This window comes from Taudactylus pleione, unplaced genomic scaffold (assembly GCF_031769625.1).
Source record: "Taudactylus pleione unplaced genomic scaffold, aTauple2 ptg000040l, whole genome shotgun sequence".
NCBI lineage: Eukaryota > Metazoa > Chordata > Amphibia > Anura > Myobatrachidae > Taudactylus > Taudactylus pleione.
This window is the reverse complement of record NW_028284442.1, coordinates 13,539,369-13,683,547: the sequence shown is the minus strand read 5'-3', so window position 1 is coordinate 13,683,547 and position 144,179 is coordinate 13,539,369. Positions and strand designations below refer to the sequence as shown.

The following is a 144,179-nucleotide window of genomic DNA, read 5'->3' as shown; positions in this document are numbered from 1 at the left end:
GGTGAGGAGGATGACATGGAAGAGGCTGCTGGGCCCAGTATTCCGAGCAAAGCAGGGAAAAAGAAAAGGCAGCCACAATTCACAAGAAAGGAGATGGAGGTTTTGGTTCAGAAGTGTGTGGACATCCTGCCACAGGCAGACAGGAATATGGGTGCAAGCCAGAAGTGGAGAATGTGGGAGGAGATAGCCAGTGCTGTCAATAGGGTGGGTGATTATGTCCATCTAGCCAGGAATGTCAAACGGCGGTAAGTAAAAACTTGACCCCCCTAAAACAAAAACAAAAAAAAAACAGGAATAATGGTTACTTTTTCACCCACAGATGGCAAGACTTCAAATATCGCCTGAAACAAAAAATGGCAGACAGGGCTAGGCATGCAAGGGGGACAGGTGGGGGTCCCACCCCTGTGTCATTGGAGTTGAATGATTTGGAAGAGCTGGCACAGGGGTGTGTGCAGGCTGTGGAGGTGTTTGGCATATCGAACATGGATTCGGACATGCCAGACTTTGCGGCTCCTCATGTTGTCCCAGGTAAATATTGTGATGTAACCAACTCTGAAATGTTATTGTGCCAATATGTAGATTCTAATGTGACTCTTTTCTCATTTTTCACACAGAGACACAGGCGGACGAGTCTGCTCCAGAGGGGAGCCTTGGCCGCTGAATTTCTGCTGGCTCTGCAGGGGAGGAACCAGTACATCCGGCTGAGGACCCTGCAGAAGCCAGTCCAGGGCAATCCCCCTCGCAGGCAGTGGCACTCCTCACAGAACTCAATTTTAAATCGGATTTCCATATGGAGATTCTGCAGAGGATGGACGCCAGTCTGCTACGGGTGGCTGAGGCCCTGGAGCAAAATGCTGCGGCCAACGTGACCATTGGTCAGGCCCTGGTGGAATATACCAGGGCCAACATCCGCATCGCCAATGCCCTGGAGCAGCTCGTTCGCCAGCACATGGTGGAGCCGACCTTGCTTCCTGCCGGAACATCAGGATCCTCCACCTCTGACACAACATCAACCAATCCTCCAAATGTGCCTAGCCCTGTGCTTAGTCAAGAGGCCACAACATCTGCCTCTGGACAGGCCAGCCCGATGACATCCCGGACCCGGTCTGGCGCCCATCCTCCCCCAGCCAAACGGGGGAAAAAACGTTGACAGCACTGGCTACTTTTCCCACACTCCTTCTGTGCTTGCCCCATATTCCTTTCTGGCCAAAACTTCCCTCTCCTTTCTTGTGAATTGTTTTTAATTTTTTGTTTTGTTTCCATACCTTTTATGTTTGGCCAAATTATAATTTTTATTGGAATAACACTGGCAAAAAAGTTTGGGCCAAAAATGGGCCATCAAATGTTTTTATTTTCTAATAAATTTTGAAAAAATGATCGACATTGTATTCTGACATTATTTTATAAATGGTTTACAGTTAATCCTGGCCCATAAGGCAAAAACGACCTCCCAAAAAACAAAAACAAAATTGAAAAATAAAGGGCTCTTTAAGGAACACTTTAAAAATTACATAAGGATGCAAATTCTCCTGACCAAAGCAAAATGGTAAAATACACACATACATGATGACATTATTGTTACAATAGCACAAATACAAAATAACATCCAAAAAAAACATACCTACAAATGTACGCTAATTGATTGTGTAATCCTGAAATTAGCAGCTATGATTTCCACCTGCGTACGGTTTTGTGCTAACCAAAAAAACTCTTCTCAAAACACATTACAAGCTGGTTTTCAATTCAAAATTGATTGTTTTTCTGACAAGCCGTGATTAATCGATGAAACATCGTGGAGGCCCGGGACGGAGAAGGCCATCGCCAATGAGGTCGAGTAATCCAGACCCCAAGCTGTGCGAGCAGTTTGAACGGAAAGAGGATCATCCAGTGACGTATGACTTTGAACGAACACATTTGACGTTCGCATCAGATAATGTATGTACGCCCCAAAAACGCCTCGCCACGCCTGCGTTTTTCCATCTCCACCCCCGTCAACGCCCAAAAACAGCCTGTTCTGTTAATCACATTTGACATGTCACTTCCTGTTCGCAATTTGACGAATGAGACAAAAAAAGCTCGCAATCTGCCGTACACACATGCGCAGTGTTACACCGATGCATGCGCGGTTTCCCAACATCGGAACACAACGAGCGTACTGCTGTTAACGAGCGGCTCTGAATGAGGGCCTTAGTTCCGTATTATACTACTTTTTTTTCCTTATGTCGGATTGCATTGCTATACTCACTGACACATTGTTATTTAATCTGAGCGTTCATATGCACCTTATTGATCTACTTAAGTGTGTGTAATATTTTTATTCTGATACATTAAACATTTAGGGAATTATTACATTTGGAACGAAAAGCCGTTCTCTGTGAAACTTTTTTGCCGTTGACGTCACTTTCGCCGTTTCCACTATTCCCTGTATTCAATTTGGCCGACTTTTCGCCGGTGCGAAAAGTCAATGCATAAGACCCAGCGAAAAAGTATCACCTAGGAATAGGTGGCGAGAAAAAGTGCAGAATTGGGGTTTTGGGGTGCAGACTTCCAAAACAATCCTGCACCCCTTAGACAGTCCCCTAAAGGTAATCTGCATAAAAAAATGTTTAATAAGTACCTTAGGACACCCCAAGAAAGTACTTTCATTTAGGGGGTGAAAAAAACAAAGTAGGGAGACAAACTTCTAAACTAGTGAAATAGACTCAGGGACGGGGGGGCCCCAAGTATGCCCCAGGTGTTTTTTGATTGCAGGTAGTTGCTGCAGGTGGATTTTTCAAGTTTTTTAAAACTTCATATTAGCAACTTTAAAATATGCTAGTACCCATTGTCAAGTACCCCAAATTTAATGGGACTACTTACTTTGCAAAATAAAAAAACCTCATAAATGCTATTCTTCACCACCTTCTTAAAAATGCAAAACAGCACCTATTGAGACCGTTTAAAGACCCCACATACCTTTAGCTGACCTATTCGGGGGTACCCATAGTGATGCTTCATGTCAGTGCATCTTTTGGGGGGTGTCAGGCTGATTTCCCCAAAACTGACAGAACTTTTCACCAATTTCAGTGTCACCGGGTCCCATTTTCGCTGATTTGGAATTGAATATGGGGATAAGCCGGGAGACTGCGATACCCAAAACCAGCGATGACGGCGAAAAGTCCAGCAATGGACTTTTCGCTCCAAATTGAATACGGGCCTTAATTGTCTTTGTGGTATACTTTTTCAAACAATTGCTCCACTTGTATTGTATTGATCAGTTTAGCAGGTAGCAGGTGCTGCGGTTGGAGCTGCTAGATTTGAGTTAGTTACTTTTGCTGATTAAAGGGGAAAGCGCACCTATTTCCTTTGTCTATTGCTTGCTTAACATTTAATCCTTTTGCCCTTTTAAAACTATCGGTCAAAGCCTCCGATGATTGGCAGCTTTGACAAATCGTTGGTTAGTAAATCTACCCCCAGGTGTTCTTTCAGATGAAGCTAATTTTATTAATATGTCTGCGTACATGGTAATCCTGTTATACACTGGAATTTACCAATCCCCGTTGAATTTATCTGATGTAAGTCAGGGCCATGCCACAAGGCCTGATTTTACATTTTTTTGTTACCAGGTGCTGCTTTTACTATGTTTCTCCATACCTCAACTAATGTATTACATGTAGCTACTCGTATTGTGCCAATACCACACCAACATGCATATATGTGACCTATCAGCCTTAATAGATCATATGGTTAAACATTGTTAATATATAAGTTATACATTATTTCTATTACAGATGCGCTGTTCAGATTTGGAGAAATCCGACAGAACTGATTATTGGGGTACTAAGTACAACCAGGTCGATATACCATTCAAACAAAACGTAATTTCTGGGGAAATGTTGGCTCTTGCATGTGTAATACCCTGTACTGGTACCTGGTACAGATGTCAGTCCCCCTGGGAGCAGAGGGGGTGGCGTACGCGGTGTCTGTATACTGGCTCTCCTGCTGCAGCCATCTGACAGCCAGTCAGTGGCGCATGCAGGGAACTTAAAGGCTGCAACCACTGACTCACCTGGCAGTTGAACTGTGGACTGGTAGTAGCAGGAGTGTGCAGCTCCCCAGGAGATCACAGACTATATGGGCACTGGTTGGAGAAAGGAAGCAGAGGAATGTCACTGTCGGGGAAGGCACCAGACGATAGGTGAAAGTGTGGAACCACCTCCTGGCTTCCTTGATTCAGCTGCTCTGATGCCTGTTTCCATCCTTAAGCCTAAATTGATACGACTGAGTGAGTGAGTGATCCAGGACTTATCTACAGGCAGGGCTGTAACTATGGTGGTGCAAGCGGTGCCATGGCACAGGGCACCGCAGGACAGGGGGCACTGTTAGGGTTTGTTAATTTTCCTGTTTATTATCATTCTCACTTGTAGCTTCCTCTTCTTTTATCCCCAGCATCTCCTGGCCTCCCCTATCTCTTCCCTGGCCCTTATCAATGAGGCCAAGGCCCTTTTTCAGGTGCACTATCCTATGTCCCTATTTAAAAAATGGGGGGGGTAGGGGGAGCGCCAATGCTCTGTCTGGCACAGGGCACCAAAAAGTCTAGTTACGGCTCTGTCTACAGGATCAGATACTGAACCTTGCTCTCTGTATTGATTCCTCCCTGCAGACTGTACTGTCTACACTTAATAATTACACGTTAATAACATACTTGCCTACTTTTGAAAAAGCATTTCAGGGAGATTGTGAAAACAACACCTATGAGCGCACGTTAAAGTGGGCGTGTACTGCTACATCTGAGAGGCGTGTCATAAAATTGATGTATATCCAAATGTAAATGAGCCCCAAAGCAGTTAGTAAGATAAATTTGTTGATGAAAACACACTGATATTTTTCGGAAAACGCATGTAACTATAGGGATCATTGGCCCTCATTCAGAGCCGCTCGTTAGCGGCAGTACGCGCGTTCCGAGCGATGTTTGCACATCTGCGCATGCGTACGGTTTTTAGTACGCATGCGCGAACCAGTCAGTGCGGCCGAAAATCGTTTGTACGCTATATAGCGAGTGCCTGCTATTTTGAGTGACAGAATGAGGCGTATGTGGGTGGTAACAGGGGAAGGTGCTTGAAAATGGGGAGTGGAGATCCGAACGCAGGCGTGCTTAAAGGTCAAAACGGGCGTTTTATGGGTGTGTATATTTAAAACAGCAGCGTCATTGACCACGTCACTGGGTTAATTTAGAGCCAGAACTGCTCGCAAATTTGTGGTAGCAAACACCAACCACAAGAATAGCGAGCAGTTCATACGCTGGTCGATGTACTCGATTAATCTAATAAATAGCGGACATGACGTAGGATGCGAGCGGCCAGGGGGCGTTTTTAACAAATAAACGAGCGTATGTTTTGCTCGCTCGTTCAGACTTAGAGGTGTGAACAGACTACAATGTGCGTACGGATCATTTGAATAGCCACCCCTTGTTTTTAAACGAACGACCGCAAATAGCGAACGGCTCTGAATGAGGGCCATTGTGCCTTATAACCAATGCAGGGAAATTATACTAATGATCCCAGTTGAATGTATATATCTCTGTTTTTGTTAATATAACAGCTACATAATGGGGGTAAGGTGCAATCAGGGAGATCGCTAGACTCTTCAGGGAGACAGAGACGCTACTATTTCAGGGAGTCTCCCTCACAATGAGGGAGAGTTGGCAAGTATGGTTAATAAGAGACGCAGACACCTAGCTTTCAAGTGGTAAGGAATCTGTAAATACATTACAGAGCTGCACTTCATCAGGAAGATGGATTTTGTGGTGTCATCAGCAAAACATGTCAGCACATAGGGAAGGAAGTCTGGCTAAAAGCCTCACACAAACTCCTAAGGGGCAACGTAGTGAGAGATGTTCTCTAGCAGTATAATATCTCAGACATTATTGCTGAAACTAAGACCCCCAGGAACTTATGTACTAAAAAGTGTCACAGGATTGCCTTCTGAGGTTCTCTCCTATTCAGCATCTATTCAGCAGTTGTATTCTAGTTTCCTATAGGCTAAAGTCTATCCCCTCATACTTTCATCAGCAATCATCCTCAGTGATAGTGAAGGGGAAACATCTCCCAGGAAATCAAATCCCTGCAGTCTTGACCCATGTGAGTTTCACAAAGATGCAGATAGTCAGATATATGGGCCAAATATCCATTATAACTTTCAATATTTAAAAATGGTTTTAGTTGCTGTAAGGATATGTCAAATTTCTTAGGTTTAGTAGAAATTATGTATTCTGCTCAGCAGAGAGTGACTGTTTCAAAGCTACTTAGGATAAAATATTTTGTAATTTATTGAGAATTGTATTCTCCAAATTGCAAATGTGGGTAAAGTTCCCCTGATTCAAACTGAGCTCCTGGTTACCTCTGTTGATTAGTTTGACCCAGAGAAACATAGGGATTAGAAATTATAATATTGGTTGTAAAACTTTGTGCCTGAACTTAGCTCTTGCTATTGATCCAGTGTTACGAATTGACATTCTTAAGTGGAGTTTAATAAAATACCTTAGCATCCAAAAGATTTTTATTTATTGTTTTGGGGTCCTTGCCTCTCTATCTGTAAATCTAAGGAAAAAGAAGCCACAGAAGAGCGGTCGAGAAGAGAACATCCCAAAGTGTCAACCGCTATTTGCCTTCAAATCTTATGGGGGGCATCCACTAAACGATTTTAGCAGGCGATTGAACGACAACGATATCGTTATCGTTCAATCGTTTAAAAATAGTTTAGAAATCGTTTGCAAATCATGCAGAAATAGTTTCTAACGATGCACGATGCGCGCTCCCGCTGGTCGTGTGATCGTGTCCTCCATCGAGTGAACATGCAGGTCAAGTTCACTTGATCGCTTCTATATCACTTGTACATCGTTTGCACATCGTTTACTCATCGTTTGCACATCGTTCAGGGTGAACGATCAAACGATGAACCACTCCCTGACACTACTCCCTGACACTCCCACACCACCATTTTGTTTATTCTGCCCTGACGGAGCGTCTGACAAGAGGCAGCATTTGGAGGACCACGCGGATCACAAATAGAAGCTCGGTGAGTATTTATTTGTACACATCTGTCCACCAATGTAGCACTCCCTGGGGACTGGCACTGGGAAGGGGTACAAGAGGGGGCACACAAGCGGGGTGTGGCACTTGGAGAGTGCTGCATAGAGGGACTTGGGGGTGTGCAGTAAAAGGGCATACTGTGGGGGGGTGCTGCATAAAGGGCAAGGGGGTGCTGCATAAAGGGTATAGGGGGGAGAGGCTGCATACAGGGCATGGGGGGGAGAGGCTACATACAGGGCAGAGGGGAGAGGCTGCATAAAGGGCATGGGGGGAGGCTGCATAAAGGGCATGGGGGGAGAGGCTGCATACAGGGCAGGGGGGGGAGAGGCTGCATACAGGGCATAGGGGGGAGAGGCTGCATACAGGGCATAGGGGGGAGAGGCTGCATACAGGGCAGAGGGGAGAGGCTGCATAAAGGGCATGGGGGGAGGCTGCATAAAGGGCATGGGGGGAGAGGCTGCATACAGGGCAAGGGGGGGAGAGGCTGCATATAGGGCATGTGGGAGAGGCTGCATACAGGGCATAGGGGGGAGAGGCTGCATACAGGGCAGAGGGGAGAGGCTGCATAAAGGGCATGGGGGGAGGCTGCATAAAGGGCATGGGGGGGAGAGGCTGCATACAGGGCATGGGGGAGAGGCTGCATACAGGGCATGGGGGAGACTGCATAAAGGGCATGGGGGTGCTGCATAAAGGGCATTGGGGGAGAGGCTGCATACAGGGGAGAGGCTGCATACAGGGCATGGGGGAGAGGCTGCATACAGGGCAGAGGGGGGGAGGCTGCATAAAGGGCATGGGGGTGCTGCATAAAGGGCATAGGGGGGAGAGGCTGCATACAGGGCATAGTTGGAGAGTCTGCATACAGGGCAGAGGGGAGAGGCTGCATAAAGGGCATGGGGGTGCTGCATACAGGGCATAGGGGGGAGGCTGCATGGGGTAATGCATTTTATTTATTTTTTTTACATTTTTTTCTCACTTGCAGACATGACTGGAACTCAATCCAGAGCGTTTGTGACCAGGTTCATTGAGATCTACCAGGCCAATGAGTGCCTTTGGAAGCACGCAGATCGGGACTACTCCAATCGTGACGTCAAGCTTCAGGCACTGAAGAAGTTGTTAGTATACAGTCGGGAGTGCGACAGTGATGTTGGCATAGACTGGGTGAAGAACAAGATCCAGGGGTTGAGAACAGTGTTCCTGAAGGAGCACAAGAAGTATGAAGATTCAAACTGTTCGGGAGCAGGTGCAGTTGAAGTCATAAAGCCGAAGTTATGGTACTATGACTTGCTCAAATTCGCCCTTGACCAAGAGCCAAAGACACGGGCGCGGTCTTCGCTGGTTCTCGAGGAAGAAGAGAACCTCGTGGAGAATGTGGAGGGGCAGGACCAGGTATGCCATTAAACTATTGTATTTTTTAATTGGACATTGGCCATGATTCAGAGCCGCTCGCTGCGACAGAGTGCTCGCTCTGAATCAGGACCACTATAGCGAGCGGCCATAATGATGGTCGCGATGGTCAAGACCATCGCGACCATCGGGCAGGCGACGAGCCCCTTGTGGTAGGGTCTCTTGGCCGCAAGCACCAGAGAGATTTCGGCTCTAACAGAGCCAAAATCTCTCCCACTGACATAACTCATGATGTCAATGGGGCGGCCCCAAACGGTAGGCGTTTACATGGGAACGCCTCCTTTTGGCCAGCCACCCCCTTTGCCCGCCCACCAAAGGGGGCGTGCTGTCACTCAACATCGACAGCACGACCCCTTTGGTGCGATACCTGGATCAACGGAGTGCCCGTCGCTATCCGGGTCTCGCGCATGCACACGACGGAGCCGGCTCCGTGGTGCGCATGCGCTCTGGGCCACCATCAACCCGGTTGCGAGCGCTCACCACTTGCGTCCTGGTCTGAATCAGGCCCATAGTGTATTATTTTTTGCTAGGATGGACAGGATGGTGATGCTCCAAATGTTGTGCTTTTTTAATTAAAAAAACAAATTGTAAGGCACTGTATGTATGTTTATTTTGTTAATATCTAAATACTTTTATTATTTGTTTGTCATTTTTCCAAAGGAGGAAGTCCTGGATGTGAATCCTGTCCCTTCAACCAGCGAGACCACAGAGGTTATGGAGTCTAGAATTGAGAGGCCGGCAGTGGCAGCACCCACCAAGAAGCGGAGGACGGCTTCCTGAACTCCATCATCTGGCCCGTCAAGAAGTGACAGATTTTTGAGTCACGCGGAGGAGGTATTACATGCACCCCCCGGGCCAAATCAAACTTTTGCAGCTCACATCGGCAACGAAATGGACAGCATGGCTCATAACCAGCTGCATCATTTCAAGCGTATTATATATAACGCTCTGTTACTAGCTAACGATGGAAAATTGGACGAGCATAGTAACATAGGGTCATATATGATGGCGCAGCCCACCCCATTGTCTTCTGACAATTTCCCTATCCCACCTCATAGACCCGCGTCTCAACTAATGCCAATTCCTCCTCTTTCACATCCCCTCACCTATCATGCGTCGGGCGCCCCACAGACACCAGTTCCCATTCCCACCACATCCAGCAGTGAAGTGCGCTCATCATGGATGAGTGCACATGCCACGCTGGAGGCCGATGATGAAGTGTATTTTAATTATTAGATATTTTTTAATGTTCGGTTTTTTTAAGTGATTCAAAAATTTGACACTTCTTTTTCTTTGGTTCTTTGTCAAGGCTGAACTTGAGCATGTACATAGTGCCTTAACTTGGGCAAATGTACTTAATTTGCACCTGTTTTCCGAACGTTTTGATTTCTGCATACTTCTTGTGCTCCCATGGACACTGTTTTTGAACCCTATTTCTTGTTCTTCACCCTGCTTATGTTGACATCACTGTTTAGCTCCCAACTGTATATTACACTTATTTCAGTGCCTGAAGCTTCTCATTTTTGGAGTAGTCCCTACTGAGGAGGCACTCAGTGGCCTGGTAATATTCAATGAATCCGGTCCAGTTTTTTTTTTTTTTTGATACTTATAAAAATGTTAAACTTCAATACTCTGGTCTTGTGTTTTTCTTTCTTGATGGTGCATTCATGTAGAATACATGTTTGGTTGTGGGTGTGATTTTCATTAACCAATGTGTGTGAATTGAATATGTGTACCATTCATCCTATGTATACTGAACCTGAATAATTTGTGAATTCAGGGCCTGATTCTGACAAGGTCGCAAGCACTGAGCGCTCGCAACGGGGTCGATGGTTGACCACTGGGCATGCGCACCACGGAGCCGGCTCCGTCGTGCGCATGCGCGAGAACCGGCTAGCGACGGCCAATCCGTCGCTCCGGGTCTCACACCAAAGGGGTTGTGCTGTCGATGTTGAGTGACAGCACGCCCCCTTTGGTGGGCGGGCCGGTGGGGGTGGAAGCCCAAATGGAAGTGTTCCTGCCGGAACGCCTGCCATCTGGGGGCGGCCCCACTGACATCACTTGTGAACTTCCGGCTCTGTTAATGCCGAAAGATCTCTGGGGCTTGCGTTGGCCGAGACCCTACCACAAAGGTCTCATTGCAAGCCGGATGGTCGCCACGGTCTTGACCATGGCGACCATCATCCTGGCTGCTCGCAATAGTTGTGGGGCCAGGAGGCCACTTAATTTAAAAAAAAAAAAAAAAACCCTGATTCTGAGCGAGCGCTCTATCAGAGCGACCGTATCTGAATCAGGCCCACAATTTTCACACCTAATCATTGCTTTATACCCATATTATATCCAGATGTTGTTCGAAAACCAAAACAAAATCTTATAAAAAAAAACACTTTAAAAAAATAAAACACTATAATATTTTCCAAAAAAAACAGAATAATTATAAATGAATTTATCTAAAAGCATAAGCAACTTTAAATTTGGAACATTTTGGTACATGATCTGATGACATTTTAGTAAATTTAATTCAAATAAGTATCCAAAAAGTCAGTGTTTGTAAAATCTTTTATTGTCATTTTCAAAATATTAAGTATGGGTAAAATAAACAATTTTATGTAATTATCTTGCCATTCCACGGCACCCACACCATTGAAGAAATGGAGGTATTCCTCCCTTATTGCTTTTGCACGCCCTGACGCAACCTGAGGGACTCTTGATTGGGATACTGATGGCAAGAGTTCATTGTTCACCGCTCTTTGGTTAAACCCCTTTGGGGATAGGGTTTCATTACATTCTCCTGGAAGGCAAAGGCTGCATCAGCTACGAACACAAAGTTCAATTGATGCTTGCAATGTGAAACAGGTGGTAAATTGAGGGCTCCAGAGATCATACGATGGTAAAATTCAGTGTCCTTAAATGATCCACCATCTGATGCACGGCCATTTTTACCCACATCTATAAAAATAAATTCGTAGTTGGCGTTGACAATGGCCATCAACACAAGGCTAAAATAACCTTTATAATTGTAGTAGAGCGAGCCACTATTAGCTGGTGGGACAATGCGCACATGCTTCCCATCAATTGCCCCACCACAATTTGGAAAGTTCCACTTATCTTCAAATTGCTGAGCTATTGTTTGCCATTCCTCCACGGTAGATGGAAACTAAAACAAAATAATATAAATAAAAAAAATGAAAAAATGCAAAAAGAGATTTAACACTTTGGGGTAGATGTATGATAGCGGCACTTACCATGCCCCTATACCGCTTCATGCTTCGCCTCTTTTCCGAGGCGAAGCAGGAAGCATTACCAATGAGACGTAAGAACATCTCATCGGACGGATAGGGGGAGCCTTAAATCCCCCCTCCGGCACTAACCGCTGGAGAGCACAGCGCATCAGCCTAGTGCTGATGCACTGTGTCTGTCCCGGCCGGCTCTCGCCAGTATCGTGAGATCCCCATGTGCAGCCCTAGAGCCAGCAGCAGCCCCAGAAGGGACAGCGCTGTCCCTGTTGTGGGTATAGGCTAGCGCCAGGCTGTAGCTGTCCATAACGCCAGCTACAGCCAGATGAATGGTCATGCGGTATGGCCGTTTATATATAGCCCTTATGCTCGGCGCTGCTATCTTGTAGATAGCAGCACCAATAATGACAGAGGCACATAGCGCCCCTATCAATTACCGTCCAGACCCCCCGATCATACATCGGGGAGAAACGGTATCAGCGCACATAACGTGCGCTGATACTGGTTTTGGGCTTCATACATCAACCCCATTATATTCCAATTTAAAACAGATTTTTACAATAGGGTATGTGAAGTGTTTTTTAGCAAATAAAATTACTCTTGAGTCCTGCACATACACATCTCAGAGGGGGGGGGGTAGTGGGGTCCTGCACTTACACATTTCAGGGGGGGGGATAGTGGAGTCCTGCAGCACATGATATGTGAGAGATTAGGGCAGACTGCAGGGACCTGCAAGTGTATACTAGGAGTCCTGCACATACACATTTCAGGGGGTGGGGGGGGAATGTGGGGTCCTGCAGCATATAGTAGAGGGGCAGCACATGATGTGTGAGAGATTAGGGCAGACTGCGGGGACCTGCAAGTGTATACTAGGAGTCCTGCACATACAAACATTTCTGAGGGGAGAGGGGGGTAATGGGTTCCTGGATCACTTAATAAATGAACAGTATAAAATGTGATTACCTTAAAATACTCAGCCTTCAAAACCATAAATATGGCTCGACAGGTCTCTGGAATTATGCGACCTAAAGTTTGCGCAGAGATGAGGGTGCCAAACTTTAAGTCAGCAAGGGCTCTGCCAGTCGCCAGGAACCGCAGGGTAGCTATCAGCCTCTCCTCAGGGGGTATGGCCCTTCACATCCTCATATCCTGCCTCTCGATATAGGGCGTCACCAAACTCAATAACTCCCGGAAGGTGACGTCATCCATCCTCAGATAGTTTCGGAAGTCATCAGGGTTGTTCTCACGTAGTCCCATCAGCAGTGGCATGTGCGACAGAGTATCCCTCTGCAGCAACCACTCCCTGGTCCAGCATGAGTGCACCCTTCTCCGTCTCTCAGACCTCTCCCTATCAGCTAAAAGCACGACTCCAGCATATGCTGTCATCACACGATAGCGATAAGAAGGATCCATGAGGAAGAGAAATAAGTACAGTTTGTTTAAAGACAAGCCAAAAACAAAGGGGGGTACTAAGTAATAACCCAAAAATATATATATGTAATGAATGGAGACAAAATGAATTATAATACTAAATAAAAAATACTTAACAAAATATAAAAATATAAAAATAAAAATAATAAAAATAAAAATAATAAAAATAAATGTAAATAAAAATAATAATAAATATAAAAATTTAAATTAAAAAAATAAAATTAAATGAATAAATAAACTATAAATGGACATATGATAAACATAAAAAAAATTACATAATATACATGAATATATGGAATATGTGTGAAAAGATGATACATGAACCTCAATGGTCTCACTAATCATAAAACAGGATAATTAAACTCAAATGGATTTCATAAATAAATTATTATGATAAAGATAAAGGATCAATTTGAAAATTACTACATATCATAACACAACATTGAGTTCTATTGCCTCATTGAGACCATCGGGAAAGAGTGAATTATATTTCAACATACAAAAAATCTCTCTGCAGCATAACTTATTATATATGTTGCCTCCCCAATCTGAGTGTGGGATATGTTCCAATCCCACAATCGATAGCTGTGTGGGACTACTCAAATGTTTGTCCATAAAATGGCGCGAAACACTATGTAGTATATTTTTATTAATAATGTTTCTACTGTGTTTCATAAACCGAGTCTTCAGGGTTCTCGTAGATCTTCCAATGTAATATAACTTACATGTAATATAACTTACATGGACAGGACAGCATATAAATAATGTATTTGAAGTCACAATTGAAAAATGAAGCAATCTTTTATGTATCATCACTAGTTGGTAAAGGGACCTCTTTCGTGTGTCTAGGAATGTGGGTACACATAGTGCAGTATTTTTCCTAAAGATAACGTCTGGTTTTGCAGGAAGGATATCTTTCAGCACATTATCTTGTCTTAGTAGTCGATAATTCCGTGAGACGATGTTTTTAATCTCCCTAAAACTGTTTTTATACTTACAAATAAAAGCTGTTTCCCTGTCCATATCTAACACTTTCTTATAGGTGTTCATTAGCCAGCAGCCACGATTGTTGACAAATGACAGTTGTTAGGTTATCTTTGCAAAATTGACTTTAAGTGATTTTTAATTACTGTAAATGAATGTTAATTATTGAAATACTAATGTGGGAACAAAAACAGCTCCAATATACATGATTTTGACTGTTTTAAACAATTTTTTAAGGAAATGCAGATCCAAAACTAAAACCAAAACATTTCAGTGTGGTTTTATCTATCCCATCTACACCTTCTCTGTAGTAGTGTCTGAGAGGTTGAATATACGGGTTGGGTACATCCCAAATATACCTGAAAGCTGTGGTCTAAGGGCTTGATTCATCAAGGATCGCTATTCTGCTAAGATGCACGCTACACAGTTGCTAATATCAGTGGTGAAATGCAAATGTTTGCAATCGCATTGTGAACACAGCCTAACATAAGGACACCCAGTTCCCCTTGCTCACATCCGTATACTTGGATAAAATAGCGAAGTAATCGGTAACACTGAGTGACATCGGACTCATACGCACAGTTAAGGCAGGTCACACCTAACTTCAGCACACGCTATGAGGCCTCGGGCTGCGTATAGCCATGATGTGGATAATTTATGCACGCCCCTGCAACGGCATTGCAGCACATTGGCACGCTTGCTATGCTCGACCATCCCCGTCACCACCCACGAACGGCACTTCCTGTCAATCACTCTGCCATGGGTCTGCTTACCCTCTGTAATTGTAGTTCGGATCACAAATGCTAGTTTGCGCACGCCCACTGCGATACATACGCATGCCCAGTGCAAATTAATCGATCGATTGCATGCGTATTAGCAACTGCGTTCCTTGCTGAATCAGGCCCTCAGATTATTGTCAAATTCAAATGTAAAGAATTGCTCTGGACATTGTGTGGTATATTTACTAAAGTGAGAGTTTTTAGAAGTGGAAATGTTGCCCTTAGCAACCAATCAGATTCTACTTAACATGTAACTAACACCTTTTAGAAGATAATAGTTAGAATCTGATTGGTTGCTATGGGCAACATCTCCATTTCTAAAAACTTTCACTTCAGTATATTTACCCCTGTGTGTTGGCTAAAAAGGGTACTATCTGGGTTCCTAATAAAAGTAAATAAAACGTCTGCCCTATTAGTGTTAGTGAAAGTAGGGCACAATCTGTTCTCTTTGAAAAGTAATGATAAATCACTGTCTGTCTTGTAGAGACATTGGGTCTCATTCAGACCCGGTCACAAGCGCTGAGCGCTCGCAACCGGGTCGATGTTATTGCCCTGCGCAGGCACAGCGGCCGCACTGCTCTTGCGCAACCCTCTCACACCAGGCTCACTACAAAAGGGCTGGCTGTCGACGTTGATCGACAGCTTGGCCCGTTTTGTAGGCAGGGCAGGGGGGTGGCTACAGAAACGGAGGCGTTCCAGACGAAACGCTTGCCATTTTGTGGGCGGCCGCACTGACATCAGCAGTGATGTCAGTGGGGAGCTTCCTACTCAATCAGAGCAGGAAGCTCCCTGGGGCTTGCGGTTGCCGAGACCCAACCTTAGGGTCTCGTCGCAAGCCCCGATGGTCGCAATGGTCTTGACCATCGCGACCATCACCCTGGTGGGTCGCTAAGCTGTGGGTGGTAACCCACAGCTTAGCTAGCGACCAGGAGGCCGCACTAAAAAAAAGAAGCGGCCGTCCTCATTCAGAGAGCGATCGCTTCTTGCGACCGCCTCTGAATGAGGGCCATTATCTGTGATTCTGTCTAAGTAAAATGTACAATATAAAGTCTTGCTTTCCTGTAACATCAGTTACAGAAGTGTAGCCTAAATGTGTGGACAATTGGGTACCACTATGAGCCAAGGTAGGATATCCTACTGTTACTGTGGTGTGTCCATTACAAATATAAGTGTATTTTACTATGTTGCATCCTCGGTGAGCCTAACAATGGTTCTGTTAATATACAAAGCACTTTTGTAACAGAAGTGACTGTAAGAAAATGACTTTGTTTTCTCTGCTGGTAAAGTGATTGCATCCTATTTTATACTACTCAGCCGTCAGCTGTGGTACACAGCTGACCATTGCCAAGTCCCACCATACTAGAACACATGGGAAAACTACATACTCTTCCAATTTTATATTTAACATATTTGTGTTTGATAGCGTACATTTTCCCTAATCCCTTTATAATTCCCTTTATCATTCTGCTCTATAGTGCTGCATACAATATGCTGAACAGATAATGCAGAGTATATACTGATAAGAGCCAATCATAGCAAAGCAGTCTGTATGACTTTACAATTGCCCAAGCCTTGTTTAGATTAGCTTGTGAGTATAGTCACTAGGAATGAGCTTTGAGGATCTTTAAAGTATTATATTAAGAATAAATAGATACCAATACCAATATGCAATGCTTTTATATGTTATGTATTTGTCTTGTTTACATTTTAATATTATTAATTTAATATAGTGTGTAGATTGTCAACATACAAGCAAAACCAAAACATGAAAGCTAGCAAAAAGAAAACATGTGAGCAACAATGTTAAAACCACACTGAGAATATCCTTCATTGGAAATCATTCTTGGCTCCACATTGAGATATATATATATATAATTTTATATATATATATATATATACACTGTTCATTGATTGAAACAGCAGATATTGTATTTAATGAAAGGTGCACTGTTGCTTTGAGCTGGGATTTGCAATCCCCTGAGGTCTTGTCACTAACGCTCACCCAGCCTGTGCCTTTCAGTGGCATGGTAACGCAGCTGACACTGGCACCTCTTAGAGACCTGATTCCAAGCTTCCATTTGTAGCACACAACCAGGCTGTTACCAGAAGACTTACAGTATAAGCCAGTGTCAGAGAAACCAAAGGGAATGTTCACAATCTATGGATAGTGGGCCTGATTCAGACATGCACGTGAGTGCATAGTGCTCGCATGCGGTCGATATTTGGCCCCTGCGCATGCTCCACCTTCGGCGTACGCATGCGCGAGCCTCAGCGAGTGACTGCAGCTCCGTCGCTCCGGGGCTCACTACAAGACGGGGTGGCTGTCAATGTTGATTGACAGCTCACCCCGTTTTGTAGGCGGGGAGGGGGGGTGGTTGCACAAACGCAGGCATTCCCTTAGGAACACCTGGCGTTTGTGGGTGGCCCTACTGACATCACTCGTGATGTCAGTAGTGGACTTCCTGCTCTATTAGAGTAGGAAGTCCACTCGGGCATACGAGACCTGAGACACTACCACAGGGTCTCCTCGGAAGACCGATGGTCGCGATAATCGCGACTATCGCCAGGCCGCTCGCAAAAGCTGTGGGCGGTTACCCGCAGCTATGCGAGTGGCCTGGAGGCCGAAATTAAAAAAAAAATGCCCTGATTCAGAACAAGCGCACGCAAATATCGTGCTCCTCTGAATCGGGCCCAGTGTCTTTTACATGAATTATGAAGTACAAAAAACTGTAGAGCATATGTCTAACAGCTAGTAGAAAGGAAGAGGGAGTAATAGCAAGGTAGAGCGAGTAGTAGTAGAAAGGTTGTGGGTGGCCCAGCTCTCCCTGGCAGCTGACTGCTACTGTAGGTAAAGCCTCATTTCTCCCCCAGCCAGTGCTGTACCATGCACAGGACTGTCCTGTCAGAGTGTAGATCTGCCTCAAAACTCAAAACCCGCTCATGCCCCCCGCCCCCACTTACGGTGTCAGAGATTAGAGAGATGGGGGAGACTGAGATGAAATAGAGAGCTGGGGGGCAGAGGTGAAAGAGATGATGGGTAGGGGACAGAGATGAAAGAGAGACAGAAAGTAGGAGAGGAAAAAGGAGGGACAGAGATAAGAGAGACAGATGGAGGTGTATGTGTGTGTGGGACAGAGATGGGCATGGTAGGGAAAGACACCTGTTAGCCTTTTGGAGATGGTGAACCCCTTTGCAACCTAAACACAAAGTCCCCGTGAGAAGAAGGGGGGGACAGAGATCCAAGGGAGAGCGAGATAGGGGGGAGTGGTTACAGTGATGAGAGATGCAGGGACAGAAAAAGAGACGGAGGGGACTTAGATGAAAGAGGCACAGAGGGGTAGCCATACTAGCTAGTGACCCAGAAAATTATGGGTAAAAAATGTTAATAAAACATAATAAGACTGATGCAGAGCTGAACGGACCCCTGCTGGCAGAGTGCATCTTGCATGCTTGCATGAGGACTTTTCACATAGGGACACACTAATGATGACCTAGTGTACAGATAAGGCGCAGGCGCATCGCAGGACACACATTTTATCCATGCAATCAGTTTGGGAGCAACCTACACCCATTTAATTCTATATCGGTCCCATTATTGTCAACTCTACATAGGGACCTTGAGACTGGATTTGCTGTTGTACTCTATATACTGCATACAACATCATATAGCCATCAACAAATTGTTCTCCCCCATGGAATATTAGAATCATATTGTACCTAAATATATGTTGTTATCCTCTGTTAGTATAATATAATTTAAATGATACTAATTTCCTGAATTAGATACCATTAATTTAAAATGTTAGCAACATCTGGTCCTCATGTTCGTCAATGCAGGATGTTACTGTGTGAGTATCTCAATTCCCCCTGCACGTCATATGAAAATGTATATACATGTACTATGGCAACATATATATTTCTGTTTGCATAGGCAAATATGGGGTAATTATGTAGGATAATAATAATAATAATAATAATAATAATAATAATTATACAATATTTTAAAGGTGTAGCATTATTGCCAAGAGAATGAATTCTATGAAAATAAGTAAATTAATAAAATATTTCTAATGACAATAACAATAATTATAAGAATGCAGGATACTGTGGTTTTTATGCATAGCTGATAGCTTCCCACACAATATTTACAGCAGCAAAATAGTGTGTAAGCATTCACTCCCAAGTTATGTTACAATTTATTTTTGCTTTTACATTGTTTTTATGGTATCTTCACTTTGTTGGAGGAAAAGCAGATGCACACTCTAAGCCAGGGGTGGGGGGGCTTAGCGCCAGGGGGCAGGGCTTAGCGCCGGAGGGGGTAGCTGCGGCGAACGGTCCGCGCATGCGCGGGCACTTAATCACGGTATTTTTTGCAAAAATACCGTGATAAGGCTCCGAAGGGGATTAGCAGGAACAGAGCTTTATCGCAAGCTCTGTCCCTGCAAGGGATTTGTAGTAAATCCCTGTGATATTGCCTGAATTCGCAATGCGAATTCACTCTGTAATATCACGCTACAATCTGCATTAACAATGCGGATTGTAGTAAATAGAGCCCATTGTGTTTAAATTAGGATGTGCAGCGCAACCCCCCTTTCCTTTTATTCTGTGTATGTGTGTATCTTCACTTTGTTTACATGAAAATCTTGAGCAGAAGAGTATGCTGGCATGTATACATAAAAGATAATGCCATGATAAGCTCTGCCTGTGCTGGAAGTTCCACCTGCACCAGGATAGGTTACTTTTTTGTTAAACCCTACAGGACAGAATTTCCTGGCCACACATTTATGTACTGTACCATAAGCATTGATTGTGGGTATTGAAATCAAGGCTGAAACCTTCACTTTAGCAGGGTCATGGTATATTTATGGGGACTACCAGTGCTAGGGGTCTATTTACTAAGCCTTGGATGGAGATAAAGTGAACAGAGATAAAGTCCCAACCAATCAGCTCCTGTCATTTTTCAAACACAACCTATGACATGGCAGTTAGCCACTGATTAGTTAGGACTTTATCTCCATTCACTTTATCTCCATCCAACACTTAGTAAATATACCCCTTAGTCTTTACATGTTGGAAGTTAAGGTTCCATATTTCAGAAAACTGATACAAGGACACTTTGGAGCTCATTCAGACCTGTTCGCTAGATGCGTACGCTCGCTCCCAGTGTATACAAATCCGGCACACACCCTGCTAGGCAGGCGATTACACGTCAAGGCATAAGCAGGGTCGGACTGGCCCACAGGGGTACAGGGGAAACCCCCGGTGAGCCCCACTGCCTGAGGGCCCACCCCCTTTTTTAGGGAACAGGATCCAGACTGTGCACTTGAATTATACTGCACAGGACTATTGTGTATTTTCTACAATACATTGCTGTTATTAATCTGGTACATTATCATGCATTCACTAGCAGTATTTAATATATATATGTATATATTTAAAGGGGCCCAGACCTCTAAGAATGGGCCCCTATCACTGCATTCCCCCGGTGGGCCCTTCATGCCCCTGTCCGACACTGGGCATAAGCACACCCACCATGTCTTTACGTGCAATCACTTTGTGTATGCAGACCCCCACCAGACGCCCACTTGTGTACGTCATCTCCAGGAAGTGTATGTGACCGTCGGTACATCGGGTACCATCGGATGCGAACGCAGCGCTTGTGGTTGACTATACCCTACTGCAAGCACTACGAGCACTTCAGAGTGGAATCCCACCAAGTGACGTGCGCTATGACGCTGCCTTTTAATTATGCATGCCTCTGAAATGGCATTGAAGTTATCAAGCACACCTGTGTTTGCACCTCCACTCCCCCGTTAGTAGTGGCCTGCCCCTGTCACCACCCACAAACGGCCTCACCTGTCACTCACTCTGCTGGGCTGTCTATGCGCGGTGAGCGAACACATTCTGGCCTCTCGCACTGGTTCACACATGCGCATTGCGATGCATACGCATGCGTAGAAGAGCAACTATCGACCAGCAACGTGCGTTCGCATCATAGCGAGTAGGTCTGAATCAGGCCCTTTGTAATTCACTACAGAAAAGTTTATCTGTTACTGCCGGCAGCACTTCATGCCTTAGATCTTCATGGTTCTATGTTAGATTCACAGTGACTTTATTCTACCTGCTTATAAATGATATGCTATTTATAAAACAAATACTGCTTCCCTGGCTGGAGCTGTTTAATAAAACGGTGTTATTAACCTTTGCTTTAGTGAGCAGGGTCCCATAATGTATGATTAATTATATTGTGTGACATCTACTGAACATACTGTTTTTACTGGAATTAATACCTTGGCACCAAAATGGGAAGAAAATATGTTCAAGAGGATACTTTCCCTTTGTGAATCTGGAAATAGTACTTTTATATACAGATTACAAGTGGTGGGGGTTTGTCTGTGCAAGTTTCTCATGTTTCTATTTCCAGTTCTGAGTTCAGGAATGTTGCTTCTTTCTGATTGGTTTTCAGTCAGAATCCCAACGCCAGCATGTAAGCCTAATCTAACCCCTAAACCTACTCCTCATCCTGCCTCTCCGCAATCTAAACTTAACCTTCCCTTCCCACAGCCTAAACCTAACCTCCCCCCCACACACACAGCCTAACCTTAACCCTCCCCCTAGTGCCTAACCCTAACCCCAGGACTTACCTTTGGGATCCCGGCAGTCGGGATGCCAGTATTCTGATAAGTGTCAGGATTCCGGCGTCGGCATTCTGAATGCTGGAATCCCAGTCATCGAGATTCTGACTGCATCCCCTGCAGGCAGAGATGCCATTCTTGTGAGATTTTTTGGAAATTAGTTCCAGATGATTTCCCTGAGACAAAGTCAAAAGTGTCAGGAAGAGACCCAGCACTTTCTCATGGGACTGGTTGCTCCAGGTTGGGTAGGAACATGTTTTCTGCTAGCTCAATTCACTTAGGGATTTCAGTCTTGTGCTGACCAGGCTGAAGCTAGTTTTAAATTGTGATAATGTGACTCCCTTTCATAGTGTGATCAGTATGGACAGGCATAAACTGGTGTTGGTTTCGGCATCTACAATGTGGGACCCATGTTCATTGTCTCCCTGCTTAAGGTATTACTAGCTCAGGAAATAGCACTGGTGCTGGTTACTCATTTGGGAGGGCACAACATTTTCTTTCTTTTTTTAAATAACATGTACCCTTACATCAAGGAGTAGGCACATGCAAATCATATAGTTGGAGCTTTACAAATGATACATTCAATACTTGTCAGCTTTGAATTCATAGAAGTATAGTGTTTTAGGACATGTTTTTACTAAGTACTTTAATTTCAGTTCTATGATAAGAGACAAACAGGTTAGGAAAGTAAAACAAGAAGGACTGGTCATTCCAATAACTATAAGTATTTTGTTTGCAGAATGTACTTTTTTACTTTTCAAAATAAACTGTAAATGTGTGCCAAAATAAAAACAAACGAATGATGTGATATTCAATGAATACTGTACTTACTTAAACTGGGTACACACTTGGCGATATTTCGCTCATTCTATCGGCGAGCAATATATTGAAAGTGTGAGTGCGTCGGCGGGTATGTACACCTGATATGTCTGTAAATGACATTGTTCACACACATAGCAGGCTGGCCCAGTATATGCCGGTATATCTGTTGTGGACAGATTTCTCTTGTCTCCTGTTATGCCCCCAAATATACGTCAACACTTTTCCTCTCTTCATTACTTATGAATAAAATAGATTTACATACAAGGGGTAAAATGTAATAGAGTGAGAGTTTCAAGTAAAACATGCATATATTTAAAACTCTCACAATGTAATAGGGTTCCAGTTCTAGAAGACTCGCCTATTTTCAGCTATTTTAGAACTCGCATTGGCAAAACTTGCATCGGCAAAACTCACATCCAGATGTTTTGCCATTGAAAGCCTACAAGTCCCCAACATTTTGTGTCCAAAATCTCTCCAAAAACTAGACCTGGGTCAGATAGACGAGTTTAATCTGTACAAACTGTAATTACACATCTGAACCAAATTGAAACAGAGAACAACAACATTAGCAGTAATTGTAAGTCTAAATAAACCACACCAACATCCATTTCAGCTGTGTGTGTGTAGCAATGGTGTTTTTTCAGACTGCATTTGAGCTGTATGTCTCTGGCATTGTAATTTGGAGGAGTTGCGTAAGAGGAGGGTACAGGAGCGTATCCAGATCCAGGTCCCTATTAGCCTACATACCAGACCTACCTATAGAGCGAGGATAGACCTGGACTCTCTCTCAGATCAGGAGGTGGTTCAGCTTTTTAGGCCGAACCGCATAAGCCTCCTTGCATTGACTGATTACTTAAATTTGTTCTGAGTTTGAGTCATGCTATGCTGGGATGTGTAGATCTAAAGTAGCAGAAAGGCCACTTAATGGGCCCCATTGCTGTAAGTATTAAGATTTGTTTGTTAATGTGTTCTATTTAATTTATACATTTCCACAATTTTTAGTGTAACCAACAGAAGGGTTAGGGGTTTGTGGACGGACATGGTCCTGGATGTAGATTCCTTGGTGCCTTTGTGTGGTCAATATATGGAAAAACAAGTAATTGTTAGAAATTTGAACCATACATTTAAAAAAAAAATTATGTTTAAAAATTACATAATGTACTTATGGTAAACCATTTCCACTCATTTAACCCACTAAATGTACACCTACATGTATAAGAAATGTAATCCAATACACAAAATCATTATCTATAATGTCCCCCATATATACTGTATCGAAATGTTTTAATATTAAAAACACATTTGTGGTGCTATTGTTTTAAAATATTATGCTATAACACACATTAGAAAGAAAAGAAACAACATTTTTGGAAAACTGTTTAGTTAACCACAAAATTGTAACAAAACAACAAATAAATATTTTAGTATTTTGTTGTACAATACACATTACTAAGAGGATGAACTGCCTCTGCTCCTCCTTGAACCTTTAGGTAACCCCCGAGTACGGGCTCTATGCTTTGGGGAGTGACTGTGGTTGGGGTTTGTGGGCTTGTGACAAGGGAGCTACTTGTGTAGATGGTGGGTGCCTCTCTAAGGGCCATTTGGGCTAGCAGCTCCCTTTGCAGGGACACAAAGGCCTGTGTCTGCTCACGGACAGCCACTGTGTGCTCTTGGGTGGCCTGTGTTAGCTCCTGCAGCCGCATGTCAATGTTGTTGGCCATACAGATGCATGTCACCTGGGGAATTGTTTTGATCCGCCTCCTAAAGTGACGCAAAATGCTGCCCACCTGTTCCGGCTGATGGGCCATAAATGTTAGCTGATGTTGGCGGAAACTGTGTAGGGATGATGCAAGCTCCTCCACACTTGCCACATGAGACTGTGGGGTGGGTGGTGGTGGTTGTGGCTGCTGTCATGGGTGGTGCCGGGACTATGGGAGTGAGTATTCTCCTCCTCCTCACTGTCCTGCCCTCAGTCCCCTCCAGCTGCAGCTCCTCCATGCTGCCCTCCTCCTCACTTTCTAGCTGCTGAACCGCAAACTCCTCCTCCTCCTCCTCAAACCTTTACTGTCTCTTAGAAGCCATTGCTGCAACAAACACCACACTATCTCTGTCTCTAACCAAATACACCTCTCCACTCCTTCCAAAAATGCCTCACTACCTATCAGAGGACAAAATTATGATTTCCTAATGATCTATACACCCTAAATGTCGCTATTTAGCATTGTAAGTCGCACAAGAAATAAATACTTTCCAGACTTTGATTGTGGTTCCAAAGCACAAAAAGATATTATTCATCAAAAAGCATATAGTTACACGCTGTGACCTAAATACAATTAGCGCAAACAAATTATACAATCACAAGGTACAGTCGAATACATACGCATGCGCTCTAGATCCAGATTCCCGGCATCAACTATGAAACCTCCGTTAACAGCAAAGAAAGATGACTAACTACCAGATCCAGGGTGCTTGCATATAAACCCTTGCAGAGATAGGAAATACAATAGAACAAGTTGGCATAATCCCATTGGTTCTTCTTCCTGGTTCTTCTGTTATGATACAGTTCATAGGTCAGTTTGTATTGTAATAGTTCAGCCTCCAACAGTTCTTTGTGTCCGTTTTCCCACCAAAGAACAAGTCTAAACTGGCTACACTAATGAGTACATTTCAATGCCAAACTCTCTATGATCCATAATTTGCAGACGCATGTTGCGATTTCCTCGCCGATGGAACCGGGAGTCTGCAAATTAACAGTGTGTAACGCTGGGAGGTGGTTTTCTGGAAGCTGAGGCCAGAGGCTGCGGGAGGAAACGGAGGCGAGGGGCCTGAATGCACAACCTCCGCATCCACGGGTCTTGGTCGTTGGCGAGACCTAGTCAAAGGCGCGGAATCTAACCCACGAGATGGTGTTCACCAGTGACCCCACCAATCGGGATATGGGCTTGAGCTGCACCTCGTAAGCAGGTCACGGTCCTTTGACTAGGTGACCAAAGCCTGCAGGCTGATGAGATGAATGATATAGCTGCACACAGGCTGAGGTGGTAAAGCACTGGTGAGATGGACGATATAGCTGTACACAGGAATAGATCACTGGAAGCAAGGGAACCTGGAACGAGAGACCACTAGTAACACTAGCAGCGACAATGGTTGTTCAGGCAACTACCTGATACACAGGAGCCGGAAATATACCCCTGGAAGCCCACTGATTGGTCCACAGCGTCAGCTGACCGGCCAGACTGTCAGGGGAGGAAAAGCAGTCAGAGCAGGAAGTGTCATGGTGGCGCCCATGACAGGGACTCCGATCCCTGTGCACCAGGCCGCCCGGGACACAGCATCAGGGAGATTGCTCAGCATCTCCCACATCGCCGCACGAGCCACCCGACTGCCCGGGAAGTCAGAGGAAGTCGGCGGGACGGTAAGGGACGGCCGATCCCCGGCTGAACTCTGACACAGTGGTTTAGAATAGCACCAAACACTGTCTGCTTATCATGTACTAAACCTGAGATCTTAAATACAGTCACTTTATTACATAGTTAATAATGAATAAAACCTTGAATATTAACCTTAATGCTAGGGAACCTTTCTATGTAAGTGTGCAATGTGTAAGTGTAAGAATATTAAGAAAAGACGCTAGTTAGCATTGTGCGTCTACGTGTTTGTGGAGTACACCGTGGTACGTGTTTTGCAGGATTGTTCATATTATATGTTTTAGTAAATGTATGTATTTACATAATGAGGACTTTTAACATTGTTCTATTGCGTGGGAATCGCATGACGCTAAATAATAACATCGCCGTATGTACTGATATTGTGTGATATTCGCTAAAATGGTGTTAGGCGGCCGTTCATAAAATGGCGTCTTGTTGCCATTCGCAAAATGACATCGTGCAGATTTTCATTTTAACAGATTCTGTCTCAGCCAATTAACCGGCTTCGACAAAATGGCGGATATGGGGTTTATATAGGGTGTGTGAGGTAGACATCATGAGACTTTTGGGGGTCAATGGGTCTTTGTTTAGAACTCTCAAACTCACAAAATGAAACTCACATTCCGGTTGGTCAAAAAACCTGCATGCTTCCGGGTGTTCTTGCGAGAACTCGCATGGCAGTATGGTTTTTGCTAGAAAACTCACACCCCATTACATCATGCAATTTGCGGAAAAACACGCCAAAAAAAAGGTGCGAGAATAGGCGAGTTTAAATGTGCAAAATCTCTCACTCTATTACATCTTGCCCAAGAGGCCATTTCGTTTTTTGTGGGAATATTAATATGTTACTAGACCCATACTGGACAGGCCCAGATATAGTGGCCCCCCACTAAGGAACTTTAACTCTACAGCCATTAGATATTTTGGGGCTGATACTGGGAGAAAAGCAAAACAAAGCACTTTGGCCAAAACCATGTTACACTACTAGTAGGGCAGATGTAAAATGTGCAGAGTGATTTAGGTTTGAGAGGAGTGTGTCCAAACTCAAATTTAAATTGCTGTTTAAAAATAAAGCTGTCCAGCATTTGTGGGCTACATGCAATAGCAGTCTGTATTTACTCTGCATGGAAAAAGAAATATTTGCTCCCCTTGTATTGCAGCATGGTTTGTCCAGGTTCAAATTTACTTGTGCTTTTTGCTTTGCTCCCAACTCAGAATCAGCCCCTTTATCTCTATACTTCAGGAACACTCTTTGTTCAAATCCTGGTGGTTGGTTATTGGTGACACAGGATAGTTCATGTATAGCTACATTCCTTACAAGGTACAGTATAGTCTTGATTTTATTTCTCTGAAAGCGATGCCAAACTCTCCAGCTGAGTCCTATGGGCTGATGTTATTCACTTTTCTCGGACCAACCATGCAGCAATCTGATTCACAAAGGCTTCCTTCCAGGGATGTGCGGTGAGGTCAATGGATGGGGAGGCACTGGCTAGTATCAGAGTCAGATTTACACACACATATATGAACCTTCCCCACTTGCACAGATCTCCCCCACACACACAGATACCACGTAGCGCAGATCCCCCTCACACATATATGCCACTAGCACAGATCCCCATAGCACAAAAGATTTACCCCCACACACACAGATCTCCCCCTAGCAGTGGACCCTCCTCACATTTTTCTCCTTTATGTGTTTCCTCTGTCTTCATATGCCAATTTCCTTCCCTCTTCAGTGCTGCTGCTGAGCTCCAATGCCTGAGTACAACCTGGACTGGACACCTGATCGTCCGAGGTGTCCATCAGAGCTCAAGGCATGCCCCCTCACAGTGAGGCATGCCTCCATTAGCTCTTTTTCTCTGTGTTTTATTGGCTGCTTTGTGGCCCAGCACCCAGCTCCAGGCAGTGTCTGAGCTATCAGAGGTGAGGCTGAGCTCTTACTGCCTCATCTCTCATCTCTTCCTGTATTTCCAGGGAGTGCTGCAATTTTGGTGAGTTTTGCCTAAAAAAACAAATCTGACAGGGAGTATGACAGGAGAGGCTCTGTCTCCCTTGCCTACCCTGATTGCACTTCCCTGCTTTCTTCAGTCCCTTCTAGACACTTCACATGAAAATTTCATAATACTCTGTAGCTCTGCCTTTTGGTTTGTTCTGATTTTACAATAATTCTGAGTATTTCCCAATTAGTTATACTTATGAAGTTCTTCTTCCGGTTGTTTGGAAGACACATAATCTAAGTAATCATTAAAGGGAAGCTGATCAGTATCACATTGCCAAACTGCAAAGACTATAAAACAGCTGAACCCAAGATTTATGACAATGCTGACATCCTTCTTTCCAGGAGACTCCAGTAACATCATGCTCTTAATGCTATAGACAAGATACAGAATGCATTCTGATCCTTCTATAGCTCCCCTATAATGTCCCACCTTCTATAGCTCCCTCTATAATGTCCTACCTGTGCTCTCCCTAAACTTCCCCAGATGCGATCAAACATCTCAAGACTCCATTTACAGAAGAAGAGACTATGGGCCTGATTCAGACTTGGGAATAGAGTGAGATCTCTCTCTCAACTTATCATCTTGGTGAAACCATGCTGCACTGCAAGTGGGGCAGATTTAAAATGTGCAGAGAGATTTATTCCCAACTCTGAATCAGGCCCTATGGCCATGATTAATGCTATAAAATCTGGATCCTCTCTGCCCTATACTATAGGACATTTTTGCAGCATCCTTTTCATTAGCATCACAGAACTATTTAACCCCATACATAAATGGTTCAGCCACTAAAACTGCTACTATATCTATTATACATAAGGAAAGAAGGGATCACTCATTGTGTGGAAGCTACAGGGCATTCTCCTTCCTGAATGTTGACCTTAAAATCTTTTCCAAGTTCTTGGTTAATAAACTTAATATTTCTCTACCTAAACTGAATCCTGGCACGTTACTAGAATACATACATGGCACTCATCAAAAATAGTGTTCTATCACCCCTCATTTTTGCTCTTACCATTGAGTCACTGGCAGCTAGATTCCGACAGAACCCGTATATCTCGCAATTAAGATCGGTCATGGCAAACACAAACTCACCTTATACGCTGATGAAATTCTCTTGTCTGTCACAAGACTCTTATCTGCACTCAGGGCCTGATTCACTACCGTACACAACTGCGATTATGCACTCAATTGACCGATTGTTTCGCACTGCGCATGCGTATGCATCGCAGAACGTGTGCGAAACCCAGCCGCTGCAATGGGGAATGCAGGACTAGGCAGACCTATAGAAGAGTGATTGACAGGATGCACCATTTGTGAGTGGTGACGAGGGGGGGGGTCGGGGAAACGCAGGCGTGCCAGTGTGTTCTCACGCCATTGCAGGGGCATGCATAAATAAGCCACTGCGATACCATACGCAGTGTGAGGTCTCATAGCGTGTGTGGTGTAAGGTCACAGCTTGTGCAAGTGTACGTGAAGCTGCGATGGTACTCAAATGTATCGATGGTTTTGCTGTTCTGCTAAGTATTACGTATGTGTGCAATATAAAGTGGGCGTCCTTATGTAGTGCTGAGTTTGCATTGCGATCGCAATGGATTAACATGCTATCACAGTTGAACTGCGTGCATAAGCAAAATTTGGATCCATAATGAATCAGGCCCTCAGTACCCACTCTATCTTTAAAATAAGACAAGAGACCTTGGACTTTTTATTCTACGCCTTTACCAAGAAACTACTCGTGCCAACTTTCACTTTCAATGGCACTGAGCTAAAATCAAATGCCGCACTATAAATATGTCAACAGAAGTTTTGCCTCTGTTTTCCAAGCAAGCTATCCTCCTTTTTCTGCTGTCAAATCAAACCTAGCCAGGGGTGTCAAATTACTGATCTCTTGATTTGGTAGAGTTACCACAAGTTAGATAAATATATTGCCTACCTGTTCCAAGCTTTCATGATTACTACATATGTCTCCCAAAACCTTCAAAACTCTCCAAGAATAGTCTTCAGAATTCATCAGGTCTAATTAAAGACGTATAGCAGATGTAGCGAAAGCTGCTTACATTGTAACAGAGACACTAGGTTGTGACTTTAATCCAGGGCCGGTGCAAGCTTTCTCGGCACCTTCGGCAAAACTGCAGCCTACTAAGCCACCACCCACCACCAGCATCATCTTAGTTCCATAGCCGCCGTCTGCAGTGGCGTATCTATAATGGGTGCAGTGTGTGCAGGGCACACGGGCCCCCCGGGTCCAGGGGGGTCCTGCACCGCACACACTGCACCCATATTATTTTAGACTTACCTGTCCGTGGTCCCACGTCAGGTGTCTGCGCTGATCAGAACCACCACGGCCATTTTCCAGCGTTCTGCACATGCGCAGTAGACTCCGGGCACACTCTAGTGCCCGGAGTTTACTAAGGCTCCGGTGGCTGGCTAGTCACATCAGTCGGCTGCCGGCCACCGGGGAGAGAGGAGGGGGCCCAGCACAGGGAGTGCACACGGGCCCCCTCCTCTCTTAAGACGCCCCTGGCCTTCTGCATTTAGTACAACAAGAATGTCTCTCCCAGACACATACTTAATATTATGATGGGCAGACTCTGTGGCGCCCCCCATATCCTGGTGCCCCTAGGCAGCTGCCTAAAGCTGCCTAATGGTAGAGCCAGCCCTGCTTTAATCACACAGGAATTGGTATACTACACATCCAAATTCACAGATGAAGCACAATGAAACCTGCTCATATCAGAGCCCTCTTGTACACAGATTCAGAGCCGGACGCTCTTTGTGAGCGCTCGCTCTGAATCAGGGAGGCCTTTTTTTTTTTTTTGCCCAGCCTCCTGGCTGCTCTATAAGCTGTGGGTGACCACCTACAGCTTTAGTGGGTGGCCAGGTGATGGTCACGACCATAGGACTTGCGGCGAGACCCTTGTGGCAGGGTCTCGTTCCCGCAAGCCCCAGTGAGCTTCCTGCCCTAATAGAGCAGGAAGCTCACTACTGACATCACGAGTGATGTCAGTAGGGCCGCCCACAAATGGCAGGCGTTCCTTCTGGAACGCCTCCATTTGTCCAGCCACCCCCCCTCCCCGCCTACAAAACGGGGCGAGCTGTCGATCAACATTGACAGCCGCCCCGTTTGTAGCAAACCCCGGAGCGAGTGAATTTCTCACTCGCTATGGGGCTTGCGCTCGCGCGCGGTGTTTGCGCAGTGCCCCACCATCAACCCGCGCACGAGCGCATAGCGCTCTCGAGCGGGTTTGCATCAGACCCTCAGAACCTAATATAGATACGTACATAAACCCGATGTTTACGTACATCTCTGATGTTTTTAGATCTGCGCATGCGCAGAAGGGCTGCAATGTTGCTCGCAGTGCCCGAAATGCAGCAGCAAGATTACATGCTGCTGGCATTTGGGGGCAGTGACAGGGTGGCAAAGACAGCGTCCCGGAAAAGACTAGAATGTCGGCACCATTTTCTAGGCGTGCAGAAGCCAGTGGCTTTGTCCTTGGATGCAGCCTCACTGGCTTCAGCAGCATGAATTTCCAGACCATCCTGAGTAATCTAAGGGTTACTCAGATAACTGATGTTCACGCAGATGATCAGATGCTGCAACCTCAGGCGCAGCAGAAGATCAGAGAGGCCGAAATGAGACGTCTATTTACACAAAATGCCTCCTGTGACATTAGCATATTATCACACAGCCACTCAGTGGCACACGCAGGGGGAGTCTGAGTACCCAGAAACCCCCCTTCCCCTGACTGACCATATTTGTTTTCTAGAGATGGAGACAGCACTGTCTCCGTCTCTGCACTGGCCGCGGCTCCACAGACAAAGAGCTCTGATTGGCAGAGCTCTCTGCAAAGGACACAGGTGCAGTAGGCAGGTGGCGCTGCTGTGTGCCACAGTCCCTGCTGGGCTGTGATTAACTGGCTGTGAGGGGACGTGTTGGTGCGGTGGCAGTAAGGGTGGGGCAGCCGTGTGGCTCCCGGCCACTGCTCCCGATGTTTCCCGTCATGCTGTGCGGGTGCTCCCGGGCCTTGAAGGCTGCACCTCTCATCACTGTGGCCGTCGTCCTGGTGCAGGTGCTCCGAGCCTGGCTCAGCTCCAAGTTTTACGTATTTAGCCGGGAAAAGATAGCCAGGTTGGAGATGCTACAAATGCCGAGCAGCAGCAGCTCCGCTCTCATGGGCTCCGGCGGTGACCCTCCTCCTCTTCCCTCCTCAGCCCTAGGTAAGTATACTGTTTGTGTGTGTGTGTGTATATATGTATGAATGTATGCTGTTTGTAAGTATACTTGTGTGTGTGTGTATGACTGTATGTATGCATGTATGCTGTGTGTAAGTATGCTTGTGTGTGTAAGTAAGTATGCTTATGTGCGTGTGTCTGTGTGTATGCTGTGCGCATGCTTATAAGTTGAGTGTGTATGTATGCTATTTGTGTGTAATGCTGTGTATTTAAACTAGGGGTGTGCACCGGCCACTTTTCGTGTTTAGTGTTTTGGTTTTGGATCTGGATCTTTCTTCGTGTTTTGGATCTGGATTGGTTTTGCCAAAACCACCCTTCCGTGTTTTGGGTTCTGGGTTTTGTGTTTTGGATCTGTATTTTTTTTTAAAAAAGCATAAAAACAGCTAAAATCACAGAATTTGTAGGTTTTTCTGCTCCTATGCTATTATTAACCTCAATAACCTTAATTTCCACTCATTTCCAGTGTATTCTGAACACCTCACAATATTGTTTTTATGGCCAAAAGGTTGCACCGAGGTAGCTGGATGACTATGCTAAGCGACACGAGTGGGCGGCACAAACACGTGGCCCATCTAGGAGTGACACTGCAGTGGCAGACAGGATGGCAGTTTGAAAAACTTGGCCCCAAACAGTACATAATGCAAAGAAAAAAAAGAGGTGCAAGATGGAATTGTCCTTGGGCCCTCCCACCCACCCTTATGGTTGTATAAATAGGACATGCACACTTTAACAAACCAATAATTTCAGAGCCAGGGTCTGCCACATGACTGTGGCTGAAATGATTGGTTCGTTTGGGCCCCCACAAAACAAGCTGGCAATTAATGTGTCCCTGCACAAACTGGCTCTAAGGAGGCAAGATGTCGTCCTCATCCTCCTCATCCACCGATTCCTTGGATAAAACAGAAAAAAGGGATTTAGGTGTCCTTGGACTGCTTACGGTCTTAGCCAAAGTTTCTGAACTTGACAGTAACTTTTTATGAACGCACTGCAGGTGCCGTATAAGGGAGGATGTTCCTAGGTGGTTAACGTCCCTATCCCTACTTATTTCACCTTTACATATGGTACATATGGCAAGACAGTTGTTGTCCGGATTTGGATAGAAATATTGCCAGACCAAAGAGGTGGAATGTTTGGTCTTCTGCCCAGGCATGATGACCGTGATGGGCTTTTTCATCCCACGGACAACAACTGTCTCCCCCGGAGCCTGATTTAAACAAACCACATCACCATCAGAATCCTCCTCGCCAACTTCCTCCTCAGTGCCAGCTACACCTGTATCCTCATCCTGTTGTACTTCAACAGTGACATCTTCAATTTGCATATCAGCAAGTGGACTGTGGGTGCTCCTTTCAGCACTTGCAGGGGGCGTGCAAATGGTGGAAAGAGCCACCTCTTCCCGTCCAGTGCTGGGAAGGTCAGGCAACGCAACCGCCACCACACTTGGACTCTCCTTGGGGATTTGTGATATCTTCTTAGAAGGCACAGTTCTTCGCTGTGCTTTTGCCAGCTTAACTCGTTTGATTTTTTTAGCGGGAGGAGGGCTTCCATCGTCATGTGAAGCTGAACCACTAGTCATGAACATAGGGAAAGACCTTAGCCGTTCCTTGCCACTCCGTGTCATAAATGGCATATTGGCAAGTTTACGTTTCTCTTCAGATGATTTAAATGTTTTTTTCAAGGTCATTTTCCTGAACTTTGTCATTTAGGATTGTATGTGGCCTCTACTATGACATTGGGCATCGGCCTTGGCAGACGACGTTGATGGCATGTTATCGTCTATGTCATGACTAGTGGCAGCAGCTTCAGCACTAGGAGGAAGTGGTTCTTGATCTTTCCCTATTTTATTTTAATCTGAGAAATTTTGGTCCTCCATTTATGTTATATTGATTTGATATATAGGTGCGGCTAAGGCGCACACAAACACAGAAAATATTTTTTTATTTTTGCTGGAGAGTAGTGCACTTTGTGGGTTACAACACCCTTTAAGAAATGAGCCAGCCGGCCCTTTACTAATGGGACGCAGGCGCACGCTTGGCGCTGCTCCTTTGTTGATGCACATGCAGCTACTGCGCACATAATTCACAAACACAGAAAATATTTTTTTATTTGGTTTGGAGTGTACTTTGGGGGTTACAGCACCCTTTAACGGTCAAGCCAGCCGGCCCTTTACTTATGACACAGGCGCACGCTTGGCACTACTTTGTTGATGTACGTGCGGCTACTGCGCACACAATTCACAAACACAGAAAATATTTTTTGATTTGGTTTGGAGTGAGTGTACTTTGGGGGTTACAGCACCCTTTAATGGTCAAGCCACCCGGCCCTTTACTTATGACACAGGCGCACGCTTGGCACTACTTTGTTGATGCACGTGCAGCTACTGCGCACACAATTCACAAACACAGAAAATATTTTTTTATTGGTTTGGAGTGTACTTTGGGGGTTACAGCACCCTTTAACGGTCAAGCCAGCCGGCCCTTTACTTATGACACAGGCGCACGCTTGGCACTACTTTGTTGATGTACGTGCGGCTACTGCGCACACAATTCACAAACACAGAAAATATTTTTTTATTTGGTTTGGAGAGAGTGTACTTTGGGGGTTACAGCACCCTTTAACGGTCAAGCCAGCAGGCCCTTTACTTATGACACAGGTGCACGCTTGGCACTACTTTGTTGATGCACGTGCGGCTACTGCGCACACAATTCACAAACACAGAAAATATTTTTTTATTTGGTTTGGAGTGTACTTTGGGGGTTACAGCACCCTTTAACGGTCAAGCCAGCCGGCCCTTTACTTATGACACAGGCGCACACTTGGCACTACTTTGTTGATGCACGTGCGGCTACTGAGCACACAATTCACAAACACAGAAAATATTTTTTTATTTGGTTTGGAGTGTACTTTGGGGGTTACAGCACCCTTTAACAGTCAAGCCAGCCGGCCCTTTACTTATGACACAGGCCCACGCTTGGCACTACTTTGTTGATGCACGTGCGGCTACTGCGCACACAATTCACTAACACAGAAAATATTTTTTTATTTGGTTTGGAGTGAGTGTACTTTGGGGGTTACAGCACCCTTTAACGGTCAAGCCAGCCGGCCCTTTACTTATGACACAGGCACACGCTTGGCACTACTTTGTTGATGCACGTGCGGCTACTGCGCACACAATTCACAAACACAGAAAATAATTTTTTATTTGGTTTGGAGTGTACTTTGGGGGTTACAGCACCCTTTAACGGTAAAGCCAGCCGGCCCTTTACTTATGAAACAGGCGCACGCTTGGCACTACTTTGTTGATGCACGTGCTGCTACTGCGCACACAATTCACAAACACAGAAAAAATATATTTTTTTTAGCACTTGAGGGGAGCACCCCTGATGGACAGAGCACCCCCTGGACAACACTACAGCACCCCTTTAGGACTGGGACACTGCACAGGACTTTGGAGTGGACACAGCCCCTATGGACAACTGACTGCACAACACAGTCCAGCCAGCCCCTATGGACTTTGAAGTAGTGGACACAGCCCCTATGGACAACAGCAGCACAACACAACACAGCCAGCCCCTATGGACTTTGAAGTAGTGGACACAGCCCCAATGGACAACAGCAGCACAGCGCAGCACAGCACAGCACAACACTACTCTGCACTACACTACACTACACAGCCCAGCCAGCCCTAACTCCCACCCTCCCTCTTCACTGTCCACAGCCGAGTGAGAAAATGGCGCCGACGTGGGTACCTTATATAGGATCCAAAACCCGCGAGACCCGGAAGGCGGGATGATGACGTTTTGCCTCGATTTCAGATCCGAGTCAGGCGGGAAAAGTCGAGCCTGACTCGGATCGGCCTCGGATAGGGGGGGCTCGGGGGGGTTCGGATTTCAGAAATCCGAACCCGCTCACCCCTAATTTAAACATGCTTTTGTTTTATATATATATATATATATATATATATATACTGTATAATATATACACATATATAAAACGCATCGTCTGTGTGATATGTGTCCATCTCTGTATCAGGCCCTCATTTGCACACAGATGTACAAGTGCCATAAGCCCCAGTGGTCAGTGTATGCTAGCATTGCCATTCTATTGCTTTGACTCACAGAGGACCTGGCGCACTGAGAGGGGCTATTTGGAGAGACTTGAGTCACAGTGTATGAGGCATACTTGCTAACTCTCCCTCATTGTCATGGAGACTCCCTGAAATAGTAGCTATCTCCCTGCCTCACTGAAGAGTCTAGCAATCTCCCTGATTGTACCTAAAGGGGCCTATCCATTAGCAGATAAATTGAACGACTGAACGATATATATCGTTCAGTCGTTCAATTTATCTGCTAATGGATAGGCCCTGAACGATGACAGATGCGCACTCCCGCGGCCGACAAATTGTGTCTTTCGTCTCTCCAACATGTTGGTCAATTATCGCTTATCGCTGACAGATATTAGAAATATCTGTCAGTTTATAAGCGGTGAACGACGAACGATATTTTTAATGAAAATTAAAAGAAACATAAAAAATCCACTCCCTGAATTATGTCATGCAATATCATTCGTCGTTCGTCGTTTTCAAAATCTGTCATGTACATGACAGATATCTGTCACCGCAGCCCCAGGAATTTTCAAGGGATTAATCTTTTGTCTTTTATCATTGGAGAAAGATCTGCTAATGGATAAGCCCCTTTACTCCCATTATTACGCTGTTATATTAAAAAAAACAAAAACAAGAGATATATACTTTCAATTGGGATGGCAACATGTATTTTCTGAAAAGTATCAGTGTATTTTCATCAACAATAGTTCTTACTGACTGCTTTGGGGCTCATTTACATGTGGAAGTAAGTCAGTTTAATGGCACGCCTCTCAGATGTAGCAGTACACATCCACCTTACCACCACGCTCATAGGTGTTGTTTTCACAATCTCCCTGAAATGCTTTTACAAAAGTAGGTAAGTATGGTATGAGGACACATCTGTACTGTAATGTCCTAAGTTATATAATAGCCAAATGAGAAATAAATGGAAGTTTACTTGGAGTGAAAAGGAAAAGGGAAATTATAGGGGAAGTCCAAATGCCCTAATGTAATAATAGGCAGTGTTGAACAAATCAACATGCCAAAGTGTTTTGCCACAGCATGTTTTGCATCATAAATGCCCCTTATAGTCATAACTACCTAAACCATGGACCCAGCTCTTTATATAAAACATATGTAAAGTAATGAGTATGTCTCTAGGTCAGAGCAGGAATCCTTACTACAAGTATTTAGCTCTCACATAAAGGTTAAGCACTTCCCCTATAATAACAGACTTCGTCTAGTGCCAATTTTTATGATTCTGAAACCATAGTTTCCATTAAATATAACCTGTAATTACTGATAATGAGGGAACATCTTAAGATTGGAATATTACTATGACAATTAAAACATACCCGTTTTATACACTAAAGCATAGAAATAGTTGACTGATATTGCATTTTTAAAGAAGATAGCAAATAAGTAAAATGCCATAATCAGAAACAATGTATCTTACAATTATAGGAGACTACAGCAATGTTTGGATTTCAAAATACTGCTCTAGGTTTTTGTTGACAAATATAAAATAAATGCTAGAAATAATTTTAATGCAAACAAATTAAATGTTTAGATGCATTAATTTGTTGTATATAGCTCTAAGTTCTGTAATTATAGTGGAGTATCTCTTGCATTTTAAAGTGATAAAATAAACTCAGCAGCAGGCTCATCGTTACCAAATAACTCTAGTCATGCTTTCAACAAAGACAATTTATAACCCCTATAATAATCATTATTCAGTGATTAAATATGAATTATATGTTAAATCTGTTGTGCTAAGGACGTATGTAACTTGTCTTATCTATCTATCTATCTATCTATCTATCTATCTATCTATCTATCTATCTATCTATCTATGTCATATCTATCTATCTATCTATCTATCGCATATCTATCTATCTATCTCATATGTATCTTATCTATCTGTCTATCTATGTCATATCTATCTATCTATCTATCTGTCTATCTATCTATCTATCTATCTATCTATCTCATATCTATCTATAAATCTCATATCTATCTTCTGTCTGTCTATCTATCTATCTATCTATCTATCTATCTATCTATCTATCTATCTATCTATCTATCTATCTCATATCTATCTATCTATCTATATCATATCTATCTATCTATCTATCGTATCTATCTATCTCATATCTATCTATCTATCTATCTATCTATCTATCTATCTCATATCTATCTATTTCATATCTATCTTCTATCTATCTATCTATCTATCTATCTATCTATCTATCTATCTATCTATCGTATCTATCTCATATCTATCTATCTATCTATCTATCTATCTATCTATCTATCGTATCTATCTATCTATCTCATATCTATCTATCTATCTCATATCTATCTATCTATCTATCTATCTATCTATCTATCTATCTATCTATCTATCTATCGTATCTATCTCATATCTATCTATCTATCTATCTATCTATCTATCTATCTACTGTATCTATCTATCTATCTCATATCTATCTATCTCATATCTATCTATATATCTATCTACTGTATCTATATTCTATCTATCTATCTATCTCATATCTATCTATCTACTGTATCTATCTATCTATCTATCTATCTATCTATCTATCTATCTATCTATCTACTGTATCTATCTATCTACTGTATCTATCTATCTCATATCTATCTATCTATCTATCTATCTATCTATCTATCTATCTATCCACCCATACGCACATATAGGAGCTGATTGGGAGATAGATGCAGCTTTTTTCGCTCTTGCGACTGCTGTTGGAATCGCGGCTGTGAGTATATGCAAATGCTAGTATCACCCCTTCTCCCTGGTGTACAAGCGTGTGTCTGAATGTGCAAGGACTGAGACGCCCACTTTCACCATCTCTGCGTCCTGTCATCCCGCTGGTGTTTCACGCACCATCGACACTTGCACCAGCCGTATGGCAAGTGTGGTTTCTCCAACTGACTCAGGCCTCCTATGGCTGAGACTGTGAACTTATAAACGCAGCCACTTTCACTGACACGCCCGCAACACTCCCATTACATGCCCATAAGACAGACAATACACTACAAGAAACATTAAACAGAGAGAGATGATGGATGGGTGTTGTAATGCCCATATCTCCCCTATCGTAGCTCCCAATACTATGAGACCCTTAATTTCAAATAACATACCCCCTTAGTAATTGTCTGGTGATCAGGGGTGGATTGGGATGGAAAACCAGCCCAGGAAATTTATGGAAGCAGCACTAATGGGGCCGGGGTCTGATGAAGGGATGGGGTATGTCGAGGGGGGGTCTGTGACTTTATGCTAATGCTGCTACAAAGCTCTTCCTTGGTTTACATTCGTGCGTCCAAATATGCGTCCACTGTCAGTGTCTAAAGACACTGTAATCATGCTTTGTGCATCTTTAGACGCCACCATCGGTCGCACCCTTGAAACTTTCACCAGCCCCATGCCCACCCCTCCAGGTGAGTAATTCAGTGTCTCTGTATGCAACCACTGTCAGTAACATGCCCGTGTTACTCCAATAACATGCCCATAATACAGTATTACATCTTTGTCTGATTAGCCAACCCCCTGTAACCACCTAGGTATGCCCAACACATTTTGAATACGCTTTTTGGTGCATGCGTCTAAATCTGTACTGCAACTCTGTACAAACACCATCGCGACACATGTGCGGTGCAACTCAGACAAAAAGCACTGCACAAGAAAAAAAACACTTTGGTCCCCACAGAAAAAAACAACAAACAAACACATTGGCCCCCACAGGAAAGTAATAAAACACAAAGGCCCCCAACAGGAAAACAAAACAAAAAATTGTCCCCAAAAAGGAAAAAACAAATAAACAAACAAACACTTTGGCCCCCACAAGAAATAAAAACAAACACATTGGCCTCAACAGAAAAAAAATAAAACACAATGGCCCCCAATAAGAAAAAATAAAACACAATGGCCCCCACAGGAAAAAATAAAACAAATTGGTACTCGACAGGGAAAAAAAACACATTGGTCCCCGACAAGGAAAAAAAAACACAGTGGTTCCTGAAAGGGGAAAAAAACACAAACAAACACCCTGAACAGAAAAAAAATTGGTCCACAAAGGAAAAATAAATAGGTGGGTAGTGTATGTCCCAGGGGCAGGGGAGTAGAGTGGACTGGCGGTGGGGGGAGGAGGGGTAGAGCAGACTTTGTATGTCCCTGGCCGGGGGTGGGCAGTATATATTCTTTGGCCTGGGGGGGTAGGGTGGGCAGAGTGTGTCCCTGGGGACGAAGGTGGATAGGGTATGTCCTTGGGCTGGGGAAAACTGTATGTCTGTGGAGCCAGGGGGTAGTATTTGGGATAAAACACACACCCATAATCAGGGTCGCCGACAGCTGCGCCAGGCCCAGGGGAAGAAGGAGTATGGCCTAATTGTGGGAGGCATGGTCACGCCCCCTTCAGGAAAAAATAAACATTTTTGCAGCTCAGCGAGGCGGCGCTGTGGAGGGGGGCGCTGTGAGCCCCTCAGCCTGGCGCATAGCCAGTGGGGGGCATGATCAATGTGATCGCTTTCCCCACAGGCATAGGAGACTGCTGTGGCTGCTACTTAGCAGCTGCGAGCAGTCTCCCAGTGCAGCCCAGTACACATACAGCAGCGTGTGCTGGGCTGCTTTGATGTAAGAGGGAGGGGGGCGGCACTGGACCCGGGCCCCCACCAGCAAGCCCCTGCCCGGGTAATTAGTACCTGCTCCCCCCCTCTTGGCGCCTCTGCTCTTAATACCAGCTTCATTCATGTTAAACATTTAAACAACTAACAGCAAAGTAATTACACCCTACATAATTATAAATAACTGTAATCAGCAAAATAAATCACTGTATCAAAACTAACCAAGTGCTAAAACTGAGAAGGAAGTGACACTATCAGTGTAGCAGATATGCTGCTGCTGACAGGTGGAGATGCACTGAGCAGCTGCAGGCCGTGTGAGGTACACACAGTAACCCGGAGTAGACTAGACGCTTGTGCCAATCTCAATATGAAGCTGCTACTTGTCCTCTAACTTTCCCGCACCACAATGCTCATCCAACCAGCGCATACGGTGTGTGTGATTGACAGAGCCATAACTTCCCCTGTACACATAACACTATACAGTTGTCCAATCCCCTGTACACATAGCACTATACACCTTCTCCCCTATACATATAACACTATACACCTCCTCCCTCCTAGTGTGTCATGTCTACGACTCCCCTCTTCTCTTACCATGCTTGATGAGGATAAGGCCTTGGTGCAGCACATATATTAACTGACCTGTAAACATAGCTTCGACCCTCCATCTGCATCAGCATCCATCAGGGATTGGACTTGGACAGTGCAGACTCTCACCACAGCGCTGGGGAGTAGTGAGTCACCGAGCTCCTCTAGTGCTCATCCAGGCTGGGCTGCAGTGCAATCTCCCCTCGGGGACCCCGATGTGTCATAGATGGATTCCCTGCTGGTGGCTGTGTGGCTGTATGGTGGGAGGAGCAGAGCCTGTGAAAGTCAGCCGTCTGCCAGTCCGGAATGCTGGAGATTGGCGCCTGGCAGGGCCCTGCCTATTTTGTCAGTCCTGGGCCCCATCATTTCTAAAGGCAACCCTGGCGCCGGGTGCTCCTCCTCCTCCTCCCATCTAAGTCTGTCCCCATTGTGATCTCTCCCCACAGCAGTGCTCCGTGTGCTGGCTCTCATTGGCTCTCCACTTTCCTTGAGGCAGAGAGAGTGGTAGAGGCCGGAAGTGGGCGAGAATGGTGCTGAGAGAGCTGCAGGCATTTGTGTGAGCCGGCCCAGCCAGCAGTGTAAGCCAGCCAAGCAGAGGGAACTATGGGCCTTACCCAGCGGGAAATTTCCCTGTGGCTAAATGCACTCCTGCTGGTGATCAACTGGCAATAGCAACACGAACTATAGAGGTGTTTATAAATATTTGGGATTATCATTGCCATTTATCTCCATCCTGGCTTCAATAAAGTCCAACACATTTAGGAACTTCATTCAAGGCAGTACAAAAAAATTAAAAAAAATAAAAGAAACCCATAATTTTCAAATGCAGATTTTATTTTGCGTACCTTTTGTGTATAATCATGTTTTTTGCTTTTATGGAAAGGATGATTGATGTAAATCACAATTATGTGACGTATAGGAAAAAAATACACGTACTGTTTTTGCTTTTAGATCAGTTTCTTGCAATTGCCATTAAAAAAAACAACACTCTTTTGCAGATTTTCTTTGCCATCTTAGTAGGTGTTATAAAAAAGGTATAATTTCCATACTAATATCAATAATTTGTGTTTGTACTTCCTAAACAAATTATATGTAAAAAAGTGTAAAAATAGCCTAAATCATGTGGTGTTAACTGGCCAGCTTCTATTCCAAGGGCTACACTTATTCCCCTAAAATGAAAGTTCACATTTTTAAATTAGTTCAGATCTTGATCTAAGTTATAAGAATTAATATAGAATCCAATAAATCAAATAACACACAAAAAGATAAACTTTTTCATTAATTCATTCAACATTCATTTTAAATATTGGAAAACATTATGTGGACCTCTACAGTTAAGTAACTCTTGTTACCCCCCATGAGAATTAATGGGAATTGTGGATCAGTCCCACACATTGGCTTGGATGTTTTTTTGCTCTTTATTCCTTAAAACCTACTCCAACTCATTGATGTTGGCTGGCTTTCTAGCATGAAAACCCTGCTTCAGTTCATGTCACAATAATTCTATTGGATGAAGTCCTGGGGATAGAATTGAATTTCTAAAAATGAAAAGTGGAGGTGTTTCCCATAGCAAGAACTGATTGGTCGTTAGGGGCACACCATCACTTTTCTGTTTTAGAAGCTTTATTTCACACTTGACACTTTATTACCCACTTAAATTAACATACAATGTTAATGTTGACAAAGTAATTTTGGATCATTCTCATCAATAAGTAAATCAAAACAGTAGTTTGCAGGAATCTATGACCTGCAAACTGGATTTGTTCTAATGAATAGGATTGTTACCTATTGTAGCAACAACAGATGGGTTAGGCAGCAAGCTTCCCGAAAGCACTGAAGCAGAGGAGAGTGAAATAGTTTTCACTCCCTCTGCCTTTAGAGACAGAGCAGCATGCGGTCACGTGCTCGTAGGTCACGTACACGCCGGAGCCACTGATTCCGATTTTTTGTAAGCTACCTGTTAGCAATCCTATCCCAGAAAGGAGTAGTGGAGGGAAGGTAACCTTTATACCTGATGAGTCTGACACCTTTAGATGGTAAATGAGTACTAAACAGTGAATGCTTCACAACAAATCACAATTTTGTGAACTGTAACTGAAAAATTTCCGGATATACCCATTATAGGGTATATGTGGCTGATACAGCCCTTTGGAGTTGGGTCGGCCAATTCTGTTTTTCCCTGTCGGAGGGCTATTGTCAGCACCTCGTCTAGCTGAGGGATGCAATTCTTTGAACAAGGAATATGGAGTACTTGATGTGAAAAACAAATTAAAGGGAGGTTTAACCTAGACTGGATTGTATTCAGCAACCACCTGTCTATTGTAATCTGTTGCCAATCTGAGTAGGATTGTTTGAGAGTTTTGAGGGAAGGAGGGTATGTGGGTGAGCTTACCATAGTTGTGGCCTCTTTTAGCATTACTCCAACAGTTTGAGGTTGATCCTCTTGGGGCATCATTGGGTCTGTGTTTCAGAAACCTTCTCTCTGGGCCTTGGAAGTCTCGGGTCGGACCTCTGGCTCTCGAAGTCCAACCCCCTTGAAGGATCTCTTAATAGCCTTAAGGACAGCAAGCTTGGACACCACCAGAGAATCTAGAAAAATGCTATACTCCCCTTCTCTCTCAGCTTTGACTAACATGAATAAGAGGGACAGCTGTGTCCACTATCTTATATTGGATCTTCCTCAATGTACAGTCTGTGGGGTCATTGTATCTTTTTTTCTCCCACTATGGAGCCTAATGCTGGGTAAATGTTGGGAGCAATAATGCGGGTATGTCTGGTAACACTGTGTAAAAGCGTAACACTAACTCATCCTCTTTGATGAGGGTTGCTCTATATGCCATCTGGAAATATTTTTGGACTTCAGAATTATGCTTTAAGGCTTTTACCCATTAAAGCCACTCTGGTCATCTGAATCTCGCTAAATTCCCCGTGCTGGGATGAGGCAGAGGGTCTCATAATTTCCTTTGATTCCCAGTCCACAGAGGAAGACTAGCCATATTCTCTAGGGGAAAGACGTGGCTGACTGGTAGATAACCCCATATACTGAGAGAAGTTACCTTTGTGCTACGGGCTACGAGCAGGAGCGGTATTTTGCCAGCTACGGCAGGGGTGTTGTGCTTGCCTCGAGCACTGTCATGTTGTCTGATACGGACAATTCCAGGGAATGAGGGAATGTCACCTGAACAGGTTTCCCTGGGTCTAAACTTTTATCTTTTTTCTTTAGTTTTTCCCTTTGTGTCTGTAAACTCCCTGAACAGGGAGGTGACTTGTCACATTGCTGAGGGAATATTTCTACCTCAGTTTCTGAGGAGTTAGAAGTATCAAAGTTTCTGACTAGAAAATGTTTATTCTTTTTTATGAGAATATCCTCTGAGGAGGGAGAAGACTGTAGGCAAGAAAATATTGGCCTTTTATGGTCTCTCTTCCCTTTTATTCTGCCAGCCATGGAGCACAGTCTAAGGGAGTCAGAGACTGTGTCCTTCACGTCAGTGCTGACAGAAAAATCTGAACCCGCAGCTTAGACGCACGCCCACATGACCGCAGGCACGCACTTGACCCAGTGGTGAGCGCATGCCCGCCCACCAATCTGTCTATAAAAGCAGAAGGAGCAAAAATGCTGTCACTCTCCTCTGCCTCAGCGCTTTTCATGAGGCTTGCTGCCTAACCCACCTGCTGTTGCTAGTTATATCCTATTCATACATGCCTACTCTCCCGGGAATCGAGGGAGGCTCACGATTTTTTGGGTAACCCCCCCCGCACCCCCGGAATAGGCATATCTCCCGCATCCCGCCCACTTCCTAGTGGAGTGGGCAGGATGGGGAGATTTTACCTGGAATTTATGGGGCCGTAGGGAAGGGGCGGGGCTAAATGGGGCAAATCACGTTATTTAGCCCCACCCCCTCCTCACGGACCCGCGAATCGTGGGGGTTTTCTGTAAAGGGGCGGGGCCTAATGCTGTCTATCGTCTGGCCCTGCCCCCCGAAGAGGAGAGCAGCAGGTCCCCTCCTGCTGCTCCTGGAAACCTGGCAAGAAATGTCGGCAAGTATGATCCTATTGTGTGTCATTTGATCTATAGGCGGTTTACTTTATCTAAGTTTATTACTTATATGAAGATCTAATCACATTTAAATGTTAAGGTTTTAGCCTTTTCAAGCTTAGTAATACCACTATAAAACTCAGCTACAAAAGCTCTGTGATTATCAAAAAGTAAGAAACACCACCATATAGTCGTATGTATAGTTCCAACATGTTTGGTCCTATATAAACCATTTTCTATAAGACACATTATTGCAGATATCCTATGTTTGGAATCCCCTTAACTGCTCAGGATCAACCAGCTCCATCACTCATAAGAAGCAATTGGACGTCTATTAACACCATAAACAAGCTTACGTTAAAAAAGTGATGGTGTTAAAAGAGATGAAACAGCACACAAACAAATATGTTGAAAGCTTTTCCCTATGCTTGTGTCAATGTTTGTAAATAACCCTCACTGATTATATAAATTAATTAACTGCCCTGTTATCAGTAATGTACATAGATCTCATTAAAGTTGCAAAACTGGTCTGTATCAGCATAAACCGAATAATGACATAGGGCAGGGGTTCCCAACCATGGTCCTCAAGGCACAGTCCAGGATTTGAGGATAGCCATACTGGAGCACAGGTGACTTCATTAGTACCTCAGTTATTTTGATTTAACCATCTGTGCTCAAGCCTGGATATCACTAAAACCAGGACTGTTAGTGTGCTTTGAGGACCGAGGATTGGGAATCACTGACATAGGGCCTGATTCTGAGTTGGGAATAAATCAAGAAAGAGCAAGTAACTGCATACTTACCTACTCTCCCGGAACGGCCAGGAGCCTCCCGAATATTGGGTGCTGCTCCCGGCCCCCTGCAAGAGAAGGCAAGTCTCCCGGAATAGCAACCACGCATACACCTGATAGCACCCCCTTAGCGAGCAAAAAAGGGCGATTTGGGGGTGTCGATGACACGATTTGCTCTGAATCGCGTCATCATAGCCCTGCCCCCTGCTTTATTAATATCGGCATTGTAAAAAGGGGGACAAGTCTGCGATCACGCCGGCACATCCCCTGCACCGCCCACTTAAGCCGCCCCCACACGCCCCCTGCTGCCCCGACCTGGATGCCCCCTCCCTGAGCGGACTGACAGAAAGTCGATAAGTATGAGTGACTGTGCACCTAGACAAAGCATGTAGCAATGCCAGGAGTGCAAATACTGTACATACTTTGTTTTTGTAAGCAGGGTAAATACTGGCTGATGTTGCAAGTAGCCCACAAATGCTGGACAGCTTTGTTTTACTCTGCAATTACATTTCAGTTTGGACACAGCCCTCTCACATCTACATCTCTTTGCACATTTAAATCTGCCTCACCTAGAGTACAACAAGGTTTTACTAAGATGCCCAGTTACTGTACTTGCTCTTCAGAATCAGGCCCATAGTTATTGGTTTCATGTTTTTATGAATAGCTTTAAATTACATGCAGTACATAAGTGGGATTAAATATGATACATAACACATGGGAAATGACGATTATTTTTTCACATAATCATATTATTTTTTTTTATTAATTAACATTCTTTATTGATATAGCTCCATCATTTTACCCAGTGCTTTATAGAGAATATTTTCATAATTTACATCAGTTTCTACTTCAGTGGATCTAAGGGGCAAGTGTATTAATCTTATACTTATCTCTGCATGAAGTGACATCTTGCATCGTGCGAGCAGGATTTCTTAGCGCTGCGATGTATTAAAAAGAAAATCACAGGAGAGGGGCAGGGCCGGATTAAGGTTTGTGGGGGCCCCAGAGCAACTAACTTGTGGGGGCCCCTGCCAATAAAATTGTCAATAGGATATGCTGCCAATGTTATTAAGAAGTACAATGAGTAAATACTCCCAGCACCACAAATGTGTTAAATACACTGTAGTGCTCCCAGTTTACATTATGCCACACAGAAACCCCTGCTCACATATGTCACAGTGCCCTCTATCCTGGTGGTAGCTATGTGTGGGGGCCCCTGGGCAACCGCCCCAGTTGCCCTGTTGTTAATCTGGTTTTGAGAGTGGGTACGATTACTCACCCCTTCAGCGATCTCTGCCCTCCCTGTATTGCACCAGCCTAATTCTGGTTTGATATGGAACTGTTCCCAGTGGGCACACTGCACATGCTCAAGAAGTCTAACGGCGAATATGCAAAGAAGCCCTGAGCAAGCGACTGGACCCAGAGCCACTATATGCTACAGGGCAAGCGACAAAAAGCTCAGCTTTTCATTACTTTTGAAATGCCAATCACACTTTGCCACCGTACCCGTCTATGGCGATGCTGTTATTTGCACAAGCTGCTGAAGTGAAAATAACAAAGGGTTATCACAGTTAGATACAGTACATGTACCCTGAAATTCTTTACCGCACAAACACTATGGTCATTTTTCTAGGAAGCCTGTTATTTTACGCTGTGTTGTGGCAGTGGAGTGGTAGGCTGTAGCCCCAGAGGCCGAGGACCTACATGAACATGTAGAGTATACAGGCTCCATATAGAATAGATGGTGCCCTGGTGACTGTGGAGCTGATGGCTTCATTTCTGCAAGGTAGCAATATTAACTACTGTGTCAACCTAATATAAATATAGATTTAGTATTAATGCCTATGCTATTTCTAGTCCAACTCTACTACTACTACTACTACTACTACTACTACTACTAATAATAATAATAATATGTAACCCTATAATTAAAATAGTATTCATTTAGAAAATGGCACATTAATAACAACATAACTTTGAAGAAAAAAAATCTACAAAAACATATAAAAACTATCATCCACAGTCATTACAATAATACAAAATGAACTATGGTACATCTAATCCCCATGCTGTACAGCTGAACTGACTGTCAGACTAAGATTCGAATGTGTTAATAAATCCCAATGAGAGAGGAGCAGGCGTGGCAGGAGCATGTAGCTGCAGCAGGGGGAAGTCTCCTATATAACTAGTGATCGGGATCAGAGTGCACAATCCAAGCAACTGTCTGTGTGTGAGAGGCTTACCCGGAGATTACAGGAGAGGCAGCAGAGTGATTCACTGATTACCACTACTGTACAGGAAAACCCAATGCACGGATTAGCTCAAATATGCTGGGGCTCTACAACAGCTAAAGGGATATTATACAAGCTACCTGAGCTGGATTGCTTTATCCTTTCCTTATGAAGAAGACAAAAGTAAGTAGCTGGAAATTACTTTGACAGAAACACAGGTCTGTCAGAGATCCAGGTCGTGCATGGAACGATCTCTGCGCCACAATCAATCAGTGGAGCATTGAGCTGGGATATATGGATTGGCGTATTTGCGCCCGCTGCTTTTCATATGCGCAGGTTGTTTGTCCCGTAAGTATGTCATTCCTTATTAGGAGAAAGCATGGTGCAGAATATGTCCCGCAGCAAGCCTAGAGGTCGAGGGTTAAAGTAAACTAAAATGCTCTTTACTACCTGCATGCCAGGGCAGCCAGTGCTTGCAGAGACTCCTGGATGCGGGGCAGAGTGACATGAAAGTGAGACCCTTCTCTGCATCTGGAGTTAGACCCAGGCTGGCTGCTCTGGCAGAGATACTGTGTGGTGCCCAGGACTCCTGGCACAGTGCATTGTCTGGCTGGCTGTTTCAGCAAGGAAATATACGTAGGGGACTCTATCATTTTTTTTCCAAGGAAGAACTGTCCTGTTGCTATTTGCATTGTTCTTTTCAGATTTATTTGGCTCTTATCCTGCTGAGAATTGTTCTTGCAACACAGGCTTTTAGTTATAAATTCTTCATTGTGAAAGATCTGGAAGGCTATAATTCTGTATGGTCTACAAATATTTGGAGTTTGCAGTGTACACTAGCTGCCTCCATTGACCATTCACTAAATAAGCTGTGTACCCTGCAGCCTCCAATGCAAAATACACATATTTATAGGTTTATTAAGATGCTGCTTTATGTTGTCAGCAACCTCAATATGCCTTGTAGATTTTTCTGTATTTTTTTATTCATTTTGACAGTAGTTCTCGGGAATGTTAAAATTTAAATTTTACACCTAGAGCTAAATAAATGTTATCTTCCATGGTGTTCCTGTGCTATGTAAACCAGTGATTTATGTAAGTTTACAATTGCATTGGATATATGAATCATTACATTTATAAATGCAATATGAGTGGGTTTGTAAGTACACTGTGCAGCCAGGCTTGTACGGAACACTTTTTCATCACTTGTCAGACTATCACCCATTAATGTTCTTTTTGTATGTAGTGTTGTCTGGTAGCACTTTGTAATGGTTATTCTTGTCTATAAGGTTTCATTAAATGTATGAGACTTATAATATTCACCTACAGAAGAACTTCTTTTCCACCATAGAATAACAATAATCAGAATGTACATTTTCAAAAATTAAAGTGTTATTAGTATATAATGCTTGTTTTTTAAACACCTGGAAATGTCACATTATTTATGGAAAATGTAAAGAAATGCAGTATTCACAGTTATGTTAAACTGTATTCCTAGGTTTACATTGTTCTACTTGCATGGTGCACAGAGATTACAGTGGCATTGATTTAGTGTCTGCCTGGTGTTTACTGTCATTTCTGTCAATATTTATTTGACAGCGCTGTCTGATGTCTGAATTGAACTATCATTAAGGCCACTCCTGTAGAAAAAAAAATGAAGGCATAGGTATTTTATTAAATAAGCAACCGGATACCACTACAGCTGTACAGTATGTTTGAGTACTATATTTGCTAGCTGATTAGATTTCCTGTGCAGTATTGTTAGTAATTCATATCCGTTCTTTATATCTGTATTTTTCTGCGGATTCCAAATTCAGGAGTGAATAGCATACTGAGACTCAGCATTAATAGACCTTGCCAGCAATTAGTGACATGATTTTATAAGGCTTGTACAAGGTTTAGAACAAAACGACTTTGAAGTCGGGCAGGACTAAAGGTTGCAAGTACATATGAAACTCAGAAACTTTGCCAGGGTTACCATCAAAGCTGGAATGTGCCAGAGGTGAGAGGTACAATTTACCTCCGGTCTGTAATGACTAAAACTATCTTCTGTCCCACATCTGGTGAGTGACCTTATGCGCACAATAACTTAAAATGTTTAGACCAGCTTGGGTGAGGCCAAAGACATTATAAATTGCAAATCCTTAAGTCCCATTTATACCCCTGAAGAAGATTGATTAAGTGCATTGGAAAGTTGCCATTGCTGCAGCTTATTTGTAGGGCCTGTTAGTCATGCTGTGAATTGTCATCTGTCTAGTGAACTACAAATTCCAGAATGCTGCGCAAGACATCTACACAACTGTCATTCTCTCAGTGTCTAGAGCTGACATTTCTCCTGGAACTGTAGATTTTCCTCCGATTCAGAATGAGATTACGTAACATTTCCTGACAACTATTCTTATATTGGAGATGGTCAACATCTGTGTATTCTATACTGCAGCACCAGGGTGTGGTATTAAACAGGAAAATAATTGCTAATATGCCTATTTACATAGTTTAAGGTAAAAATCTCTATATATTTTGGTGTGCTTTTTAATTGTGCTCGTCTGATCCATCTGTCTGTACGTGTTCAATAAATAGTCCCCTCCCATTTTTTTTACATAATCACTTTCTATAGTGATTCTAAATGGAATGTATAACAGGATCAGAAAAGGCAAAGTACACCTAAGTATGAGGAGCAGCTCATCGTATAATCAACTTGTTTTTACTTGTTAAAGAACTTGGAAATTAGCTCAGTTCAATAATTGTGTAATAAGCACATGTTGTATCTCACATAGATACAGAGTACTGGACATTGTACAGGTAGCCGCCATTTGTCAGATACAGTTACCAAAACAGAGATAATTTACCCACTGTAAACTGTGAGTGCTTCATCTCTCAGAGGACCAAGGCATTTTTCCATCAGCACAGTTTTGGCTTTCTTGCAAACATCAAGCTTAAACTCACAAATGTGACCTGTGCTATGCATAGATACTTTGAGAGCATACATTGTTCATGTAAAATGTTTAGTCTTACTGTCAGTCTTAAACACAGTATCTTGTATACCATGTCCAAGCTTAGGAGGAGATTAGTATAAGCTAGGCAAAATCCGTAAGCATGTGGGACAACCCAGAGACATAATTCTTTTTTAGAGGTTTATACTTTAAGCTACTGCAGTTCAACTTTATGAATACTGTACTTGGCCACAGACGCGTGCAAGCTGTGACTCGTACAGGTCCCATTATCTGTTTTTGGGATCAACTATTTGTCAGATGTGCAATTCGTTTTGGTAGGATCCAACTCTGTTGGGGTTCCAGAGTAACGACACACTGACACTTAGAGTCCCAGAGCAATGGCACATTGACATTGACATTTATGATCCCAGATCAATGGCACACTGACACTTAGGATCCCAGACCAATGGCACACTGACACTTAGGATCCCAGACCAATGGTACACTGACACTTAGGATCCCAGACCAATGGTACACTGATACTTAGAGTCCCATGGCCCAGAGCAATGCCACACTGACACTTAGGGTCCCATAGCAATGGCACATTGACATTTAGGATCCCAGACATGATCCCAGACCAAAGGCACACTGACACAGTGTCCCAGAGCCATGGCACACTGATATTTAGGAATCCAGAGCAATTGCACATTGACACTTAGGGTCCCAGAGCAATGGCACACTGACACTTAGGGATCCAAAGCAATTGCACATTGACACTTAGGGTCCCAGAGCCCAGAGAAATGGCACACTGACACTTAGGAATCCAGAGCAATTTCACACTGACAATGGGTTCCAGAGGAATGGCACACTGACACTTAGAGGGGAATTCAATTAGAGGTGAAAAGCCATATTTGCCTGTTTTTTTGTGAAAAATTCGCCTAAAAAAAATTCGCCAAATTCAATTCCAGGACAATTTCGCCTAAGTGGAAACAATTCTCCAAAAATTATTCTCCAATCAATAGCTGGTGAAAAGAAATGCAAAATCTTTATTTTGGGGTGCAAACGTGGTGAAACAACTAAGACCCCTTGGGACAGCCCACCAAAGGACAAATACGCAAAAAAAACAGAAACTAAAACCTAAGAACACCCCAAAAAAGACATGTCATTTTTGGGGTGTAAATTTAAAAAGTGGGGGGATAAACATTAAAAGTAGCGAAAAAGACTTCTTGGGGATCCACAAGTATGGGTCAGGTGTTTTTGGGATTGCAGGTGCATGCAGCAGGTGGATTTTTCACAGTTTTTAAAAGTTCACTTTAGAGACATAAAAACATGCTAGCACCTATTTTCAAGCACCCCAAATTTGACAGGACTACTTATTTTCACCAAAAAATACTGCTTTATGCCATTCTTCACCACTTTTACAAAAATGCTAATAGCAAGCAATTTACACAACTGAAGTACGCAAAATAGTTTTATTAGGGCTATTAGTACACATCTATATTGATTCCCTATGTTAGAGCATCTTTTTCTGGGGTACAGACTGATTTCCCCAATTCTTTCAGTACTTTTCACCTGTTCCGTATTCGCCTATTTCCGTGTTCGCCTGTTTTGCAATTGAATTAGGCGAAAAGCGGGGACGAGCACGGAATAAATTTGCCTCTGAAACAGGCGAATGAAGCGAACAGTCGGACAGGCGAAAACTTCGCCTCTAATTGAATATGGCTCTTAGTTTCCAAGAGCCCAATGCAATGGCACACTGACACTTAGAGTCCCAGAGCAATGGCACACTGACACTTAGGGTCCCAGAGCAATGGCATACTGACACTTATGGTCCAGGAGCAATGGCACACTGACACTTAGGAATCCAAAGCAATTGCACACTGACAATGGGTTCCAGAGCAATGGCACACTGACACTTAGAGGGGAATTCAATTAGAGGTGAAAAGCCATATTCGCCTGTTTTTTTGTGAAAAATTTGCCTAAAAAAAATTCGCCAAATTCAATTCCAGGACAATTTCGCCTAAGTGGAAACAATTCTCCAAAAATTATTCTCCAATCAATAGTTGGTGAAAAGAAATGCGAAATCTTTATTTTGGGGTGCAAACGTGGTGAAACAACTAAGACCCTTTGGGACAGCCCACCAAAGGACAAATCCGCAAAAAAACCAGAAACTAAAACCTAAGAACACCCCAAAAAAGACATGTAATTTTTGGGGTGTAAATTTAAAAAGTGGGGGGATAAACATTAAAAGTAGCGAAAAAGACTTCTTGGGGATCCACAAGTATGGGTCAGGTGTTTTTGGGATTGCAGGTGCATGCAGCAGGTGGATTTTTCACAGTTTTTAAAAGTTCACTTTAGAGACATAAAAACATGCTAGCACCTATTTTCAAGCACCCCAAATTTGACAGGACTACTTATTTTCACCAAAAAATACTGCTTTATGCCATTCTTCACCACTTTTACAAAAATGCTAATAGCAAGCAATTTACACAACTGAAGTATGCAATATAGTTTTATTAGGGCTATTAGTACACATCTATATTGATTCCCTATGTTAGTGCATCTTTTTCTGGGGTACAGACTGATTTCCCCAATTCTTTCAGTACTTTTCACCTGTTCCGTATTCGCCTATTTCCGTGTTCGCCTGTTTTGCAATTGAATTAGGCGAAAAGCGGGGACGAGCACGGAATAAATTTGCCTCTGAAACAGGCGAATGAAGCGAACAGTCGGACAGGCGAAAACTTCGCCTCTAATTGAATATGGCTCTTAGTTTCCAAGAGCCCAATGCAATGGCACACTGACACTTAGAGTCCCAGAGCAATGGCACACTGACACTTAGGGTCCCAGAGCAATGGCATACTGACACTTATGGTCCAGGAGCAATGGCACACTGACACTTAGGAATCCAAAGCAATTGCACACTGACAATGGGTTCCAGAGCAATGGCACACTGACACTTAGAGGGGAATTCAATTAGAGGTGAAAAGCCATATTCGCCTGTTTTTTTGTGAAAAATTTGCCTAAAAAAAATTCGCCAAATTCAATTCCAGGACAATTTCGCCTAAGTGGAAACAATTCTCCAAAAATTATTCTCCAATCAATAGTTGGTGAAAAGAAATGCGAAATCTTTATTTTGGGGTGCAAACGTGGTGAAACAACTAAGACCCTTTGGGACAGCCCACCAAAGGACAAATCCGCAAAAAAACCAGAAACTAAAACCTAAGAACACCCCAAAAAAGACATGTAATTTTTGGGGTGTAAATTTAAAAAGTGGGGGGATAAACATTAAAAGTAGCGAAAAAGACTTCTTGGGGATCCACAAGTATGGGTCAGGTGTTTTTGGGATTGCAGGTGCATGCAGCAGGTGGATTTTTCACAGTTTTTAAAAGTTCACTTTAGAGACATAAAAACATGCTAGCACCTATTTTCAAGCACCCCAAATTTGACAGGACTACTTATTTTCACCAAAAAATACTGCTTTATGCCATTCTTCACCACTTTTACAAAAATGCTAATAGCAAGCAATTTACACAACTGAAGTATGCAATATAGTTTTATTAGGGCTATTAGTACACATCTATATTGATTCCCTATGTTAGTGCATCTTTTTCTGGGGTACAGACTGATTTCCCCAATTCTTTCAGTACTTTTCACCTGTTCCGTATTCGCCTATTTCCGTGTTCGCCTGTTTTGCAATTGAATTAGGCGAAAAGCGGGGACGAGCACGGAATAAATTTGCCTCTGAAACAGGCGAATGAAGCGAACAGTCGGACAGGCGAAAACTTCGCCTCTAATTGAATATGGCTCTTAGGTTCCAAGAGCCCAATGCAATGGCACACTGACACTTAGAGTCCCAGAGCAATGGCACACTGACACTTAGAGTCCCAGAGCAATGGCACACTGACACTTAAGGGTCCCAGAGCAATGCCACACTGACACTTATGGTCCCAGAGCAAATGGCACACTGGAACTTAGAATCCCAGAGCAATGGCACACTGACACTTAGGGTCCCAGAGCAATGCCACACTACACTTATGGTCCAGGAGCAATGGCACACTGACACTTAGGTTCCCAGAGCCCAATGCATTGGCACACTGACACTTAAGGTCCCAGAGCAATGGCACACTGACACTTAGGGTCCCAGAGCAATGGCACACTGACACTTAGGGTCCCAGAGCAATGGCACACTGACACACTTAAGGTAATAGAGCAATGGCACACTGACAGGATCCCAGAGCAATGGCATACTGACACTTGGGGTCCCAGAGCAATGCCACACTGACACTTAGGGTATCAGAGCAATGGCACACCGACACTTAGGGTCTCTGAGCAATGGTACACCGACACTTAAAGCCCTAGAGCAATGGCATACTGAGACATGATTCCAGAGCATTGGCACACTGACATTTAGGGTCCTAAAGCAATGGCACACTGACATTTATGGGGGAAATACAAAATTGCCGTGGGGTTTACCCCCACGTTAATCCACAGAGGTGGACTTTTACATGCAGCTTCTGGAGGTGCAAGGAAAAGGCACCCACGGAGAGTTAAAGCGTGGGGAAACTCATTGATTCCCCAGTTTATGTGCGTTTACCTCTGGTTTACCACGCGAGAGAAGATGGCATTTAATTGAATAGCATTTCCCTTCGTGGTGCGGGTAATTAGCCACAGGGTTTACTAACTGAATTCCCCCCTTAGTAATGGCACACTGACAAATGTAGTACATGCTTAAAAAAAAAAAAAGTTGAGCAACATTGCTGTACAGTATCCACTCATTTGCTGTGAAGCCTGCACAGGTTTATTACATGTAAAAAACTGTCATATTGTATTTGACACTTTTTCTGTTATTACATCACTTATGTAATGTTCTACTGCCCTGTGGCAATCTGCTCTTATAAAAACTCAATGATCAGTCTACACAGATGTGAGCCACATTTGTTTTACAATTTGACGTTTTACGATTTTGCCTTTTATATGACACTGGGGGCATAGTTTTGTTTGAGTGCAACATGATTCACTGAAAGGTAGAAGTGTGACTCATGCTACCTTATCAAACAAAATGGGGCTGTATCTATAACAACTATTTTCAGTGGTGACCAGTCAGATCAAGTATTCGATGAGACGTGGTTATTCTCAGTTAACAAGTCACAGTCCAGGAAACATTTGTGAAAATGCCTCCTGTTGTACTGGAACGTAATAATCTGGTAATAGTTATTCAAACTGTGCAAGTGTAGGCAGTGCTACAGTACATGTCAGCAGAGCCTATCTGTGTCTGAAAACAATCCCATAATGAGAGTTGCCCATGTGATAACATCTAAAGTAGATAATTGATCTTAAAATGCTCCCTGACTGCATTCATCCCTACTTTCTTTTGAATGTACCAGTGTATTTAATACTACCCTGTGTTCACTATTCAATATCTGTAGACAATTAACCTTTAATACTATGCACAATGTTGCAGTAATTGTTATACAGTTTGTGGTGGGAGTACTGTAGAATATGCTGTGATTGTTTATGATACAGGTTTTAGCTATTAGAACAAAGGGGTGAGGTTTTAAGGTTGGTTTTGTTACAAAACTTACAAAAGGTTTAGAAATCACCATTTACCAGCAGTACACTGGTAAAACACGTTTTTCTCTTGCTGGTTGAGCTATTTGTTGAATGTAAATGAAAATTAGGCCTTTTCTTGGCTGCCACTTTAATTACTGCCCCTGGTTTCCTCCAGGCCTGTGTCTTCATACACCCTGTCTGCCTGGAATCAAGACACTCAACTCATCTGCATAAATTCTTTTCAACTCTTAAGTGGGAACATTTTAGATATCAGATAAGTTAATCAACATTTACTGATGAAAAGCACACTCATCTGTATAGTGCTGAGTGTATCATTCTTTTAGCTTTTCCCAAATGTAGCCTATATTTATTTATCTGCCATAGAGGTGGACAAACTTTTCTAGAATACTTTTGAAAACGTTGCTCATATCTATTCTGTGACTCATCAACATTGCTGAGGGTAAGATTACTTTTATATTCTTTGTAGTGTGGACAATGCAAGAGCGTAGATCATTTATAGGTGAAATATAAAACTCATTTGTGAATATAGCTCTTTTAGCCCACATTTATTGTTCAAGCAATAAAGGTAAGGGGCATGGTCAAAGGAAGTACTGATGCTTAACCCAAAGAAAAGGTATCCAATATCTACACCTGAAGTCCCAGTGTCCTAGGTTTTCTGAAATAACCTAAACACAATGACAATTCTACATTTGTTGTGCCATATATGTGTAGACAGCTATCATGATTCAGGGAAGTGGGTGGGTTACTAAGCAGAGACCATTATTCCTTGATCCTAATACTATATAATGTAGCTTATGGTTTGGGATTCAAATTACCAAAATACAGGGGACATAGATCAGAAACAACAATATGTTAACCATTAAAATGGCATAAGCAAAGGTAGACAAGGCAAAGAGGTAATTGCAATGTAAAGAAAGCGTGTCATTGATGTTATGCAATGACCAGTTTTCAGTATAATTGGGGTGAGTCGGGAAATGGAAGCAGTGTGGCAGACCATCAATGTATGGAGAGGGTTAAAGTAGTATGCAAGAAGGACTGCGTAGAGTGGGAAAGAACACAATCATGTGAGCTAGTGTTGAAGTGCACTGACCAAGGGGACCAAGTTTCGTTGAAGGATTTGGAAAAATGGATGATGATGATGCTACTCATGCATTCCATAGAGTGAGTGTGCCATATTGTATATTGACGTCATCATGAAAGGGTTGGACTGCTTCCATTCAGCCTCATGCTGGCAGGTGGCAGTAGAGAGAATATCCCTTATACATTTGCTTATGTGACAGGCAGATTACCTATAGGCATAGATTTACATTTTTTAGGTTTTTTTGGGGTCATGGAATCGAGATTTCCATTTATTGTGAGTTGTCTAGAATTTTTGTGCTGTTGTAACAATGTACCTTATATTGAAAAATAAGCATAATTTCCATAAGTTAGATTTGATAGTAATGCAATACATATTGAGCCTTTGATGTGATTGTGCAATGTTTCATTTATAAGAAAACATTTTTTATTCTAAACACCGGTAACCATTGGTCATTTGTTCACAGATAATTAGTATCTATTACATTCTACCCAAACCAAGGCCAGCAAACATCCTTTATGGTACATGTAATATATGACAAACTCCTGAAAGCAACTATTAACTTTATAGCTCTGTCCAGTCCTAATGGACTATATAAGATTAATTTCCTTATTTGTGCCTGTCACCTAAACAAAAAGTGGCTAATTTATGAAATGCCTTGGGTGTGCACCACAAATCACTTTGGTTTTGCATGGATGCTCCGCCACAGGCACTTCCAGGTGCACTTTGCACAATTACGCTGCTCTTGGGAGACGCCTCAATAACGTAGCAATGCAAGAGACACATTGTGTAGAAGGATAAACATCACATCAGAGTTCAATGTTCTACTATTATAAAGCCATCCTTTTCATTGAATTAAACTTTTCTGTTTTTATCCTAAAATACTTCCCTCATTTATGGCTTAAATTAATCATGAGATAGGGGACTTGGCACTATAGTTATTAACATGTGGCATGATTTTGTATGAAACTTTTTATTTTTTTTCACATTAGGCAAAGCTATACTTTACAGGCACAATCCAATGATTTAATTAATTGTACAAAATGCTTGCTCTAAGAAATTGTTTTTTTTTCCAACTTTAAAATAAATAAATTCTAATTTTCTGTATTTTAGCTACAGTATTAGCTATTTAGTCATATTATTTAGGCTTTGTAACATATTTTTTTTGAAGATTCTTTAAATGCAAAAAATAAAGTCAAATTAATTAAACATTCTTACTATAACTGTCATTTGTTGCTTTTTAGCTATTGTATGCCTTTATATTATATTATCAGGCAATAATGTTTTTCTTTTACTCTTCCTGAGATACAATGCAAAGTAATATAATTTTATCCAATACAGAGATCTGGATTATATAATAAAGGGCTAAACCACTCAGATGTAAACCTGAACGATAAAGCACCACATTTAGTAAAAGTAAAACCCTTTAAAAAAAATAAATAAATGTAATGTAAACATTATTTACATTTTATTTTACAAATGCTACTGAATGTTTCCAGTGCCTGTTATTACTTTTAAAACCTAATTGTGTAAAATTAATTCAGTAATAAACTATTGCTGGCCTCCTACACTTAGCTTTGCCAATGTTATCTGTTGGTTGGTCATAACAGCTTGACTCTGTAACAAAATTAATTTGTAGAGCATGGTTATTTTTATTATTACTTAATTGTATCACTGCTATTAGCTGTTGCTACCATGCTTTGCACACTGCCGGGAATCATGTTTTTCCATGCCCAACTTGAAAGTTAAGATTGTATCAATTCTCGCATCAATTCAAGGATAAGCAATTGCATACTTTTGAAAGATAAATTGGCAGCTGATCTGCTCTCACTCCCACACACAGATTTCAGCTGGTGGAAAGCAAATCCTTTTGCCTATAATAATCCTCTACTTCGTATTTTAAAAAAGGGATGCATCTTGAAATTCATATAGAATTTGACAGACGCTTTTACTAAACTTTTTACTTCTACTGTAAGGCTAGCTGTATAAATTATATAACAACAGCATTCTTCAGCAAAACTGTGTGACATTGTTGAATGCATCTTAATTTTAAGTTAAAACTAAAGCTTTTTTCATTTATTAAAAAAATGTAAAGCAAAAATTAATTTATCATGGATGTTTGATTATTTGCAATATTTACATACTGTTTTTTTTATCAGGATGCTAATTGCTATTTAATTTCCCTTAGTTCATGTATAGTTGCTAGAGTACATTTGATTACCATTATACAATGTAGGATTAATCCTTTTCAAATAATTGTTTTCAAAACCTTTTGTTGCCTGCATGGCCAATTTAATTCCACTCAACAGGTTAGTATAAAAATAACCTTTTACAGGTTAGGTGTAGCAGCCAAACCGTAATACCCCTCCCAAGAGTCCCAAAGCTTAAGCATAACATCTCCTTGAACCCTGAATGTAACTACAGAAGTATAACCCATGGCCAAATATATAAATATATATAACCTCCTGCCCACTTAAATAAAACCCATCACCCAAAACCATACCCCCCCCCTCCCATAGGAAGGAGAATCTGTGAACAGATGCTGCCATGGGGCAATGAGTGGGTGTTTGGAGGAACACTTTAAGATTATCTGCCCAACTAGTTGGCTGGTTGGAAAGAAAATCTGGTAATTTATAGGTGCAAATAACAATCAACCATTTGCTCCCAAATGCTGGAAAAGGGCAAAAACAGTATTTCAGATAAATTGGTTAAATTCATTGATTTGACCAATTTGTCTGAACGACCATTTTGCCCTTTTACAGTATTTGGGAGCTAATGGTCGATTGTCACTTGTTCTCATATGTTACCATATTTTCTTTTCAACCAACCAACTAGTTAAATGGTTGGCCAGATAATCTTAAGGTGTGTGGCCAACTTAAGTAGATACTTGGTATGCATCACGGTGCAGACATACTCCCATCCTAATTCATGGCACTGAATATTTTTCATTTTATACACCATTCTCTGAGAGAATGGTGTTACATGACCCACTCAGCCCATTTAAGATGATGACAAAAGTATTAATGTAACCTAGTCTCTTTTGGCCCGGTTTGGCTAGTCCATCAGGATTTCTATGAAAACTGTCTTACTTGTTGCATGCAGTCAAATTATATTATTGCAGGATGGAACTGCAACAAAGTAATTTTCTATTATTAGTGTAATTCTATCTAATAAGTGTAATGGGTTGTGGTCGGATTGATAGTGAAGTCACTCACATACATATATAGCTGGAAGTTCTGTAAAGTTCTCACAGGCTAAACATTCATTCTCCACTATAGCACATGTTGCTTCCTTGGGTAAGACCTTTGTTTTTAGAAACAGGATTGCATGCTAATACCCCTAAAGTTTACTTTAGTTAGAGGAATCAGTCTTGACTAAAAATGCCTACTGAAAGTGGAGCCTACAGTCAGGATGAACTAACAAAGATGTGTTTGATATTATATGAATACTTAAGGGTATCCAAATAGAAGGTGGAATGAATATGTAGAACCTTTGAACCTCTCATACAGACCAGATGTACCTTATTTATAGGCATTCCAACTTTTTGAATGTAATCATGTGCTACATTAATAATCAGGTCAATGGAAATTTTGGCAAAATCTTGTCTTTGTGTTACGGACTCCCGGGGAAAACATATCTTCAGAATTATATTATATACAATTTTTTTATATACTAGGGAACCATTTGTGACGTAAAGTTCTCAATCTCAGAAACGCATGTGAAAACATATCTTCTTTACAGCCTAGTTCAACTTCTGGATGTCGAATTGAGAAGTAGGCCACCATATACTGTAGAAAGGAGTACTGTCAGTTCATGATTTGCACCTTGTTTAACTTTACTAGAAATATAAAAATTATAAAAACTGATACATACTTGCCTACTCTCCCAAATTGTCTGGAAGACTCCAGAATTTTGGAGAGTTTTTCCGGATTTGTGTGAGAATAGACATCACCCCAATCCTGCCCACTTCTCTAATGAAGGGCACATTGCTATCATTGCCCCACTATGTGATTTTGAGAATTGGAGCATTGAGAAGTGTGGGGCTGGCTTGCCACTTGGACCTTCCCTCTGGAGTGATCCTTGATGGCAGTCAGTAGGTATGTATAAACTAATATTCTTTATTTGTTGTGATAATATTTTTGGAATATGCTAATGCAGTATTTTAAGAAACTGAATAACAGCATGCATAAATATACCAGAGTATATAAATGAGTAACTGCGCCTCTAACCTAAAATCATCATACTTAGCATCATGTGGTTGATGTGACTTTTTCTATTACTTTTTCAATAAATTGGATCATTATAAAATATGTAATTCACCACCATGAACCTTATTAGGTTCACAGTGTCAAGAGTCTTGGCATAGTTATGAAAGTGCTTAGATTTAGCCCAGTGGTCATAAATATGCAATAGCATGGGAGTACCAGGCAGACTAAACCCTCCTTGCCAGCGTATAATATAGAGCAACAGGAATACAAACTCCATATACACCTGTGACCTCTAAATATCTGTGTAAAGAAAAGGTAAATTTTTTGAACACCACACCTACAAGGAATCCCCAGGCACTAATATATAATTAGATAAAACTTGCAAATATATATAAAAATAATTAAATAAATATTTAAATAAGTAAAGCTGCTAGTTCCAATAAAGGACTGTAGAAAATTCCAAAGTCAGTAATAATACAAATTGAGGAATTGTGGTAATAAATTTAATATTATCAAGCTGTTATTTGTCAAGACACAGTAAATAAATCAATATTTAATATAAGCTAAATTCATAATTAAAAAACGATACAATGAACAGTGATCACATCATAAAGCAGATTTTTATCGATATCAACAAAATAAGTTGTAATAATAATAAAGTTGATGGGCCAAATGTAGTAGGGGTGAGAGTTTAGAAAATGTGAGAGTTTTCTCAAACTTTGTAAACTTGGCCAACGCAAACTCGCTTGTTTTTTAGACTAAAAAAACTCACGGTTTAAACTCTCATCCAGATGTTTTCCCCATTTTGAAGATACAACTCAACCAATGTAATATAGTGAGAGTTTACTGCTAAACTGACACATTTTCTAACCTCTCACCCTATTACACTTGGCCCGGTATCCTTTGAGAAATGTAGCATGCTGTAGTAATAGATACATAATATATATGTATCATATATATATATATATATTTACACGGGGTATTAAGAGAGGAGGGGGCCCATGTGCAGTCTCCGCCCAGGGTCTCCTTCTCTCTAACCGTGGCCGGCAGCGCACTGGGCATAGCAGTAGCCTCGGGATACTAGAAGCACTAGTAGACTCTAGTGATGTGCCAGAGTCTTCTGCGCATGTCCCCGGGGGAAATGGCGCTGTAGCCAATTTGCCAGTGATTTCCCTACTGCGCATGCACAAAACTCTGGGAAAATGGTCGGCGAGCCATTTTGCCAGTTATTTGTACAGTGCTGCTAACATCGATGCTGGACTCCGGAGAGGATAGTGTTGAATAAATGGGAGCAGGGTGTACGGTGCGGGCCCCCCTGGACCCATTATTGATACGCCCCTGTATAAATATATATATATATCTGTATGTAGTATGTTCGGCAGCTGGAGACGGGTGCGCATGAAGGCTGCGGAAATATGCACAGACATCCGACCCCCGGGAAATTGCTGTTGAAAGGCGCGCGCGGCAAAAAATATGGGCGTGGTCACTTAAAAATGGGGCGTGCCAACATGACACACCCCTTTACTTTCACACTGAGCATTCCTATCCATATACACCTTAACCCCAGTAGTACCCCATTTACAGTACCCCCAGTATGCAGTTGTGGTCCCTCTTATGCAGGCCCATAGTAGTGCCCCTTATACAGTATCCCCTGTAGTGGTCCCTCTTATACAGCCCCCAATTAGTTCCCCTTACTCAGTACCCCCAGTAGTGGCCCCCCAAATGCAGTGCCCCATGTAGTGTTCCCCTTATGCAGTGCCCCTAGTAGCAGTCCCCACAATGCAGTGCGCCCAGTAGCCAGTAGCGGTATCCCCTTATGCAGTGCCCTTTATATGGTGCCCCCAGTAGTAGTCGTCCCCCCCCTATGCAATGCCCTTTATATAGTGCCCCCAAGCAGTAGTCCCCCCATGCAGTTTTCCCAGTTGTGGTCCCCGTATGCAGGCACCCAGTAATGATCCCCCCTATCCAGTGCCCCCTGTAGTGGCCCTTTCTATTATTGCCCCAAGTAGTGGTCCCCCGAGTGCAGTGCCTCTAGTAGTAGGCCCCTTTTATAATGCCCCCAGTGGTAGTTTCCCCCCCCAAATAGTAGTCCCCAGTAGAGGTTCCCCCTCCCGATTAAGTGCCCCCAGTAGTAGCCCCCCCCAGTAGAGGTCCTCCCAATAATGGTGCCCCCAGTAGTAGCCACCCCTCCCCTGTTGTGCCCCCACCCCCAGTAGAGGTCCCCCCAGTAGTAGCCACCCCCCTCCCCCATTGTGCCCCCAGTAGTGCAGATACGTTAAAAATATATATATATAAAAATATACTTACCTGGATCCACGCTGCTGCTGCTGCGGTCCGCGACGCCACTCCCGCCGCCACCACCCACCAGTCCTCCCGGGCTGGCGCGCTCAGCATTATGGGACAGACGTCATGACGTCTGTCCCATTACCCACTGCAGGAGCCGGATGGAAGCCCGGCTCTTGCAGTGGGTGCTGCAGCAGTCAATGAGAGTCTGTCTGACTCTCATTGGCTGCTGTTTAACACACGCATCGCCGCCAGCGCTGGCGGCGATGCGTGTGTTATGCATAGCCTGAGCCCGCCTCCTAGCGCCATTGGGCAAGCGCTCAGGGGGAGGGAACTAGCTCAGGTGTGCAGCACAGGACCGGCGCTGGAAGCCTAGTGCTGGTCCTGTGTAAATGTGTAGCACTGACCGCACTCATTGCGGTCGGCGCTACACTGGCTAACTAGGGCGGGCGGGCCAATACGGTGGCCGGCGGCGCCCCCTCGTGCCGCCGGTCCAACGGCTCCCAGGGCACGCACCCCGCTCGCCCTGCCCTAGTTACGCCACTGGTTCAACTAAAACAAATATGTTCTACCAGTACAACCAGATTACACTGCTCTTGCATGTGCTCCCTTGGACTCAAATAATGTGTACACATATTTTGTTGATAGTAATTGTGTGTACTGTTTTTCTATTATACCTGAGCAAATCAGATCACATTTCAATTGCAGGTAATGTCCATTAAGGAGGTCATACAATACACAATGATAGGCTAGTATTATTGACCAACCACTGTTTAAGTTCTACTATTGAACTGTTTGTTCAAAGTTTAATGCTGGGTACACACTGGCCGTTATATTGGCCGATCAATTGATCGGCCAATATATCGTGCTCCCGTCGGCCAGTGTGTACTGACGATATATCTGTGTACAACGTCGTTCACAAACTTATCGCATTGGCAGACATATTTGTCCATCGGCAAGTGTGTACGGGTGATCAGCCGATCGCCCATACACAGGGGGCCGAAAGGGGGGGGGGGAGCCGCGAGCGGGTACCACTTACCCGGGTCCGGCACAACTCCCCATCCACAGCAGCCCAGCACATGCTGCTGTGTGCTGGTCTGCACTGGGAGACTGTTCAAGGCTGCTAAAGCAGCAGGCCGAGCAGTCTCCTATGCCAAAGGGGGTGCGATCACGCTGATTGCGCCCCATTGGCTGTGCACCAGGCTGAGGGGCACACAGCGCCCCTCCCCATGGCTGCCACAATTAGGCCACGCCCCCAGTCCGGCCCTACCCGCTGCAGCATGCAGATGATGGTTGTTCAGTGTGTATGAACGACCATCATCTGCAGATATCTCACTCGATCTGCAGATATATCTGTCAGGTGTGTACCCACCTTTACAAGAAGAATTTAACAAGCAGTTCTTACAGTGCATACACACGGTCAGATCTGTTAGATGAACGATTGAACGATTTTTACCAATGATTTGAACGATTGAACGATTTCAGACAGTATTAAAATGAATGAAATCATCCAAATGAGACTGCAAACACATCAGATGTCAGATATTGTTATCTGACATCAGATATGAACGACTGAACGATTTTTAAAATCATTATCGTTCAGATCTGACAGAAAATCTGACCTTGTGTATGCACCATTAGACTATAGTCTGCAGTATATCTCTGCCTAATGAGCCTAGTCTACTTTTCTAAAGTAAGTAACTGATCATTACAGCAATATAATAATATTTTCAAAATATCTTGGAATTAGTAATGTCTCTAGAAATTGTTAAGTGTTCTATATTAAGTTATGGCATATATGGGAAACATCAATGTCAGTTCTTTAAAGACATTATATAGGGTTCTGGTAAGTGTTATTGTCAATTTGTTTTTCCAATGAATATTTTAGAAGACATGAAGAATATTGTAGTAACTTGGTAATGGTATATAAACATGGATTAGAATACACAAAGTATGTTGTGCTAACTTTATGCTAGTTACCATAGCTAAGAAGCATATTGTAGTAACATTACACCATAAACATGAATTAAAATACATATAGTACAGTATGTTGTAGTAGCTTTATGCTAGTAACCATACCTGAAAAGACAAGAAATATAATGTAGTAACATTACGCCAATAAACATGGATTAAATACATGTAGTATGTTGTAGTAACGTTATGCTAGTAACCGTAGCTGAGAAGATATAAAGTATATTGTGGTAACATTATGCCAATAAACATGGATTAAAATACATGTAGTATGTTGTAGTAGCTTTATACTAATAACTGTAGCTGAGAAGACAAGAAGTATATTGCAGTAACATTACGGCAAGAAACATGGATTCGACTACATATGATATGTTGTTGTAACTTTATGCTAGTAACCGTAACTGGAGAAGACAGGAATTATAATGTAGTAAAAACATGGATTAGAATACTTTTAGTGTGTTTTAGTAACTTTAGGTAGGTAGTCAGGAAGCCGGCGGTCGAAATGCCGACCGCCAGCTTCCCGACTGTGAAATCCCTGCATGGGACTAATGATAGGCATCTAAATACCGACGGCTATCATCAGCCCCACGGCGAAATCCTAACGCCTGGAATACTGAACGTAGGTGAGCTGGACGTTGGGACCTGTTAGCCACGGGTGGGGGGGGGGAGGAAGGGGAGGGGGGATTTAGGGTTAGGCACCCCCACCAGGAGGGTTAGAATTAGGCTAGGGGAAGGTGGGGTTAGGGTCAGGCACCCACCTGGAGGGTTAGGTTTAGGGAGCGGGGAGGGGGGGGTAGGTTTAGGCACCCCTGGGGGGAGGTTAGGGTCAGGCAGCCCTAAGGGAAGGTTAGGGGGGGGAGAGGGGAGGGTTAGGTTACTTATCAGGCACCGGCAGGATCTTCATCTGCATAACTTCCGGCGTCGGTATTTCATCCGTCGGGTTTAGGTCCGGCGGTATGTCATACCGATTCCATAACTTTATGCTAGTAACCATAGCTGAGAAGACAAGAAGTATATTGTAGTAACATTACGCCAATAAACATGGATTAGAATACATGTAGTATATTGTAGTAACTTTATGCTAGTAACCGTAGCTGAGAAGACAAGAAGCATTTTGTAGTAACATTATGGCAGTAAACATGGATTAGACTACATATGGTATGTTGTTGTAACTTTATGCCTATAACCATAGCTGAGGAGACAAGAAGTATATTGTAGCAACATTATGGCAAGAAACATGGATTAGAATACATATAGTATGTTGTAGTAACTTTATGCTAGTAACCGTAGCTAAGAAGACAAGAAGTATATTGTTTTAACATTCCGCCAATAAACATGGATTACAATTGGATGTAGTCAGGATACCGGCGGCCACTATCACGACACTAAAAGCCTGACATGGAACTAAAGCTTTAGGAACCCCTGAGGGGACTTAGGGTTAGGCACCCCCCCTCCCCGGGAGGGTTAGGGTTAGGCTAGGGGAAGGGGGGTGTAGGGTTAGGTACCCCCGGGGGGAGGTCAGAGATAGGCACCCCCCAGGAGGGATAGGTTTAGGGTGTGGGAAGGGGGGGTTAGGTTTAGGCACCAATGGGGGGTGGTTTGGGTTAGGCACAAAGGGGGGAGGTTAGGGTTAGGCACCACTAAGGGGTTAGGGTAGGGTTAGAATACTTACCAACCCCTGTCGGGATTTCGAACCGTCGGTCTTCTGCTGTCGGTATTTGATCAGGCGGCTATTCAGCCGCTGGCATTACATACCGATTCTGGTTAGAATACATGTAGTATGATGTAGTAACTTTATGCTAGTAACCGTAACTGAGAAGATATAAAGTATATTGTTGTAACATTGCGCCAATAAACATGGATTAGACTATGGGCCTCATTCAGACCCACTCGCAAGCGGCTGTCCGCTCGCAAGTGGGTCGATGGTGTGCACTGCGCATGCGCACGACGGAGGGAGCTCCGTCATGCGCATGCGCCAGACGCGATGAGCGAAGGACTTTCCTTCGCTCGTTGTGTCTGATCAAAGGGGACGTGCTGTCGATGTTGATTGACAGCACGCCCCCTTTGGTGGGCGTGCCGGGGGCGTGCCTCCCAGACGGAGGCGTTCCCAAGGGAACGCCTACCGTCAGAAGCCGGCCCCACTGACATCACTAGTGATGTCAGTGGGAGTGATTTTGGCTCTGATAGAGCCAAAATCACTCCAGGGCTTGTGGTCGAAAACCCCGACCACAGGCTTCTGGTCGCACTGGCGATGGTCGCGATGGTCAAGACCATCGCGACCATCATCCTGCACGCTCGTATGAGCTGTGGGTGGTGACCCACAGATATACGAGCGTCCAGGAGGACGCTCCATTTTTATGGAGGACGGCCCTCATTCAGAGCGAGCGCTCTGCTCAGAGCGTCCGGCTCTGAATGAGGGCCTATATGTAATATGTTGTAGTAACTTTATGCTAGTAACCGTAGCTGGAAAGACAAGAAGTATATTGTAGTAACATTACGCCAATAAACATGGATTAGAAGACATGAAGTATATTAAAAACCACCACACTGTCCCAATTTAGGCAGGGCAGTCCCAAATGAATGGTCTGTCTCGGCGAAATTACCATAATCTCATTTGTCCAAACTGCTCAGGATGTGTGGAGATATGCCCCATTACTGCATGCACCAGTTTAGGTTTTTAGGTGAAGGGGTTTGATGTGGTCATTCCATCTTTTGCACACATCTGCACAAACATACAATGTATTAATTGGAGGACTTCAAAGGTTTTTAGGTATATAATAATATAATATATATAATGTATAATAGCAATATGCCAGTGCACTTGGATAGAAGGCATGAAGTTTATTTTAGTAAGAAATTAAACAATAATTACCATGATATAGAGAGCTGTGTTTATTGCTTTCAGTTTAACATAGCGGATAAACACATCTCTGGTTCCTAATAATTGCATTGACTTGCTGCTAGAGCCTTTTCTTACTTACTGCTATATATCAGTTTACACTCTGCCCTAAAGTGACATCAGTTGCATCCATTAGTTATAGTGAGACGGGAGTAAAATAAAACTATTAATCAGTAACATAATTAAAATTAAAAAAGGGATATTTTTAATCTGTTGTGTGGAGAGATTGGTTATTACTATTGTATTTGATAAGTATTTTTATGTGCTAAATATAATCTAAAGATATTCAGACAATATTTAATCGCTGACCTTGTTGTTTTCATATTATTTTTATTTATGGGAATTTTTATGACACCATAAAACAACTTTTTGGCCTCCATGTCAGATTTGAATGGGGCTTTATGTCTGTTGCAATTAGTTACCATTTATATGTTCCTAATGCATCCCACAAAAAGGAATCACAATCTGTGAATGCAATTGAAGATTTTTTTATTGTAGTAAATTAAGTGCTAAGCCCCTCTAAGGAATCAACCCTAGAAATTAGAAATAAGTGTGAGTTTGTGGTAACCTTAATAAGTACGCTGGGAAATGTATACCCACTACAAAATCTGTGACATTAATGGTGGTAATGACTTGTTCCAGCTGACTTCAATTAAATAGGCAGCTCTGTCTGCCTCATTTCATGTTACAAATCTCATATCTTTCCCCATCATTAGCTGTCCTGGGAATAAGTGTGACGATTGAAGTAACTCTATTTAAAACATTGTACGGGTTCTTAAGTTGCACCTGTAAGTAATATAATAAAGTGTGTAACTGAAGAATAATGAGAGTTTAAAGAAAGTGGTAAAATCCAGCATTGTCCTATGGGAAAAAAAGTTCATGACATCAAACATGCTTGTCAAGCAGATATCTGGGTTTACACATTGGCACAGTAAGATGAAAACCAACACAAAATAATACTCAGATTGAACAGCACATTAAAATATAGAAGCATCATATAAAGTTTGCTGGCAGTTAATTTCAGATATTAATACAATTTGCATTGAATTATATTGGGTAGAAAACAGTTTCATCTTAGGATAAAACTTTTTATTAAATGAATTTTTAATTAGATTTAGAATGTGAGGTATAGGTTTGTTAATCTTTTAACTATTATCTACTGTAACTATATCGATATTTAGGGTGTCCGTAGGTTGATTTTACGTTTGTGCTATAGTCTCTAGGTTACTCTCATGTATTTATTGCAGGTTTGATAAAATAATGTATGCATTAGGATTAAAAGTCACAAATATTTAAAAGGTACTGTAGGTTCTTATTTTTAGTAGCCATGGAAGAGATCACACCTTTAGAGTATTTACCCCCATATTTTAGTGCCAGGTGATAATTTCTACATTTCTAGTGTTTATTTTCTGGAAAATATGGCCAAACTTTACTATTTGTTGGACAGAAAGAAACTAATAATATTTGATATGTGATATTGCTAGATATAGAAAACTTGTGTCACAGTTTAATGTTTTTAATCAACACTCTATGGGGTAAATTTACTAAAGTGAGAGTTTTTAGAAGTGAGTTTTAAAAGAGATGTTGCCCATAGCAATCAATCAGATTCTACTTAACATTTAACTAGCACCTTCTAGAAGATAATAGCTAGAATCTGGTTGGTTGCTATGTGCAATATCTCTTCTAAATCTCACTTCTAAAAACTCTCACTTTAGTAAATTTACCCCTAATACTCCACGTCACAGCCTCTCAGGTGACATCAAAATGGGTAGCCACAGTGCTTTTCCATGGAAAAAGCCACCGATACTCACCTAAATTTGAAAGCTAATAGAAGATTTATAGTAGCTTCCACACTCTGGACAAATAGAGACTGTTTAAGAAAATAATTATGAAGAAATATTGAGTCTGTATAACACTGATATTACTGACCTAGGCATTTAACTGTACAGCCCACATTTAGGCAATAATGATAAAACAACATGCTATAGTAATATTATGATATTACGAGAAGACTGTAAAACTCCAATGGAGTTCATAATTTTTATGAGATGATTGCCTATATTATGAATACATAATTACAGGCTGGATTATACGAACAAGAAAATAAGTATTCAAATTCTGTAAGTGGCAGAAGTCATATATAGATGGTGTAGGGTTCCTATCGCTAGTCCAATAATCCAGTATCAGTGTATTTTTTTCCACATTGTAATGTAAGGATGTAGAAAGCAACACATTTTTCCATAGCACTGTATAATTAGATTACTCAGGTTTATATGCCTTCTCACCAGTGTTGGTAGTACACAAGAGGTTTGGTCATTAATATGAAACAAAATATGGATATAACTCTGCCTTTACTATATACAATATCTATCCCTTTAAAGTCCAATGCAAAGATTTCCCAAGTGCCTCCATTGCCATCCATGTACTTTGAGTTTTGTATTGTACATTGGAAATAACCTAATATAACATATGAGGTCAGGGTGGTGCATTATTAGTCTTCTTTATCAGCTGATCTATATCTTAATAAAACTCTGCAGACGTTGCTGGACCTCAGTCAGAGTATAGCTGCCAGTATTTCATTGTAATTTCCAGAAACACTTTGATGCTGGGTGTACATAACTAAGGGGCAGATTCAATTAGGAAGCTCTATGGAGCCAAATGCAAGGTTTTCCTGTACTTACAACCTGTTTACTATGGAATCTGTCTCTAATACCCCGTTCAGACATGAGCTGGGGCTTCATCATGGCACCGAGCTGGGTTTTTGAACACAACTTCAACCCGTGTCTCAGCTAGGGATCCCTTTTCACACTACACCTTGGACCTGTGAAATTCCCAGGACGACTCCATTCACACCGAATACTTGTCTGCTCTGGCACTCAATGTGAGTCATTGAACGCGAACGCTTTTTTCAGCTCACAATGATGAGCTCACGAAAACTGGGTGATGATTTCCATCCATCACCCGAGTTACTACTCAGTAGCCCGGAGCTCCTGAGTTACTACTCAGGAGCCCTCAGTAGCCTGGAGCATTTGTTTACAGTTTCACATGAGACTGATTCAATTGCTGACACTGTGCTACATTGCACAGTGTAATTTCAGAAGGAGAAGGGTGATTCATCTTCATTCCAGTGAGCCATAGTGTCAGAAACAGTGTCTGCTTCACTGTCATGTGCTCTGATGCCCACAGATAAGGTCATCGGCAAGTGCCCCAAACAGCCAATTAAGTATTTTCAGCGCAACCCGGGTCTAAAAACCAGGTTCACAATAGGTTGGTCCCAGGAATAACCCTGGTACCTAGCAGGGTCGCAGACCCGGGGCATCTGATCTGGGTCAGGTCTGTTCACACATAGCCAAGACCTGGGTCGAGACGCAAGTCCTGGCAATATCCCTGGTTGAAAGGCTATGTTTGAAATGTGTATAAATTAGATGTAATTTTATGAATTTTAAATACTCCTATATAATGCATATAACCTATAAATACTGGAGAAAAAGACTAGGGGCCAAATGTAATAGGGTGAGAGTTTAGAAAATGTGAGAGTTTAGCAGTAAAACTCTCACACTAATACATTGATCAAGTTGTATTTTCAATACAGAAAACACCTGGATGAGAGATTAAATCTTGAGAGTTTTTTGAATCTGAAAAACATGCAAACATGTTCTGTGACTTTATTACATTGGCTGAGTTTAAACATGTGACAGTTTTCTCTCACATTTTCTAAACTCTCACCCTATTACATTTGGCCCTTGGTCAGTAGAACAGATCATAGTACTTTTGGTCCTTATTGAAAAGTTGGACAAATCTTCAAAAGCCTGGACCATGCCTCTGGGACAAATCGCAAACCATTTAATAATGCCAATATGCTGTACAGTACTAGAGATTACACACGTTTCCAAATCTGGTTTACAAAATATTTGTATGGCCTTAAATGATCCCAGATCTACACAAACAACATAACATAACAGAATACATCACTATAATTAGGAATTCGCAATTAGAGGGGGTGATTCAGTTTAGGATGGAATTGCAAAGCTGCACCCAGGAAGCTTTGCAATTCCGTCCTTGCTAATATGCAAATGCAGCGGGAGGTGTATGACACACCCTGCTGCATTTGCGATCCCAGCACTGTGACTGAGGTCGCAGGCTGGGATCCAATAGTTGCAATGGTGTACAGCGCCAGGGCACCGGCCAGTTAAGTAAGCCTCAGCTTACTCAGGCTAGCCGGCTTGCCAGGCCAGGAAACAGCATCCGTCAACGCAGCCCATGGCCTTGCCATGCCTGGAAAACAGGGCAGCCATGCCCCCGTTTCCGGAAACGCTGTCTGTCCCTGCCCCTTAAATACATACTTGCAATGCTGAATCAGCCACAGAGTTTGGAAATACAGAATCAGAATAAGTCAGTGGTTTAGTTGCAATTCCATGTATAATATACACTTCCATGTATTATTTACTCATATATATATATATATATACATATATACACATGTATATATATATGTGTGTCTGTGTGCGTGTATGTACTTATAGCAAGAGGTCTTTACATATAGAGGCTTAAATGCTAGTAGGCTAACAGACTAAAAGTCATAAGGATAATAGTCTCACATATATACACTCAAGTGCAAGAAAAACTGAGACAGTAGCTTCCATTCCCAGTACATGCCTCCACACCCCTGCACTAAATGGTATCTTCCATAATTGAAGTACTGTACATTGGCAGATATTTCTACAATCCATTTTCATATAATTTGCAGTGAAGATGGCAGCGTATTCAACCCCTTAATTGGCCATTTTTTTTTATTTAATTAAGCTTAGAATATATTTAAAAAAATATTTAACTGAAAAAATATGCCTAGGAGGTGTTTTGCATTCTCCCCCATGTTCACAGGCCCCATTGTAAACTTACTTATCACCCCCAGTGTCTATAGATCCCCCAGCAGCAACAGATCCCTAGTTGCAATTCTCTCCACCCCTCTGGGGGTGATCGATTCTCATTAGGTGTCCATAGGTCCCCTCTGTTTTAGCACCCCTACCCATGTGTCACTATTTGGGGGGAATTCAATTGCTTTTGCGCACCTGTAGCTAACATCTAAAATGACAGGAGCTATTCAATTGCTTGTGCCACTGGGTGCGTGTGTCGCGGGTGCCCATTAGTTATCACGGATTTCTGTTTGCAGCCTCCTAAGCTGTAAACAGAAATCTGACCAAAGTATGGCTTTTGGGTGACTTAACAGCATTGCGTCCAGCTTTTGGGTGCCTTAACTGTCTCTTTAGGTTGGATTAGCCCATTTACGCAGCTAGTGCCTGCATTTTGGACGTGACATCCGCGATACTGTGATATTATAATCCGCCCGTGGCAAAATATTATCCCCCACATTACCCTCTACCCCCCATGTTATTGCCCCTCTCCCCAAACCTAATGCAGAGCATAGCGGAGGGTGGGTAAGGGGGAGTCAATGGTCAGTCCCCCTTGCTGAAACTGAGCTCTACCCCAGGTAAATGACGCACATGTACTCGGCCACCCACATGATGGATAAGAGAGAAAAATCAGGGAGGAAAATCTTAGCAAAGATTGAAACATCAGATCTTTGAGACAGCTTGTTGCTCAAATTATTTCTGCACTACAAAGTATGTGGAGTGCCACCCCAGTGTGCTGCTTTGGATCATTACCAGTTTGTCTGGTGTAGGGATAGGCGCCCAGGACATTGGCAAACTATACATAAGATGGAGCACCTTAAATACAGTATTTGTGTACATTGAGATCTAGTGCCACACTCCTATGGCTATTGTAAAATCTGGTTCCCTCCAAAATACAACATATCAGTGGTGGTATAGATACAATTGTTCGAATGGAGGCATCGAATAAAAAATGACATAAACCAGTGGCTTTTGAAACCAACGTTTTGATGTGTTGACAACATTTTCGTCAGGGTGCTCAGTATATACCTTTTATACCAGGGCTCGACAAATCCCGGGGGCCAGGTCGCCATGGCTACCAGATTTTGCTGCCTGGCTACTAGATTTTGCAGTGAGGGAGGAAGCAGATCCTCATCAGCTCCGGCGGAGATTCGTGCCATAGTATTGCGGTGTTCATATCATGCACAGGAGTGCATGTGCTGAGTGTCGCCTGCGGTGACTGCTGTGCCTCTGTTCGTCCCAGCCAGTACTGACTACTCCTCTCCATCCTGGTCTGCTCTAATCCCTGCTGTCTGTCCCAGTCTTCGCTGATCCTCCTGTACGTCCCGGCTGTCTACTGTCTCCTATCTCCTGCTGCCTGGAGCTCTCCGTTAGTAGGGTCTATACGTGGCCAGGGATTGCGGAGCGGCTTCAGAGGGATAGTGGTGTGACCACGAGGGGACCTCGTAATGTTCTACTTTCTGGCACCATTATTTTAAGTGAAATGTGGTCCGTTATTACTGGAGGGTGGGGTGTGGAGCAGGGGAGCTGTGCAGAGCAGTGATACCATTTTACTGTATCCATTCAACTGTGACCATTTTAGTATAGTGTGTATAACAGTTGCATAACACACAGAGCTGTGCTCCTTACACACTCCTGTAATTTTTTGGGGGGGCGGTGGTCTGGCTCCTACACTGTCATCCTGGCTCCTAGATTTTAGAAAAATTTGTCAAGCCTTGTTTTACACTGTATTGTAAACCACCAAGACAATGGCCCAGTCATTAAGACTGCACCTCTTTCTTGGTATGAACACCACTTTTAATCAAGCTCTACACTATTGGCAGCACAAAATTGGTTCTGTTGGCAGATATTCTGAATTTGTAGAAAAAAGTCATATGAAATTAATATAGAAATATGCAACAGATTGTATAAAACGTGGGGGCTTGCTGTATGCATCCATTTTGCCTGGGTCTCCTCTAGTTATTACAGCCTGAGGGTGTGATTGAGGCTTGTGATTGGGATCACACCCCCTCTTAAACTAGTGAATGGAATTGATTCTATGTTACAGAACTGGCTGAGTTCTTGGGAAAAAAAGGCCAGCAGGACACCAGCTAAATTGATAAAATGTCATCTACTAGATGGTTGTGTAGCTTTAAAGAAATGTTTTTAGTATGTAAAAGTGAAATCTGAACAGCTCTGCTCAGCTGTACGTATCAAATGGCAATGATACTGAAACCATGTGCCCTGTTTTCATTGAACCTACGCAGGTATGTCTGCAGTTCTAAAATAATACTGCAAATGCAAACAATAATTTGCATCATGCTTGCTCCATTAAATGAAAGTGATATTTTATTTTTACACCATGTTTTACTATGCAGGTAGTCAAATAAGCTGAAAGGCTAAGCTTTTTTTTTTTACGTTTTGGGCGGAATCAAGTAATATAAAATATCAAATGCTATTTATCTGTGCTCCATCAATCCAGTGAGTTTATGTTACTCTAGAGCAACTAATATCAAATATGAAAGGATATGAGCATAATAAATTACACATTTACACATATATGTATTTAACACAATATACATGAGGGAGAAATAATAATAAAAACTATTGTGCAATGAGTGTGACAAGCTTTTAATATTTTATTTTTAAAACAGAATAATAATAAAGTACTTTTTACGTTCTTTATGATACAATCTTTTTTTGTAGTGTTTACAGTCTTTACAATCTTTTCTACAAATTAATATTTTTATCATGACATGACCTCAGAGGTTACAAGTACTTTCAGTCAAGTCTAGCAGAATGGAATGATGATGTGATTAACGTTTTGTTACATTACATGTATGTACAATCCCAATACAAATACATAATGATAATTCATCAATAAAGTAAATGGCTTATATATAAGAAAGGTGAAAATAGTCACGTCCGTACTGAAATACCATACACATCACTGTGTGTATCCTGTCTACGCAGAGAGAAAATATTTCCTCCGGGTCTTACCAGTTTCATTCCACTTGAATGGCTGCAAGCCATGTTTATTCGTACGCAGTACAGCATTCCTTTCCTAGATAAGGTGCTCACTCATCTTTCATCTTGCTAACTCAAGAAATTTGTGGACTAAACTTGAATTTGCAGTTGTCTCCAGCTCAGTAGAATGTATGTACATTAGCAGAATTAAGTAAAATTACCTGACACCCACAATGTAGATATTATGATTTTCATCTTGCTAACTCAAGAAAATTGTGGACTAAACTTGAATTTTCAGTTGTCTCCAACTCAGTAGAATGTACGTACAGTAGCAGAATTAAGTCAAATTACCTGACACCCACAATGTAGATATTATGATTGCAATTACTTGCAGCCACTTGGAATTGTATCACTTTGTTTTTGCCTAAGCTCTAATGAAAGTAAAACTACTGAATAAAACATATAAGCAGAAGTGAATGATTGAGAATAAAATGACACTATTTAGGAATGACAGAGATTAATTATATTGTACATGCTATTGTTAGTGAACTCATTGGAATAAGACCTAGACAAACATAATTAGCTTAATTTGTTTGGACACCTGTGAATTCTAGTTCAGATGCTTCTGAGGTGAACAGTCCACAACTCGCCCAGGAGCTGTAAAGAAAGTTTGTTTTATCTCTAACCTGAGATAGGTAAAGTGTTGTGTGAATAATTTGAGGGTTTAATCTGTGAGGGCATAAATGTGTCTGGCTAATTCACAATGACACCAATATTGATCATAGTTGCCGACTTCGCGGGCCATCCCTTATGGAAATCATGGAAGGGGAGTTGTAGGGTCTATTGCATAATCACAGCCCCGGCCTTGCTGCAAAATGCCGCAATTTACAGCACTTGCAGCAGGAGCTTTGGCCACGATAATGCGATTCACAGGTAATCGCGTCTACAAGGCCCAACCTAATTTATTGCAGAAGTAAACTGGTTATGAGAGGGTTCTCAAGCAAAATTCTACAGTTTATCGCACATTCTAGGAATGTAGGTAATTATGATATTAATACAAGCGTATATAATCTAGGAGGACCTAAATGTGACTTTTTTCTGTCAGGATAATTCATATTGACATCAGTGTTGATACAAACATATATCATAACTATTCAGCAGACCTTGCTGTGTTGATATCTCTGCAAAATAATCTTATTTTACATTCACAGTGTATTATGATCTAATCATTGACTTTGTTTTATGTGTTTCCTCATAGACTTGGATTATCACATGTATTTATCTTCAGCTACTTTTAATTTGCTTTGGAAGTCCGTGCAGTAATCCCGTCACTGATGCTGTGAATGACATTGAAAAACTGGTAGGGCTAATTTTATTTCATACATTTTTTCATAGTGTTCGTTAAAAACTATATTATTAGGGAGAGATGTACTAAGCCAGATAGAGCACCAACCAATCAGCTCCTAACTGTCACTTTACTTTGCGTTTGAAAAATTACGTGAGCTGATTAGCTGGTACTGTATCTCTCTCCACTTTTTCTCTCTTCAAGGCTTAGTACATCTCCCCCTTTTTGTCTTAAATACGATAACATATATTAGCTCATAATATAATTTTTTTTTTCTGGGGTCTTAAATAAGGTGTATGGTATAGTAATAGAACTATTGTTGCTCCATCCTCTGTATTTGGGAAAGCCTCTACCCCAGCAGACATAAAACTAATGTGACAAGAGATTTTCCTTGGATAAAATGAATCCTTTCTATCCTAGTATCAGCAAAGGATCTCTAGTTCCTATTATGTAATAGTTTTGACTGGCTGTAAAGGTAAATTTCAGATCATTCTTCAAAGGCCAATGTGTTTCCTGTTACACCACTTTATAATGTGCATGTAATATAATGTGCAGTATTGTAAAGTACCCACCCCAAATACGTTTTATAGTACATGCAAAATGCAAATTGTTGGAATTTCAAAAGCTCAGTAAAAAGGACTTTGCTGTGTCCTTAGGGGCCCTAACTAGCTACACCACCTTCAGCAAACAAGGATATCAAAGAGAATTGAAATAAAGTTTCAGCCACCTAAAAAATACACAAAAATAGAATAACGTTCTATAAAGTGTCATTACATCATACCTGTACAGTTAATTTATTAGTATCAGATGGCTGAATGATAAGTTGCAACATAGGGGATTTTATTTTATTTAGTATAATAAACTTTATTGAACTTTGTTCTAAAGCTATACCAAAAATATTTCCTGAAAAATGTTAACGTGATCCTTTCCCTGTTAAGTGGACCTGTCACCCTGTCACCCAAGTTAATTGCTGTACTTGCTCTAGTTGACTTTTCGTTCCTGGTACATAGCTACAAGGCAGTCTGTTTCACTAAGCTGCTAAAATGTCACTTCAAACTTTCCCCATCAGTCTTATTTGCTTTGAACAACTAGCCTTTGTTAAATAATGATTGCTGAAACAATCACAAATACTTACTTAAGTACACTGCAAATTCAAAGGTGACAGAAAATATTTAAAGATTTAAAGATTTATATAATAACAAGTTGGACAGTTTACTTTGTTTCATCAAGAACTGATGCATTAAATTGCAAAAGGAGTCCGTCTGGCTTTGCACCAAGCTATGCCATCACCTACTTTTCTGCACAGTGGAGTAAGACCTGGGTGCCCATTTATCAAAGTGTATTTGAGGTTTACCTCAAATATTAAGTATCCCCCGTATGTATCTCTGATACCTGCTGTGATCCCTCCATTACCGCTGGCAGCCGCCTCCCCCATAGGTTTCTATGGGATATGGTATGCTGCCAAATTTACCAATATCCAGAATAAAATGCATTCCAGATATTGTCCCCCGCAGCTAACGCCATCTGAAGATGGCATTAGCTGCTGAAGCCTATGGGCGACACCGCGCATAATTAGCCGGCGGAATGATCTGCTGGAACCCTCCCCGGCTATGGCGGCTATGCATGTGCAGTTCGCGGGACTTCATAGCCATCCCTGCACTGGCTGCAGCCCGTGTCCCTGCATGTCCCGGATGATACATCCAGCCGGTATGATCGCATTTTGCAATGCGATCATGGGCGTTACTGTCATGCCCTGATCGCGTTGCAAAAGTGATCATTGATAAATGGGGGCCCTGGTCACTTTAAAATACATTGACAAGCAACCAACAATCTACATTGTTTGGTAAAAAGTATAATTTCTACAACAGTATGTGCTTACGTGTGCCTATTGCTGAATGATGCAAATACTAGGAAGTGTGTTATGCTAACATTCTGCACAGGCTATACACACCGTAGGTTTGTATATCTTCCCTTTGCCATGTATATATATTCGGAAACTCTAAACACCGGCCATGTTCCTAGTGAAGTGTTTATCACGCTCTCAGCAACAATGACATTAGACACATCCCAGTCAATAAGCAAAACCCATAGCTGGTATATAAAGAATGAATTGTTGCACATAAGATTCGCTGGAAGACATTGAGAGGAGATAAGGGCCATGTGAAACAGATATAGAAGCAGTGCTGTGCTAGTGAAAGGCTTCGTATTTTTATTTTTAGCAAAGCTAGATTTAGTTCTGTCTCGTGAATATTATACATTTATTCTCAATCTTTCCATAGACAATTCCAAATGGTCAATAAAAAGGTTCAATATGCATGTATTAATTATGCACTTATCTTTCTCTACTACTTTTATTCAATGTGTTGACATAAAGAACCCTAACACAGCTTTTGAATATGATATCATGTTTGTCTCACTCTGAGGTTTCTTTTGATACTCTCATTTAGTCGATGATAACTTAGCAACACATTGCCACATTTTGGGATGTACAGAGGTTAATTCACATGTTGGCCCTTGACGTAATGTGATATTCTTGCACATAAAAGTCAAATATGTAGACTCAATTGCCTTTAACATATTTGATGACAGGTACCATTTAAAATGACTATAACTAGGTTAATTACAGCTTAAATGTGTGAGATTACTTTTGTTTATCACCTATAGAAAAACATCACTCATAACTTCCTTTGTCAAATACATATTACTAATTTCACTTTTTCCTGACTTTTAAAAAACATCTAATTTTATAATTGCTGGTAAATATTTGTTCAATGGTTTATTTGCATTGTTAAGTGAATAATTAGTAATTAGCTTATTTATATACAATAAGTATGTGTTTTGTATCAGTCACAGGTATGGGAGGCCATGTATGTATTCTGCACTAAGGCCCAAATGTATTTACCAAAACCCATGGGCCATTGTTTTCTTCCTTAAATTATAGGTTGATGACCTTCTGATCTGTTTACTAATCTTGAGGTTCTAAGTCACGCTTTTTGGCTTCATTAAAATTATTCTAGGCTAATTAACACAGCTGCATAGTCTCCCAGAATGTCCATGAGCCTCCTGAATTTCTAGAAGTTCTCCCACACTCCAAGGAAATTAGACCAACCGCCCTGATCCTGTCACTAGGGAAGTGAGTAGTCTGGGGTCATAATTAAGCTGTTTGTGGTGAATTGTGCCATTAAGGATATGTTCCCCTGCACAATACTTCAAATTCCTCTGTTATCAGTGTTTTTGTGCTCTTATTGTGCTGCGGCCTTGCTCCTCAGCCCAGTGTGAACTCCCAAAAGCTGGGAGGTATCATGTGTGTGTTTGTGAGAATTACAAAACCAATTTGATTAACTATGGGGAGTACTAAGTACACTAGGGTATAAACAAACATTTAGGGGCACATGTATCAAAGCTTGATGTGAGATAAAATTGTGAGATATATATCACCAACCAATCAGCTTCTAACTTACATTTTGCAGGCTGTGTATAAGAAATTATAGTTTGGAGCTGATTGGTTGGTGATATATATTTCACAATTTTATCTCACATCAAGCTTTGATACATGTGCCCCTAAATTCAGTAACTACTATGTCTGTTTTAAAGTCATATATGTAACAATCATACTATTTGCAGTTAAAACCGAAAATACTCCACCAACACGCTGAGCACACCCTAAAACTAACAGAAAACAGGATTGATGTTTTTATTAGTTGCTGCTGCCAGCAGGCTAAGCCCTCCAAATCCCCCAAAAAACAACACAAAAAAAGGGGAAAGGAGTGATAATGTGCCTGTCCAGTAAAAACAGCACATAATATTATAGAAAACAAATTATATAAAATAACATTTATTAAACACATTAAAAAAAGACAATATAAAATAACCTTTTATACAACAACACACTCATATATTCTTAATGTGGCAGGGATAATCATTAACCACATTTCTTAAAATCAGTGTAGTACACAATCTGTAACACAGCACTTAATTTGGTTTATGGGTATAAATTGTACTTCAATTTGAATCCTCTGATTTTGTGTATTGCAGGTATGTCATAGTGTTAAAGATATTACAATAGCTCATTGGTTTCCAAACTCGGTCCTCAAGGCACCCTAACAGTCCAGGTTTTAAGAATATCCATACTTAAGCACATGTGACTTGATTAGTACTTAAGTCAGTTTGATTATACTAAATGTGCACAACATGGATATCCTTAAAACCTTGACCGTCAGGGTGCCTTGAGGACCGAGTTTGGAAAACCCTGCAATAGCTCATAGTTTTCTTGAAGCACAGATGTGCTTATTTTTTCTGACAAAGATATGAGACATAAAACATAAAGGGGTCTATTTATTAAGCAGTGTTAGGAGACAGAGTGAAAAGTGTTAAGAAAGTGATAAGGCGCCAGCCAATCAGCTCCCAACTGTCATCTCACAGGCTGTGTTTGAAAAATGACAGTTGGGAGCTGATTGGCTGGCACCTTATCACTTTCTTATCACTTTTCACTCTGTCTCCTAACACTGCTTAGTAAATAGACCCCAAAGTGTTGTTAGGGTTATGTTTTTATACCAGTTTGTTAAAACAGAAGTGTCGATAGTAACAGCCTGTGAAAACTCAGGAAACCTTAAATGCATAGAGACATACTAACATATCAGACTTCAAGCAGGCAGGTTTTAATGAATGGCAGAGATGTATTTGTTTTATGTCTCCTTTACCTATACCAGCAAACGTGCAATTTCTAATTGCAATCAACATGTTAGTATTTTAACTTTAGTCATTATATCTATCACCTCTATATACTTTGCAACGAACACCACCATTAGGCATATTCTGCACAGAAGAGGGAGGGCACAAATACATGCATTATTTATTTATTTATTTTTAAAAAGGAAAAATAAATTAAATAAAAAAATGACCTCTACTCAGGGGCTATATTTATTTATAATGGGTAACGGGGGGGCCCACACCGCACACCCAGCACCCATACTTTTTTTTTTATACTTACCTCTCCAAAGTCCCGCGGAGTAGCGCTACACAAAACACCTGGAAAGTGGCCGCCGCGGCCATTTTCCAGCTTTTAATGCATGCATAGTAGCCTACGGGCACACTTTAGTTCTCGGAGACTACTGCAGTTGTCAGTTCACTGACGGCAGCTGGGGAGAAAGGAGGGGGCTCCCCGGACGGAGAGTGAAAACGGGCCCCCTCCTCTCTTAATGCGCCCCTGTCTCTACTCTGTAGCTATGTTTAACTATCAGCTTTTTAATTTGCAACTGTAGAAGCAGCCTTTTTTGTTACATACAGTAGCAGGACTTTATCCTAAATTTTTTCCATTAGGAATGTTGGGAGCTATTCATAAGATTTCAGCCTTTCAATTTGCTACAAACAGCGGCTTCACCAAAACATGTCTGAGTTATTTCACAGTGCTCAATTGCTGTCACTTGTCCCCAGTGAATTTATAGGATACAGAATTTTTAATGGATTCGGCAAATGGCTGTCTCTAGTGTGTGTACAAGACAAGTGCAGTATGTGTGTAAATAAAGCTTTTTCACAAAGCTGCTACAAAAAGTCACCTAGCTATCAAAATCATTTGGCATCCCTATTGAATAAATATGTTTTAGGACCTAGCTCTGTCAGCCATTTGTTTGCATCCACTCTGCAAGCGTTGCCAGAATTTATTATAAAGAATAGCACAATAAACAGCATTGCAAACACAAATTCATATTGAAGGTAGTGGAGCCAAAACCTTAATCCTGAAATTTGGCTCTCATTTGTAACTGTCATGAATGCAATGTGTTTAATAGCTATTGCTCAAACAGCTTCTTTATATGCTTGATTGACTGTAAGTACAAAAATAAACTCTTTTTTTTTAATCCATTACAAAATCATATCAATTTAAGTTTAAAGTTTTGGGGTGTGATTCAATTGTTTTCCCCTGCGGCTGTTACTAATGGGCGCTCAACGGAGCAATTCAATTGTTGCTCTGTTCGGGCACAAAGGCGGATGATGCACACATTTCTGCTCTAAAACTCAGCGGGATGAGCGCCAATCAACAGTACGGTGCCCTAACCAGGATTTTAGATGGGTTTAGCCACTTTATATTGCAATACACTGTGTATTTTGGGGCTTCAAGCACAATAATTAATGGGTGCCCAAAAACATTTAAATTGCTTCGTCTAGCGCCCAATAATCAGCCCAATTGAATTTCCCTCATAATGTTTGTTTAAATAATGAGTTTATAATGAGCCATAACTGCCTATTCCTTTGTAATGTCCAGAGACTGCTGCAGTTTGGGGTCATTCCCTGACTCCCAAAAGAGTAAACCAGCCTCTGGGCTCCTCCAAGTTCTCTGGACTCGATGGTGCGATTCATGTGATTTACATAATTGTGGCTCCACACCCCATTTCCCAGTGCTGTAATTAATGGCAATGCACAGCAGGCCCAGGGTTTGGGATCACACAATTCGCTCTCGATGGACCATGCACCTCCCTCCTGGGACTCTTCCTCCGGCCCAGGTAAAAAGTAGGCAAATATGTGATAAGCTGTGAGCAGAGACTATATAGATATGGATGTTACTTCACCTATAACCCTATCCTCCAAATAACTAATGCTGGGTACACACTGGCCGATATATTGGCCGATCAATTGATCCGCCAATATATCGTGCCCCAGTCGGCCAGTGTGTACAGACGATATGTCTGTGAACAACGTCGTTCACAGACATATCGCATTGGCTGTGCTGCACAGCCAATGAACAGATATGTCTGCAGACATATCTGTCCAACGGCAAGTGTGTACGGGCGATCAGATGATCGCCCATACACAGGGGGGCCGAGAGAGAGACGGGAGCCGCGAGTGGGTACTACTTACTCGGGTCCGGCACAGCTCCCCATCCACAGCAGCCCAGCACACGCTGCTGTGTGCTGGGCTGCACTGGGAGACTGTATGAGGCTGCGAAGGGGGCGTGGCCACGCCTTCTGCAATTAGGCCACGCCCCTACCTGTCCCCAGTCCGTCCCGACCCGCTGCAGCATGCAGATGATGGTTGTTCAGTGTGTATGAACGACCATCATCTGCAGCAGAGGCGTCACTAGGGTTGGTGTCACCAGGTACTGTACTGCACAGTGACACCCCCCCTCCCCCAACCAAAATAAAAATTCGGGACCAATGACAGGTGCACCCGGGTAGCAGTGCTTAAAGTGGTCCTGGTGGGACAACCCCCCCTTTCTCGGCGATCTATCAATAAAAGGACAGCATGCGCCTCAGGCGTGTGGCGCAAAAAAGGGGTGTGATCTCGAAAGAAAGGGGCATGGTCATACAATACTATCCCAAATTCAAATTATGCCACACAGTAGCACAATCTTATCCACATCACACCGCACATAGTGCCCCTGAATCACATTACACCATAAAGTAGTGTCCCTTATTTATGTTCTGACACACAGTAGTGCCTATTTTACACAATGACCACATTATTGACCCTTATACACAATGCCCACAGTAGTGCCCCTTATACAATGGCCACAGTAGTAGTGCCCCTTATTCACTGCCACCTGTAGTAGTGCCCCTTATGCAATGCCCCCAGTAGCAGTGTTCCTATGCAATGCCCCCAGTAGTAGTGCCCCTTATGCAATGCCCCCTGTAGCTGTGCCCATTATGCAGTTCCCCCTTTCGTAGTGCCCCTTTATGCACTGCCCCCTGTTTTATAGCCCTTTATGCAATGCCTCCTGTATTAAAGCCCCTTACGCTGTGCTCCTTATGCCGTGCCCCCAGTAGTGCTCCTTATACAATACCCACCGGAGCTCCTCTTATGCAGTGCCCCCACTAGTGCCTCCAGACAGTAGTGTCCTTATACTGTACCCCCAGTAGAGCTCTTATGCAGTGGCCCTTTTACAATACCCCCAGGAGCTCCCCTTATGCAGTGTCCCCTGTAGTGCCCTTATACAGTACTCCCAGTAGTGCTCTTATGCAATGCCCCCAGTAGTGACCCTTATACAATGCCCAGCCCCAGGAGCTCCCCTTATGCAGTGCCCCCAGACAGTAGTGCCCTTATACTGTGCCCCCAGTTGTACCCCACAGCAGTGCCCTTATACTGTGCCCCCATACAGTAACCCCAGTAACGCCCCTTATGCTGTGCCACCCTCCCCTGTGCAATATTACTTACCTCTCTTCACGATGTCCGGGCGCGCATCTCCTTCTTCTTCTCCCTCTGGCGTGCCGCATGCTTGATGACGTCACCTCGGCCGGCGTCCAGAGCTACACACAGGCACAGAGAGATTCTCTGTGCTCTGTGTCTGTGTGTGGCGCTGGACGCCGGCCGCGGTGAGAGTGACTCCAGGCAGCAGCGGCGGGGTGCGGTGGTGCCGGGGAAGGGAATGCAGATGGGGTGTGGCCCGCAGGGGTGTGTGTGCTGCTCTTTGGTGTCACTCCCTTGAAGGGTGACACCCGGTGCGGGCTGCACCCCCCGCATCCCCCTTGTGACGCCACTGATCTGCAGATATATCTGTCAGGTGTGTACCCACCTTTACTTTAACAGGTCCAGGTTAAATGATAATTTAAGTGAGATAGAAGAACAATTGAGATATAAAAGAACAGTTGACTAATGTTAACTGAATACACAAACCGTAGTACTTCAGCAACAATTTACTTTGTATTTTAGTTTTGTGCTTAGTCACACACAAACACAGGGTCACATGGATTTACCTCAAGACCATTATGGCTAAGGGGGAGATGTATCAAACAGTGGAAAAAGATAACGTACCAACCAATCAGCTTGTAACTGTCATTTTCAACACTCTCTAAACTGGCAATTAGGAGCTGACTGGTTGGTACATTATCTCTCTCTACTTTAACTCTCTCCAAGCTTTGATAAAGCAGCCCCATGGCCTGTAAACAGGCAGTTAAAAGCTGATTGGTTGGTACTTGATCTCTCTCCAAGGTCTTACTTGCCAACTCTCCCTCATTGTCAGGGAGACTCCCTGAGATAGTAGCAATCTCCCTGTCTCCCTGAAGAGTTTAGCAATCTCCCTCATTTGATCCTTAACCCCATTATGAAGCTATTATATTAAAAAACAGAGATATATACATTCAAATGGGATCATTAGTGTCATTTCCTTGCATTGGTTATTATAAGGCACAATGGTCCCTATAAATTTCTGCAAAGTATTAGTGTGTTTTCATCAACAAACAGATCTTACTAACTGCTTTTGGGCTGGTTTACATTTGGATGTAAGTCAGGTTTAGGACACGCCTCTCAGATTTATCAGTACACGCCCATCACATATATGACACTCCTCTCAGATGTAGCAGTACACGCCCACTGTAACACGCGCTCATAGGTGCTGCTTTCACAATCTCCCTGAAATGCTTTTTCAAAAGTAGGCAAGTATGTCCAAGGTTTGATACATCCCCTGCAGTCTTAAGGTCTCCCGCCTAGGCTGCACACACAGAGTTGGCAAAGGGCAATGCTGCACATACAGTTGAGGGGAACGAGACCACACTTAACCCCTCTTGGACACCCAGTCACTGTCTTCCTGCCCACTATCCAAATCAGATGGCCTATGAATGGTTGCTGGAAGTAGATCTGGGTAGTTTATTGGCGCCCTTACACACAAATTATGTGTAATTACTGTATGTTATCTATTTGAATATGTACCTTTATTTTGTTTGGGTGGAGTTAATACATTCCGATAATTTGCTATCTATGCCCATCTCTGTAGCTGTAACCAGCCTATGGCAAGAAAACAAATATTTTATCAGTACATATTGGACCTCATTCAGAGGCGGTCGTTAGTTGCAAGCGGTCTCTCTGAATCAGGGCGGCCGCTTGCATCCTGAACGACCGCCTCCTTGTCGATCGCTAAGCTGTGGGTTGACACCCACATCTCTAGTGACCGACATGGGTGATGGTCGCGATGGTCATCGGGGCTTACGACCAGACCCTAAGGTTGGGTCTGGGCACTCGTAAGCTACAGGGAGCTTCCTGCTCTGATCAAGCAAGAAGCTGCCCACTGACATCAGCAATGATGTCAGTGGAGCCGCCCCCAAACGGCAAGCGTTCCGGCGGGAACGCCTCCGTTTGGGCAGGCACTCCCCCTGCCCACCTCCCAAACGAGGCGAGCTGTCATTCACCAGCGACAGCTCGCCCCCATCTGTTGCGAGACCCCTAGCGACGGAGCGTCCTTCGCTAGCCGGGTCTCGCGTATTACTTTTGAACAACAGTCCAACTTGGTTTTAGTAGGAGAGTGTTGAGTATTGCTGGGGTAAGTATCTGATAGTTTTACATTTGGGTTTAGAAACTTTAGATTCCAGTTTACAGTGATGAGTAGCTGGCTGGAAATAATTCTTATCAATATTCCAGGGAATTGTGGTTCCCACTAATACATCCACTCTGAATAGTTTATTAATGTGGTCTGTCACTAGTTTTAAATCACTACAGTGATAGCATCTGTTATAGCAAAGTATACTATGCTAAAACATTGTATACAAATGAAAGCTGTGTTGGATTACCGGCATTGCCCACTCCAGTTACTGCAGTATTGTAGTAATGCACTTTTTAAAAATGATGCTAGGGACATTTTGCAAATGCATCTACGTGTGTTGTGGGTGGTACCGTCTAAATGGACCTTCATACACTATAAACCCTCTCATGACAAGTTTTTTTAACTTGCTTTTGTCATATTTTAAACTTCCTTAAATATTAACTTAGTAAGTCCAGAAAATATGATAATAAAAACAGAATTGCACTGTACATCTTCTGGGACAAAGATTTAAAGAGACACATTTTTAAAATCTGGGCCTGTCATATCTCTGCCAATCTCACCACTTGGGGTCGAACCTGCCTGCATTACAGCGCCAACTAGCGCTGGCTTTCTAGTTCTAGTGATATTTGCATAGATGTATCGTTATTGACTGAAATTTATATACTGTACTGTATTGTTTTTGGGGTGTGATATGTATTACATATCCTCCTTCTTTTGTCGGACAGCCGCTTTGTCGGACAGTGGCTGTCCGACAAAGGAGGAAATCCTGATCGTCCTAAAGGTAAGTATATACTAACCTATCCCCCCTAACCCTAACCCTCTTTAGGGGAGCCTAACCCTAACCTTCCCCCCTGTGCCTAACCCTAACCCCCTCTAAGTGCCTAACCCTAACCCTCCCTCACCCCTAGCCTAACCCTAACCTCCCAGGGGGGTGCCTAACCCTAAGTCCCCCCCGGGAGCCCTAAACCTAACCCTTCCACCCCCCCCCCCCGCGGCTATCCGCTGCGGCGCCCGGCATCCACTCGATCGGGATGCCGGGCTCTGGTCTCTCCACATCGGGCAAATTACAGGCATCTACATTTAGACGCCTGCATTCGGCCCTAGTCGGGATAAAGCCGTCTGGAAGCCGGCGGTCAGCATTTAGACCGTCGGGTTCCAGACTACATCCCTTGTTTTTGTCCTATTATGTTTGCCTTGTATGTTTGCATTCCCGTTGTACAATGCTGCAGACTCCATATGGTGCCCTATGTATAAAGGATAACAATAATATAATGAAGGATCACCAATGAGAAAAACAGTCCTTACTTCTTATTCCATTTGTCTTCTTTATTGAAATCTCTATTATAACAACATGTTTGAATTAACTTATTGCATCTATCTGCTACAAGCAGTTTTCTCCAGCACATATCAGTGCTTCTTCAGGTGAGAGGCTAGCTTTCCTCTCTACTCCAGGGTGACTTTTCAAAGCAACACATCCAAATTTAATGGAACAATTACAGAAAAGAAATTAAATATGAATATTGTAATTTATTTAATAGGAAATCAACAGCAGTTGTTTGTTTCTCATCTGTCTAAGGAGAGAATAAAATATTATTATATCCATTATTTTTATCGTTCTAAGCAGCAAAGTATAATTATTCATTTTAAAAAGCATATTTGTAAATCATACATTAATAAGTAGTAGTTCTAACAGCCATTTACATTGTAATTTTCAGGTTGGAAATCTCCCAAGTGATTACATTATGCGTCTGAAACGCGTCCCAGCAAAAGAGCATCTGGTAAGAATGTGTGTTTATTTTCTACTTGCTAAAGATTGTGTGTGTCTGTGTGTAAGTGTTTCTGCGTGTGATATATTCACTTTACGCGTTTTTCCGTAAAAAAAAGTCCAGCCTCCTTCCAATTTTCTTCTATAGTACTTCTTGCTTCAAACTCATTTAGATCTTAAATAAATAATGATCGTGAGGGGAAAGTGTGATTCTCTTTATTACATGCTTCACTACTGTACAATCATTATTATATTGATAGACTTGTCCCTATAAATGTGCTTTTTCCTATTATAGTGTTCATTCTAGCACCTTGCACTTGTCATAAACCGTGCAGTTCCTCTTTCCTGCCTGGGGTTTCATTCTCTGCTCTGGTGCTTCTAGCACAATTTGGTCTGCATCTCAGCAGTTTGTTGCATCAGCCGAGTGTGCTAGAAACACCAGAGCAGGGAGTGACACAGCAGGCAGGAAAGAGGAACTGCTTGGGTTGTGACAGGTGCAGGGTGCTAGAATGAACACTACTATTATACTTTGCTTCCACCACACATGTAGCCAGTTGCTAGCATAGTAAAAAATGTCAAATATACTTTTATAGTCTCTCCCAAAATCTCTTGTATACAGCTAGGAAAATAAGTGCTACTCACTACCCACTATGATAAGTAGTTGGGAATAGTAAAGATCATACCAAGGTAATATGTAGTGACATGCACTTTCAGTGGCCTCGTTTAGCAATATATTGCATTATTGCAGAGACACATGCACTATAAAAGAATGATTAAAGGCACAAACCTATGGAATGTGAGCAGATAACATAAAAGGGTTTTTCTTGTAGTGGCAAGACTGTCCATAGGGGTACCGGGGCATGCAGTCAGTCATAGAGATTTTCCGCTTGCTCATTTGTTTAACTTACTATCATAATCTATGGCCAAGGTTTCTTTGTAAAAAGATGGTGACAGCAGTGTTTTATTCAGCGGCTCAGAATCCTTATGATACCACAAGGCTGGTGGGTCATGGAACTGGACTGTCGTACATGTATAAATGTATTTCTGTCTCTAAATTCTTCCATACTTACACAAGGTTATGACTAAACTGTGACACGCAAATAGGGGATGTTTTAAACAAGATTTAAAGTTTTAAAGGCACAAACTATTTGCTTTGAAACAACAACTTTGCTAATGGCAAATTCTGGACAGATGTACGTGGGTTTCAGGTGATCATTCAGAGTCAATGACCTGTCTAAACTTTCCAACACTTCTCAAAACAAGTAAAGGGCAGAAGAAGATCTAAGTTAGGTCAGTAACAGGTCATTTCTTGAACTTTAATAAAGTAGCACAGACATAGTAAAAGAACCTGTTGTTCATACACAATGTGTATTGAGTGTACTTTTAAATCCAAATTCGGATGAACTAAATAGACCTGGCTGCAAAGCATAATAGGCTGATGTAAGGTAATGCAAGCTATATATTGTGAATCAGTTTTTTAAAGCAGGGGCTATGCGAATCCACTACATTACTGTAATTTGCAATAACATTTCATTCAACATTTTTGCCTGATATGTACCAATGCTTTTAGTACCAGTATATATTTGATTAAAGAAAAACAAAGAAACAATTTTCTGTTCTAATACATAATTTGTTGACAGTTGGCTCTTACCTACATTTGTAACTTTGAGACTTGCTATTTCTCCTGGGGATGTGTTTATTTTGTGCTACTTTTCTGGACAATCTAGCTAGTCAATCAGCTTTTTAAATGGACCAATTTGAGCAGAATCCAGAAACATTCCTATCAGGGCCGTAACTAAGGTAGTGCGGCCGGTGCCATCGCACAGGGCACCACAGATCAGGGGGCGCTGTTTGGGCCTGTCAAATTTCTGTTTATTATCATTCTCACTTGTAGCTTCCTCTTATTTCATCCCCTTTATCTCCTGGCCTCTGCTATCTCTTCCCTGGCCCTTCCCCATGAAGCCATGGCCCTTTTTTGGGTGCATTATGTCCCTTTGAAAAATGAGGGGGTCGCCAATGCTCTTTCTGGCACATGGCACTAAAAAGTCTAGTTACGGCTCTAATTCCTATTCCCTGTGACCCGAAACGCCTACTGTCACTTATAATTGCAGGACAACAACACAACAAGGCTAAAATGCTTTGTTAAAATAGTTGTAGACAATAACTGGAAGATTTGCTAAGGCATGAATGTGGAATTCTTGCAGAGATTTCAATAGGACAAAGTTAATATTATTCAATAATAATCTGTACACTAAACAACCATAACTAAGGCTGTCCCCTTATTTTCTTATTTGATTCCACCAGTTAATAAGTTGCAACTAGTTTTTTTAATATTTCATCTGCTATAGAGTAGAAACAGAGCTCAGATTGATATTATTTAATTAAAATATATTGGTGTGAAGTACAGATTTGTCCTCATGAATTCTCACTGCAGTTGCGCCAAACAGCCCCACTTGGCACGTCAGGTTCTGTGCGGCTCTGCTAGCACAGGGAGTCTATTTTCACCTGAAAATGCATCTTAGTTGCAATATGATGCGACTAGGGCGCATCAGGAGATTTGTCTATCTATGTTCAACTTTTATGAAGTGCTGCGATTTTTTTCCACGCTGTTCCGTTGTGCTTAATTTATAGACTCAGTCGCACACAGATATACAAGTGTCACATATCAAATTAATCAGCACAGTCTTCTGGGGCGTCCTAGTACATCATATTGTGACCAGAGCCGCACAGGACCTACCAGTTCACTCACACCGGGCATCTCGCACCACATGGCGTAATCAGGCTAAATATATGAAAACACATCTGTAGAAGCCAAGTGATACTTATGAAATAAGCTTGAACAGTGTTAAAGCCATTAACTCTTATGGCAAAAGTAGGTTGGATAAGTTTATTGGGTTTATTTAACAACAGGTCTGAAAATAACAGTGATTTGCAAATTAGCTTAATGGTGGTGCACAAATTGGCTTAACGGCTAGAAATTGTATGTACCATCTAAAGTGCTGCTAATTGTAACATATTCAGGCATTGAAAGTCAGACTACTGTAAAGCATTCTTTATTTTTAAATAGACTATTGCCATGCCCATTAGGAAAATCAAGTACGTGTTGCCTGAGTTGTCCTAGATGGAACCTTAATTCTAAAATCTTTCAGCAAACTTTATGAACGTGCCAAAAATGCTGCTATAACAGTGCCAAAATTCTGTGAATAAAACCCTAGTAATATTTTATGACCGGAATTAAATACACATAATTGCTAGGCTCTGCAATGCAAGGTTAAACATAATATTGACGTCAATAACATTGTATCTCTAACCACTTGTTTGCCTGGCATCTTGTGGTATATTTCTCCACTACACCCTTGGGTCAATCACATGACTGTACCTCAGATGCTGTGATCTCAGGTTCCTGTGAGTGAACAGCTAGCAGATGTCCCTGCACATGCAGACTTAATAGCAGTTAGTACAGTGTAAATGGTATGTCGTCAAGATGTCGACAGTAATGATGTCACCAGTCACTATGTCAACCTCAATATACTGGTGCCGGGATCCCAACACCGGTGAAATGATACTTACAGCATTTTACCCGTGTGGGTATTATAACTTTAAACATGCAGTGAGGTGGACATTAGTGACTGTTGACATTGTAATTGTCGACCTCCTTTACCCAACCTGTCTCCAAGTACTGACTTCACCTCACTCCATATTTTACTATATTTGGAACAGTGGCGGCCTTAGAGGTGGGACTGCAGTGCAGTCCAAAATTCATATAGGGGAGCCACACTAACTGCCTCCCCAAATGCTGCCAAACATTGCAGGCCGGGACCCACTGGCAGTTGGTGTAGTTCCCCTATTTGAATTTTGGACTGTGCTGCAGCCCCAACCCTGGAGCCGCCACTGATTTGGAGTACTATAAAATGCCGTGTCAGACCTGCCATGTTGTTCTCAGAGTGAGCACCCTGGCTTATATACCTCAGTTCATATGCAGAAAAGTTAAGCAGCACACTGCCCTGATTCTAGCACTCCTGACCCATCACAGCATCACTGCCCACTCTTTGGTCAATTGTCTGTTTCGTATAAATGAGAGCTCATTGCAATTCAACTCAAAAATAGATTTTTATGCTCCATTTCATGATCGCAAAATATAGTGGAACTTTTTATAGTTTATCATTGAAGCTTGTTACTCTCTCATAAAGGAAGAATTTGTTTTATAACCTTTTTTTATTGTTTTCTTAGGAAATACTTTATTTGTATTAATTTTTGCCTTTTCTTGTCTAGATAAATTGGAGATGCATTTTGTACTAAAGATCTTTTGACATGTCAGAAACCAACAGCCTGAGAATCTTTCTTAATGACTCTCTAAAGAGTTCATTTCACTTGTATTTTTAGTAATGCAAAAATATCTACTTTCTGTTCCAAAATTATTTTGTATGGCAAACAACGAACAGCTGTACTAAATAACAAAAAAACAAAACAAAAGTATAATTGTGATTTAAATTTGACTTTGCTGACATAATGCATTGAGTCATTTTGTTGTATAAATGGTTCCTTATTGTCTGCCTGTGAATGATTATATTAAATGAAATCATTACAAGTGCATATGTCTGTTTATAACCCGGTATACGCCTGCATGTGTGTGTATGTATGTATGTATATATATATATATATATATATATATATATATATATATATATATATATATATATATATATACTTTTTTACCTTTTATTTATTTCTTTTTTATTTCATAGGCAAAACACTGCTGGTTATACGTTATGCTGCATGAAGTGTCGTACCGCCTTGGCGAACTCTTATCCAAATTTTCAAATACATCGCAAAATTATCATATCTTAGACAATCTTTCCCTAATACTTCGAGAAATCAGATTCTGTGTTAAAATGAATGAGAATGAGGTAAAGTATAATGCAACTATTTTCACTATTCAGTACTGCAGTCTTTATAGTAAAGGGAGCGTAGGCTAATGGGTGCATTGTTCATTGCTAATAAATTTGTAGATTCCCCTCATATTATGTTATTAATTGCAGTGTATGAAACATTTGCCATATAAATTAATTTAAAAGTGATAAATTAATGAAGAACTATACTTTTTACAGAAGTAATTTGAACATATTTAAAATTAATTTTTCTTGCAATTCGTAAATATATGTATAAATCAATATATTATACTGTTTAGAGTTCATGAGTTGCACCATGTTTCTGTTCTCTAGCGGTAAGCCCAATACTATTCCAAAAATGTTCTCATTCACAGAGACTCAGAGACTATGGTGGGCCACAGGCTGGACAGCCTTGAAATGAGTCATAAAAAATAGTATCTACCAGTCATATATTTAGGTTATAATGTAAGGGAGCCTTTTCTGGTTTCTTAGAGCGTATTCTAAGTTTCGGGAATGTTACATATTGTGACAGTTTGATGTTAAATGGGTCATTACATGTTTTCTTTTATATCTAAAAGCTAAGATCATATATAGGCGAAAGTTCAATGGCATTTTACAAGAAATGAAGAAAATACATTGGAGAAATAGACTTACAAAAAAGTATTACAGGCCCCCCCACAGAGAACAGAAAGTAGCTGCAGGCTGAGATATAATTGCTGGAATAAGCAGCACATTCTTTCATGCGTGTGCAGAGAGGTGAAAGAACTGTACCCAGTAGCTAAAACACAGCCTCAGTAACTTTTTATGCATTATTAAATATTGTACTTTTAATTTTATCAAATTAGTCTATAATTTAGATATGCTGATAAAATAATAAATTGATACATAATACAACAAAGTCTTCAAAGATTTATCAAATTCCTCATTAGCAGGTATTAGGTTATGCATATTTTTAGTGATGACCTATTTTGTGACTATTCTTATATTGTTTTTGTTTTCTTCAACAGGAATTTATAGATGATTACTTAGAAAAGATTCTAGTTGGGCATGTTAATCCCACTGAATTTTTTGCATATGTAAACAGCACAATTAACCTTTTCAAGGATATAAACAACACACACTATAATGATACATGTTTGTTACCTACAGATGATCCTGATGAAGGTAAGCAATTATTTTACATGGTTCTTATCTCTCTTGTACAACATTGTAATATGGATTGACAATGTACATGTACTATTTGTCTATTCTAGGGGATGATGGCACAAAGGGAAGCACACAGTATGCATCAAGTAAATTAAAAAATAACAGCAAAACTGGTAAGTAAATCAAATTTTTTTTTTTTTTTTGCGGGGGGGGGGCATTTTTTTCCCTGTGAATAGAGGTTTGAATTATGAATGGCTGTGTATAAGGAAACCAATCCCGTACCACTATGTGTAATTCGGGAATTAGAAAGAATCTCAATTCTTGGATTTCCGGGATTGAATCACCTCCTTTGTTCCCCACATGGAAAAAACAGAATACACACAATGGCCTCCACAGAAAAAAAACACACACATTGGCCCCCACAGGACAAAAAATAAAACACATTCATGATTTATTGTCCCTGCCCCCTACTGAAGAATGACTCTGACCTCACCTGTCAGCTGTCTCAGTCCAGTCACTTCAACTTGTCACGCAGTGTGGAAGAAGAGAAGCTTCGCCTTCCAGTCCCTCCCTTGCCCAACTCAGTCACCACTTTATTCACTCACTTCACACTGTGTGGGCTGGCTGGACAGGCGGTGTGCGGCTGCATGACCTATGACATCATGCCGCCGCATTGCCATTTATAGGTCACGGCCCGGGTCATGTCTGCCCGGCCCAGAACAATTTAACAATACAGTAGCTGCCTGCACAGTTATGGAGGACATCACACTCGCTTCTTTCCTATTCCCAAAATCCTGGGTTTGAAACCTCCAATTCCAGTATTTAAATCCCTGACTTTTTTAGGCTAATTCCCGTGTATCGGGACCTCGGGATTGGTTTCCTTAGGAGTGTAACAACTGCCACTAATACACTACAGTAAATAAAAAGTAAGACCACTAATTAAAGGATAATATCATGTTACACAGCTACACATTGTTATATACTTTGCACTCATGTAGCATTTTCATGAACACAGTATGCTGTATATATGGACAATGACTTTGAAACCAAATGGGACAAGATACTTATACATCTCACTGTAAGTCTGTTCATTGAATATGAATTATCAGATGAACCTAGGTGTTCTTTTCCCTTTTTCTAATATAATTGTTGGGATTATTGATGAGTTGCATCATCATGGCCCCACCCCCTGCATTGTGAAGAGAAGGGGCCATAATGATGCAATCATGTGGTCATGCCCATGCTCCGCCCCCAATATGCTGCATCATCACTGCACCACGCCCTCTATCTGCCACGAGCCCCCCCCCCACCATAGAAGCCTCCCTTGCTGAAAGTCGGTAAGTATGGAATAGATGTATGATGGTTTGTTAAGTGTAAAATCGGTAACTGCACGTTATGTGCGGCAGTTACCGCTTCCCTGCGTGTAGTAAAACCCTGTCATTATCGGCACCGCTATCCCTAGACAGGGCACCGAAGTGGATTAGATTTAGGATTGTTTAGTTTGTCCCATTACTTTTGGCCCCTTAAAAAGTGGGAGGCACATATAGAAACCATTGTAATTCCTACACCGTTCACCTGATTTGTATGTAATTACCCTTAAATTAAATCTGAAAGTCTGCAGTTAAAGCACATCTTGTTTGTTTCATTTCAAAGCCATTGTGGTGGTGAATAGAGGCCAAAATATGAAAACTCAGTCAAAGTCCCAATATTTATGCACCTGACTGTATATATATATATATATATATAACTATTGTGGCCCTTATCAAAACGGGCATCATGGGGGAGGAGGAGGAGCTGAGGCCGAGGAGGGAGTGTGCGGGGCGCTGCTGAGCTGCCAGAGTCGCGGCTGCTGCTTCCTGTACATTGTAGTTCCGGAGCCACAGCAGGAGGGTGTCCCGCTGGCGTCCCGGATACAGAGCAGCAGCGGCGGCTACCAGAGCCGCTGCTGCTGCTCCTCCACCACACAGCACTGTAGTGCCGGACCCGCAGCGGGTGGGTCTCCCGTTGGCGGCCCGGATACAGAGCAGCAACGGCGGCTACCAGAGCCGCTGCTGCTGGGGCCGGCTTCCCGATCACTGCTGGCCACAATGATCAGGTCACAGCAACAGCTGCGGCTACATGAGCCGTAGTTGCAGCTTCAATGGCAGTGCGCCGGGAGGGAGTTGCCGACGGTGCCCGATCACTGTGGCCAGCAGTGATCGGAAAATGCTGGTGAGGCAGCCATGCCTGCAGAGGGACCAGAAGGTCCCTCTGATGTAGATGGCTGCCGGAAGATTAGCTTCCCACAGCCTCCTAGTGGGCATTTCTGACTGGTCGTATCCGATACGACCATGTCAGGGAAAGCCCAACCTGGTGTGGTCGTATCTGATACGACCGTGCCAGGCAAGTGGTTAATATAACTGAATAATGGTCAGTCACTGAGATCTATTAAAAAAAGTTAGCAGTCTGTGTTGGAATTTCTTTTTTTTCTGCTGCTGTATTGTTAGCTTGAGAAAAGGACCCTCTTACCTCTTTGTCTGTTTGCTACTACCCTGTTATGTTTTATTACTATGTTCATAACATAGATTGTAAGCTCCACTGGGGCTTGGCCTGAAGTGAATGGCCAAATATACTATGTAAAGCGCTGCAGAATATGTGTGAGCTATATAAATAACTGGTAATAATAATAAATAATTGTAAAGCACTGCAAAAATAAGCTGGAACTATATAAATAAAAGTTATTCATAATAATATGCTTATATTTAGAAAAAAAAGCAACAGGTAAATGACACATTGAAATATGATTTAGAGTAATGTAGAAATTATACTGTCTTTTCTATTCTGTATATGTGAATGCTATTCATCCCCATAGCTTTCCTGTAAAATAAATGACCTACTTTTGCAACATCCTCTGGAAAATGAAACCTATAGCACAGATGTGACAAATGTTCTACCTTGTCTCTTGGGACACAAGGCACAGTATGTGCTACACTACTGCTTATTCCTTTACAATTGTCTGTATGTTTTGAAACACTCTTTTTCATTAATAAGAAATAGGCAAACTAGTTTACTGAATACTTATGATGTAGTCATCTATATTTTTTACTGTTTATGCATTTTAAAGATTGACATTTCTCTAGAATTTAAGGATAGTAAAAGTATTATCAGTCTTTTATTGCAAAAGCACCAAACTGTAGATCTTGTTACAATAACCCTTACTTTCATCATACAGTATATGTTGATTCAATTTTACATTTTGCAACACACAGGGAGATGCAAGCTTTCTAAGCTAAATGAATTTGCCTTGGGACATATTTAATAGCTTGCATTCTCGGATTGATTTCTATCAGGTTATAGCCATATACATCAAAGTAAAATTTTAGGTTTAGACATTTTTTTCAACAGCTAAGGTGTGACATTGCCAGGAGCATTACTGTTTATTAATAAAAAATTACATAGTTGTACATAAGGATTTGCACATTGAGAAGCGATCTAGATCAGGGGCGTAGAGAGCCACGCTGGGCCCCGGATATAGAGGTGGGCGTGGCCTAATCGAGGGAGGCATGACCACGCCCCCTTAAAAAACACACAAAAAACATTGTTTTGCAGCGCCGCAAAGCGGCAGTGCACTTTGGGGAGGGGGCGCTGTGAGCCCCTCAGCCCGGCGCAAAGCCAGAGGGGGGCGCGATCAATGTGATGGGAGTGGTCAGAAAAATGCAGGTATGTCTGTCCGCTTGAACGCCGTTTCATGGGCGTGCATAAATTAGCCACTGCGATTGCATATGCAGCTTGAGTACTCACTGCGTGCAAACAAATATAATATAATATAGTCTTTAGGAAAATACTGGATAGAGTGCCGGAAGCATGACAGGTATAGTCACTTGATGATATTGTACTCAGACCTGCAGCAAGCAGAGACAGGCAATAGATGAATTCCCTGTAGTACCGGTGTCAGCCTGCAGAAGATGATGATACTGGAGTGTTGAACAGTACTGATAGATGGATGCACCAGCGTGTAGTGGGACACCTGCTGGAATGGGTGCGAAGTGCATAACAGCCCAGATGGTAGATGCTTGGGATGAATGTGGACTGAATAGATGCAGGAAGCACTTGAACAAAGGTTGCTGGTGTTAGAGTCAGTATGCACTAGAATGCAGGACACTGGAAGCCAGGGAAGTAATTAGTTATGTGAAGGCCCCATAGCAAAAGTTTGTAAGGGCCCCTATGTTCCACCCAATGGTGTCAAATGTATATAACACATGTAAGTTAGACAAGGAAGATAGGCCCCCTTCAGCTCTAGGCCCCACAGCAGCTGCACCCCTTGCACCTATGGTAGTTACACCCATGCTGGAAGCTAAATCAAATGCAGATGAACTTTGTAAGCTCATGGTTTTTTTTTGTAAGCGCAGGATATTGGAAGCTGAATCAAATGCAGACACACTTTGTAAGAGCCAAACACTGGAAGCAGATACTCAGATGCAGATACTGGAATAGAGCTGGAAGCCACTCCAGTTGAGAGACTGTTCTCATGTAGAAGAGCGTTGTTCTGGCAAACAGCTGAACAAAGGAGATGGTTTATATAGGGTGCTCCCAGCACCTATCGGCAAAACAGGTCAAGTGAATGCAGCCGGCTCCATCGTGCGCATGCGCGAGACCCGGATAGCGACGGGCAATCTGTCGCTCCGGGTCTCGCACCAAAGGGGGCGTGCTGTCGATGTTGAGTGACAGCACGCCCCCTTTGGTGGGCGGGTTGGGGGGGTGGCTGCCCAGACGGAGGCATTAACATGGGAATGCCTACTGTTTGGGGGCGGCCCCATTGACATCACAAGTGATGTCAGTTGGAGAGCTTTCGGCTCTGTTTGAGCCGAAAGCTCTCTGGGACTTGCGGCCACGAGACCCTACCACAAGGGTCTCGTCGCAAGCCCGTTGGTCGCAATGGTCTTGACCATCGCGACCATCATCCTGGCCGCTAGCATTAGCTGTGGGTGGCAACCCACAGAAATGTGAGCAAGGCCGCTCCATTAAAAAAAAAAAAAAGACGCCCTGATTCAGAGTGAGCGCTCTTACAGAGCGTCTGGCTTTGAATCAGGGCCTCAGTCCTCAGGACCCCACACAGGTCACATTTTCCAGGTCATCCGGCAGGTGCACAGGTGTATTCATTACTCACTAACACTTTTTAAAAGATCCACAGGTGGAGCTAATTATTTCACTTGTGATTCTGTGGGGAGACCTGGAAAACATGGGGATCCTGAGGACTGAGTTTGAAATCCTGTGTAATAGTCAATCAATCAAATGAATATTCAAACCATAGTCAAAAGTTTAACAGCATATCATCCAATTAGATTGTAAGAATATTCACAGCAGTTATTTAAATGAGCGGGTGATTTTGTCAGAATAAATAACCTGTCCATGCCTTTGATTATATTAGCGGGATATATCTCTATGCATTGGGCATTGTGTCATGATATGAGGGCCATAATTAGAACCAGTAGAAAACCATAAGAGTGTGTTATAGGAAGAAGCATGTTCGCCAATAGCAGAGTAGTGATCTCAGTATTCTGTCATACTGGTGTCATCCATGTGAAAGAAAGTTAATTTATATATTTAACTTCTTACATTTGAAGTATTTAACATTTACAGTGAACAGACTACTTAATTCTATGTAATGAAACTATAATGTTTCTTGTATTATAATCTACAAGCATTTCATTAACCAAGGCATGAATCATTTTATAACCTTTCAGCAGTACTATTAGCTAGTTTTCTGAGTAGTACTGCATTAAAAAAAAATGTCAGGGCTCGGCCTAGGATCGACCGTTACTCATCACAGCATCGATTTCCCCTGACTTCTCATGCGATCAGACGTCAGCTGCAGGGGCGAGTGACGTGCTGATGATTATGTCTTAGGTGCACTTTGCCATCCATGTACTCCTCCGTGATTGATTACCGAGGTTGCCGTCATGGGCGCAGCCATGACAGTGTTCATCACCTGACTGACCCTCTGTCCAATGTAGCTTGGTCGTTGTCAGCTGACGCTGCCCTCCAATGGACTGCTACCTTAGGGTATTTTACTGGGCTCTGGACAACAGAAAGTTGCCTGTGCAATGTCGTTACTACTAGTGTTTGCTTGCCGTCACTTCATTCCAGGTTCCCTTGCTATTCTACTCTCAAGTAATTTCTAGTTACTCTCCTGTGCCAGCGGTGCGTCCGGATACCTTGCCAGTGTACTCTGTACATCCTCTGAGTACAACCACAGTGTCACTTTCCTGTGCCAGCAGAGTGTCTGGATACCTTGCCCGCATACTCTGTAATCCTCTAAGTACAACCACAGTGTCACTGTCCTGTGCCAGCAGTGCGTCTGATACCTTGCCCGCGTACTCTGTACATCCTCTGAGTACAACCACAGTGTCACTCTCCTGTGCTACCGGAGCATCTCGATACCATGCCCGTGTACTCTGTACATCCTTCAAGTACAATTACAGTGTCATTCTCCTGTGCCAGCAGAGCATCTGGATACCTTGCCCGCATACTCAGTACAACATCATAGTGCAGAATCCTCGCTAGTGCTTCTTTCAGAAGTACACTCTCTTGGGCATTATCAATGTTATCTCCCTCCATTTCCCATCTGTATTGGATACCTGACCAAAGGGCCGCAACCTGCTTGCTGGGTACAGGTTAAACCCATATCCCGCATGGAGGGGTCACTGATGAACACCTCCCAGCAGGTTAGACTCCACACCTTTGGTCAGGTCTCTCCAACATCCGATACTTGTGGATGAGGAGGTCGTACATCCATGCCCCTCGCCTCCAATTTATTCTTCAACCCCGGACCTCAGCTTTCAGCTCCTCAGTAGGAGATCTTCCTGAGCCAGTCGTGACAAGAAGATGGAACTAGGGTTCACCGACCCAACTAAATTTAATTCATTCTTGCAGAGAACACTCATAAGTAATTGTCCACTCCCGTTGCTGTCATGGATTTATCTCTCTATAATGCTGACACCACAAGTGTAGCCAAACAACCCAGAATATATTTGCGCTTGTGGATTTAATATACCTCCTTCATATATCATGATTGAAATTACTGAATTGTTTTTTTCCAAGAAGCCATAGCAGTAAATTAATTAATTAGCACAGTATACATAAGGAATATTTTGCAACTTTTTAGAATTCTCCATTTGTGGTGTAAGATCAGTAGCAATATTATCAGGCTCTAAATCCACTTGCTATCATTGCAGCACAAATGTGAGCCTGCACTGTGCCAAGAAACACAAGCATCTTGCGCATTTATCTACCTATAAATTAGGGATGTGCAGGCTCGGATAGGTTCGAGTTTGCACGTGGAGTTCGGATTTTTCCCTCCAAAAAAACGGAACTCAGAACGAGGCAAAACGTCATCTTACATGGACGAACATCATCATTCCTGGACAAAAGACCAGGAATGATGATGTTCGTCCATGTAAGATGACGTTTTGCCTCGTTCTGAGTTCCGTTTTTTTGGAGGGAAAAATCCGAACTCCACGTGCAAACTCGAACCTATCCGAGCCTGCACATCCCTACTATAAATCATTCCATTCAGAAGAGATATATTTCTTCTGGTATTTTGTATCATCGTTTTATGCTGACTTCCAAGGTTATCTAAGGATTCTTTCATTCACCTTAAATACTCCGCACAAGTATATTGGAAGTAGGCATGAAAATATAAGATGATTTTGTACATTTACCTTATCTGGGGGCTCTATGCCAAGGAAACCTGCAAGTCAGAAAAACATACTCACCATCGACTTCTTATTCTTACGTAGACAACCAGGAACAGATCAAACTTAAACCATTCTAAATTTGTTTCTAATGGAATAGTAGGCACATGATCTATTTAGCCTGATCACAGTCCAGTGTGGCCACACTCCTATATATTATACTAAAACATGTAACCCAATAACAGGGCTAAGAGTTATAGCACTTGAAAAATGCAACTGAGTTAAATGGAAACATTACATTTCTCCATCAGGAAAGGACTTAGGGGCCAATTTATATTTTAATATTTTTGGGGTATTCCCTGAAAACAGATGGTTTTGGGGGGGGTACCCACAATTATTATGCAAATGCAGCCCCCAAAAGCTTCGCTTTCCGGAGCTTTGCCCCAATAGGTAAGGCCATCTCCAGATGGCATTATTCTATAGTTGCCTATGAGCTACTATTTTGCTAATTATTTCTCCAGTGACCCCCAGTGACACTTTTAATGGCTGTGCTCTGGGGTCTCTGAACCAAGAAGCATTGTGATAGCCTTACGCTATCATACTGCTTCCAGCTCTTTGCCAGGATGGTCTCTTGTCTGAGCCCATCTCCTGGCAAGAGCAGAATAGTCAATTTGTGTGAAAATATTAATTTTCACATTGGGAATTTACTCCAAAAATTTTATTTTATTGTGATAAATATGCTCCTTACTAATTGTTACAGATACATAAAAATCCCTTACCTGCATTGGACTTAAAGCTTTAAGATGTCACATATAGCCCCGTAATTGACAGATATTTGCAGCTGGGAAGACGCTTTAAGATTATTGAAATGGCTAACTCACTGACTGTACCGAATCCCTCTCTATACATCTAATGTATCTTGCAGTATTATTAAAATTTATTCTATGTTATTCCAGAAAACAATAGAAAGGGACACACAAAATCTTCACTTTATGGATGATTCTGAATGAACCCATCCTTTGTCACAGTATAATGCAATTTACGTCTTAAGGTTTAGGGGTCTATTTACTAAGCTGTGTTAGGAGATAAAGTGAACGGTGATAAGGTACCAGCCAATCAGCTCCTAACTGCCATGTCACAGGCTGTGTTTGAAAAATGCAGTTAGGAGCTGGTTGGCTGGTACCTTATCACCGTTCACTTGATCTCCTAACACAGTTTAGTAAATAGACCCCTTAATATTAGTAAAATCATCTATACACTATTAGTTATTGAATACTGCTCTATACACAACTCCAACGAATAAGAGTATGAAAAAAATTGACAAATTAAATAAACCAAATGTAAGGAATTGAAGCACAAGCCAGGGATCCAGCTTAGCATAATTAAACCCCTTTTAGCTGTATTGCTTCTTTAAGGATTTTGTTCGGATAAATTAATGATTGGTTGTTATTATTATTATTATTACCAGTTATTTATATAGCGCACACATAATCTGCAGCGCTGTACATAGAATATTCAGCCATTCACATCAGTCCCTGCCCCAGTGGAGCTTACACTCTATATTCCCTACCAAATGCTCACATACACACACTAGGGGTAATTTTTGTTAGGAGCCAATTAACCTACTATTTTTGGAGTGTGGGAGGAAACCGGAGCACCCGGAGGAAACCCACGCAAGCACAGGAAGAATATACAAACTCCACACAGTTAGGGCCTTAGTGGGTATCGAACCAACGACTTCAGTGCTGTGAGGCAGAAATGCTAACCATTACACCATCTGTGCTGCCTCTTCAACTAAAAGGGTTAAGAACCCTATCAGTTGAAGAGGTGTGTTTAAGTGATATTTAAGCTATGTCAGTTAGTATTCCCAATCTTTTCTTCTGAAAATCCCGCCATCTGTCTCCTTTTGTATTTATATCTATTGTTTGCTTGTTCAGTGGCAGTAGAACGGATGCATTGTTTACATTTGCTTAGGTTTTAGTAGGTGCGCTTCTCCTTTATATACTGTTATGGCCAAATGGATGTCCCTCCAGACTGGGGGTGTTATTGATCTATGGACAGTTGAACATCAATGTTTGATTTGCTCTTGTTTCCACCACCATACTAACTTTAACTTTAGTTAACATAAATTCAGTCTGAAAATAACTCAATTATCAATTCTACCTGTCAAAATAAATGTTACTTTATTTTTTTTATAGCCAACCCTTGTTGTCCATGTCTTTATTATTAGATAAGATTATATAGGGGTAGATGCACTAAGTGGGTTGGGTATGGGATACCAGCCCTCAGAATACCTACAGCGGCATACCAACAAGCACAATACAGACACTGGAAGGTAAGTTCCCTACACCTAACCTTTATCCCTAATCCTCCCTCTCTGTTGCCTGAACCTAACATTTCCCTAGTGCTTACCTTTCCGCCCCCTAAACCTATCCCTCCCCCCTTAGTGCCTAACCCTCCCCTAACCCCCGATACTTACCTTCAGGATGCCATCAGTCGGGATTCTGGAGCCGGGATCACACCGCTGTCGGGATTCCGGCGGCGGTGTTTAGACCATCGGCATCCCATCTACCAGGATGCTGGCTACATCCCGTACTAAGCCTTGGAAAGAGATAAAGTGGAGAGAGATAAAGTACCAGCCAATCAGTTCCTGTCATTTTTCAAACACATCCTTTAAAGTGACAGGAGCTGATAGGTTGGTACGTTATCTGTCTTCACTTTATCTCTCTCCAAGGCTTGGTACATCTCCACCATATTAGAAAGGGTCTATAAGAGGAAAGCGTATATATTAGAGACTATCTTGTGTTACAATCCTTATGTAGAAATGTAAAAACTGTTATGATGTTGTCACAAACATTGGGCCTAATCCAGCAAGGATCGCAAATGCAAAGCTGCATGATTGACACCCCCTGCTGCATTTGCTATCCCAGCGCTGGGCCTCTGGCCAGCTTACTCAGACTGGCTGGCTTGCGAGCCCATGACACTGCGTTGATCATCGCAGAACCTGGGCTGGCCACTCCCGGAAAATGGGGCAAACACGCCCCCTTATCCGGTAATGCCGGCCACCCCGCCCCTTAAATGCCTCTGCCTGTACAACAGGCATAGGCATTCAAGGGTCTGCGTGCAACTACGCAAAACCCATTCTGCACACTCACAGAATGGGTTCTGCACACGCGCAGATTCCTGTGGGCACTGCTGAATCAAGTCCATTGACCCTTGATGTCTCTGTATAGATTGTCAGCTTGTGAATAACTGCAGCAATCTCTAATATAGGCTTCATAGTTCACACTATTAAAAATCTTCTAAAAACATTCAGAACTGCATCTCCTATGAAGCTCAATAGTAACATATATACAAATTGATTCAGTTTAACTACTGTTGCCAACAGCAACCTTCTCACAATGTACCTGCTTTACAGAACATATTTAAGTATGACTGTGAAACTCTTGGATTTATTGATATTTATATAAAGTATACTAATGTTATACAGCTCAATAAGCAGTGTTCTATATCAGATTAACCTTCTCCAAATATTTACATTTTTGCATATTCCTGTACTATACACTTTACCTTCCATACTCTAAATAGAGAGACATTTGGAGAACTTCAAATACTTTAAAGTTTGTATGTTTTTTTTTTCTCTTTAGCTCCCTCTTTTTAACTCTAGATCACTACAGACAATCTTCCCTACCTACTGTACTAATCTTATTTGTAAAATATTTACATTGAATCTTAGTTGTAAAGAAGGGAATGATATGTCTTAGTTGTAGCTACAATTTTACTGCTATGTTTGGTATTTTATTTGGTCCTGGTGCTCTTAGTGTCATTGAATTGAACGTGTGAGTTCTTTAAATAAACTCCTTTCTTTTAAACATATTTTTAGTAGAACTATGTATCACAGACAAAAGATATAGGGCCCATTTACCAATGAGACATAACTCCTTTAGCGATTGCTAAAGGGGGTAATGTCCTCCTTTCAATATTTAGCTGTGTGTCACTGTATCGCTTACGTCATCTATAAATGGCGAAAGTGAAACGCCCAGCAACAGCCTTTCTAGCTCCAGTGAAGCCTTCCAGGCACTGCCGAGTCCCCGCCAGGTGAAAGTGTTATGCGCATGTGCAGACTGGCCATCGCGCATACGCATGACACAGCTGTGGGCTGCCAGCAGCAGCGAGGAGAATGCCGCTGAGGAGGGGGCGTCGCTGGAACTCGCTGGAGAGATAAGTCATGTTAAATACCAGTGCCATATTCACTAGTATCACTGCGATACTAAACGAAATATGCAGTTGGTATTAGGGTTTGTTCTTAAATGGGGCCCATTATTCTATAGTTTAATAATTAACTAATAATAACTAGTATGTAAAATAAGAGGGGTGGGAACAAGTACTTGAAAAGATCAGAATGTACTATTGTATGCTAGTTTAACCATTTTGTATTCTATTGTGCATTTATTTTACCATGAGAGAGCAAGTATAATGGCTGCTTCCGCTAACTATAATGTTTGTATATATATATTATGTATATGTGAAAGGAATTCTCTTTTGAGAATCACTAACACACCATGAGGCTGATGCTGAGCTGGACATACGCATGTTTGAGCAGTGTAAAATATGAATATTGATTTTGAGCATGCCCAGAAAACAGGCCTGTGCAAATGTGCTTGAAGTCTCAATAATTCTGTCAATTGCATTTACTTGCAACTAAAGGGTTGCGAAGGATAAGTGAAGGGGCAGTCTAATGTAGGCCGAGCATATGCTATTGTGTACAGATGCAGACCCCCATAGTGGTTCACATACTCCTGTCAAAATCACATCAATTGCAGATGCCTGTAGGCTGGTACAGGTACATGCTGACAGTGACTGCTGCTGCTACCATGAGGAAGCCACTTCTGATTGGCTCACTGTGAATTCACCGCAGAAACTGATAGGTGTTTTCTTCAATGCTCAGGCACATGCCTATTATATGATTTTATGAGCACATTTCAACAAGATTTTTTTTGTATTTTTTTGTACGTGGGAGTGAGAGATAAACCTACTGTATTCAAGAAGTTTTTTTTACATTTTATTTAAACATAAAAGCAATTGTATATATTATCATTATCAAAAGAAATGTTTCAAAAATGTTTTTCAGGGTATCTGAGATATGCCTGAAATAAACCTGGCCCTTTTGCTACTTGAGCGGAGCTGCATGCGTCTTGCAAATGTTACAGCTATTTTTTAAATACACATAATTGTGTTTTTAGGGAAAGGTTTTCACATCTGCAAAATGCGTCAGCATCAGCCCCTTATGTATTACCGAACATGTGTTGAAAATGATAGTGGAGATGAAGTATTTATATGTAAGTAAAGTATCCCCTTTAGAGTCACATCTTTAGTTTATTCATATTTAATGTCTCAATGTTGTCTCCAGGACATAATTATATACAATCATAATCTCACCTCCAGTTATTATTACATGTTCAATACGGATACTAAGCTATTCCAGAATAATTGCTTAAAAGGAAAACTACAGTAAAGCTAAACAATAATTTTAATAATATAATTAATTATATAATATAATTTAAAAATAGTTACAGGTTGAGTCTCCCATATCCAAATATTCCGAAATAAGGAATATTCAGAAATACGGAATTATTTTGGCACAACTGAGATAATGAAACCTATGATTTTTGATGGTTCAATGTAGACAAACTTTGTCTAAGGCACAAATTAAAATTACCGTCAGGCTGTGTGTATAAGGTGTATATGAAACATAAATGAATTTCATTTCTGTACACAAGCTTTGCTTGAGCCACAAAATTGTTTGATTCTCCCATATCCAAAATGCTTGGGACTAGAGGTATTTTGGATAACGGAATATTCCGTATTTTGGAATATTTGCATATCATAATAAAATATCTTGGGAATGGGACCCAAATATACACACAGAATGCATTTATGTGTTATATACACCTTATACACACAGCCTGCAGGTAATTTTATACAATATTTTCAATAATTTTGTGGCTCAAGAAATGATGGGTGGGGGCCGAATGGATTGAAGCTTTCACTGCCTTTAAAGGACTACCAAATCTAAAATACATATTGGCTTTTGTAATAGCTATTAATAGCATTCCACAACATACAGGTGCATGTTAAATTCCCAGTACCTTGACCACCACAGTGGTCTCAGTATAATGAACAAGGGTCACTTAGTCCTCTGCCGATTATACTAGAAAACCACATACATAATTTTCAGATAAACTAAAAATATTTGCTGCCCTGCAAGCGCTGTTATTATATAGATACACTTGCTGTAGTTTTTCCTGTTTGAAAATCTCCTGTATGCATGCAATATATTTAATTATATATCAGCTGTAATATGAGAGATAGAGAGAGTAGTGTCCTCAAATCAAGACATTTAAGTTTATTTTCTGCATAATTTAAGGACCTGAAAAATATTCTTAGCTGCCTGGTACTGGTACGTGTTTATTTTTTCAGTTACCAAGTTTACTGAATTGCACAAGCTCTAGAATTTATTGCATTTTTATATTATATAATGACATACTTTGGCTGATTACTGAAGAGAAATCTGGGCAAAGATATAAAGGGATAAATAAATTGTGTTAACAGATTATTTGGCAATATATAAATTAATCATGAATAGATGTCAGCTGCACTTAACAGTTGAGTTATTTTAGTATACCTCAAAAACATTGTTATGTAAGAAACATGTTTTAAAATTTTGTGTATAACCTGGACAAAATATTAGAAATCCCTATTATGACTGAGATAGTATTTTATATATATAATTTAAAAACATGGTGCAAGCATGGAAATTATACTGTTGAAATGAAAGTCTTTTAGTGCAATTCTTGTCTGTACTCTTTTTGTAAATTTTTAGTCAGTTCTATTGTTTTATTATATTATTTTCTGTTACACCCATTTACACTACATGTTTTATTTACAGGGCGCCCAGAACAAGCTCAAATTAGCAGCAGTTCATCATTACCATGGCCAAGCATAGCATCAATAGCATTGGCCTGTCTAGTCGTTGGATTTTTATTTGGTATTATGTGCTGGAAGGTAATATACCATATATGATCTCTCTTGTGTTGTTATAATCTTTGATAGTATTACAATTGTTATATACAATATAATTTAGTCAGTATTTTTTCAAATACAAAACATCAGTTGGCATGCTGTATCTATCTCGGATATGTAATTTGTGGTGATGCCTATATTAAATTGGGAAATCTAATTCACTTTCCCACTGTATTTTTTTAATATATATATATATATATATATATATATATATATATAAACAAAGACAAGTGTATTCAATGTTTACTCTCTATGTACAGTGGAGCATAAGTGAGGAGAACATTTTTTTGTCTAGAAATGTAGATGAATATTCATCTTTGGGATTTTTTTTGTGATAAGAACATTGAATATAGTTATCAAAGAATGAGCTGTCAATCACTTTTCTCACCAATTTGATTATTACATTTAATTGCAATGTTTTTGTTATTGTAAATTAGTATTTAGGTATCTGTGACTACAAACTTTGCATATTAATCTACTGTGTTGTTCCTCTATAATATATATTACCAATTACGGTCTTTAAAAGCTTATTCACAGCTATTTAGCGGCATATGCAAATAGCCGCTGGGTTTATCACAGCTAATTGTCAGCGCTGACCAATTTAATTAGGCGCCGATATCCTGCTTGTTAATTACAGCAGCCTCAGGAGCTGCAACGAAAAGAAAGTATAAAAATGCACCTCTGGTAATTAACACACAGGAAACCCTTAGTCCGCATTTTACGCAGAATCTGTGGGTTACTGCGCAGTACCAGATGTTTTACTGTGCAGGTGAAAAGGCTAAATAATTGATTAGCTCTGGGTGTTAAACACAAAGCTTTTCCCGCATGGTAAAACTCACACCTAATAGGATATTAGTGTTAATGTGATATTTAGCTGCTAATCAGTGCCTGAAAAACCCATTACCACCTGTATGAACAATTGCTTATGCGCTTGTACCCACCATTGCATTCTAAAATTTTAATGCCACATTTAGAATGTTGTGACACAACCTTAATATCATACCTTAATGCAGAGATTGTATAAGTAAAAGCACAAGATGTCTCTAAATACATCTCTAAAATGCATCTAAAGTGCACGATAGTTTTCTTGCATTTTATTAAATTTTTACAATGCATATGTGTGCATGGGCCTGCAATGTATATGCTTCTTATTATGTATATGCATCTTATTTATTCAGGTAAAGCACCAAAGAGGTCAAGCAGAGAATGAAGTCCCTGAAATCCACATTGATCAAACAGAGGCTAATGAATTAAATAAGTATGTTGTTTGCTCTTTTCTCAGTATGTTAGATTGACCTCTTATGTATCCATCTGTTTGGGCTAATGTAGCATTCATACAACCAGGATGTGATGACAGAAAGAGACTATTATCAGAAGTGGGGATTGGCAAATCAGAATTAGTGAAAACTCTGTCTAGATAATGACTCGTTGCCCTCACTCTGCAAAGTTCTGTATGAAATCATTACATAATTTTTTTGTAACATATATCTTATTGGACAAGCGGGATTTAGTCGGCATCCCGGCGTCGGGATGCCGGATCACAGAATACCGGCAACAGTCGGAATTCCAGCTCCAGAATCCTGACCGCTGACATCCCAACAGTTAGTTTTAGGATTAAGGGGAGGTTTAGGGTTAGAGGTTAGGGGGAGGGTTAGGCTACAGGTGGAGTGTTAGGGTTAAGCTGCAGAAAAGGTAGGTTAGGGTTAGTGGTTAGAGTCAGGATACTTACCTAATCCTGTTGTGACTATGACTGTCGGGATGCCTCTGTCTGTATTCTGACTGCCAGGATCCCATACACAACCTGGACAAGCCTATGTCTATTGCACCCAGAGCCGTAGCTAGACTTTTTGGTGCCCTGTGCCAGAAAGAGCATTGGCGCCCCCCTCATTTTTCAAAGGGACATAATGCACCCAATAAAGGGCCATGGCTTCATGGGGAAGGGCCAGGGAAGAGATAGGGGAGGACAGGAGATGCTGGGGATGAAATAAGAGGAAGCTACAAGCAAGAATGATAATAAACAGAAATTTGACTGGCCCAAACAGCGCCCCCTGACCTGTGGTGCCCTGTGCGATGGCACCGGCCGCACTACCCTAGCTACGGCCCTGGTTGCACCATAATAGGTAGCATCATGAGATAGTATTTTATAATAGTGACCATATGAACTAAGCAATAAGCAAATGAAACACCACAGCAGAATGTGCCACATTACCCCACCAACTCACATCATTCTTTATGTCAGTGTGCCACAGTCAGAGGAACAGAGCAAGATTGGTGCACTTGGCTATGGGCACATAGTCATGTAATGTCTCTAAGAAAAAAAAAAAATACCTGTTCATATGCTTTTTTCATTAGACAGTTGTTTATATTCCATAATAAACTTTACCCTTTTACATGCTTTCCAAAAGATTTTTACTGTAATCTAGCAAATAAGTAGAATGTGTGATCTTGTTTTTTCCTAAAATGCTATTTATTTATCATTGCACAGGATACACTAGAGGCTTATTAAATTTTTACATTCATATTTCAGAAACAACAATAAAAAAATGAAACTTTTAGTAAATAATTAACAGAATGTAATTTGCTGATATTTGTTTTTTAGTATGCTACAACAGACATCTACAAATGTAAAATAGAAGTTCTCAGCAATACCTGGTAAGTTATGAATCTTTTGTTGTGTATTTTGTTGATTGTGGACATATTCGTTTAGTACTATGATGTTTTATTGCCAAATATGTTGCTTTGTTTAAGGCATGATAACCAGAGGATATGGAAGCACTCTACTTTATGTCATTCTTTGGGGCATATACAGTAGGCATACGATTTTTGCAGCAAAAATTACCGCTGCCATCTCAACCATTATTTTCATTAACGCCGGTATGCACACTCCTAAGTTCCACGCTATCAAGTTAAAAAATTGGTTGCAGTAATATTTACCACAAAAACTTGCATCCAGAACATGCACGGGAGGTTGGAACGGGTGGTAGTGATGGTGAGTACCATAGGTAGGCGTGGGGGTGACCTGCACATGTGTAAGTGTGCGATAAGTGTGATATACAGCTGTACCCTCTGTGAGGAAGTAGTTACATCAGTTATTATACCACCCTCATCCACCACGAGCACCTTTCTGGCCTCACTGCTGCTGTTGTAGCAAGCGGTATACTTCAGACATTGTACCCCTGCACGCACCCAGCACCCCTGTGACTGCCCCAGGTGTACCCCCTTTTACAGCTGGAGAAAGTGGGTGTCCCTAGAGGTGCTGTGGACCCAAGAACATGACAGGGAGGAATGGGCAAGCAGTAGCCGGTTAGTGATTGGAGAGATGCAGTGTGGTATTCCCACTGCAGGACAGCTGGGCAGAGCAGTAGAGCCAGGCATGGCGCCCGCAAATGAGAGCACTGCTACAAGAGTGCCCTGGAGAGTCCATCTGGTTTACCTCTGTCGTCCTCTCTCTGGCTTACTGCCGCAACCCAGGATCAGTGGGGATGGGGCAGTAAAGAGAATGCACAGGTCCCCGAGTTGCTGCTGCTGGTAATGCTGCTCTGCAATCTAATTATTGGACCAATTAGGCTATTTGGAAACTTCCAATTGCCTAATTAATCATTAGAGGGTGGTGTCAAGGGGTTCTAAAGCAAGTCTGGCTTAGAAGAGAGATTGTTTTTTTAAATTTTTGTACATGCTCTGGGGCTGCGAGAAAAAAGCTGTGGTAATATATATTAAAATTACAGCAACTGATTTTCTCCCCAGCAATTGAATACTAAAAAACCTTGCACCACTGGGTTTTTACAAATTTCTCCTGCATATGCATATGCCCCCTTGATTGAATTAAAGACAGGATAAAACCATATACGACAGTTTAGACATACTTGCTGGATACATGAAAAGGCAGCAACCACTTGCTAGGTTCTTTCTATTTCATTATCAATAATGTTGATCTTAATCAGACAAGTTACCAGTTATTGTAACATGTAATGTAGATCCAGATGACTACAATTCTCTACTAGAATCAATACAATCATTGTCAAACTGTTTGTTTAATATATCTGGTATAGGCAAAAGAAAAGCCTATTGTTAGGTATGCATTAAAATTTGTCTACTGTTGGATCCCCTGGTACAGTAACTATTTGATTTTGTGCAGGAAAATATAAAAAACTTATACTAAGTAAAGAAGTACAAATGTAAAAATAATTAAAGACCCTTTAAAAACGCTAAAAGCACAGCGAAACGCGTGCCGGGAAATGGGGCGTTTGTACTCAGATCTAGTGTGACCTGCCCTCTTGAATATCAGAGTTGCTTAGTCTTTTTTTGTGTAAATACACAATCACTGAATGAATGTTGTGTAAGAGAGGGGAACGGCTAGTGCAGTGTTATTAGAATCTACATGTGATAACATATGGAGGATTGTTCCAAAACATTAGAAGCTTCCCAGCCATGTAGTAAATAGTATTATGGCAGACTGTATTCAGTTAAAGTGGTTCTTATAATTTCAGTACTATATTAAGAGATCTATTTAAGGTACTGTAGCCATATTAGACTACAGTAATATCATTAATAAATGGCACAGTAGTATTCTGGCATTATATCATAAAAAGCCGCTTTATCAGGAAGCACTTTCTCTAGAAATGTATATATATATCACAAACCTCACAAACAATCCTCTATGATGCTTGAAATGAACTGGTTGCTCTAAAGACCATATCTCATTCAGTATGGCCAATCACATACGTATGTTTGGCAGAATTGCAATGTGTGCGGCCAGCTCAATTCTTTCACCATGCTCATATTGCACATTACCCTCTAAGATATTTTGTCATTTATGACTTCATGTTACTGTTGTTACTATCTCCCACTCATTCATGAACAAATGTATTAGAACTCAATTCTTAGGTGATATTAGTTAGGTCTGTACATCTTGAGCTGTCTATTAGAATCAGATCTTGACAAAACCAGGACAAGACACCACATAAAAACGATTTTTTTCTTATTAGAGCATTTAATAACATTTTTGTTTTGTTCTTGAACATGTTTCACTAATTTAATTTACTGTAACTCATGCCAGTTCCTTAGTAATTACACTTTCAGCAGACATATACTGTAGTTAAAAATACTTATGTAGTATATAACATTGTGTTTACAGTGCATTTTTCTCAAAGAGGATATCCATATTCCACAATTAAAACAGATTTCTTAAATAATCTAAAAAGCATTTGTGCTAATTTAATTAACCATCCAACTGACACAGTTTTTTAATTACATCACATGCTCCCTGGCGGTAATGGATTGCTGCCTCTGCTAAAATCTTAGGAAAACAGACTTTGCTACCACACCCTGCCAGTTGCAATGCAGATTTATCCCTACAAAGTATAGCATCGCTTGCCACTTATTAACCTATAGAACATAATAGAGTTGCAATTGTTAATCATGGTGCTAGTATGCTCTGGTGGGGTAGATCTGCATTGACAATGTATGTCTTAAGTGGTTGTGTAATCATATGTCATGCTGTTTGACAGTCTCAACACTAATACCTCCAGTAGTAATGGTATTTCTAGCTAATAGCTGGGAGGCTTTTGAAATGTGTTGCCACATCATTCCAGCTGGGCCTTGTGTTTCCAACACAGTGGCCGTTTGTTAAATTCCTCAGGCTTGGTAATATTTTACAAAATTATCTTTCAGAATCATACTAATCATGTAATATTTTAATACAGCCTTCCTAATAGATGCCCATTTATATATTTTTTAACAAAAGTGTAACCTTGCTAAATTCACCAAACTTTCTTCTATTGATAATATTCATCCATGTTTTTTTTTTATCTACAGGTTACAGCACTATGTTTGTTTTCTGGAGCAGTTAAAAACAGACTCTTACCCTTGTGATGCAACAAACTATTATTGGACTCCATTGTGATAATGTAGAGATGAATTCCATCATTACAACTAAGTAGACTACCCTCACAGGGATTTGTTTCTCCCTAGACTGTTTATTGTGCACATTGAGGGCGAGGGACACCTGTGAGTACAGGCGAACAGAGAACCATAGCTACGCCAAACACTAAAAGCCTAAGGAAATGTCTGTGGTATTATCCTGCCAAGATGAAAATCAAAACAATTTTTGGGATCACCGGAAAATGAGTTGTTTTTCTGTTTGGATTGATCCAGCTGTTAATCAGCATTGTGTTCCAACCATCCATCTGCATCCATGAGACAGACCAAAATGTACTGTTGTTTGAGTCAAATCTGTGATCTTAAACACTCCCTATTATCCTGGCTTCAGGAATATGGTCACTGCATGACAAGAACAAAGCCCAGTGACAGTATCGTGAAGATTATTCGATCATGTACGTCCAAGTTTAGCACAGGAGTCAGGATCTACATATATACTTTTTTTTTTTTTTTTAAGTTCACATAATAAATATATTTTTTTATATTGGAAACACATTTCTGTACATAGAGTATTATAATATGTACCACTTACATTGAGTTGGTGACTCTGGTGGCGTCATGGGCCTAGTAAAAATAAACACATAATTATTTTAAATAATATGACAAAAATATGAATGACATTATCTATTTAACTTCACAGTGAATTATTGTGGTTTAGTGCTCATTGCAGTCATACAAAGGATAAATGCACAGTCTTTGTACCACAAAGAATGTTTCTCCAGAGCATTGCCATGGGAAATTAGTGCTGGTGCTGGAAGTCAGAGTATAAAAAATAAATACATTCAGTTTTGTACTGAATGGCATAAGAAAGTGGTCTGTATTTATATGCAATTTAAATTATTTATTGCAACCATTTACTATAGCAGAAATTTATGATCTTAAATACTTTATTACAAATCTGATGTCATAACATAAATAATTAATCTTACAGCATATGCCAGTAGTAACATTTGCTAGTTGTGCTTCAATGGAATCTGTTATAATATTTTTCTCATGTTATCCTGTGAATGTTAATACTGACATGAACCGATGGTAATCTTTATTATAAGTACACCTGCTTTTTTTAGTTTCATGTTTTTTTTTTCAACAGAATTGTCAATATATTTTAAAAATGTGATATTAGTAGAAGGAAAAAATATTGCTGAAAAGTGTTTTGATATATACATTTGTGTGTGTATTTTTCTATCATGTACAGATTATCAATCCTTTTTCATCTCCTGGAGTGTAGCCATATATATATATATATATATATATATATATATAAAGTCAGAAATCCACTGCACTCGCCACTCCTAGATTTGGGGTGCAGACCTGCACTCGCCATTCCCAGGACTGGGGTGCAAGTGGCCTGTGACCACATTGCTTAAATGAATAAAAACAGAAAACCCAGCACTCACCATGTTCAAACACTCACAATGAGTGAGTGTTTGAACATGGTAAGTGCTGGGTTTTCTGTTTTTATATATATATATATATATATATATATATATACGGTATGTCACTATGTCACTATGAGTATGGAGTTTGAACGAGGGCTATTTCAATAAATGGACAAAAGGGGTATTTGCCCCAGACCCACAGGACATTAGCTCCTAATTAAAGCTAACCTGACTAGGGTATACACTAAAAGTGGTTCTTTTTCAGCCTCATGGTGTTCTAGTAAAACAAGAAACCACATTTTAAAGTTTTGGTTCTCTTCTTTAAATTTATTTGCCCATGAAAATCCTAAAAAGTGTAACATTGATGCTAAACTGAATCTTTTTAAACTCTACCACTTTAAAATCAATTTTATTAAATCCCCTCCATTCAGAATAATAGTAATAATAATTGGGAAGGGATGCTGCCAATAGGATAGCTGTTTTTGAAAGGTTCCCTGCAGGGGAGAGCTGACACATTGGCTGTACTTGAAAGTCTAGAGATTCTATATTGGATGTCTCATGTTACAAAGACAGCTGAGTAGCACCAAAGATGAACAACAGATGTCCCGATTATATGAAATGCTGGGTCCCTACTGAAGGGAAGGCATTAAATAAAAATGTAGTTATGTCTTTAAATCTAGTTGAAGTTATAAAATGATGCAAAGATTTAGCCGGCCAGATATATATTGCTACTGTACTTGTGTTTTGTAAATGGTCAACAAATGTGGTATTTTCCCTGGGCCCACAAATATGCCAAAACTGGTCTTGGTTTAGACAGGCACCTCTGTCTAGTTAGAACATATCAACCATCCTGGATGGCAACCTAGATGGCAGGTATTGGGTGAGTTTAACCGTGGTGACCAATGGAGACTGTGACAGGAAGCCAGGTAAGGATCATTTATAGACAGTGCACTCAGTAGCTTACTTGAATAAAATATTTTCTTTATTTCTAGTTTAATATTTGAAAATAAAAACATTTTTGTTTCTGCTTACCAAGGAATAGACCTTTCTTGTGAAGTACTGTAATATATATACTAGAAAAATATATTAACCTTTAAGCGCTGAAGGTATGTTGGCAGTTGCAGCCGTCTGAATAAACTCAGTGAGGTTTATAAATTGTAAGGACAAAGAAACATATTATGACATATATTTGCCATTAAAATTGTGGTACATTTAAAATAATTTTTTTAATAGTACTGAGCGTTACCATAAACCTAAACTTTTATTTACCATCTAGACTGTGTTTGCTGGGTTCAAGAGGGTCTCCAGCCAGTGTAATGGACCACACCATAGTTATGGGGAGATATATCAAGCCTTGGAGACAGATAAAGTGAAGAGAGATCAATACCAACCAATCAGCTTCTGTCATTTTACAGACTGCTTGAAAAATGACAGAAGCGGATTAGTTGGTACTTTACCTCTCTCCACTTTATCTCTCTCCAAGCTTTGATAAATCTCCCCTTTAATCCTCCTCTTCCTGCTAAATCTTTTTGAAGGTGTCACTCTCCTTAAGAACCTACTGGTGTGGCATGGTACTGTTTGACTTGTTTACAACTCAAAAAAGGGTTCAAATTAAGTGGAAGTTCAGGTTTTCTTTTAGTCAAAACCAGATTCTTTACTGTGTTACATGATGCTGTCAACATGAAGGCAAACCACAGTAAGGTATAGGTATTTGAAATAAGAAATGGCTAGATAATGCAAACAAATACAAGTAGTATCTCCTAGTCTGATATTTCTTTTTTCTATTTTTGAAGAAACACTTTTTACATTTCTATTTTGTAATGACAATAAAAATACATTCTAGTTACCAGCAGTGTAACTGTGTAACTGAACCAACAGTGTAATCCTATGAACAGCTAGAACTTTATTAAACTTCAGGGAAAGGTAAAAAAATGTGTTGAGCATTGCTGTAGTCAGGTTTTCTATTACGATGTATTCAGATGTCGGCAGAACGGATTGTAATCTACTAAACCAGTTGCTTTTTTTTTTTAAATGGGATTACTTTGAGCTGTACAGTGATAGTTTACTTTTTAACCTAAAATTTAATAATTAAAGTTGATAAAGACTATTCACATACTGCATATACAGTGACAGTTTTATTGCAATACATAAAAACACACTGGTTTGCTGTGGTTATTCGCAAACTCCACTTCTGTGGGACTTTTTTGTTTGTTTTTCTTTTTACTTTTTCATTTTCACTTCTAGTGAACAAACATGTCTAGATGAATGATCTTATACTTTTCAAGCATTTTTTATACACTTTAATGTTATGTGAAAGTGTAATAATGCATGAAAGAAAAGAACATGTTGCTTTCATAAAACCTGAAATGAAGCAATATAATGATACAGTACTTTCTTCTACTTTAAATGTGCAGATGCGAATGAAACTTATTTTTATGCAAATGTTAAAAAAGCGAAGTGCATCATGTTTAGGTATATACTGCATTGTTCAGAAGCTACACTCCCAGATGGCCCTGGTAATCATTTCTGCTCACCACTTTTTAAAGGATGTGGTAAGGTTGTGAGCAGGAGATCCAATCAGAAGCTGCAAATTCCGTACTATCACCCTCCTGTCACCATCCTAGTCTTGGTACTATTTTTGAGACTAAGATATTTATTTTACACCAGCTTTGTTTTTTGCATGCTAGTTAACAGTAGACATGATCATCTACAATCTATAGTAGAATTCTGAAAAGCCCCTGACTCTACCATTAGGCTTGATTATTAAGTGGTATAATGCTCTCTTGTGAATGGATGTACCATTCTTCAATATACCCATTCTGTTTCAAATAAATCACTGATAGATATTTGGACAGTTTTAGATATTTTGTCACCTATGAATTAAATTCAATGATAGTTTCATGAACTGCAGATTAACAAATGCTTAAGAATTGCATTTTACTAAAACATTCCTACATAATTTAAGTAAATAGTTAGCCAAATGGTTGATTTACTATATTTATGATTTTAGAAGGTGTATACATTTGTAACACCCGCCAACCTTGATCTCCTGTAATTTTTGTACCAAAATCGTGTCACACTGAATAGTTGGGTAATATACAATACAGTCTTTGGCTGAAGCATAGAAAGCGTGTATCTCTTTTTTCAAATATTTTTTTTTAGTTTTAGACAGTTTGCTACATAAAATAATACTACAGAATGAAAAAAAAATTTCAATCTTTGGATTATTTGGAGAACTGGGAGAATTCACCCAAAGATTTATCAAAACTTGGAAAGAGGTAAAGTATCAACCAATCATCTTCTAACTGTCATCTTACAGATTGTGTTTGAAAACTTGCAGTTAGTAGCTGATTGGTTGGTACTTTATTTTTCTCCAATTGATCTCTCTTCAAGATTTGATAAAACTTCCCGTAATCATTTATTTAACTCCAGTCATATAGTGGTAAATTTTGAAGCACAAAACAGGCAATGAGTTGTGCTAAAAAAATTTCTTGGCAGCACCAACTGCCTCAATTTGTTGACATATGCCAAAATTTCTATGGAATGCATACAGTAGGTTCATGGGGGAAAACAGCGGTTTTTGAGAAGTTTGCAGCAGTTGAAGGGAAAATTTGGGTGGAATGAAGGCATTCCTTACAAAGTATGAAATAGGTGAACTGGTGTACCTGGCTTTGTATAGCAATGCGAAAATTACTTTTTCATCTATGTAAAAAGAACTTGATTTTACTACCAACTTTAACTTGGTAGTAAATGGGATGAATTGTATAGCTTCCAGTTACTCTTCTGCAGAGAAACACATTTCTAGACACACCTTGAACAATGTAATACAAAGCTTCAAACATACAAATGTAATATGTAACAAAAATAGCCCCAAAGTTTCAAAAATGATTTAAGCCATAAATGAAGCTAAACAAATAAATGATATACCAGAAGTGGCAGTTCTAAGGTGGTAGGAGCTTGGATAGCATGTCTCTTCAGATTTTTCCACTTCTGTGCAGACCAAGGTACCCTTCAAGGGGTAAATTTACTAAAGCTTCTAAAATAAAAGTGGTGTTGCCCATAGCAACCAATCAGATACTAGCTGTCATTTCTCTATTGCAATGTAGAAAATGATAGATATGATCTGATTGGTTGCTATTGGCAACACCACCACTTGTTTGTTTTAGAAGCTTTATTAAATCTACCCCCAAGTGAGAGGAACATCCTCCAAGAGGTAGTATACTTTGATGTATGCATGGTTGACAACATAGGAACTCAGCTGGTTGGACAAAAGGGTTTTGCACTGCACATTGAGTCCCTTTTATAAATAAGTTCCATTGTGTGCATTGAAGTTAAAAACAAATGACATATGCTATGATATAGTTAATATAAAACACAAAGAAATCCCTCAGATTTAAATTTGGAGCTGAAATAATAAACTACATTTAAAGTGATATAACACATTTTTAATTGTAGGCCAGGTCATAGATCTATATGTTTGCCTTTTAAATGTACATTTAGAATTTTAGGGTTAAATTAATGCATTATCATAAAACTTCATGACCAAGATAATCTAAATACAATATTTCAAATGGTAAGTTTATTTCAAAAGATGTTTGTGGCTTGTAATTTATTTGCATTGAAATGAATGACAAATTCGCAGATGAACCTTGCACATTATTTTTGTTTTTTTACTATTTACGTTTATTACGCTTTTATTTTTCAGTGTCATATTTTATTGTTAGTCTAAAGATTCAAAAGAAATGTATTTTAACAGATCCAAAGCATTACCAATTGCCTACTAGTCATATGAATGTAAAATATAATCAAGCATTGCCATTTTTCTTTTAACTGGTGGTAAGATTGTAATATATATATATATATATATATATATATATATCCAAAAACTTTGCCATTGTTACTGATGGTAACATAAATTAATGCTTCATGGCACTTGAAAATATTGAGGATGTTTACAGCAACAGTGCAGGTATCAGCAGTATAACCATTTGATTTTATGGTTTGGATAATTATATTCTGACTGCAGGCCAAAAGAAAAATAATGATAGACTTTTATATATTGTGATATGTTTATATTTGTTTTTACATTTTATGTATGTCCAGATTTATTTTTTACTGGTTTGAATTTGGTATTGCTTTGTATACATATACTTTATTGTTATAAATAAAGAATTCTATGCACTGCCATAATTCTGGTGTCTATTAGTTTTTACAAGACACAAATGCACATATTGTGGAGCTGTTAACATAATCTAATAAAATCATGCTTACCTACTCTACCAGAACATCTGGGAGACTCATGACTTTTTGGGAGTTCCATGGACTCCTGAAAGAATAGGTGACCCTTCTGCACCCCGTCCACTTCCTACTAAAATGGGTAGGACAAGAAGCATAATACTGTCAATATGCTGCTAATCTGTGAGAATTTTTTAATCCTGGTCCTGCTCCTGTGGCATTATGTAGCAAGGGGGCATGGCTGAATGACGAGAATTACAGAGTGCTGATATTATATATATATATTAGGGGTGTGCACCGGCCACTTTTCGTGTTTTAGTTTTGGATCTGGATCTTTCTTCGTGTTTTGGATCTGGATTGGTTTTGCCAAAACCATCCCTTCCGTGTTTTGGGTTCTGGGTTTTGTGTTTTGGATCTGTATTTTTTTGAAAAAAAGCATAAAAACAGCTTAAATCACAGAATTTGTGGGTTTTTCTGCTCCTATGCAATTATTAACCTCAATAACCTTCATTTCCACTCATTTCCAGTCTATTCTGAACACCTCACAATATTGTTTTTATGGCCAAAAGATTGCACCGAGGTAGCTGGATGACTATGCTAAGCGACACGAGTGGGCGGCAAAAAACACGTGGTCCATCTAAGAGTGACACTGCAGTGGCAGACAGGATGGCAGTTTGAAAAACAAGGCCCCAAACAGTACATACTGCAAAGAAAAAAAAGAGGTGCAAGATGGAATTGTCCTTGGGCCCTCCCACCCACCCTTATGTTGTATAAATAGGACATGCACACTTTAACAAACCAATAATTTCAGAGCCAGGGTCTGCCACATGACTGTGGCTGAAATGATTGGTTCGTTTGGGCCCCCACAAAGCAAGCTGGCAATTAATGTGTCCCTGCAGAAACTGGCTCTACGGAGGCAAGATGTCGTCCTCATCCTCCTCATCCATCGATTCCTTGGATAAAACAGGAAAAAGGGATTTAGGTGTCCCTGGACTGCTTACGGTCTTAGCCAAAGTTTCTGAACTTGACAGTAACTTTTTATGAACGCGCTGCAGGTGCCGTATAAGGGAGGATGTTCCTAGGTGGATAACGTCCCTACCCCTACTTATTTCACCTTTACATATGGTACATATGGCAAGACAGTTGTTGTCCGGATTTGGACAGAAATATTGCCAGACCAAAGAGGTGGAATGTTTGGTCTTCTGCCCAGGCATGACCGTGATGGGCTTTTTCATCCCACGGACAACAACTGTCTGCCCCGGAGCCTGATTTAAACAAACAACATCACCATCAGAATCCTCCTCGCCAACTTCCTCAGTGCCAGCTACACCAGTATCCTCATCCTGTTGTACTTCAACAGTGACATCTTCAATTTGCATATCAGCAAGTGGACTGTGGGTGCTCCTTTCAGCACTTGCAGGGGGCGTGCAAATGGTGGAAAGAGCCACCTCTTCCCGTCCAGTGCTGGGAAGGTCAGGCATCGCAACCGCCACCACAGTTGGACTCTCCTTGGGGATTTGTGATATCTTCTTAGAACGCACAGTTCTTCGCTGTGCTTTTGCCAGCTTAACTCATTTGATTTTTTTAGCGGGAGGAGGGCTTCCATCGTCATGTGAAGCTGAACCACTAGTCATGAACATAGGGAAAGACCTTAGCCGTTCCTTGCCACTCCGTGTCGTAAATGGCATATTGGCAAGTTTACGTTTCTCTTCAGATGATTTAAATGTTTTTTTCAAGGTCATTTTCCTGAACTTTGTCATTTGGGATTGTATGTGCCCTCTACTATGACATTGGGCATTGGCCTTGGCAGACGACGTTGATGGCATGTTATCGTCTATGTCATGACTAGTGGCAGCAGCTTCAGCACTAGGAGGAAGTGGTTCTTGATCTTTCCCTATTTTATTTTTATCGGAGAAAGTTTGGTCCTCCATTTATGTTATATTGATATATACGTGCGGCTAAGGCGCACACAAACACAGAAAATAATTTTTTATTTTTGTTGGAGACTAGTGCACTTTGTGGGTTACACCACCCTTTAAGAAATGAGCCAGCCGGCCCTTTACTTATGGGACACAGGCGCACGCTTGGTGCTGCTTCTTCGTTGATGTACGTGCAGCCACAGTGCACACAATTCACAAACACAGAAAAAAAAAAATTATTTTGTTTGGAGTGCCCTTTGGGGGTTACAGCACCCTTTAGCGGTCAATCCAGCCGGCCCTTTATTTATGGGACACAGGCGCACGCTTGGCACTACTTTGTTGATGCACTTGCGGCTACTGCGCACACAATTCACAAACACAAAAAAATATATATTTTTATTTTGTTTGGAGTGCCGTTTGGGGGTTACAGCACCCTTTAACGGACAAGCCAGCCGGCCTTTTACTTATGGGACACAGGCGCACGCTTGGTGCTGCTCCTTTGTTTGATGCACGTGCAGCCACAGTGCACGCAATTCACAAACACAGGAAAAAAAATGTATTTTGTTTGGAGTGCCTTTTGGGAGTTACAGCACCCTTTAGCAGTCAATCCAGCCTGCCCTTTATTTATGGGACACAGGTGCACGCTTGGCACTACTTTGTTGATGCACGTGCGGCTACTGCGCACACAATTCACAAACACAAAAAAATATATATCTTTATTTTGTTTGGAGTGCCCTTTGGGGGTTACAGCACCCTTTAACGGACAAGCCAGCCGGCCTTTTACTTATGGGACACAAGCGCACGCTTGGCGCTGCTTCTTTGTTGATGCACGTGCAGCCACAGTGCACACAATTCACAAACACAGAAAAAAAAATTTATTTTGTTTGGAGTGCCCTTTGGGGGTTACAGCACCCTTTAGCGGTCAATCCTGCCGACCCTTTATTTATGGGACACAGGCGCACGCTTGGCACTACTTTGTTGATGCACGTGCGGCTACTGCGCACACTATTCACAAACACAAAAAAATATATATTTTTATTTTGTTAGGAGTGCCCTTTGGGGGTTACAGCACCCTTTAATGGACAAGCCCGCCGGCCTTTTACTTATGGGACACAGGCGCACGCTTGGCGCTGCTCCTTTGTTGATGCACGTGCAGCCACAGTGCACACAATTCACAAACACAGAAAAAATATTTTTTTTTTTGCACTTGGGGGGAGCACCCCTGATGGACAGAGCACCCCCTGGACAACACTACAGCACCCCTTTAGGACTGGGACACTGCACAGGACTTTGGAGTGGACACAGCCCCTATGGACAACTGACTGCACAACACAGTCCAGCCAGCCCCTATGGACTTTAAAGGAGTGGACACAGCCCCTATGGACAACAGCAGCGCAGCACAGTACAACACTACACTGCACTACACTACCCTACACTACACAGCCCAGCCAGCCCTAACTCCAACCCTCCCTCTTCACTGTCCACAGCCGAGTGATAAAATGGCGCAGACGCGGGTACCTTATATAGAATCCAAAACCCGCGAGACCCGGAAGGTGGGATGATGACGTTTTGCCTCGATTTCAGATCCGAGTCAGGCGGGAAAAGTCGAGCCTGACTCGGATCGGCTCGGATCGGGGGGGTTCGGGGGTGTTCGGATTTCAGAAATCTGAACCCGCTCACCCCTAATATATATATATATATATATATATATATATGTACAATATCCAGTCTCCTGGATTGGAGCACTCTCCAAGAAGGCAATTCAGAGTCTCTGTTAATTCAAAATTGTCATAGTTTAATCCAACAAATTTTCAGAAAATTGCCATATAAATGATTTGTCGACATTTCGGTTCCAACGCGAACCTTTTTTAAGACCGGCAAACAATGTATAAATGCACCATGTGTACATAATTCAATGTTACATCATAATCAATACAAACTGAAAGTGTTGTAATACCAATAGAGTAACAGAAAATACAAGACGCAGTGACACAGTCTATCAGGCTCTATATCTAATCCATGAAAAACCAACCAAATATGTACTTAAAAGTGTAGAATAATAATATACATACACATACATACCATATTAATCTTCCAACTGTGACAGCTATAAATGATAAAAGGCTTCATGTGTTTCAGCCACATGCACAATAGGGCTGCAATCCACAACAGTCCTAGTTTCTTCACATCACAGATACCTATACAATGAAATATCAATGGAGTGAGCACTATCATACACAAAAAGACTATGTTATAAGGATAGATATGAGTGGCAATAGCCCCACAATCATACTAGCCTCTAGTTCATGTTTAACCTCTAGTTTCCGGTGCCTCACTAAAAAATGGATATATGACAAAACGGGCAGCGCTTACAAGGTTTATGTGACAGCAAGCTCCATGTACCACAGCTACATACCCAATCAGGGTTACATTCCACAAATGTCCCAGCTGGTATACACCAAGGATACCTATGTTAATGAAATATACAGAACCTGTACCAAAACCGTGCAGTAATTGGCATGCCCAACAATCTTAACTAACAGTGGTCATTAATCAACAATAGATAACAATGTCCCACTGGACAGACAAATGACACAACCGGCAGCACTTACCAGATCTGTAGATGCCCCACACTCCGCTACCTATGCTCCAGTGGACAGACGAACTCCGGGAACAACAGACTGCACACGTGTGCATACAAACACTAGCTATCCAGCGGGTGGCTGAATTATCCGTCCAAGCGGAAGTGGTCACAGAATACTATCAGGTCACATGTTCCCAGCTATTCTATATATTAACTGACCTGTATACTGTACCCATCCACACTGACTGCATGCATCAGGACACCATGGAAACATGGTCCACCATCAGACCTGTCTGTGCGAGGATGCTAAGCTGCATGGGGAAAAAAATGTATCAGCAGAGTTTTTCGAGTGGTGAGACACAAATAGAGATGCCGCAGTATAAATGAGACATTTGGCATGTAAATATTTCAATCACTATAGTGTAAAAGAGAAAGACGGATTATTAGACCCTGTATAGACGCAATGATAGATACAATCCGATACTTACAAAAAAGTATTGACTCAGAACACATATTACAAACAGAAAGTAAAAAGTAGAAAATACACCCAATATATGAGACAGACCTAAATATATAACAGGATATATGGAGAATAAAAACAAATAAAAAATAAAAAATGACATATATAAAATATATATATATATATATATATATATAATATATATTAGGGGTGAGCGGGTTCGGATTTCTGAAATCCGAACCCCCCCGAGCCCCCCCGATCCGAGTCCGATCCGAGTCAGGCTCGACTTTTCCCGCCTGACTCGGATCTGAAAGCGAGGCAAAACGTCATCATCCCGCCTTCCGAGTCTCGCGGGTTTTGGATCCTATATAAGGTACCCGCGTCGGCGCCATTTTCTCACTCGGCTGTGGACAGTGAAGAGGGAGGGTGGGAGTTAGGGCTGTGTAGTGTAGTGTAGTGTAGTGCTGCTGTTGTCCACTACTTCAAAGTCCATAGGGGCTGGCTGTGTTGTGCTGTGCTGCTGTTGTTAATAGGGGCTGTGTCCACTACTTCAAAGTCCATAGGGGCTGGCTGGACTGTGTTGTGCAGTCAGTTCTCAATAGGGGCTGTGTCCACTCCAAAGTCCTGTGCAGTGTACCAGTCCTAAAGGAGTGCTGTAGTGTTGTCCAGGGGGTGCTCTGTCCATCAGGGGTGCTCCCCCCAAGTGCTAAAAAAATAATATATTTTCTGTGTTTGTGAATTGTGTGCGCAGTAGCCGCACGTGCATCAACAAAGTAGTGCCAAGCGTGCGCCTGTGTCATAAGTAAAGGGCCGGCTGGCTTGACCGTTAAAGGGTGCTGTAACCCCCGAAAGTACACTCCAGTCCAAACCAAAAAAAAATTATTTTCTGTGTTTGTGAATTGTGTGCGCAGTAGCCGCACGTGCATCAACAAAGTAGTGCCAAGCGTGCGCCTGTGTCATAAGTAAAGGGTCGGCTGGCTTGACCGTTAAGGGTGCTGTAACCCCCGAAAGTACACTCCAGTCCAAACCAAAAAAAAAATTATTTTCTGTGTTTGTGAATTGTGTGCGCAGTAGCCGCACGTGCATCAACAAAGTAGTGCCAAGCGTGCGCCTGTGTCATAAGTAAAGGGCCGGCTGGCTTGACCGTTAAGGGTGCTGTAACCCCCGAAAGTACACTCCAGTCCAAACCAAAAAAAAAATTATTTTCTGTGTTTGTGAATTGTGTGCGCAGTAGCCGCACGTGCATCAACAAAGTAGTGCCAAGCGTGCACCTGTGTCATAAGTAAAGGGCCGGCTGGCTTGACCGTTAAGGGTGCTGTAACCCCCGAAAGTACACTCCAGTCCAAACCAAAAAAAAAATTATTTTCTGTGTTTGTGAATTGTGTGCGCAGTAGCCGCACGTGCATCAACAAAGTAGTGCCAAGCGTGCGCCTGTGTCATAAGTAAAGGGCCGGCTGGCTTGACCGTTAAAGGGTGCTGTAACCCCCAAAGTACACTCCAGTCCAAACCAAAAAAAAATTATTTTCTGTGTTTGTGAATTGTGTGCGCAGTAGCCGCACGTGCATCAACAAAGTAGTGCCAAGCGTGCGCCTGTGTCATAAGTAAAGGGCCGGCTGGCTTGACCGTTAAAGGGTGCTGTAACCCCCGAAAGTACACTCCAGTCCAAACCAAAAAAAAATTATTTTCTGTGTTTGTGAATTGTGTGCGCAGTAGCCGCACGTGCATCAACAAAGTAGTGCCAAGCGTGCGCCTGTGTCATAAGTAAAGGGCCAGCTGGCTTGACCGTTAAGGGTGCTGTAACCCCCGAAAGTACACTCCAGTCCAAACCAAAAAAAAAATTATTTTCTGTGTTTGTGAATTGTGTGCGCAGTAGCCGCACGTGCATCAACAAAGTAGTGCCAAGCGTGCGCCTGTGTCATAAGTAAAGGGCCGGCTGGCTTGACCGTTAAGGGTGCTGTAACCCCCGAAAGTACACTCCAGTCCAAACCAAAAAAAAAATTATTTTCTGTGTTTGTGAATTGTGTGCGCAGTAGCCGCACGTGCATCAACAAAGTAGTGCCAAGCGTGCACCTGTGTCATAAGTAAAGGGCCGGCTGGCTTGACCGTTAAGGGTGCTGTAACCCCCGAAAGTACACTCCAGTCCAAACCAAAAAAAAAATTATTTTCTGTGTTTGTGAATTGTGTGCGCAGTAGCCGCACGTGCATCAACAAAGTAGTGCCAAGCGTGCGCCTGTGTCATAAGTAAAGGGCCGGCTGGCTTGACCGTTAAAGGGTGCTGTAACCCCCAAAGTACACTCCAGTCCAAACCAAAAAAAAAATAATTTTCTGTGTTTGTGAATTGTGTGCGCAGTAGCCGCACGTGCATCAACAAAGTAGTGCCAAGCGTGCACCTGTGTCATAAGTAAAGGGCCGGCTGGCTTGACCGTTAAGGGTGCTGTAACCCCCGAAAGTACACTCCAGTCCAAACCAAAAAAAAAATTATTTTCTGTGTTTGTGAATTGTGTGCGCAGTAGCCGCACGTGCATCAACAAAGTAGTGCCAAGCGTGCGCCTGTGTCATAAGTAAAGGGCCGGCTGGCTTGACCGTTAAAGGGTGCTGTAACCCCCAAAGTACACTCCAGTCCAAACCAAAAAAAAAAATATTTTCTGTGTTTGTGAATTGTGTGCGCAGTAGCCGCACGTGCATCAACAAAGTAGTGCCAAGCGTGTGCCTGTGTCATAAGTAAAGGGCCGGCTGGCTTGACCGTTAAAGAGTGCTGTAACCCCCAAAGTACACTCCAGTCCAAACCAAAAAAAAAATTATTTTCTGTGTTTGTGAATTGTGTGCGCAGTAGCCGCACGTGCATCAACAAAGTAGTGCCAAGCGTGCGCCTGTGTCATAAGTAAAGGGCCGGCTGGCTTGACCGTTAAAGGGTGCTGTAACCCCCGAAAGTACACTCCAGTCCAAACCAAAAAAAAATTATTTTCTGTGTTTGTGAATTGTGTGCGCAGTAGCCGCACGTGCATCAACAAAGTAGTGCCAAGCGTGCGCCTGTGTCATAAGTAAAGGGCCGGCTGGCTTGACCGTTAAAGGGTGCTGTAACCCCCAAAGTACACTCCAGTCCAAACCAAAAAAAAAATTATTTTCTGTGTTTGTGAATTGTGTGCGCAGTAGCCGCACGTGCATCAACAAAGTAGTGCCAAGCGTGCGCCTGTGTCATAAGTAAAGGGCCGGCTGGCTTGACCGTTAAAGGGTGCTGTAACCCCCAAAGTACACTCCAGTCCAAACCAAAAAAAAAATTATTTTCTGTGTTTGTGAATTGTGTGCGCAGTAGCCGCACGTGCATCAACAAAGTAGTGCCAAGCGTGCGCCTGTGTCATAAGTAAAGGGCCGGCTGGCTTGACCGTTAAAGGGTGCTGTAACCCCCAAAGTACACTCCAGTCCAAACCAAAAAAAAAATTATTTTCTGTGTTTGTGAATTGTGTGCGCAGTAGCCGCACGTGCATCAACAAAGTAGTGCCAAGCGTGCGCCTGTGTCATAAGTAAAGGGCCGGCTGGCTTGACCGTTAAAGGGTGCTGTAACCCCCGAAAGTACACTCCAGTCCAAACCAAAAAAAAATAATTTTCTGTGTTTGTGAATTGTGTGCGCAGTAGCCGCACGTGCATCAACAAAGTAGTGCCAAGAGTGCGCCTGTGTCATAAGTAAAGGGCCGGCTGGCTTGACCGTTAAAGGGTGCTGTAACCCACAAAGTACACTCCAGTCCAAACCAAAAAAAAAATTATTTTCTGTGTTTAGCCGCACGTATATATCAAATCGATATAACATAAATGGAGGACCAAACTTTCACCGATAAAAATAAAATAGAGAAAGATCAAGAACCACTTCCTCCTAGTGCTGAAGCTGCTGCCACTAGTCATGACATAGACGATAACATGCCATCAACGTCGTCTGCCAAGGCCGATGCCCAATGTCATAGTAGAGGGCACATACAATCCCAAATGGCAAAGTTCAGGAAAATGACCTTGAAAAAGACATTTAAATCAGCTGAAGAGAAACGTAAACTTGCCAATATGCCATTTACGACACGGAGTGGCAAGGAACGGCTAAGGTCGATCCCTAGTATGTTCATGACTAGTGGTTCAGCTTCACATGACGATGGAAGCCCTCCTCCCACTAAAAAAATCAAAAGAGTTAAGCTGGCAAAAGCACAGCGAAGAACTGTGCTTTCTAAGAAGATATCACAAATCCCCAAGGAGAGTCCAAGTGTGGTGGTGGTTGCGATGCCTCACCTTCCCAGCACTGGACGGGAAGAGGTGGCTCTTTCCACCATTTGCACGCCCCCTGCAAGTGCTGAAAGGAGCACCCACAGTCCACTTGCTGATATGCAAATTGAAGATGTCACTGTTGAAGTACAACAGGATGAGGATACTGGTGTAGCTGGCGCTGAGGAGGAAGTTGGCGAGGAGGATTCTGATGGTGATGTGGTTTGTTTAAATCAGGCTCCGGGGGAGACAGTTGTTGTCCGTGGGATGAAAAAGCCCATCACGGTCATGCCTGGGCAGAAGACCAAACATTCCACCTCTTTGGTCTGGCAATATTTCTATCCAAATCCGGACAACAACTGTCTTGCCATATGTACCATATGTAAAGGTGAAATAAGTAGGGGTAGGGACGTCAACCACCTAGGAACATCCTCCCTTATACGGCACCTGCAGCGCGTTCATAAAAAGTTACTGTCAAGTTCAGAAACTTTGGCTAAGACCGTAAGCAGTCCAGGGACACCTAAATCCCGTTGTCCTGTTGTATCCAAGTGCCTGCAAACCACACCGTCAACTCCCTCCTCGTCAATTTCCTCCTTAGTCAGGATCGGAAGTAGTCGTGCAGGCCATGTCACTGGCATGACTGACTCTCCTATCCGGGATTCCTCTGGAGGATCCTGCATTGCTACGCCTACTGCTGCCGCTGCTGCTGTTGCTGCTGCTGGGAGTCGTTCATCATCCCAGAGAGGAAGTAGGAACACCACTACTTTTACTAAACAATTGACCCTCCAACAGTCCTTAGCGAGGAGGATGAAGTACGACAGCAGTCATCCTGAAGCAAAACGTATAACTGAGGCCTTGACTGCTATGTTGGTGTTAGACGTGCGTCCGGTATCCGCCATTAGTGCAGTGGGATTTAGACAATTGATGGAGGTAGTGTGTCCCCGGTTCCAAATCCCGTCTAGATTCCACTTCACTAGGCAGGCGATACCGAGACTGTACAGAAACGTCAGAAAAAGTGTCCTCAGTGTCCTGAAAAATGCCGTTGTACACAATGTCCACTTAACCACGGACATTTGGACAAGTGGAACAGGGCAGACTAAGGACTATATGACTGTGACAGCCCACTGGGTAGATGTATCACCTTACGAAGCAACAGCAGCAGCGTCACCAGTAGCAGCATCTCAGAAACGCCAGCTCGTTACAAGGCAGGCTACGCTGTGTATCACCGGTTTCAGTAAGAGGCACACCGCCGACTACCTCTTAGAGAAACTGAGGGAAATCATCGCCCAGTGGCTTACCCCACTTAGACTCTCCTGGGGATTTGTGATATCTGACAATGCCACCAATATTGTGCGGGCATTACATCTGGGCAAATTCCAGCACATCCCATGTTTTGCTCACACAATAAACTTGGTGGTGCAGAATTTTCTGAAAAGCGACAGGGGCGTGCAGGAGACGCTTTGGGTGGCCCGAAAAATTTCTGGCCACTTTCGCCATTCAACGACTGCGTGCCGAAGACTGGAGCGCCAGCAAACACTCTTGAACCTGCCCCGCCATCACCTGAAGCAAGAGGTTGTGACGCGGTGGAACTCAACCCTCTATATGCTTCAGAGGATGGAGGAGCAGCAAAAGGCCATACAAGCCTATACATCCACCTATGACATAGGCAAAGGAGGGGGTATGCACCTGACTCAAGCGCAGTGGAGAATGATTTCCGTGTTGTGCAAGGTTCTCCAGCCCTTCGAACTTGCCACACGTGAAGTCAGTTCAGACACAGCCAGCTTGAGTCAGGTCATTCCCCTCATCAGGCTTTTGCAGAAGCAGCTGGAGAAAGTGAAGGAGGAGCTAAGACGGAGCGATTCCGCTCGGCATGTGGGACTTGTGGATGAAGCCCTTCATTCGCTTTGCCAGGATTCCAGGGTGGTCAATCTGTTGAAATCAGACCACTACATTTTGGCCACCGTGCTTGATCCTAGGTTTAAAGCCTATGTGGTGTCTCTCTTTCCGGCCGACACAAGCCTGCAGAGGTGCAAAGACCTGCTGGTGAACACACTGTCAGCTGAAGCGGAACGTGACACGTCAACGGCTCCTTCTTCATTTTCTCCCGCAACTGGGGCTGCCAGGAAAAAACTTAGGTATCCTAAGCAACCCGCTGGCGGTGATGCAGGGCAGGCAGGACCAAGTTTGGACATCTGGTCCGGACTGAAGGACCTGGCAACAATTTCTGACATGTCCACTGTCACTGCATATGATACTGTCACCATTGACAGAATGGTGGAGGATTACATCGGTGACAGCATCCAAGTAGGCATGTCAGACAGTCCATACCTGTACTTGCAGGAAAAAGAGGCAATTTGGAGGCCCCTGTACAAGCTGGCTCTATTTTACCTGAGTTGCCCCCCCTCCAGTGTGTACTCCGAAAGAGTGTTTAGTGCAGCCGGGAACCTTGTCAGCGAAAGGCGTAGGAGGTTGCTTCCACAGAATGTGGAGAAGATGATGTTCATCAAAATGAATTATCAGCTCTTCCAGGGAGACCAGCCTCCAGAAGGTACAGAGGGACCTGTGGTGGTGGATTCAAGTGGGGACGAGTTAATACTTTGTGAGGATGAGGATGTACACACTGAAGAGGGTGAGGAATCGGTGGATGAGGAGGATGAGGATGACATCTTGCCTCCGTAGAGCCAGTTTGTGCAGGGACACATTAATTGCCAGCTTGTTTTGTGGGGGCCCAAACGAACCAATCATTTCAGCCACAGTTGTGTGGCAGACCCTGGCGCTGAAATGATTGATTTGTTAAAGTGTGCATGTCCTGTTTATACAACATAAGGGTGGGTGGGAGGGCCCAAGGACAATTCCATCTTGCACTTCTTTTTTTTCTTTGCATTATGTACAGTTTGGGGCCTAGTTTTTCTAACTGCCATCCTGTCTGTCACGTGTTTGTGCCGCCCACTCGTGTCGCTTAGCATAGTCATCCAGCTACCTCGGTGCAACCTTTTGGACATGAAAACACTATTGTGAGGTGTGAGGTGTTCAGAATAGACTGGAAATGAGTGGAAATTAAGGTTATTGAGGTTAATAATAGCATAGGAGCAGAGAAACCAACAAATTCTGTGATTTTAGCTGTTTTTATGCTTTTTAAAAAAAAAATACAGATCCAAAACACAAAACCCAGAACCCAAAACACGGAAGGGTGGTTTTGGCAAAACCAATCCAGATCCAAAACACGAAGAAAGATCCAGATCCAAAACCAAAACACAAAACACGAAAAGTGGCCGGTGCACACCCCTAATATATATATATATAGAAATGAAGGAAAAATAATGGAACATCAAAGGTAAATAAAAAATATATATAAAAAATAAAAGAATTTGAAGAAATCAAAACAGAATAATAGAATGATGGAGGAAATTAATAAAAAAAATAAAATAAAATAAAGGAAATTAATAAAAAAAGGAAAGAGATTTTTTTGGGTGGATTAGAAGTCTGTCCAAGTGAGAGTGTGCATGCCCCTGTGTGCACCTCAGTGTCTTGACATGCATTCTCATGTGTATCAATATAGAAAGACAGGTTATGGTGGTGAGATGCTTTAGCATTACATGCTTAAAGGTATTAATGATACGAATGCTGAACACACGAATCATAAGTACACACAATGGTCTCCCTAAAAACAAGCTTATCTGAATCCATTTCCAAGTGAGATACAGAGAGAACTCAAACCCAAAGGGGAGAGAGAATATCAGGAAAATACCAGCAGTACCAAGTGTAGAGGTAGGTACCCGTGTACAATATATGAAACCCGATAGCTTTCAAAAGCATCTATCTGGTGAATATAATAGCCTATTTAATCCACCACCATAAATCTCGGACTGTGCGGCCATAGGATTCCTACCAACCACCCAGTGTGGATCAACACGATGACAGAGTAAGTTCAGAGAAATATATTGAGAGGATTATTTTCATTAAGTCTTCATGAGGCTACTGTATCCAACGTATGGATCCAAAAGCTTTCTCGCTTCTTTAGGGCTGAGATCCTATCACCCCCAAGAGTCAATGGCGGTATCCAGTCAATTAGATGACATTTAAGGCTTGCCACTTGATGGCCTAGTAGCAGGAAATATCTGGCACCCGGTTTGTCCGAATGCCCAGTTGATAGGGCAGAGCGGATAGATGCCCTATGATTGGCCATTCTGTCTCTAAATCTTTTCGACGTGAGGCCCACATAATACAATCCACAAGGACAGGTAAGATAAGAAATTATAAAGTCCATCATGCAGTGTAATTTGTATTTAATGTGGATCTTCCTACCGGTGTGGGGGTGTGGAAACATCGGTCCAGTTAGCATGGACACACACACAATACAATTCCCACAAGAATAGCAACCAGGTTTCTGCTTCATAAGCTCAGGTATAGTTTTAACTTCTCTTGGATATAGGGTGGGTCTCATTAGTAGTTGCTTAAAGTTGGGTCCACGCTTGTAGGCCATCATTTGCGGATCATAGTTTATAAATGGAAGTGTGTTGTCAGATGTGACAATATGCCAGTGATTTTTCAAGGCTTTAGATGTACTATATGCACTCTTATCAAATTTGGTAGTAAAAATGAGGCGTTGTTTGTTTTTGGGTCGTGATGGTTCCTTATCACTTTGCTTTTGGTGGATACACCATGCTTTAGCAAGACACTTATTTAGCTTCCCCCGACTGTATCCCCTTTCCAGAAATCTGGTGATCATTTCAACTAATTGGTCTTCTCTGATGCTAGGACTGGAATTTATCCGCATAACGCGTAAGAACTGTGAAATTGGCAGGTTGTCCTTAAGAGCTGGTGGATGGTGACTGGTCGTTAATAGGGCCATATTGCGATCAGTTTCCTTACAAAATAACGATGTATTGATGTTCCCTTCGGTATTCGTTATTGTCACATCAAGAAAGTTTATCACCCTATTATTGACCTGATGGGTAATTTAATCAGACTCTGTATTGCATTTAGCTGAATCACCATATCTTCAAACATCTCAGTTCCAGATCATAAAGATATCGTCTATAAATCGCTGATAGAAAGTTATCCATTGACCATAGTTAGGCAAGATATGTGTTTCTTCATATCTTGCCATTTATAAATTTGCGTAAGCGGGTGCCAAATTTGAACCCATTGCGGTTCCTGTTACTTGAATATAGAACACATCTTTATAGTGGAAATGATTATTATAGAGAACCAGAGCTGCTAGTTCTAACACAAATTCTGAAGGTGTATCTCCCCTTGGACCTCGATCAATCAATTTCTTTCTTAATGTCTCCAAACCGTCCTAATGCAGGATCACCGTGTATAATGGGCTAACGTCCATCGTTACCAAGATGGCATCCTTATTGATTGAACCAAGATTTTTCAATTGTTGCAAAAAGTCTCCAGTATCACGAATATAACTTCTGCCTTCCAAAACTATTGGTTGTAGGATACTATCAATGTAGATTGCAAGAGGTTCTAGAAGAGAACCCTGGGCCGAGATTATTGGTCTCCCAGGGGGTCTTGTCAGGGTTTTGTTGATTTTTGGAAGGGTGTATAATATGGGACAACGTGGTTTATCGACTGTCTAAAAGTTGTATAAATCTTCATCAATCCACCTGTGTGTTAAGGCAGTATTCAATACGTGATCAATCTTGGTCTTTATCTCAGGAATAGGATTGCTTCCAGATCTTCTGTATACATCTGTATCTGAAAGTTGTTGCATTATTTCAGAGTTGTAGTCCATCCAATTCTGGACAACAATCGCTCCACCCTTGTCGGCAGGCCTGATTCCAATATGCGGGTTGTCCCTTAATGTTTGCAAAGCCTTCATTTCATCAGGTGGTAGGTTATCATAGGTTTTCATGTTGTCACAGGAACTGATGTCGGAATTCATTAATCTTAAATACGTTTTTATACTGGCATTTGAAAATGGTGGATCAAATACTGAGGGTTTTCTTAAAAGATTTATGTTTGGGAAGAGTCGAATAATTTAAAAAAAATTCTATAAGCCTCATGGTCCTGCCAAAACGATATACGTCAATCGATTTCTCAAATTTGCTATTTCTGTATGTTGGTACAAATGTCAGGCCTTTAGATAGGAGATTCAACTCTGATTGGCCCAGATGAGTATCAGAGAGGTTAGACACAGTGTTTAAATCAGTCTCCTTCGGCCACGTTTTCGGGTGTCTCCCCCTCCGCGTATGCGGTCTGTGGTTCTTTGATCTCCAAAATCTTTACTTGTTTGAGTGATTTCAATGGCCACAGTTTCGGACGTGGATAGAGAGGATCCAGATTCCATTGGGTATAACGTTGCACGCTACGTTGCGGCCTGCCAGTGTGAGAGGCTATTCTGCCCGGTATATTATTGCCTATTAGCTACCTATATATGTTATGATTTTGATAGTCAGCTGTAACAGTCGCAAACTTTTTCCTCTTGAAGGAATTAAGATCTTTTATATGTTTCTACTTGATTGTGTAATCAATCCAGCCAATTGGCGCTTTTATCATCCCTCAGGATTGGTAAACTGGTCAGGTTGAGTTGTTCTATTTCTTCCTTTGTCTTACGTAACTCCATGCCTACCTCTTCGATAACAAGTACCATTAAATCCAGAGAACACTTATTGAGAATTCCACACCACTTGGTACAGAAAATTGGGTTGTTTCTCCCAGTGTTGGTATATTGTGTATGCAGAATCCTCGTGGTATCTGCTTTCTGCGATGATATTCAGAGAGGAATTGGCCATGAAGTAAAAAATCTATCTCTCTTCTGCGGATTTTCAGTAGCCTATAGAAGAGATCCGCTGAGGTCTCTGCCGGTAATAGGTTAAAATCTAGTTTTTCAAAAAGTACTTTTTCCACTTCCTCATCAGTGAAGCATACAGTTCTGCATTCAGCCTGTGAAATCAAGCTTTCATCCAATAGTCCAATCCCACCCTGTGCCATGTTATTCGGTGTAACACAAACATATTGAACTACCACTGCTACTGATAGTCACTGTTGCCTACTATTTTCAATCTATTGGTAAAGAGGATGGGTGTCAGGAAAGAATCCCTGGTTAGGTTCCAAAAATATCTATATAAATCCTGCACTCACATCAAAAATAGTTCATCAGTGGGGTGCTATCCATGATCAGATTTCTAGACTGACCCAATCAATATCTGTACACTATCCAGTCTACTGGATTGGAGCACTCTCCAAGAAGTCAATTCAGAGTCTCTGATAATTCAAAATTGTCATAGTTTAATCAAAAAAATGTTCAGAAAATTGCCATATAAATGATTTGTCTACGTTTCGGTTCCAACAGGAACCTTTTTCAAGAACCGGCAAACAATGTATAAATGCACCATGTGTACATAATTCAATGTTACATCTAAGGATAGAAGTACAAAAAAAAATAATCAATACAAACTGAAAGTGTTATAATACCAATAGAGTAACAGAAAATACAAGACGCAGTGACACAATCACGCTCTATATCTAATCCATCAAAAACCAAGCAAATATGTACTTAAAAGTGTAGAATAATAATATACATACACATACATACCATATTAATCTTCCAACTGTGATGGCTATAAATGATAAAGGGCTTCACGTGCTTCAGCCACATGGACTATGGATACCTATATAAAACCTCTATGCAATGCTGTCTATACCTTCTAAAATCCTGCCTATACCTTCTAAAATTGTCGCTATTTAGCATAATGAGTCGCACAGTAAATAAATGCTTTCAGACTTTGAGTGTGGTTCCAAAGCACAAAAAGTTATTATTCAATATAAAAACAGATGGCTACATGCTGTGATCTAAAGACAATTAGCGCAAATAAATCATACAGACCCAAGGTATAGTTGTTACATATGCACGCGCTCTGGACCCAGATACCGGCATCAGCATAGAAACCTCCATCAACAACAAAGCAAGAAGACTCAAGACTGGGTTCAGAGAGCACACATATATACTCTTACAGGCATAAGCAATACAATAGAACGGGTTGGTTCTTCTTAAAGGTGCTTCTGTTACAGGATAGTTCATAGGTCAGTTCGAATGGACACAAAACAGCCTCCAACAGCCCTTTGTGTCCTTTTTCCCGCTGCATGCTAATCTAAGCTGATAACATTACAGAGTACATTTTAATGTTTGAACTCTCTATAGTCCATAGTTTGCAGATGCATGTTCCTATCTTCTCACCGATGATACCGGAAATCTGTTGAGACACAGTGGATCAGTACAACACCAAACACGGTCTGCTTACCATGTACTAAACCTTAGATATCAAATAACCTTTATTACACAACATTAATAATTACTGAATAAACCTTGAATATTACACTTTAATGCTAGGGAACCTTTTATGTAAGTGTGCAGTGTGTAAGTAATGGTGTTTTTGGGAAAAGACGCCAGTTAGCGCTGTGCGACTATGTGTTTGTGGAGCACACCATGGTACGTGTTTTGCAGGCTTGATCATTTTATATGTTGCAGTGACTGTCTATATTTATGTGATGAGGACTTTTAACTTCTTTCTATTGTGTGGAAATTGCATGACGCTAAATAATAGCATCGCCGTATATACTTATAATGGGCGAGATTCACTAAAATGGCGCTGGGCAGCCAGTCGCAACATGGCGTCTCATTGCCATTCGCAAAATGGTGACGCACAGATTTAATTTTAAACCGATCCTGTCTCAGCCAATTATCCAGCTTCGACAGTCCACCCTTTGATAACAAACAACATGCTATCATACTCTGATTTTAAAATGAATTTAGGCTTACATTATGAAATATTATTTAATGTTATATTATGGGATGGCACAATGTGGTTCTTAATCCATCAATAATGTGTCTCTAGGAGGGGACATAAAACTACCCTTAAACGCACGCCACAGATCTTGGAAGATCATGGGAAAGATGTGGGGATGCACCAATCCTATAAAGAAAGTTTTGAGGGGGAATAGGGACTTACATTATTTAAGATGTTTTGAAATAACATTTTAATAACACAATTTTATGCATGTCTAAATCTTATACATCATATGATGGTACCTTCTAGTTCAGGGTTGTAATGCAGTCCTACATTTACTTCAGTATTCATATTGTTACTACTGACCACCATCATAATTTAATTCCTTTGATTCACCTTATCTTTACATTTTCCACATTTCAACACAGTAGGAACAGACCTGACACATAAGCCAATTACTATGATGATAACCAGTATGAGGATCAGGAGTTTACCTATGCTCGCAATCATTCCACTCTCCTAGACCTGACAACCATTTCACTGGGTTCAACCATGAAACCCATTCCTCTACCTTCTCCTCTACTTCAGCCACTGAAGCATTATGGTTCTTTCGAAATTCCCATTTCAGCTGCAGAATTTCATCCATTTTCCGGTCTATCACCTCCTTGGGATCGCTGGTATCATTTGTAATGTAAGTGCAACACTTTACTCCAAATTGGGTGGCCAAAGTTACGCAATACCCTCCAGTGACAGCTGTTAAATAATTTAACACTAGTCTATGTTGCACGAGTTCTTTCTTGTAAGTTTGCAACTCCCTACCTGTATACCTGAATGTGTCATCATACATCTCGGTGATATTATCTATTAATTTAGCAAGATCTTGGATATATCTAAAATTTAGTGTACCCCGAGCGATCCTGCCAGTTGTCTCACTAATTAACTGTGTGGCTTTATGCACGTCACCAGGTATCATATTTCTTTTGTCTCTGTGTTCATACTGTGTGTGAAGATATGGTGATGGTGTGTCTTTATGAATTCCAAGCATTTCACCATGTGTAAGGGTCATAACCTGTGGAACTATTCTTCCCAAATAACACAAACTCTCGAAACTCGGAGAGAGCCACTTGTACGCTTTCCTTCCACATATAAAATATACATCATCGGGGAGAATATAAGGAATAGTATGCATCATGATCATCAAACACATTTCCCTCACAAATGATCCTATCTCAGGTTCTCCCATCTGGCAAATACATGTTTCTGGTTGTATAACCTTAGCAAAGTACCCTTCTGATATTCTACCAATCATTTCTTTGGTGTTACTCAGTGTATATTTGTACCGGAAGTGTCTTCCACCTGACCTAACTTTGCATAACAGTTCATAATTCACAGGCTCATGGTCAGCTCTTTGTGAGAAGGTCATCGTCTAGTTATTCCCAGTCACCTCCCAACTTCCTGGTTCATTGGAGTTGGTGATGTTTAAACATAAAAGTGTTTTATCTGCCTGGTACTGGTGGAGTTTAAAATGGGATGGTTTGGTATTAAGAAATTTTCCATCCAGTGTCTTCCCTTTTTGCAATTCTAAAATTTCAGAGATATTTAATGGGAATGGCACTAATCCTACATTATGCTGTCCTTGGGGCACGTGAGAGCACACCCAACAGTCGGTTTGGTTCAAAATTTTGCCCACCATGGTGTGATAATCCTCTAAAGGATACCCACCCCAATACTGGTTATACTTTGGTTGGCACTGTTGGATGAATCTCTCGTTGACTACAGACCCACAGAACTCACACATACAATAATCCTCAGATGATAGACCTTCACACTGTCTCCAAGTATCCAAAATAGCAGATCTCTTAACAATTACTGTACTAAGATTGGTCAGACACTCCCCTGATTGGCATAGCACTCCTCCTCTCGACTCCACTCGATCAACACTGCCATTAGCTCCCATCTCCTCTATCGGTCCCCCATCATAGAAACCAGAGATCCCCGAACAAACCTGGATGATGGAAACTCTGGAAGAGAATACAAAAATGAGAGAGCTAAAAATGAACACAGCAGACCAGTCCATTGACGTAGCAAGGACCTGCAAATTTCTTTAGTTCAGATATTTCACTGCAACCTTTTAACCCTCCTGGAACAAGCTCGCAATCGACAGGTCCATGTTATCTGCCTTGTCTACGCCTTGTATCTCTACCAGTTGGTTGACCTTCTTACAGTGAGTGGAATGGATCCAGGTATCTCTCTCCACCACTTTCAAAAAGGATGTACTCACCAGCAACACCTGATATGGACCTTCCCACCGACCAGTCAAACAACCTGAACGCAAGAAATTTCTGA

The 144,179-nt window shown here is 41.7% G+C and overlaps 1 protein-coding gene across 1 annotated transcript; it reads left to right on the top strand.

Annotated features, from left to right (window-relative positions):
- The first annotated feature begins 48,425 nt into the window (after nucleotides 1-48,425).
- Nucleotides 48,426-118,128, top strand: KITLG (KIT ligand). The gene is made up of 10 exons (XM_088453809.1): nucleotides 48,426-48,579; nucleotides 78,451-78,552; nucleotides 90,496-90,558; nucleotides 95,291-95,452; nucleotides 96,442-96,598; nucleotides 96,688-96,753; nucleotides 111,203-111,318; nucleotides 112,515-112,594; nucleotides 113,936-113,988; nucleotides 117,151-118,128. The coding sequence occupies exons 1-9, from the start codon at nucleotides 48,565-48,567 to the stop codon at nucleotides 113,967-113,969; spliced, it is 795 nt and encodes a 264-aa protein (XP_088309935.1). The 5' UTR covers nucleotides 48,426-48,564; the 3' UTR covers nucleotides 113,970-113,988; nucleotides 117,151-118,128.
- Nucleotides 118,129-144,179: the final 26,051 nt, after the last annotated feature.

What these genes read in the sequence shown, in the direction of transcription:
- KITLG (XM_088453809.1), top strand. An exon ending in TCCCAGCAAAAGAGCATCTG is followed by an intron (nt 90,559 to 95,290) that starts GTAAGAATGTGT and finishes TTTATTTCATAG; the next exon opens with GCAAAACACTGCTGGTTATA. An exon ending in TTGGTATTATGTGCTGGAAG is followed by an intron (nt 111,319 to 112,514) that starts GTAATATACCAT and finishes TTATTTATTCAG; the next exon opens with GTAAAGCACCAAAGAGGTCA.